Source organism: Lissotriton helveticus, chromosome 11 (assembly GCF_964261635.1).
Source record: "Lissotriton helveticus chromosome 11, aLisHel1.1, whole genome shotgun sequence".
Lineage (NCBI taxonomy): Eukaryota > Metazoa > Chordata > Amphibia > Caudata > Salamandridae > Lissotriton > Lissotriton helveticus.
Window position 1 is genome coordinate 1066127500 of NC_136072.1, and position 127558 is coordinate 1066255057.

General features: G+C 44.9%; 1 protein-coding gene across 1 annotated transcript; it reads left to right on the forward strand.

The window, feature by feature from the left end:
* Window positions 1-59907: 59907 nt before the first annotated feature.
* On the forward strand, window positions 59908-112848 carry DDX55 (DEAD-box helicase 55). The gene is made up of 14 exons (XM_078667615.1): window positions 59908-60079; window positions 68283-68333; window positions 68417-68503; window positions 95950-96041; window positions 96529-96591; window positions 98989-99138; window positions 101162-101351; window positions 101851-101933; window positions 103001-103132; window positions 105196-105288; window positions 105528-105642; window positions 106816-106984; window positions 110590-110882; window positions 112397-112848. The coding sequence occupies exons 1-14, from the start codon at window positions 59972-59974 to the stop codon at window positions 112556-112558; spliced, it is 1788 nt and encodes a 595-aa protein (XP_078523741.1). The 5' UTR covers window positions 59908-59971; the 3' UTR covers window positions 112559-112848.
* The last annotated feature ends 14710 nt before the right edge of the window (window positions 112849-127558 follow it).

A 127558-nucleotide genomic window follows, 5' to 3' on the forward strand; every position in this document is an offset into this window, starting at 1 on the left:
AATAGGTGAATAAAAGAGCGTTTTTCCTCCCAGCACAAAACCTTTTACCATTAATGGCAATCAAGTAGTTCTCGAAAGTTTTACACCATTTCTTCCAAGTACTGGTTTCCCGGGTTCTGCTAAAAAATATAGATGGTTGATTACACATTTGTGAATTTGCCATTACAACCCAATTGCAAGTACGACTTTTAGGAAACGAAGATATCCCTATACAACCCAAATGAACTGGAATATGCAAACTGTTACTGATGCCAAGTAAAAATTTTACAGTACAATTTTTACCTTGACAAACAAGAGTAAACCGCACCCAAAAGTTTCCTTGAAGCAAAAAAAAAAATGTAGTGTAATACCGATGAAGATGTATCAATAAATAAAATGGTACACTTGAACTAACTTAAATGATATATTATAGAATACAGTAACAAGTACACCTCCAATATAATTCTATGTCAGGACCGGAGGCTCCGATTAAGCTTCTCATTTCTTTACTGAAGAAATCTCAGCAGCCAATCAGGTAACAATAAAGAAAATAAACACTACAATACCCATGAACACACACTGGGTATCTCATGACAACTATAGAGAATCCCCTATAAAAGGTCCATAAGAGAATACCATATCCTCTTTCTTTGCTGCTCTGCAGCCAGTCAAGTGCTTTATCTCCATTACTTACATTTGGTTTCTTGTTGGCTTTGTCTGCAGTGCACTGCTTATGGTGTCCTTTATGGTTGTGTTTCAGCCTGGATTCTTTCATTCGGCATTAGTTGTTCGCGCGTGTTGCGCGTTGTTTTCCGTTTTATTGTTTTCTTTTGCCGGTATTGATTCTGGGAGCGTTTTTATCTCCCCGGTCCATGCGCTTTGTGCCCGTGCTTTGCTATTTGTGGAGTGGGAGTTTGGGGCTTGAGGACGCAGGTACTAGCATCGCGCAGTCCTCTTTTGATTGTGTTCAGGCGGCCGCTTCCGCGCATGGGCGGAGGCCATTTTCTAGTGTTTTTGTATGGTATTTGTATATCGGGTGAGCGCGGGAACATCGCTTGTACAGCTCTTTGCCCACTTGCCTGTCACAGCCCCAGTTATGTCCAAACTTGTCAATGTTTACAGTTTGGGCTGGATAATAGCACATAGGCATTGCCTAGAGTGGTTCTTGGTAAGCCCTCCCTTCACGCTTGATTTGTTTACTTTAACCACTGTTACTTTGTAACTGTTGTTGGCTTGCTCGGGGTTACCACACCCCCTTATTGCTTTCTGGCAGTACTCTTGACTACTGTGTTTATACAGTGTTTATACTTCCTCCAGTGGGCATTATTGGCACATTCTGTGTTATTATGGCTGAATGTTATGACGAGGAAGAATATTATGATGAAGGGCCCTCTGGGTCCATGGAACAAGAGTTGGTTGAAGATCTTGATGTGGGTGTCCAACACTCTGTGAATAAAGCACTGGTTTGTGATATTAAGCCCTTGAAACGTCACTTGTGTTCCTATGCTTTGCAACAGGGCTGGCTGCCTGCTTCATCTGTTTGTTCATCATCTAGTGGTGCAAGGGTTGCTAACCCTCATAAGTCAGATTTTGCTAGATTAGCCAAAGCTTTATCTAATGACAATTCTTATGTTCATCCTTCCAAGGACCTTTCTGCTTCTAATTCTCCTCATGCTTGAGGTGGCGACACTTCCTCATGCACGGCTTCGGATCAGGACGATGCTCCTCCTGCTAAATAATCTCATAAGGAGCATTTTTGCCGATGCTCCATTGCATCCTAAAGTCCTTAATTTTGATCCCAATGACATTGTCCGTCCTAATTCTTCTTCCTGGCTTCCCTCCACCCAATAACCGGAATATGTGCAGTCCCATATTCGCCACCCTTTTGACAAAGACGTGAGAATGCGTCTGCGTTCTGAATGTCCTCGACCGGACTTGGCTGACATGGTGGCGGAAACGCCAGTAGTTGATCCTTCCATGATGACTTATCTGAAGAAGTATGCCAAGGATCCAAAAAAGGGGATCGATAGAGCATAGCGTTTTTGTCAAGACAAGTTGCAGGACTTGCTTGGCCCCATCACCAAGATTTTAGCGATGGGTTACGGAGCTAAAGAAACCGCATCTTCCATCAGCCCAGATGATTTAATTGAGTGGATTCAGAGGGCCATTTGCCAGTTGGGTATCGCAAACTGCGCTATGTCATGTGAACGCAGGAGATCAAAGTTAGGAGAGTTGTCCTCGTCTGAATCTGGCCCGTTAGCTCAGGGTTTGTTGTTTGGTCAGCATTTTCTCAAGTGGCCTGGATAAGGCTCAGTCCTCCCTCAAATGGGTTTTCGCCCGGTTTTTGGCCGGGCCGGACGATATAGGGGACGGTTGTTCGGCCGCGGTTTTCCCCAAGGAGCCCAGCGTTGCTCTCAGTCCCATCGTGGAGGTTATCAAGACTCCGGATATAACAATACCTCCTCCTTATATCCCACTCGCAGAGCCCGCAACAAGTTCCGGAAAGGGCGTTATGGTGGAAATCAAAAATGACACCAAGATTCCTCCGCTTCAGGTAACCTTGATTGCATTTCAGAAGTTTTGTTGCGGGGCAGAATCCAATTATTTCTTCGCAATTGGCAACAGGTCTCAAACGATGCATGGATTTTGGATACTGTAAAGGGTTACAAGATAGAGTTCTTCAGTTCCCCCATTCAGACTCTGCCTCCATCACCCCTAGTTTTTTCCCTTCCGGATCAAGCTGACATTTCCACGGAAATAGATTCTCTTCTGAAAAAAGGGGTCATTGTTCGGACCACCCGTCATCCTCAGGGCTTCACCAGCAACATCTTTCTGGTTCAAAAGAAAGGGGGCGGGTCCAGACTAGTTCTCAACCTCAAGGACTTCAATTGCTGGGTTGTTTATCGACACTTCAAGATGGAAGGCATCCATCTTCTTCGAGACCTTCTTCAGGAAGGGGACTGGATGGTCCGCCTAGATCTGAAGGATGCATATCTGTCAGTTCCCATTTACGGTCCTCATCGTCAATTTCTGCAACCATTGGCAGGGAGTCTGGTTCGGGTACAAGGTTCTCCCTTTCGGCCTATCGTCAGCACCTTGGTGCTTCACAAAATGTCTGAGGCCTGTCGTGGAGTCTCTGAGAGCCCGGGGTGTTCGCCTGATCATTTATTTGGATGACATTCTCATCATGGCTCGATGCCCTCGTCTGTTACTGACTCATTTGGAGTGGTCAATCGATCTTTTACAGTCTCTCGGATTTCTAGTGCATCCACAGAAGTCAGTTTTCGTCCCGTCTCAATCAATAGATTTCCTGGGTTTTCTGAACAATTCCCTCAGTTGCCAGCTCCTCTTATCCAATCAGAAGATCAGGTCTATCAAGAGGGAATTGAGATTGATTTTGCACAAACAGATTGTATCATTGAGATCTGTAGCCCAGATAGTCGGCCTGCTAGCTTCCTCGATCCAAGTGATATTCCCGGGTCCTCTCCACTACCGAGCAGTTCAGCGACTCAAAATCTGCCGTCTCCAGAAAGGCCTCAAATATTCAGATCAGATTCCTCTTTCGGAGGAGGCGAGGTGGGAGATGTTGTGGTGGTTAGAACACATGGAGCCTTGGAATGGTTCAGCCCTGTTCGGAGTGTCTCCGGAAGTGGTGATAGAGTCCGACGCCAGTCGGTGGGGATGGGGAGCCAGTTGCTGTCAGGTAACTACAGGGGGCCGGTGGTCGCAGGATAAATTGCCTCTCCATATCAATTGTCTGGAACTTCTGGCAGGATCCTTTGCGATCCGTTGTCTTTCTCCTCAAAAGGCGAATTGTTGCATTCTTCTCCGCGTGGACAATGTGTCAGCGGTACGGTATGTGAACAAATTAGGGGTCCAAGATTCTAGTAGAAATTGCCAAAGATTTGTGGCACTTTTGCCTTCAGAGGAAAATCACAGTGATTGCGGAGTATCTTCCGAGGTGCAACAATCTGATTGCTGATTGGAATTCTCGTCATCTCAGAGATTTCAGCGATTGGAAGCTTCATCCTTGTGTATTCAGGTCTCTAATTCGGCTTTGGGGTCCGAGTCAGATCGATCTATTTACCTCTCAACTCAACAGACAAATTCCAATGTTTTTCAGTTGGCGTCCGGATCTGGAAGCTCTGGCCACGGACGCATTTCTGCAGGACTGGCCGTCACATCTGTGTTAGGCCTTTCCCCCATTAGTGATGATTCCCAGGGTCTTACAAAGCGTTATCAGTCAGAATTGATTCTGATCACTCCTCTTTGGAGGGCCCAGGCTTGGTTCCCGGTTCTTCTGGAGATGCTTTGTGCAGTGCTGCACCTTCTTCCCCAACTCTGGAATCTGTTGCTGGACCCTCTCAACAACCCGCATCCATTGATAGAATCAGGACAACTCCTTCTAGTTGCCTGGGGGGTTTCGGCGATCGCTGGAAAATCCCAGGCCTTTCGCGAGACGCTACCAGATTTATCAGCAAAGCTTGGTCACCCAACACACACAAACGTTATTCTACAGCCTGGAAACAATGGTGTAATTGGTACGCTCAACGGGAAGTGGATCCCGCTACAGCGGATGTCTCTTTGATTGTGAAATTTCTTGCAGCCATTGCTTCTTCTGGTCTTGCCTATAGAACGGTTAATAATTTTCGATCTGCCATTTCTGCAGGCCATATAATAGTCAATGACAAACCTGCTGGTGAGCATCCCTTAGTCTGCAAGCTAATCAGGGGTATCAGGTTGAAAAAAAACCTCCTTGCCCTAAATACTTTGAATTATGGGATGTATCTACTGTTTTACGATTCTTGGAGGCTTGGCCCTCCAATAAATATCTGTCACGCAAACAATTTTCTGCAAAATTTACTATGTTATTATGTTTGGTTTCTTGTAAACGCGTTTCTGATATCCGTGCGCTGGATCTTGCAGGTCGTAGATTTTCATCAGAATGTGTCACTTTTGCTCTCTCCAGACGCACTAAGTGTAATCCTGCCTCTATTACTTATCCGAGTTTTCCTATTAATCCTAAACTTTGTGTGGTGCAATGTATTAAGGATTATGAGGTAAATACTGCAGATTTTCGACAGGATATGAGGGGTCATTTGTTGATTGCTCTGCAAAAATCTTTTTGCCCAGTGACCCTGTCGTGTATTTCTATAGGTTCTGATTCGATCCCCCTATTCCTGACCCTATTCTGGTTAAGCTACCTAGCTAGTTAACTAACAGTCAGCCCATGAGGCAAGAAATTCCCCATGATGCAGATACCGTTATCTGACGCAGTCACACTACGGCACAGGAACGTGTTATCTGATTAGGTCATAACGCTTGAGATCTAATTAGACAAGCGATATTCCTCCAGCCCCTGATAAGGCATACGACGTTCTCATAACAAATCAAACCTATGACAACCTGGATAATCCGTGCGGCCATTGTTTTGATTTCACAGAGAACTTTAGTAAAGAATGTGCTAACGAGCAAGTCGTATGACATCTTTATTGACGTACCTATGTCCATCCTTACGTCAATCCCGGCACCTTTAAGGTATAAATATTGCCGACCTTGCCCTATGCAAAGACACGCGTGGTGACAAGACGGAGCAGCCATACTTGCCGAAGCCGAGAGCAGAAGCAGACCCCGCAGGCAGCAGCCCCGCCTTCCTGACGCGCTGAGAGACGCGCTGCTATCTCAAGCCGAGAGACCCAGCACCGGCGCTTCTGGGCAGCCCTCGCAGGCAGCCTGGAATATCGAGAGCAGAGAAAGAGATACCATTCCTCATTCATCCTAAATTCCAGGTACAGAACTGAATAACCCCTCCTAGAGAATTCTTTAGTTATTCACTTGGCAAAAACAAACTTAAACTAAACTGTAACTTTCTATTCCCGCCCACGCATTAGACTTAGGTCAGGTACACGGGGTAGGCGTATTTAGAAACACCAGTTGAGTACGTTTAGTCAAATGTATATGTATATGTAAATATATTTTATTCATTTTAAACATCATATGGCTCAGAAACCATATCAATGTTTTTACAGTATTATTTTATACTATTGCTTCTAATATATGCACTTTACTTAACTATAAGTATTGCAATAATATCGATCCATTTCTCTTGTACGAGAAAAGAGACTGATCAATAAATAACATCTTTTATTGAACACGCCCGTCTCTTCCTTTTCTCTACATTCTGATGAGACTAAGAATGCACGTACTGACTGAGTAAAATAATTGCCTTGTGCTCACACGACTCTCGAGATTGACTCTTGATTAGGGGAGAGCAAAGTTGTCATGTTCTATGGTTGTCAGAAACTAAATCCCTTCTTGTCTAATCAGGGGAGTTAATCCTTCCTTGAACATTCGAGAAAGTTTCTAGCGAACTCTGAGCTTAGCTGGCAAACCCAAAAATTAAGTCTAGTATCGACAGTAGTAGACCTAGTTAACGTCTGGCCTAGGCCTTTACTGCTGTAGGCACTATTCCAATGCGCAGAGCCTATTGGGAAAATAGGAGCTACACTACATGGCGCCCAACGCGTTTGGAAAGGGCGATAAAACTAACGTAAGACATTTAGAGTAACTCAGTCGTGCTTTCTCACTCAGACCCCTTTTCCCAAATACTCCAAAGACGTCTGGAGTGGGTGAAAGGTTATTATATCCTCCAAAACCTCGCAGGAGGGAACTCCTATGTATGGTTCTTGGTCTAGTCAACGTTGAAGGATAAAACAGTTCCAAAATATTGTGCATCTAATCTTTGTTCCATAAAGAAACCTGATCTGCAAACAAAAGACATAAGCTTCCTGTCGGTAAAATGACAGAGAGTGATGAAGAAAGAGAGGCAATTAGATTAGCTACTGAAATAGCAGCAGCTGATACTACAGCACTCGATGCAGACCCGGATATAATACTCATCCAGGTCGCCAAAAGGAGAGCTATAACTCTAAAACTTATAGAAAATGGACTGACACCTAGAGGTGGCACAGTCATATTCGTAATCGAGGCACACGAATATCGGCAGACAGAGGTATACTATACATGGATAAATTTTCCAGCAGCAAATGCTGTAACAAAGTACTTCCACTATTACAAAGTAGAGGAACCTCCTAATGAGTACACTCCTTTCGAGGAGGTGGAAGTACCACTCAAATTCCAAGAGCATTTGCTCTTATTTGATGGCGCCCTAATACATAACAATCACATTACAAGGCTCGGTCCTTTAGGAAGACCAGGAGCAACGTGGCCGGTCCTAGCCGGATACACACCACATCCAGACATCGAAAGAATGCCTGCAGCAGAGCTATTAATACAGCTAAAACAACTACTAAAAATTCATAGACAATTAGTTCAGTATGTAATGCGGACTTCAACAATTCAGCCAGCGATTAAACTTCCACAGCTGACCCCTCACCAGGGGAACACAAATAAAATTACACCACAGAACATCCAATCCTGCCTAGGTAAAGTTCCAGCTAAACGGGAACAAATACCATTCTGGTTGGCACAGAAAATTACCCAAATAGAGGCGGTGTTTCCTGACACCACCCCATTAGAAAAACACAGGATTCTGACTATATGTCTCCCAATGGGAATCGCACCACACATTGAGGACTGTGACACTTGGGGTACAGTCTTTGCTTCCATCTACACAAAAACGCACGGTGTCCCATCCATTTCGGTGATACCAGATGTGCTAAAACAAATTCAAGATGAATACGGTCCAGAACCTGCTTTAACTCTTGGTATGAAATTACTGAAAGACTTCAAGCAGGTCTCGGCTATATTACTAGCCAACATAAAGGGTGAAGCAGCAAACGTGGCGATCCGCCAGAGGTTAAAAGAGACAGATATAGCAGACCAACCAGCTGAAATTGCCAGAATCATAGAAAAATCCTATGAAGAACTAGGCAGAGATAGTCTAGGTGGAATACCAGTAAAACCGCAACTGACTACAAGTCCAGAAAAAATATTTTTTAATAATAATTCACCAAAAAAGAACTGGGATGGAAATAAACAATCCAATCCTAAAGAAAAGAAATTCCAGTCCAGAGGAAGGTCTCCTAGGCGAAGAGAGAAATCTCCAAACCCGAGACAAAGGTCACCTCAGAGTGAACCCTCTGGGAATAGATATAACCTTAGAAATAGGGATAATATTAAAAAACCTGATAGATATCAAGACATTGATACACGTCCCTCTCAATCTTTTCAGAATTCCTCGCAGAAATCGGAAAGAAGAGGACGATCAGAAGAGCACGCCAAGTCCAAAGACAAGGAACCTGCTCAACTGAAAAAGAAATCACAATTTCCAAAAAAGAAGGTAGCCAGTATCAAGGTAGTTAACAATGCCGAGAATACTGAGGACACAACTGAAAAACGGAGAATGGGCTCAGACAATGCTAGACAGCGCAGCAGAGGTGAGCATAGCTCGCAAAGTCCTTATGAATCATCTGGAGACAGTGGACACGAATGAATACCTTCAAGTGGAAACTGCAGATACCAGAGTTAGCAAGCCCCACAAAATATACGAGATAACATTACGTATAGAGGGAGATAAGACTAGGAAAATAAGGGGACTATTTTGGGATAACCTATCCAAGGGCTATGACATCCTTCTAGCTGAAAAAGACTGGCCACCAGAGTTTGTCAGGGAGTGCCCTCATGGCGAAGAAGTAATTATGCCTGCCTTCTCGAATCAGATACCGATTCATAAAAAATATACACTTGCTAGAAAGTGGGCAGTGGCCTTAGCACCTGCTTTATATAAAAATCATGTAGGATGGGATGAGGATTCTCCTCCTCACAAAGTCCAGTTAAAATCACAACCTACTGCACAAAGGCAGTACCCAATTAAGCAAGAAGCTAAAAAACAAGTAAATGAAATACTAGATCAGCTAGAATACCAAGGGGTGATTGAAACTTGCACCTCACAAATGAACAATCCTTTGTTTCCGGTCTCCAAACCAGACAATTCGTACCGTCTAGTTTTGGATTACCGACACCTTAACACATGTTGCAAAACTTTTGCAGTGCAAAACTCACACAGTGCTGCACTAATGAATAACATAGTGCGCAAAAAATACAAAACAACCTTGGACATCTCCAACGGATTCTTTTGTCAAAACATAGCACCAGAGAGCAGATATTTAACTGCATTTTCAGTAAATGGCACTCAAAAACAATTCTGTCGGTTAGCCCAGGGGTACAAGAACAGCCCGGGGGTATTCTCAGCAAGAGTAACAGAATTACTACAACTATATGATGATGAAGCATTATCTTATGTCGATGACATTTACTTAACAGATGATGACTTGGAAACTCACTTGAAAAGAGTGAACACCATAATACTTGGTTTCGCTGCAGAGGGTTACAAATTCAACTTCAAAAAGTCCAGAATTGCCCATCTGACGGTCCTATTCTTAGGATATGAGTTATCAAGTGAAGGCAAAAGCCTGGCAGACAATTTCCTAGAGAAATGTGCCGTAATCCAAGCTCCTAAAACACTAAAAAACCTACAGTCAATTCTAGGCTTCCTAAATTTCGGAAGAACATATATTGCAAATTACGCAGAAAGGGTCAAACCCCTTTACGATCTAATTAAACCAGATTTTAAAAGATCCAGTTGGACTCAAGCACACACAGAAATTTTGAGATCCTTACAAACAGACATGCTAATTAAAACAAAATTAGAAACCCGTGATAATACACGCAACCTTGTGATCCGAGTCATCCCAGGGAGATGCGGATTCACATACCTAACCTCTAATGAGGGAGATAAGGTACCAATTGCATTCAAATCACACTTGTACACTAAGGCTGAAATGAAATTTAGCCCAACGGAAAAAATTCTTACAGCAACACAGACAGCTATAGCGAAAGAACGAGCCCTGGCACAAGGTAAACGAATAATAATCGTGACACCAATACCAGCCTTAGAGGCGGTAACAAAGGCAAGCATTCCAAATGCTAAAGCACTCCATCCAAGATGGATACAATGGGCTAACTCTCTTGCTGCAACAGACGTGATGTACGAATTTGATCCTTATTTAAAAACACAAGAATTTCTCCAATATGAATTTGAATGTCCTCCGCCAACCGAAATTCTGCCTCTAGATGACTACGGCTGTATAATATATACAGACGGATCAGCACAACCCGCAGTAGAGGGTAAACAAGCTTACAGTGCTGCGTGCGCGATTGTTAAAGGTCGTTGGCACGAAGGGAAATTTAAACCAACCCTCACTAAAACACAATCTCTAGGAGATTGTACAGCTCAGCGAGCTGAATTACTAGCATTCAAGATGGCGCTTGAAAATACCGATCGAGAATTCCCCACGCTCATAGTGTGCGATTCGTATTATTGCGTTCAATCTTATAATGAATACTTGCAGATCTGGCTTCAGAATGGTTTCAAGGATGCGAAAGGTGGCACAATCAAGCATAAAATGCTCTGGGAACAGGTAGCTCTTTTACAAAAAGAACTACCAAAGACTCACGTGATACATACACTGAGTCATCAACGTGATGGCGTTCACGTTGCAGGGAATTCATTGGCTGATGAGGCCGCGAAGGCAGCTGTGCAAACGGCTTCCGTAGCTGCCGTCACCCGGTCAAAAACAAAAATAGACAGCGAAATATTACAAGCTGTCAGCGCTTCAGAAAAGGATTCGATAGAACCACTCCCTAAAGGCTTTCCAGTAAAATACTCATACATAACTGATACAAACAATGTTCCTTTTGCTCGAATCCCTGGAGTGGGGGATAGGGCAATTCCAAACATGGAACATAGGTTAGGACTGATAATAGCGGCACACGAAGGGCTTGCTTCTACCCATGCTGGCGTCTCAGCCACTGTATCATTATTAAAACAGAGATACTGGTGGCCACAAATGAGAAGACAAACAAGGAACTATGTTCTAGCATGTGAAATATGTCAAAAAATGAAAGTATCAACTGTGAGACGTCCAGCACAGACGCCCCTTCTAATCTCGGATAAACCATTAGCCTGTGTTTATCTAGACCACTGCGGTCCCCTTACAAAGGGATGGTAACTATAAATATATCTTGGTCGCAGTGGACTCATGCACGAGATTCATATGGATGTGGCCCCAGCGAACGGCTGACGCCAGAACTGTTATAAAAGATTTGCGAGTCTTTATCGGCACATACGCAATTGGCATTCTGCATTCGGACAATGGTCCTGCTTTTAGCTCTCGGGCTTATAAGGAGGCCATGGTCAGCATGGGCGTGCAATTGCGGTACTCTTGTCCATTTCACCCTGAGGGGAACGGAATTGTTGAAAGAAAAAACCGTGACATAAAGCAATCTATAACGGCAAAGGTATTAGGTTCGGGAGCTGGGTGGGTCAAACATCTAATAAGTGTCCAACGTAGTCTTAATAACTTGCCAAGAAATTCTCTGAAGGGATTCAGTCCGTACGAATTATTATTCGGAACTAGGATGTTGATCTCTGACCTTGATAGTCAGACTTCAGTGGTAACAGAAAAAAGCTTTGATGTCAAAGACCGTTTGGCTATTTTGCAGGACTTAAACAAAACAAGAAAAGACCTGAGCAACATACAGTTGAAAGAACAGCCAACGACCACTGAAGAATCACCACCTGTCCCAGCAAGACCTGTCTGGATTCCAAAAGTCGGGGATCTAGTCAGGGAGAAGATCGCGGTAAAGAAGGAATTTGGGCCTTCTTACAGAAAAGCAGTTCCTGTATTGTCTGTCAACGGGACAAGATCAGTTGTACTACCGCCACTTGCTGGAAAAAAGGAGAACCGAGTTGTATCCATCGACCTGGTAAAACCACAACATGTGGCCGATAACAAACAGTAGGCCAAGTGGACTCCCAATAAGTAGCAGAACACCAAGGTTTGCTACCAGTACAGAGGTCCTATCAAAGAGGCTCATCACATTCGAAACGCCTACGGAAGAACAACAAGGACTATGCAACAATGCAATAGAACTTAGACCTCTGAAAACCCAAATAAAGACATTTAGCAGAGACACACCAACCTATACAGAAGTACCAAGTGAAAATGCGAGAAACAAAAATCCTGAACCAATTGGAACAATTGACAGAACTGCATCCGGTTACTTCATCAACTTCGATGATTCCTCTGAAGGCTTCAGCGAACAAAAGACACAGCCATCATCAAAATCCTTTAAAGACAAAGCTAAGGAACTTTTGAAACAACTAAAAGAAACATATCTGGTTTCTCCATGGATTGAATTTTGGGTGGGTTTTGGTGCATTTATCCTCATACTTTGGCTCATCATGGTATTTACCTTGGGACGCTTCATTGAGGGAAAATATGCTAAAATGGACACAGCAAGTCAGAACATCAACTTGGTCCTCAAACCACACACATCTTCACACGTCGAGAAACGAGAACTTTCTTCAGAACTTTCTTCAGCCAACTTCACAGCAATTCCAATACCTGGTGGGGTAGCCTGGGACAACACTGACTATGAAATTTATGGTCCGGTCAAGATCCTGAAATATCCACACCAAATCAAGATCTCCTTGAGTGACTTTGCAAAACCAAACTCATTTGCTGATGATTGGGACTTTGAAAGTATAAACAATATGATGTCTGACTTAGTAATGTCTGCTAAATTTACAAAACATGATTATTTGCAGGGTTCTACAAATTATGACAGCATGTACTGCTATAACCATTATGGTAACCATTTCTTGCATAAATCTGCACAACCTAGAAATGTTTTAAATTTTAATCAATGGGAACATTGTGCTACACCTCCAAAAGGGAGCTCTAGAACCGTGTATGGCAAATATTCATATTTTTCAGGTTTTAACATAACTAATGCTGAAACATTTTATTACAAATTGTCAAACAAGACAGGGATGAAAACCATGATAACCAACACAAAATTGATATATTCAGATTCTTTCTTTGAAAAAATGAATACTTTTGGATTTGATTATTGGGACAAACATGTTGATTTGAAAAGTGTTTGGGGCACAAAAGAATGGCAAGTACAGGGTTTAGAAGCTTTGTTTAGAGCCTGCATGATCCCAGAACAAATGATATTTTTAAATGACACCGTTCAACAAACCACCTGTCTTGGCTTAGCCAAAATCAAAGATTTAAATAACCTGTCTATTCCAAAGCCAACAATGTTTAGCAATAACTCTGAAACAGATGAAGAAATAGACATGAACCATATACTTAACCAAAACAGAACACATCCTGATTGGAAACAATGGTTGATCTGGCCCACAGATACAAATAACTGTCAAGATAGATTCCTGAATAAAACACAGGGTTTCAAAATGAACAGGCCAGACCCTAGATATCCCCAAAGACATCACCCAGGGATAATAACAACCTACAGTGTGGGCAAATTATGCCTTCAATGGCTACAAACTTCCACACTGCCTGAAATTAAGCAACACCTAACTTTACTTACTGATGGTGCTGACTTGCGTGATTTCATACTGGGACCACGCAAACAGCGTCATAAGCGTTTCATAGCAGCCTCTGTATATGCAGCATACAATGAGGCCTGGAAGGTTACTCAAATTGAGACAGCAGAAAGAATACGGGAAATTGACCGTATTAATTTGGAAAAATCACTTTCTGTAGTGGACAATGGGTTAATGACTCTGTCCTCCAGAATTTTTTCATTGGACAGCATTGTGTCTTCAGCAATCGATATATTATCGCAAGACTTACTGTTATTACAACATGGTCAGTCACAATTGCGTTCTATTGTACAGCTTGGCTGGACGTTACAAAATCTGCGTTCAGGCTATGTGCCTTGGCGTTTAATCAACACAACGTCACTATTCCAAATCTTTAACCTTACTGATAGACAGATCGGTATGGCGCAGAAGGGTGCTGATTATACAATCTTGAGCATTGAAAAACTAGAAAGATTACCGTTGACAATGTCAGAACGACCTGTCAGTGAATGGATAATCCACGGAATCATAAATATTCCAATCTCAACCTTCAGGTTTCAATACTGCCAAAAATATATACAGGCTGGCATGTACGAGAAATTGGGAAAGGGGTACCTTAAAACAACATGGAACCTGCCCTATTCACATGCATGTGTCAGTAACAAAGGACAGAAAGTGTTTCTTAGTGGCAACAATTGTGCTATGTCACTAAGCGGCACGCTTCTGTGTAACGGTATTAGTTTGCACGGAGCCTGTGAAGGGAATTCATACAACCTTTCATGTCACCAGCAAGGCGCACCTGCAACTGAAATAGAACCATTCTTTCAAAGACTCTATAATGGGAGTTACATTCTTATTGTAGACCGCAGATGCTGTAGTCTTATGCCCGGGACTCCTTATCTCGTCACTACGACGGCGAAGGTCAAGTGCTGTGGACGTTCTTTGTTTCCCAGCTCCTTTCCAGACAGGGAGGCAAGGGCATGGCCCGGTCTGAAAATTACTTCTATTCGAATAGACACTTTAAGCAGAATGAAAACAGTGCTTCTTCAGACGCCTACAAGGCTCACGTCCTCTAAAGAAACGTATGATCTACAAGTCGCAAGGACGACTGCAGAGATACATACATTATTATCAACTAATTCCCCCGTACATTTCGCGGAAATCCTGAGCGAAATCTTAAATATTTCTGATACCACAGGGGTCTCAAAGGTATTTAAGACAGTATTTTCGATGGCATTAACACCATTCAAAGCCATACTGGGTATTTTTCCAGACTTCGTCCATTCGATTTTTGGCGGACTTCCCCTGATCCTAGGACTAATTGCAGGAATCCTATTCCTAGTCCTTATTTTTCGTTATGGCAACCCATGTCACAGATCAAACTCTCGCGACAATGGAAGATACGATCCTAGCCATTGGATACCGGGACCGGATATCAAAAATCCTGGGACTATCCCGGCTTAGAGACCTAAACATGACTTGGTTTCTATCATTTCGACCAATGTGGCAAAGGTGTGTTTTACCTGTACTAAGGTGTCTGCTATGCGGAGAAGAATGCGTGTTAGACACCTGTCTGACGCTACAATCGGATGCGCCGGTGGATGCAGATACACTGTTGGTTCCTACCAAGGTTCACGCACTGTGCTGCCCTCAAAGGCTGCCAATTCTGATGACGGCATTCCTGGAATCTTCACCACTGCGATTGAAGAGTAGTGAAGTTCAAGATGAAAGCAGCATCGAACAGGTACGACCTTCTGTCAGCAATGCAAATCAGAATGTCAATGGAGACAATCATGCGCACGAATGCATGGTTACCCCTATTTCCGACTTAGTGGAACTTTCCCATGAAGCTGTTGACAGTTTTTTCGAAAGCCTGAATGATATGATGTTCTCTCCGGAACAGAAATAGAGACTTTTGAGTAAACTCGCACACGGCGTTCCCTGAATTCGGCCTTCAACTTTAAAAATAAAGTCACATGAACAATTACAATCCAGTTCACGGACAGCAACTTTTTTCAGCAAGCCCCTAAAATATTTTTCTATATATTTTTTCCCGGGACACTGATTTTCTGCTTAAAGTAAGAGACTATTCCTAGAGAACTAAGATTTCTATTTTAGATACTTTATAGACTTTATAGACTTTAGCTGCCCGCTGGTATGTTCGCAATAGATTTTATGTGATGAAATGGTTTCGACTTTTTTCTGTATAGCCATATTAGGAGCCATTTCATGTGTATTTCTCATATACCAACAAGCAATAATGCATAACAATGCGTGTTTACTTTTGCATTTAATTCATAGCTTAAGTGCATACAATATATATGACTGCAATTTTTCAGTATATTTGAAAATTTCGAAATGCATTTATGTATTTTGGGGTGGTAAGGTATACACTATACTCTATAGTATGTTGTACTATGTTATACTATGCATAGATTAGTAGATATGACCATAGTTAGCGTGGAGTGGGTGTCGTGTATTTCTATAGGTTCTGATTCGATCCCCCTATTCCTGACCCTATTCTGGTTAAGCTACCTAGCTAGTTAACTAACAGTCAGCCCATGAGGCAAGAAATTCCCCATGATGCAGATACCGTTATCTGACGCAGTCACACTACGGCACAGGAACGTGTTATCTGATTAGGTCATAACGCTTGAGATCTAATTAGACAAGCGATATTCCTCCAGCCCCTGATAAGGCATACGACGTTCTCATAACAAATCAAACCTATGACAACCTGGATAATCCGTGCGGCCATTGTTTTGATTTCACAGAGAACTTTAGTAAAGAATGTGCTAACGAGCAAGTCGTATGACATCTTTATTGACGTACCTATGTCCATCCTTACGTCAATCCCGGCACCTTTAAGGTATAAATATTGCCGACCTTGCCCTATGCAAAGACACGCGTGGTGACAAGACGGAGCAGCCATACTTGCCGAAGCCGAGAGCAGAAGCAGACCCCGCAGGCAGCAGCCCCGCCTTCCTGACGCGCTGAGAGACGCGCTGCTATCTCAAGCCGAGAGACCCAGCACCGGCGCTTCTGGGCAGCCCTCGCAGGCAGCCTGGAATATCGAGAGCAGAGAAAGAGATACCATTCCTCATTCATCCTAAATTCCAGGTACAGAACTGAATAACCCCTCCTAGAGAATTCTTTAGTTATTCACTTGGCAAAAACAAACTTAAACTAAACTGTAACTTTCTATTCCCGCCCACGCATTAGACTTAGGTCAGGTACACGGGGTAGGCGTATTTAGAAACACCAGTTGAGTACGTTTAGTCAAATGTATATGTATATGTAAATATATTTTATTCATTTTAAACATCATATGGCTCAGAAACCATATCAATGTTTTTACAGTATTATTTTATACTATTGCTTCTAATATATGCACTTTACTTAACTATAAGTATTGCAATAATATCGATCCATTTCTCTTGTACGAGAAAAGAGACTGATCAATAAATAACATCTTTTATTGAACACGCCCGTCTCTTCCTTTTCTCTACATTCTGATGAGACTAAGAATGCACGTACTGACTGAGTAAAATAATTGCCTTGTGCTCACACGACTCTCGAGATTGACTCTTGATTAGGGGAGAGCAAAGTTGTCATGTTCTATGGTTGTCAGAAACTAAATCCCTTCTTGTCTAATCAGGGGAGTTAATCCTTCCTTGAACATTCGAGAAAGTTTCTAGCGAACTCTGAGCTTAGCTGGCAAACCCAAAAATTAAGTCTAGTATCGACAGTAGTAGACCTAGTTAACGTCTGGCCTAGGCCTTTACTGCTGTAGGCACTATTCCAATGCGCAGAGCCTATTGGGAAAATAGGAGCTACACTACAACCCCGGCTACATTATCAAGATGGGTGAGATAGCTCAGGGCTGAGGCAGGAATAGATGTTACAACATTTGGTGCATGTGGGACCTGGGGTCTCCAGACCACATAGGGTAGCCTGGAATAGAGTAGGAAGGTCAAACCTAAAGGCAAAAGTGTTAAGCTTGCATCACACCCTACAGTAACTCAGCGTCCATCCATTCAAAAATAACGCTACACCAGTTTAGAAAAATACGGGCTGTTTTATAAAAGAATTCTGTATACTCTCGCTTACTTCATCTGACAGTTTTGTCACTATTCACATTAAATATTTCTCCCCCAATCAATTCAACAATACATTGTTTCTTAACTCACTGGGGTCACCACATGCATCATGAAATCAATAATAACGGCATTTCCTAGGTTAAACTGGTCTGGCACATTAGGTAGCAGAGTTTGTCACCTTCAAAGGAACAGGTGAGTAGTCACATGGGTTCAGATGGAAGATTAACTACTACAATCAGCTTAAATAAATTAAATCAGGTGATTGACAAAAGCAATGCTGGAGTATTCTTCCCCTTCCCCCACTGAAAGAGAATGGTTAAGCAACAATCTCAGTCTTTATCAGCATTAGAAGGGTTCAACTAGCTCCTTCTGCTTAGTCACCCTCCTTTACTTTACTTGTTCCCTTTAGCACGAGTCCTGGCGACTTCCTGGTCTCAGACTCCCCTGACTTGCCAGATCTCTGCTTCCAGTAATCAAATGGGGGGAAGAAAAGCCTCCCTTCCAGGATCTTGTTATGTTAATTCCCGAACCCACAACAGCCCCCAGTTCCCACCTTACTTGAGGCCAACAGAGTTTCGATTAACTCCCGCCGTCACTGCGCAGTTGCAGCTAACCGGCACTTGCCACCAGACTCTCTCTCCCAGCGGCGCCCCCCTCGTAGGCCAGGCCGAATGACAACCAAGCCGTCACCGAGGGGAGGTCGCACTGGGTTAGCGGCGTTGTGGGCTCCTCTTCCGTCGAGCTCCTCCTCGAGTCGTTTCTTTCGACCCTCCAGCAAACAGCGTCACTGGGCAGGCGCGGGAGAGCAGTGGCTCCAGTCAGTTGCCGCCCCCTTCTCCTCAGGCAACCAGAAGTTCACCTCCGGACCTGCGCGCCGGCAGACGCTTCCTAGTCAACACTCCGCCCCCCTTCTGGGTGAGGGAATACTGTACCGGGCCTGCGCAGAATCGCGCCACCTCAGCAGCCCTCGACTGTGCCTTTCCACACAGTCAATCCCGGTTGGAGACAGGCGGGACACACCCCAGAAGACGCGACTCTCCCCACCAGGATCTCCCAGAGCAGAGAGGGACTTTCCCAGTTGTGCTTCTAAGTGCCGGTAAGGGGAGTCTTACTGGGCCTAGCGCAGGCTGCAGGTGGACGCCAAGGGAGGGGGGAAAGCAGAAGAAATCGTTAACTCCCTCAGTCCTTCCACTAACCTTGCAGAGTCTCTCAAGGTTTTAGTCAGTTCTACAATGCTGGACAGCGGGGCTGACTTTCACACCCCTCCACTCCTCGAAAAGTCTCTCAATCTCACCCCAGGCTAGGGGCTAGACCTTTTTTTACTCAAGCCGACTACCTGTCCAGGGTCAACAGGACTGCAGTCTAACAGGGTCAGGTCTGCAGGAATAGGGGGCGGTGATAACAGAAAGGAGGCAACCCTTAAGAAGAAGTCCACCCTCTGAATGTCCTACTCCACCTAGCACCACAGCCTGTACTCCAGCTGACCCTCTCTGAATGACAAAATGGCCGCCATACAGTTGGCCTTTTATACTCCTAGCCCCTAGTGTCCAGAACAGGCCAGAAGGTTCTAGATTCCCCATATGTGTCTATGGGCCAGTCCCTGAGGTAATCAGTTTTGGCAGTTACCAGCCACCATTATGTGTAACTAAACTTGGGACTTCTAGGCCTATGAGGAATTTAGAGGGTCAAGGACGCACCTAACCCCCAGGACAATACCAAAAAGTCAAGTGGGCATAAAAATGAAAGGAATTGGAGGTCAGAAAGGGGACAAAATAAATAAATAATAGGTAAGGAACACCCATAGGCAGACAGGTCTAACACGCGTCCCCCCCAGCTGAAAGTGGGGAGAGCTACCCAACCCCTTAGGAGTTCTCATCACTAAGGCGGAAATACCTAGAGAGACTGTCTGCATTGGCGTGGTCCACTCCAGGCCGATGTTCCACCCGGAAGTCCATTCCCTGTAGGGAGATAGACCATCTCAACAACTTGGGATTCTCTCCCTTCATTTGCATCAGCCAACGAAGGGGCCGGTGGTCTGTCTGAACTAGGAAGTGCCAAATAGGTAGGGTCGCAGATTCTTCAGAGCCCAAACCACCGCAAAGGCTTCCCGCTCAATTGCACTCCACTTTTGTTCCCGGGGAAGCAGTCTCCCGGACAGGAAGACAACGGGTTGATCCAGACCCTCTTCATTGAGTTGCGATAACACTGCCCCAATGCCATGCTCTGATGCGTCTGTCTGGACAATGAATTCTTTGGAAAAATCCGGGGCCCTCAGGACCGGTGCTGCACACATTGCTTGTTTCAACTTATCAAAGGCTTGCTGACAAGCCTCCGTCCAGACTATCCTTCGAGGTTGCTTCTTGGATGTGAGCTCAGTTAGGGGTGCCACAATAGTGCCATACCCCTTCACAAAGCGACAGTAGTAACCTGTGAGGCCCAGGAAGGCTTGGACCTCAGTTTGGGTCTTGGGGGGCTCCCAGGCCATGATAGCCTCAATCTTTGCCTGGAGGGGCTGCACCGTTCCCCTTCCCACCAAGTGGCCTAGGTACACAACCGACCCCTACCCGATCTGACATTTACTGGCCTTGATTGTCAAGCCAGCCTGTTTCAGGGCCTGGAGAACAGCTTGTAAGTGACACAAATGGTCCTCCCAACTGCTGCTGAAGACGGCAATGTCATCCAGATAAGCAGCGGAGAAAGCCTCCATCCCAGAGAGGACCTGGTTCACCAGCCGCTGAAAGGTGGCAGGGGCGTTCTTGAGCCCAAAGGGCATTACGCAGAACTAGTAGTGGCCCTCAGGCGTGGAGAAGGCTGACCTTTCCTTTGCTCCATCTGTAAGGGAGATCTGCCAGTACCCTGAAGTAAGGTCAAAGGTACTCAAGTATTGGGCAGCTCCCAGCCGGTCAATAATTTCATCCGCCCTAGGGATCGGATGCGCATCAATTTTGGTCACTGAATTCAATCCCCAGTAATCCACACAGAACCTTAGTTCTGGAGTGGTGCCCGGTGGGCAGATTTTGGTACCAGAACCACCAAACTGGACCGGGGCTACTAGAAGTTTCAATTACTCCTAGCTCCAGCATCTTTGTAACTTCACTGTGGATGCTGGCCTTCACCTTGTCTGACAGCCGGTAGGTCTTAGACTTCACTGGTTGGCTGTCTCCTTTGTCCACATCATGGGTACACAGGTGGGTCCTTCCCGGGACAAGGGAGAACAGAGAGGAGTACTGCTCCAGGAGCTGGCGGCAGTCCCTCTGCTGTTCAGGAGTCAGGGATGGTGAGAGAATCACTCCTTCCACCGACCCATCCTTTTCCTGAGACGAAAAGAGATCAGGGAGAGGCTCGCTTTCCGCTTCCTCTGCCCCATCAGTCACCATCATTAAGATGACCTCGGGCCTCTCATGGTGGGGTTTGAGACGATTGGCATGAAGCACCCGTAGGGGCTGTCGAGGGGTCTTAAGGTCCACCAAGTAAGTGGCCTTACCCTTTTTCTCCATCACCTCAAAGGGGCCTGTCCAGCGATCCTGGAGGGCACTTAGCTCTCCAGGTTCCATCACCCACACTTTCTGGCCAGGCTCCAACTCCACAGGATGAGCATTGTGGTCATACCACTCCTTCATCACTGCTTGGCTGGCTTCCAAGTTGTCAGAAGCTTGCTTCCACAACTTAGCCATTTGGCTCCGGAAGGCCAGCATGTAGCTCACCACATCCTGGGGAAGCTTCCTGGGGGTCTTTTCCCATCCATCATTCACCAGGCTGAGAGGTCCACGTACAGGGTGCCCATACAGAAGCTCGAAGGGGCTGAAGCCCACTCCCTTCTGTGGCACTTCCCTGTAGGAAAACAACAGACAGGGTAGGAGGATGTCTCATGTCCTCCGCAGGCTCTCAGGCAGACTTCTTATCATGCCTTTCAAGGTCTTGTTGAACCTTTCCACCAGACCATTGGTCTGTGGGTGATAAGGAGTGGTAAACCAGTAGGTAACTCCACACCCCTTCCACATAGCCCGCATGTATGCTGACATGAAGTTGGTCCCCCTGTCGGACACAACCTCCTTGGGGAAACCCACTCGGGTAAAGATCCCCATCAGGGCCCTAGCCACTGCAGGTGCAGTAATGGTCCTCAGAGGAATTGCCTCTGGGTACCGTGTGGCGTGATCCACCAGAACCAGGATAAACCTGTGACCAGCTGTAGTTGGTGGATCCAATGGCCCCACAATGTCGATGCCCACCCTTTCAAAGGGGGTGATAACGACAGGAAGTGGTTCCAGGGGAGCTTTCAGCTTCACCCCTGTTTTCCCACTGGCTTGGCAAGACACACATGTCCGACAGTACGTGTCGGATGTCACCCTCATCTGAGGCCAATAAAAGTGGGGGACAAGCCGGGCAAAGGTCTTGTCCTGTCCTAAGTGTCCTGCCAAGGGTATCTCATGAGCCAGTTCTAAAAGAAAGGCTCGGTAACGTTGAGGGACAACCAAGGACCGTGATGAACCGTGTACGGGTGCCTTAGGTTCACTGTAGAGGAGTCCATCCTCCCAGTAAATATGGTAAATCCCAGTAACGTTCCCTGCTGCCTGGGCTTCGGCCTGTCGCCTCAGTCCCTCAAGGGTAGGGCACTCCTTCTTGCCCTTACAAAACTCCTCCCTGGTAGGCCCTCCTTCCACATGCCACTCAGCAGGGATAGGTAAGTTCTCCAGGGAGACAACATCCCCCTCCGCGGACTCCTGGTCCACCACCGCAGGTGGCCTATCTGTCTCACGGGGCGTGGATGCCGAGGGAGGCTTCTCCTGTCCTCGGTTCTTTCCCTTTTTGGCATCTGGCTGTGCCTTTGTTCCAAGCTCCAGCTCAAGCGAACTCCCCCTCCGGGTAGTCACGGACCTTGTGCTAGCACAGGCCCGGTCAGGTGTACCCAGCATCTCAGAATGAGTCCGGTATTCCACCTCCTTCCAAGCATTGTGCTCCATATCATTCCCCAACAGACAATCGACTGGCACGGCAGACCTTACGGCAACTCGAAGTGAAACTGCAACCCCTTCCCACTCAAATGGAACCTCGGCCACAGGGTAGTGGCCCAATCTGCTGTCAGCCATCGTGGCGGGGTGGAGTACATGTGGAATCACCTGCTCTGGAGACACCAGTTAATAATAATAATAATCCACATTTGTAAAGCGCACAATCACCCGTAAGGGTCTCTAGGCGCTGGGGGCCGTCGGGAAGATTAAGCAAGCTATTGCCCAGAGTCACATGGTGCTGGGCTAACCTGCCGCCGGAGCCGGGGATCGAACCCTGATCCCCGGATTCCAGCGTCAGTCGCCCTGGCCGCGGCGCCACACCTCTCCCACACTTACCATAGTCATACTGGCTCCGGTGTCTCTCAGAGCCTCCCCTCTTTGGCCATTGATGGTGACCCACTGCCCATACTTTGTAGTATTTGAGGGCACCTGGATCTTAGGAACCATCTCTCGATCTCCCAGGGACACTAAGGTGACACCCGCCCACTCCCCCCCCTTATCTAAGGGCAACTCCTCCCCGAGCACTACACTAGCTACTCCCGGGGCTTTTCCTCCAGTGGGAGGGGGTGGTCTCTTTGGGCACTTGACATCACCTTTATAGTGCCCAACCCCACCACACTCATAGCAGCGGACAACCCTTGGCTGCTGACTATGGTCAGGATGAGGGTTTCTTGGCGGGTTAGCCTTGGGAATGAGTCCTGTTCCTTTTCCCTGAAAATTGTTTTGGGGGGCTTTTGAGAACTCCCTCTTTTTATCTGCCCCCTCTTTCTTCTGGGGGGTGCCCTGTCCGGTCCTTTGGGAATCCCCTCCAGTCCCCTTTGAGGACACCCGGGTACTAGCCCAGATGTCCGCCTCCTCAGCAAGCTTCCGGGGGCTGGTCAGCTTGCTGGTCAGCTTGCTGTCCACCAGGTGTTGTCGCAGCTCGGGAAAACATTTCTCGAGTAGGTGCTCCTTGAGAATAAGGTCATACATCCCCTCATAGTCCCCCACCTCGCTGCCTTGCACCCAACCCTCTAATGCCTTCTTTGCGTAGTCCAAGAAATCCACCCAATTCTGTGTGCCTAGTTTGTGACTACCCCTAAACTTCTGTCAGTATTTTTCTGGAGTCAGTCCAAACTTTCTTATCAGCGCTACTTTCATGGTGGGGTAGTGGGTCTGCTCCCCCTGCTCTAGGGCCAATAGTGTATCCCTTCCTGCAGGAGGCATGTATTTATACAAGCCACCTCCCCAGTGTTTCTCCAGAATCCCATGGGCTCTTAAGGAGACCTCATAGGCAGCCAGCCACTTGGCGATGTCATCCCCTGCGCTGTAGCTGGCGACTACGTCCTTTGGTAAATAGGGTCTGGGTTCCCTGGTTGTATCTTTGGATTCGCTGCCACCATTAGGAGTACTGGGAGTCCCTACTTGTAGGGCCTTGAGATCTAACTCTCTGAGTTTCAACTCATGAGCCATCCTCTGTTCCTCCCTCTCCTTTTCCAACCTAGCTAGCTCCCACTTCAGCTGTCTTTTCTCTCTCCTGTCAGCTAATTCAGCTTCGGTCAAGCTTCTTCCAGAGACACTGCTGCCCCCCCTTGAAAGTGTCCTAGGACCCGTTAGTAGGTTCCCCACTTCAGGTTGGTACAGTCCATCCACCCCGATGACAGTGTCCAGATCCCCCTCTTCCTCCTCCTTCCCATCTGGGTGCGCTGCCACCCACGCTCTCAAGCTGGTTTGGAGTTCCCCCTTTTTAGCACCACGCTTGAAGAACACTCCCATATTTTGGCAAAATTCTCTAAGTTGGGCCACAGTATAGGTCTCCAATTCTTCCAGAGCAAATTCCATTTTGCCAATGAGAGTAAGGGACAGCCACATGGAAGAATTCAAGGAAGGGCGTTAAGTAAGGGCTACCTCCACCCACCACCAGGAGTAAATTTGGAAAAACAAAAATATAATTAGGGAGTCCGCCAGGAGAAAACTCCAGGTGTAGGTCTGTGGAGTACACTAGGCTACTGCAAAGTGGACGCAAGCACAAACTCTATCCCACCGCTGAACACCAAATATGTTGGACCTGGGGTCTCCAGACCACATAGGGTAGCCTGGCACAGAGTAGGAAGGTCAAACCTAAAGGCAAAAGTGTTAAGCTTGCATCACACCCTACAGTAACTCAGCGTCCATCCATTCAAAAATAACGCTACACCAGTTTAGAAAAATACGGACTGTTTTATAAAAGAATTCTGTATACTCTTGCTTATTTCATCTGACAGTTTTGTCACTATTCACATTAAATATTTCTCCCCCAATCAATTCAACAATACATTGTTTCTTAACTCACTGGGGTCACCACGTGCATCATGAAATCAATAATAACGGCATTTCCTAGGTTAAACTGGTCTGGCACATTAGGAAGCAGAGTTTGTCACCTTCAAAGGAACAGGTGAATAGTCACATGGGTTCAGATGGAAGATTAACTACTACAATCAGCTTAATTAAATTAAATCAGGTGATTGGCAAAAGCAATGCTGGAGTATTCTTCCCCTTCCCCCACTGAAAGAGAATGGTTAAGCAACAATCTCAGTCTTTATCAGCATTAGAAGGGTTCAACTAGCTCCTTCTGCTTAGTCACCCTCCTTTACTTTACTTGTTCCCTTTAGCACGAGTCCTGGCGACTTCCTGGTCTCAGACTCCCCTGACTTGCCAGATCTCTGCTTCCAGTAATCAAATGGGGGGAAGAAAAGTCTCCCTTCCAGGATCTTGTTATGTTAATTCCCGGACCCACAACAGCCCCCAGTTCCCACCTTACTTGAGGCCAACAGAGTTTCGATTAACTCCCGCCGTCACTGCGCAGTTGCAGCTAACCGGCACTTGCCCCCAGACTCTCTCTCCCAGCGGCGCCTCCCTCGTTGGCCAGGCCGAATGACAACCAAGCCGTCACCGAGGGGAGGTCGCACTGGGTTAGCGGCGTTGTGGGCTCCTCTTCCGTCGAGCTCCTCCTGTGATGTATTCCTATAGGTACTGTATCGATTCCCCTATTCCTGACCCTGGTTTGGTTAGTAATTAACTAGCAGCCATCCAACGGTGCAAAAACCGTTATCTGATTAAGCCACACCACGGCACAGAAGCGCGTTATCTGATTAGGTCATAACGCATGCCATCTAATTAGACAAGCGATATTCCTCCAGCCCCTGATAAGGCATACGGAGTTCTCAAAACAAATCAAACCTACAGCGACCTGGGAAATTCCCATAGCCATTGATTTGATTTCACCAAGAACTTCAGCAAAGAATGTGCGAACGAGCCCGTTCATATGACATCCTTATTGACGTATATATGTCCATCCTTACGTCAATCTCGGCACCTTTCAGGTATAAATATTACCGACATTGCCTTAAGCAAACACATGCGGTGGTGACGAGATCGGAGCAGAGAGACGTGCTGAGGAGCCCAGCAGAGAGCGAAGCCCACAGACGCTGCCCCGCCTTCCTGACGCGCGGAGAACGAGACGCTGCCTTTCTCCTGCCGAGAAATCCAGCTCCGGCGCTTCCAAGCAGCCCTCGCAGGCAGCTGGAATATCAAGACCTGGGATAAGAGATACCAGCCCTCCATCATTCTAGATCTCAGGTACAGAACTGAATAACCCCTTGCAGAGAATTCTCGAATCAGTCCCTTGGCAAAACAAACTTAACTTAAACTGCTACTTATCTACTCCCGCCCACGTATTAGGCTTAGGTCAGGTACACTGGGGTAGGCGTGGTTAGAAGCACCAGTTGAGTATGATTAGTCAAATGTATATAGGTATGTATCTATTTTATCCATTTTAAAGTATCATATGGCTCAGAAACCATATCAATGCTTTTACAGTATTATTTTATAATTCTGTCTCTACTGTATGCACTTTACTTAACTACAAGTATTGCAATAATAGCGATTCATTTCTCTTGTATGAGAAAAGAGACTGATCAATAAATAACATCTTTTATTGAACCACGCCCATCTCTTATTTCTCTACAAACTGGTGAAACTAAGAATGCACGTACTGACTGAGTAAAATAAGTTGTCTATTGTTTTCACACGACTCTAGAGATACACTCTTGATTAGGGGAGAGCAAAGTTGTCATGTTCTATGGTTGTCAGAAACTAAATCCCTTCTTGTCTATCCAGGGAGGTTAAAATCCTCCTTGCCTATTCGAGAAAGTTTCTAGTGAACTCTGAGCTAGCTGGCAAACACAAAACTTTAAGTCTAATATCGTCGGTAGAAGACCTAGTTAACCTCTGCCCTAGGTCTATACTATTGAAGATATTATTCCAATGCGCAGAGCCTATTGGGATAATAGGAACTACACTACATGGCGCCCAACCGTTTGGATAGGCGATAAAACTAACGCAAGACATTAGAGTAACTCAGTCGTGCTTTTTCACACAGAACCCCTTTTTTTCCCATAATACTCCAAAGACGTGTGGAGTGGGTGAAAGGTCATATCCGCCAAACCTCGCAGGAGGAGACTCCTATGTATGGTTCTTGGTTTATTCAACGTTGAAGGATACACTGTTCCAAAATATTGTGCATCTAATCTTTGTTTCATAGAAACCTGATCTGCAAACAAACAGAATAACCTTTCTGTCAGTAAAATGACATAAAGTGAAGACGAAAGGGAGACAGTTAGACTAGCAGCTGAACTCCTAGAAGCAGACAATACTCTGCTGGAAAATGACCCAAATGCAATACTCATCCCGGTCAACATAAGGAAATCTATAACCTTAAAACTTATAGAAAATGGACTGACAAGAGGTGGTACAGTCATATTCGTAATTGAGGCACACGAATATCGGCAGACAGAGGTATTCTATTCATGGATAAACTTTCCAGCAGCAAACGCTGTAACAAAGGACTTCCACTATTACAAAATAGAGGAACCTCCTAGTGAGTACACTCCTTTCGAGGAAGTGGAAATACCACTCAAATTCCAAGAGCACCTGCTCTTGTTTCATGGCGCCCTAAAACATAATAATCACATCACCAGGCTCGGTCCACTAGGTAGACTAGGAGCAACATGGCCGGTCCTAGCCGGATATACACCACATCCAGACATTGAAGAAATGCCTGCACCAGAGCTTTTAGCACAGCTAAAACAATTAATAAAAATACATAGACAATTAGTCCAATATGTAATGCGGACTTCAACAATCCAACCAGCAATTAAAATTCCACAGCTGACCAATCATCAGGGGAACACAAATAAAATTACACCTCAGAACATACAGTCCTGTCTAGGTAAAGTACCCGCAAAACGGGAACAAATTCCTTTCTGGCTAGCACAAAAAATCACTCAAATAGAGGCGGTGTTTCCAGATACCACCCCTGTTGAGAAACATAGGATGCTGACTATCTGTTTACCAATGGGAATCGCACCACATGTGGAAGACTGTGACACTTGGGGAACAGTGTTTGCTTCCATTTACACAAAAACACATGGTGTACCATCCATGTCAGTAATACCAGATGTACTAAAACAGATTCAAGATGAATACGGTCCAGAACCCGCTTTAACTCTCGGTATGAAACTACTGAAAGATTTCAAGCAGGTCTCGGCAATATTATTAGCCAACATAAAGGGAGAAGCAGCAAATGTGGCGATTCGCCAGAGGTTAAAAGAGACAAATATAGCAGACCAACCATCTGAAATTGCCAGAATCATAGAAAAATCCTATGAAGAACTAGGAAGAGATAGTTTGGGTGGAATACCAGTGAAACCCCAACTAGTTGAAAGTCCCGAAAAGGTATTTATAAAAAATAATTTAAACAATCAAAAAAAGAGCTGGGATGGAAATAAACAATCCAATCCTAAAGAAAAAAGATTCCAGCCCAGAGGAAGGTCTCCTTGGCAGAGAGAAAGATCTCCCGACCAAGGACGCAAGTCTCCCCAACGGGAGCCCTCTGTGAAAAAATACAACCTTAGAAATAGGGATAATATAAAGAAACCTGATAGATATCAAGATATTGATACACGTCCCTCTAAATCTTTTCAGACTTCCTCGCAGAAATCGGAAAGAAGAGGACGATCAGAACAAAGGGAAGAGCACGTCAAGTCCAAAGACAAAGAACCTGCTCATCTGAATAAAAAATTACAATTTCCAAAAAAGAAGGTAGCCAGTATTAAAGTAATCAACAATGCCGAGAATACTGAGGACACAGCTGAAAAACGGAGAATGGGCTCAGACAATGCTAGACAGCGCAGCAGAAGTGAGCATAGCTCGCAAAGTCCTTATGAATCATCTGGAGACAGTGGACACGAATGAATACATTCAGGTGGAAACTGCAGATACCAGAGTTAGCAAACCTCATAAAATATATGAAATAACATTGCGTATAGAGGGGGATAAGACTAGAAAAATAAGGGGACTATTTTGGGATAATCTGTCCAAGGGCTATGACATCCTTCTAGCTGAACAAGACTGGCCTCCAGAGTTTGTCAGGGAGTGCCCACATGGCGAAGAAATAATTATGCCTGCCTTCTCAAACCATATTCCAATTCATAAAAAATATACACTTGCAAGAAAGTGGGCAGTAGCTCAAGCCCCTGCCTTATATAAAAATCATGTGGGATGGGATGAGGACTCTCCTCCTCACAAAATCCAGTTACAATCACAACCTACTGCACAGAGGCAGTACCCGATTAAGCAAGAAGCTAAAAAACAGGTAAAAGAGATCCTAGATCAACTTGAATACCAGGGGGTGATTGAAACTTGCACCTCACAAATGAACAACCCTTTGTTTCCTGTCTCCAAGCCAGACAATTCATATCGTCTTGTTTTGGACTACAGACACCTTAACTCATGTTGCAAAACATTTGCAGTACAAAACTCGCACAGTGCTGCACTAATGAATAACATAGTGCGCAAAAAAATACAAAACAACCTTAGACATTTCTAACGGTTTCTTTTGTCAAAATATAGCACCAGAGAGCAGATATTTGACGGCATTCTCAATAAATGGCACGCAAAAGAATTTCTGTCGTTTGCCCCAGGGGTTCAAGAACAGCCCAGGGTTATTCTCAGCGAGGGTAACAGAGTTACTACAAACCTGTGATGACGAGGCATTATCTTATGTCGACGACATCTATCTAACAGACGATGACTTGGATACTCACTTGAAGAGAGAACACCATAATACTTGGGTTCGCAGCAGAGGGTTACAAATTTAACTTTAAAAAGTCAAGAATTGCCCATCTAACAGTGCTGTTTTTAGGATATGAACTATCAAGTGAAGGCAAAAGCCTGGCTGACAATTTCCTAGAGAAATGTGCTGTAATCCAAGCACCCAGAACACTAAAAAACCTACAACCAATTCTAGGCTTCCTGAACTTCGGAAGAACTTATATTATAAATTATGCAGAAAGGGTCAAACCCCTTTATGATCTAATAAAACCAGATTTCAAAAGAATCAATTGGACTCAAAAACACACAGAAATTTTGAGATCTTTACAAACAGACATGTTAATTAAAACAAAATTACAAACACGTGACAACACACGCAACCTTGTGATTCGAGTCATCCCAGGAAGATGCGGATTCACATACCTGACCTCTAATGAGGGAGAGAAGGTACCAATAGCATACAAATCACATTTGTACACAGAAACTTAAAAAAGGTTCAGCATTAAGGAAAACATTGTTCATGCGGTTCAAACAGCTGTAGAAAAAGAAAAATACCAAGCAGACGGTAGACAGGTTACAGTCAGAACAGCAGAATCAGCTTTTGAGGCATTAACAACACCATGTAATTTACCGACAACTGCACTAAATCCAGAATGGATACAATGGGTAAATTCTGTTGCTACAGACAAAGTAAAATACTATTTTGACCGGGAAATGAAAGAATTAAAATATCTAGTATATGAGAAAGAATACCCTCTGCCAATCGACATTCTGCCTTTACGACAGTACGCCTGTGTAATACATACAGACGGGCATGCTCAACCCTCAGTTTGGGGAGAGCTGGCTTACAAGGCCACATGCGAAATTGTAAAAGAAGTGTGGCGCGGAGGTAAATTAAGACCTCTACTTACAAAAACACACTCAGTGGAAAATAATTCAGAACAACAAACGGAAATAATTTCATTAAAAATGGCGCTAGATAATGCCGATCGCGAATTCCCGACACTTATTGTGTGCGATTCGTATTACTGCGTCAAAACATACAATAACGATTTGAATAAATGGATTCAAAACGGTTACAAAGATGACACAGGTGCAACAATAAAGCAAAAAGTGCTTTGGGAACAAGTAGCTCTTTTACAGAAAGAACTACCAAAAACTCACGTGATACATTCACTGAGTCATCACCGTGATGGCGTTCACATTGCAGGGAATTCATTGGCTGAGACAGCCACAGCGGGAGCAACTAAACCGGCTTCCGTAGCTACAAAGAAGCGTGCAGTAAAATACATTGACGGTGAAACTGTGCTGGCGGTGAAAACGTCATCAAAAGGCGACTGTTCAGCACTACCGATCAATTATCCACTCAATTATACATACATAATCGATGCAAACTCAGTCCCTTTTGCTCGAATCCCTGGAGTGGGGGATAGAGTGATTCCAAACACGGACAGGAGAGGCTTGTTAATAGCAGACGCACATATGGGTGAGGGTCTCAGACACCTTAAGCTAAAAGATTCTCTGGAAGAATTACAATCAGTGTACTGGTGGCCAGGCATGAGCCTGCATCATCACATTTTTGTAAAAAACTGCCCAGACTGCAATAGAGATCGCAGTGGCGAGCGGGGAGGACTATTGCCATGGCATTTCACTCCAGATAAACAACAACAATAAGACAGCCCCCATCATGAAAAAAAAAAAGCGTTATATTAACATAAAAAGACTAATTTTCACTTATAATGTAGACCCCAGCGCTCGGCTGACGTCTGGACTGTTATAAAAGGATTTGCGAGTCTATAATGGCATATACGCTAGGAGCATGCTACGTTTTGACTAATGTATTCCTTTTAGCCTTCAAGCTTATGGGGAAGCATGGCCAAATGAGCATAGCATAGCGGGACTCTTCTCACTTCCTTCCTGAGGGATACGGGATGGTGTAAAGAAAAAACCAAGACATAAAGCAATCTATAACGGAAAAGGTATTAGATTCGGGTGCTGGGTGGGTCAAACATCTAATAAGTGTCCAACGTAGTCTAAATAACCTGCCAAGGAATTCTCTGAAAGGGTTCAGTCCGTACGAACTATTGTTCGGGACTAGAATGATGATCCAAGATCTTGATAGTCAGACTTCAGTGGTTAAAGACAAAAGCTTTGATATCAAAGATCGTTTGGCTATTTTACAGGACTTAAATGAAACAAGAAAAGACCTGAGCAACATAAAGTTGAAACAACAGCCAACAACCACTGAAGAGAAACCACCTGTCCCAGCAAGGCCTGTCTGGATTCCAAACGTCGGGGATCTAGTCAGAGAGAAGATCGCGGTAAAGAAGGAATTTGGGCCTTCTTACAGAAAAACAGTTCCTGTCTTGTCTGTCAACGGGACAAGATCAGTAGTACTACCGCCCCTTGCTGGTAAAAAGGAGAACCGAGTTGTATCCATCGACCTGGTTAAACCACAATCATGTGGCCGATAACAAACAGTAGGCCAAGTGGACTCCCAAGAAGTAGCAGAACACCAATGTTTGCTACGAATACAGAGGCTCAAACTGGAAGACTGATCACATTTGGAAAATCTACAGTGAAACAACAAGGACTATGCAACAAAGCAATGGAACTTGAACCTCTTAAAACCCAAATTAAAACTTTTCATCAAGAAACAACCTATGATGATGTAACTGCAGACTTTGCTAATGAAACAAAGCAAAATCCAAAAACAATTGGAACAATTGACAGAACAGCATCCGGCTACTTCATCAACTTCGATGATTCATCTGAAGACCTGAGTGAAGCAAAGAAACAGCCATCAACAAAAACTTTTAAAGACAAAGCTAAGGAACTTTTTCAACAGCTGAAAGAAACCTATCTGATCTCTCCATGGATTGAATTTTGGGTGGCCTTCGGTGCATTTATCCTCATTCTTTGGCTCATCTTAGTACTATGTTTGGGACATTTCATTGAAGGGAAATATGCTAAAATGGACACAGCAAGCCAGAAAATCAACTTGGTCCTTAAACCACACACATCTTCACACACAGGAAAAGAGAACTTTCTTCAGTAAACTTCACAGCCAATCCTATACCAGGCGGTGTAGCATGGGACAAAACTGATTATGAAATATATGGTCCGGTTGAAATCCTGAAGTATCCACACCAATTCAAGATCTCATTGAGTGACTTTGTAAAACCAAGCTCATTTGCGGATGATTGGGACTTTGAAAGTATTAATGATATGATGTCTGATCTTGTGATGTCTGCTAAATTTACAGAACATGATTATTTGCAGGGTTCGTCTAATTATGATCAGATGTTCTGCTACAACCATTATGGTAACCATTATCTACATAAATCTGCACAACCTAGAAATGTTTTAAATTATAACCAATGGGAACATTGTGCTACTCCTCCAAAAGACAGCTCAAAAACATTTTATTATAAATATTCATACTTTTCAGGGTTTAACACAAGTAAGGCAGAAACATTTTATTTCAAATTGTCAAATAAGACAGGTATGAAGACCATGCTTACAAATACAAAATTTATATATTCCGATTCATTCTTTGAACAAATGAATACATTTGGGTTTGATTTCTGGAACAATAATATTGAAGCAAAAACTGTTTGGGGTACAAGAGATTGGCAAGTACAAGGTATAGAATCATTGTTTAGAGCCTGCATGATCCCAGAACAAATTATATTTTTGAACGACACTATTCAACAAACGACCTGTCTTGGCTTAGCCAAAATCAAAGATTTGAACAAACCGTCTATTCCAAAGCCAACAGTGAACAGTAATAGCTCTATAGATGTTGAGATAGACGTAAACCATATATTAAACCAAAACAGAACACATCCTGAATGGAAAAAATGGTTGATCTGGCCCACAGATACAAATAACTGTCAAGACAGATTCCTGAACAAAGAACAGGGGTTCACATTGACTAGGCCAGACCCTAGATATTCCCAAAGACAACATCCAGGGAGAGTAACCACCTACAGCGTGGGCAAGCTCTGCCTTCAATGGCTACAAACATCCACACTGGCTGAAATTAAGCAACACCTAACTTTACTTACAGAAGGTGCTGACTTGCGTGATTTCATATTGGGACCACGCAAACAGCGTCAAAAACGTTTCATAGCGGCCTCTATATATGCAGCTTATAACGAAGTTTGGAAAGTAACTCAAATTGAGACAGCAGAAAAAATACGGGAAATTGACCGTATTAATTTGGAAAAATCACTTTCTGTGGTGGACAATGGGTTAATGACTCTGTCCTCCAGAATATATTCTCTGGACAGCATTGTGTCTTCAGCAATCGATATAATATCGCAAGACTTACTGATGTTACAACACGGTCAGTCCCAATTGCGTTCTATTGTACAGCTTGGCTGGACGTTACAAAATTTGCGTTCTGGCTATGTGCCCTGGCGTTTAATCAACACAACGTCATTATTTAATATCTTTAACCTCACTGATAAACAAATCAGTTTGGCACAGAAGGGTGCTGACTATACAATTCTGAGCATTGAAAAACTTGAGAGATTACCATTGACAATGTCAGAACGACCTGTCATTGAATGGATAATACATGGCATAATAAATATTCCGATAACTACTTTCCAGTTTCAATTCTGCCAAAAATATATACAGGCAGGCCAGTATGAAAGGTTGGGTAAAGGATACATTAAGTCAATATGGAACGGGAGTTACATTCTAATAGTAGATCGCTGATGTTGTAGTTTGCTGCCCGGAAAACCTTATCTCATAACTGTGACTAGGAAGGTCATGTGCTGTGAACATGTATTGTTCCCCAGCGAGCCTGCAGACAGGGAGGCAAGGTTATGGCCCGATTTGAAAATTGCTTCTATTCGAATAGATACTTTAAGCAGAATGAAGACTGTGCTCCTACAGACGCCGACAAGGCTCACGTCATCAAAAGAAACGTATGATCTCCAAGTTGCAAGGACAACAGAAGAGATTCATTCATTATTATCAACTAATTCCCCCATACATTTCGCAGAAATACTGAACGAAATCTAAAATATTTCTGATACCACTGGTATCTCCAGTGTATTTAAAGCAGTGTTTTCGGGTGCTTTAACTCCATTCAAAGCCATCCTGGGTATTTTTCCAGACTTTGTCCATTCCATTTTTGGCGGACTTCCACTCCTTTTGGGACTAGTAGCGGGTATTCTATTTTTGATCCTGTTATTTCGCTATGGCAAACCATGTCACAGACAAAACACCTGCGACAAGGGAAGAAATGATCCTAGCCATTGGCTACCGGGACCGGGTAACTAAAATCCTTGGACTATCCCGGCTCAGAGACCTGAACATGACTTGGTTTCTTTCATTTAGACCAATGTGGCAAAGTTGTGTTATGCCTGTATTAAGGTGCTTGCTATGCGGCGAAGAATGCGTGTTGGACACCTGTCTGGCACTACAATCGGATGTGCCAATGGACGCAGATACCTTGTTGGGTCCGGTAACGGCTCATGCATTGTGCTGTCCCCAGCGGCTACCAATCCTGATGACGGCATTCGTGGAGTCTTCACCACTACGATTGAGGGGTAGTGAAGTACAAGATGAAAGCAGCATCGATCAGGTACGACCTTCAGTCAGCTATGCTGATCCAAACATCAATGGAGGCAAACATGCTCAGGCTCATGAATGCATGGTAACAACCTTTTCCGAATTAGTGGAACTTACGCAAGAAGCTGTTGACAGTTTTTTCAACAGTCTAAATAATATGATGTTTTCACCAGAGCAGCAGGAATAACTTTGAGCAAACTAGCACTTGGAGTTCCCTACATGCTGAATTTGGCCTTCAACTTTTTGAAGAAAAGCGATATGAAAAAAATGTTCTCATAATTTTTTTCAGACTGTAAGAACCTTTTTCCCCAATTCCAAAATATTCACGATTTTTTGGGACACTTATCTTCTGCTTAAAGTAGACATTATTCTTAGAGAACTGAATTTCTATTTTAGGTAGTCACGAGACATTAGCTATCCTCTAGCACTCTTATACAAAACTTTATGATTGTGATGAAATGGTCTCGCACTTTTTTTCTGTATTAAGAGCCATTTCATGTGTGTTTTTCGCATTTATTCATGCTGAATTTAAAATATGCGTTATATGTTTAGCATTATTAGACTGCTTGTGCATATAGTACACGTGATAGTACATGTGATTGTGTTTCGTATATTTCATAATTCCAATTTTCAGAATACATATGATTGTATTTTGGGGTGGTACGGTATACACAAACGCTACTGATATTCACTATGCCTAGATTTGTAAATATGGACATAGTCTACGTGGAGTGGGTGTGATGTATTCCTATAGGTACTGTATCGATTCCCCTATTCCTGACCCTGGTTTGGTTAATAATTAACTAGCAGCCATCCAACGGTGCAAAAACCGTTATCTGATTAAGCCACACCACGGCACAGAAGCGCGTTATCTGATTAGGTCATAACGCATGCCATCTAATTAGACAAGCGATATTCCTCCAGCCCCTGATAAGGCATACGGAGTTCTCAAAACAAATCAAACCTACAGCGACCTGGGAAATTCCCATAGCCATTGTTTTGATTTCACCGAGAACTTCAGCAAAGAATGTGCGAACGAGCCCGTTCATATGACATCCTTATTGACGTATATATGTCCATCCTTACGTCAATCTCGGCACCTTTCAGGTATAAATATTACCGACATTGCCTTAAGCAAACACGTGCGGTGGTGACGAGATCGGAGCAGCGAGACGTGCTGAGGAGCCCAGCAGAGAGCGAAGCCCACAGACGCTGCCCCGCCTTCCTGACGCGCTGAGAACGAGACGCTGCCTTTCTCCTGCCGAGAAATCCAGCTCCGGCGCTTCCAAGCAGCCCTCGCAGGCAGCTGGAATATCAAGACTTGGGATAAGAGATACCAGCCCTCCATCATTCTAGATCTCAGGTACAGAACTGAATAACCCCTTGCAGAGAATTCTCGAATCAGTCCCTTGGCAAAACAAACTTAACTTAAACTGCTACTTATCTACTCCCGCCCACGTATTAGGCTTAGGTCAGGTACACTGGGGTAGGCGTGGTTAGAAGCACCAGTTGAGTATGATTAGTCAAATGTATATAGGTATGTATCTATTTTATCCATTTTAAAGTATCATATGGCTCAGAAACCATATCAATGCTTTTACAGTATTATTTTATAATTCTGTCTCTACTGTATGCACTTTACTTAACTACAAGTATTGCAATAATAGCGATTCATTTCTCTTGTATGAGAAAAGAGACTGATCAATAAATAACATCTTTTATTGAACCACGCCCATCTCTTATTTCTCTACAAACTGGTGAAACTAAGAATGCACGTACTGACTGAGTAAAATAAGTTGTCTATTGTTTTCACACGACTCTAGAGATACACTCTTGATTAGGGGAGAGCAAAGTTGTCATGTTCTATGGTTGTCAGAAACTAAATCCCTTCTTATCTATCCAGGGAGGTTAAAATCCTCCTTGCCTATTCGAGAAAGTTTCTAGTGAACTCTGAGCTAGCTGGCAAACACAAAACTTTAAGTCTAATATCGTCGGTAGAAGACCTAGTTAACCTCTGCCCTAGGTCTATACTATTGAAGATATTATTCCAATGCGCAGAGCCTATTGGGATAATAGGAACTACACTACACTCCTCGAGTCGTTTCTTTCGACCCTCCAGCAAACAGCGTCACTGGGCAGGCGCGGGAGAGCAGTGGCTCCAGTCAGTTGCCGCCCCCTTCTCCTCAGGCAACCAGAAGTTCACCTCCGGACCTGCGCGCCGGCAGACGTTTCCTAGTCAACACTCCGCCCCCCTCCTGGGTGAGGGAATACTGTACCGGGCCTGCGCAGAATCGCGCCACCTCAGCAGCCCTCGACTGTGCCTTTCCACACAGTCAATCCCGGTTGGAGACAGGCGGGACACACCCCAGCAGACGCGACTCTCCTGAGGTACTGGGTTTTTAAGAACCGGTACAGAACCGGTAACCCAGCGGTGCCAGGGGATCAACACACCAGAGACCTCGGGTTCTCCTGAGTCAGACCCACAGAAACTTCAGAGTCTTCCAGGTGAAGTCAAAGATTAGTTTATTGGCTGCAACCAAGGTGACAGGGTCCTAGAAGTACAATACCAGTATATTCAGGAGACTGCACACTTTCACAAAGTTAGGCTTCTCTTCTTATACACAATATTCACCCTTGGGCAAAACATTCCTTGGGTGCGTGGTATTTCATTTATGGTTACTGATTACCAAAGAAAGCAGAGTCATGATGACATGTACATATTTCACGTCGTGCTGCCCATAACAAATCATCCGGCAAGGCCCAACATTTCATCAGATATCGCTGGACCCCTAATAAAAATGGTCACCTCCCCACCATAAAATAAGTGAGGAAAAGGAGTGGAGAAAGATGTGAGCGAGATATGGCAGGTGGGCGTGCTGAAATGGCTTTATGGCCGGTTGGGCCTAGATACTATCTGGCTCGGCCACTGGGAGGGAACTGACCTAACGAGCTCGGCCTGGGGCAACGGTTCTAACTTGTACTGGGGTCAGGAAGAAGTCGATTAAGGAGTATGTGTCCTTGTGGAATCAAATTCGACTGGATTAAGGCTTATGTAGAGGGCAACATGCAGCTAAGGGTTTAGAGGGCAAATGGCGATTTCGAGGCGAAATCGTCACTCGAATATGCCGAAAATACATGTACTTGATGTACTCGTCATTCTCGGTCTTTTGATACCAAATTCGTCCTATTTCGACGAAGTTTTTATTCTCGAGTCCGGTACTATTACGGATCCATATTTTTCAGAACCACAGACCCTCCTTTTGCCCTTACATAGGCAATTAATCTATCCTCATGTTAATCTGAGTCCAGATCTATATTCCTAAAGTCATTGAGATGTTGCTGCAACATCATTCTAGTGCTGAGTTCATGTCTTGACACAGGCTTCCTTACACATGATGTAGCACAGAGGCCACATATTGCAGGAGCACACTGTATACATAGACAGAACAGGAAAAGAATGGCTAAGACCATCCCAATGACCATCAGAATTTTCCATCCCCAGGCAGATATCAGTCCCCAGAACCATCCCATTAATGACCAATCTCCTTTATCCACATGAATAGATTCGGAAATCTTATGTAGTTTGGAGATGGCCCCGTACACTGTTGGAGCATTATCTGGAATAAAAATGCAACAACTGGACTGGATCAATTTGCATACTCCACCCCGGTCCGCAAGTATTACATCCAAAGCGACCTGGTTCTGAAGGGTCATTAGTCGATCCGACTGGAGCTCAGCAGTCAGGTTACTAAGGGCACCAGCAGTTTCAATCACGGTGGATTCAACTACCCTTGTCAATTGCCTTATGTTTCTGCTGTTAACCATGGCTCCCCAGAACGGCAGAATACCCATTGCAAAGTCACCAAATTCTTGACCAGCAGTGTCTTCTTTACTAAAAACACCTCTAACTACCCTTGTCCGATGGTAATCCGCCGCTGCTGTGTAGGTGGGAGGTAACAGGAATGAAACAAAACATGAGCCCGAGAAGTCAGGGGGCAACCATGTATAGGCTCTATCGTGGCAGATAAAGTAAGTACCCTTTGCGGCTGAAAAGGCAGGGGAAGTCTGAGATCCAAAAACGTACGTTTCTGTGCAGACACTCTTCCCTAGCTGAGCTCTGGGATTCCTACCAATACCTTGTAGACACAGGTGACCTTGATGGGGGACGATCCAGATAGGGGACGATCTCTTAGCTTGCTGTTTCTCACTTAATGTAGCGCCATATCCGGTCACATTCCAACCTACATATGCAAGTATCTCATCATCCGGGGTATCTTCGTAAGAAGTTACTTCCTTGATCATGTCAACTATACCCTTGACTAGGGCGCTTGTCTTGAGGTTGTCTTTTACAGAACGTAGGGGTTGGATTTCTCGTGCATATATGAACATTGTCCTATATGCCCACACTGACCCATTGCGACTAAATGGTAGGACCAAATAGGGGATACCTCTATCCGTGGTGTGGGGCATGAGACCACACACCCAACAGTTGGTTGTGTTCATTACAAGTTGGTGTTGGTGTAATAGCTGAACGAAGGAGTTATTAATGAACTCTAATCTCCTACTTGATTCGTGGTCAGGCAAAGAGTGGAAAGAATGAGAGGAAACAGTAGGGGGAGGTATGGGCGATGCAGTAGGCGTGAATGTCACATGAAAAGAGAATAAAACATAGCTTATCAAAAACACCATTACGCTAAATAGCATAAAAATACACATTATTATAAAAAATTTCTTTCTCATTGTTTTCAAAAGTCTCTGCTTAAAGTTCATTTGTTTGGCAGTTCTCTCCACATCAGGAAACTCCATCCTCTCTAAGGTGCTGCCCGCGGCGGTAGGTTGTTTCTGCTAAAGGATGCTTCCGTCAGTCTAAGGTGGCTCCCTTCGACCAACTGGAACCAGCAACCTATTGTTGTCAGCTGCACCCAAAAGTCTTTAATCAACCGCGACCCTAGCAGCGGAACCCGGATGGCGGTTCGAAAAAACAAAAATAAGCAAGTTACCTAGATGGGAGAATCTGTACTTTCAAAAATAGCATTTTGGAAAAAAACTTATTCTTTTATTAGTCCACAGGTTGTTCTCTCGGATCATAAAAATAAATCACTTTTACTTTTAGTCTGTTTTTCTTGGTCGCAAATTATAGCGTCTTTTCCCGGTTATTGTCTGGTCCGGAAATAGTAGCTCAGGTTCCACAGAGTTCAATTGTTCTGATGGCGGCGTAGTTTCTTGAAAAATGTTCTCACTGTCACAATCACGTTTAGCTTCCTTTACACGTTCATTAGTTGTGCGCTTTGAGTCAGTGCCTCCTGTCCGGACCCATTGGTCATGTGGCAGAGGGAAGGGTATTTTCTTACAATGGATCCCGTGGACCCAATTGGCCTTCCCCTCCACTCTAACGGTCGACCTTGTAGACAGGAGGACGAGGTGTGGTCCGGTCCATCTGGGCTGGTCGTTTCTTGTCCTCTGGAAATTCTTGACCAGTACCCAGGAGCCGGGGTCAATGGAGTGACCCGGTGTCTCGGAAACCGGAGGCAAGGTGTTGTGGACCTGTTGATATAAAACACGCAATTTAGCCGTCAATTCATACAGATAGTCGAGCAAAATGGGGTGTTGCAGCTCGCTAAACTTCGTGGGCCTAGGCACTCCCCATATGTTGGCTGGCCGACCAAAGATTATTTCATAGGGGCTGAGTTTCATTCGCGAATGCACAGTCATTCTGGTGGATAGGAGTGCTAAGGGTAGAGCGTCAGGCCATTTAAGACCCGTGCTCGCTTGGATTTTGGCCAATTTAAGTTTAAGCGTGCCATTGTAACATTCCACTAATCCAGCTGATTGGGGGTGATTTGCAGCGTGGAACTTCTGACTAATACCTAGCCCTTCACACACTCGTTTCATCACACAACCCACAAATTCACTTCCGTTGTCCGACCAGACCATTCTAGGCATTCCGAATCTGGGGAAGAACTCTTTCACAAGGGCTTTCGCTGTGGACAAGGCGGTATTGTCCCTTAGGGGATAGGCTTCTACCCACCTTGAGAAGGCGCAAACAACCACGAGCACATATTTTAAGTTGTTGCACCTCTCCATGTGTATGAAATCTAGCTGCAAAACCTCGAACGGATACGTAGGAGGTGCAAAATGACCAGCTGGAGTTGGGGTTCCCCTACCAGGATTGTGCTTCAGGCATACCATGCAATTCTTGACGACGTTCTCTGCACACTTGGGAATCCCTGAATTCTTCCACACTGGGGCCAACAAGTCGCAAATCCCTTTTGCGCTGATATGGGCCATCCCATGAGCCATTGTAACCACTGCAGGCACATATGCATCAGGTAACAACCATCTTTGTTGCTCTGTCGATTCAATCCAACAACCATTTGCATCCATTCTCCCTGTACTTTCTCTCCACATGCTTAACTCTTTCTCCGTGGCCTCAGCTTGGATGGACTTCACACTTTCTATCGTGTCTTCGCATATTCCAACATCATCAGTCCATCTTTCTGGGCTCGCAACATACATTCGGCTCATCACATTCTTTGCCGTTTCTTTAGCAGTTTCATCAGCAAATGCATTTCCACGACCAACATCATCAATCACTTTCTTGTGTGCACTACATTTCACGACCGCTACTTTCAGGGGCAACGTCAGTGATTCAAGAAGCTCATTCACCAGCTGACCATGCTGAATCTTAGCTCCATGCGAAGTCAGGAACCCACGTTCTCTCCACAGTCGTCCAAAACTGTGAGCCACTCCAAAAGCATACTGACTGTCGGTATAGACAGTCACTTTCATTCCTTTTGATAACACACATGCTCTCGTTAACGCCACGAGTTCGGCGGCTTGAGCTGAACCATGTGGTATTCGCGCAGTTTCAACGATTGTGTGCAAAGTTGTGACAGCATACGCTGTAGTCACGTTACCATTTGGGAGTTTAAAGCATGAACCATCCACCCATAATGTACCATCACATTTGGCGAGAGGAGTATCGAATAGATCAACTCTCCCTTTTGTCTCCTCCTCCGTTCTGAGGAAACAATCGTGCTGTTCTGAAGCATCCGATTCCTCAGCAATTGGTAACAAGGTGGCTATGTTCAGAGTACTGCACCTTTTGATGTGCACATGGCTTGCTAGTAGTGTCAATTCATAACCGGACAGTCGAGCACTAGTTAAGTGCTGTGTCTTGGTCCTATTTAACAATGTGTCTACTGCATGCGGGACCATCACGATTAGTGTATTATTCATTACTAGCCCTGCAGACTGTCGAATAGAAACAGCTGCTGCTGCTGTGGCCCTTAGACAACTTGGCAATGCTCGTGCTACCGGATCCAAAGTTGACGAAAAATAGGCGCATGGCCGCTGTCTATCTCCGTATAACTGAGTCAGCACAGACAACGCACAGCCCTCCTTCTCGTGGACATATAATGTGAAAGGCTTACTGTAGTTGGGGTTACCTAACACAGGGGCCGAGCATAATGCTGTGCGTAATTCGAGAAAACTTTTCTGACACTCATCAGACCAAGGAATGGGATTGGGTGTATTTGTACACGTTAGTGCCAATAAGGGTTTGGCTAATAACGAAAAATTTGGAATCCACTGTCTACAGTACGATGTAATGCCCAAGAAAGCGCGTACTTCTCTCTGCGTTCTTGGCACATTTAATTTCGCTATTGCCTGAATTCTTTTTGGGGTCAGTTTCCTTCCCTCCTTCGATAAGAGATGACCTAAGTAGGTCACTTCTTGTCGGCAATATTGGAGCTTGGAAAGTGACACCTTGTGATGTAGATCACATAGATGACGCAGTAGTGCCAGTGTGGCTATTTTACATATATTCTCAGTATCCGCGGCTATGAGCAAGTCGTCCACGTACTGTACGAGAGTGTAACCTTCGGGCAAAACCATTGCGTCGAGCTGACTTTTCAGAGCTTGACTGTATATTGAGGGGCTTTCACAGTAGCCTTGAGGAGCGCGTTTAAAGCGGAAACGGCGACTACCTAAACTAAAGGAAAAAATATCCCTGCTTTCCTCAGCAATCGGGATACTGAAGAAAGCATTCTTCAGGTCAATCACCGAAAACCAGGATGCAGAGGCTGGAATCATAGTCAATAATGTTGTAATGTCGGGGACAACTGGGAATTGTGGCACCACTATCTTATTTACTTCCCTAAGATCAATCACAAATCTATACACTGGTGGCTGAGAAGGGTCAGTTCGTTTTAAAACAGGCAGAACAGGACTATTGCAAACATTTCCTCGGGTTTCCTCAATTACGTCTTTCTCAATTAACTCGTAAACAATCGCTAGCAAAGCTTTTTCGCCCTCATTGGATATTCTGTATTGGGGAATTCGTGGCATTTTGACATTCGACTTCAATGTTACAACATATGGTGGAATTTCTAAAAGACCGACATCATTCGGACCAGTAGCCCAAATAATATCTGGCAGAAGTGCCAATTCTGCTGGAAGCGTATTTCTCGACAAATATATGGGAGAAACCACTTTCTTACCTAAAGTCAGTTGTACTCCTGAGGGAGAACAGTACAAAGTCGCATACAATCGTTTTAGCAAATCTAATCCTAGCAAATTTTCACCACAACCTGTTGTCAAAATAAGGGGTGCTTCGAATTCACAAGGACCAACAGAAAGAGATAAAGGGTCAGAAATCGGATTTCTAACCGGGGCGCCAGAAAAACCTACGGAAACGTTCATTTCGCCAGACAAAGGTGCGCCAGGGAGTTTGGAGTGCATAATAGAACTCTTTGTAGCACCAGTATCCAACAGAAAAGGTTCTGACACACCCGATGTAATCACCTCAACGTAAGGTCCACTCTGATCTACTGGAACTGAAACAACTCCCTCTCCTTGTCTAAGGCTATCCTAGCAATCATTATTCTCCCACTGCTCATTTTCTGTGTAATACTCATCGACGTAGTATTGAGCTGTCCTGTCAGATACGTTATTTTGCTGGTCAAACCTGTTCATAGAGTTTTGTGGTGGAAGGGGACGTGCGTCCTGAGGGGTGTTTCCACACCCTCTACCTCTAGGCGCTTGCTGACTACCACGACCTCTTATGCCAGAAAATTCATTTGTACGTTGCGGTAGGGCAGGACAGTCATATTTGTAATGACCCTCTTGTTTGCAGTATAAACACTGATTGGGACCTACGCGGTTTTGATCGTAATCGAATCTCTGCAAGTTTCTCTGAGGCTGCTGAAAAGTGTTCCGGTAGTGATTCCGACCATTGTTATTTTTATTACCACCACCACGTGGCGGATAGGCTTGCTGTAGCAAAACCTTCGTTTTGAGTTCTCTAGTTTTCTTCTCTACTTTATCTTTCTCATCCTTGTCTCTATTCTCATAGTACTGTGCGGTAGCTAATATCTGGGCTGAAGATGAGACTGCCCAAGAACTTTCTGAATCTTTTAACTTCCTACATAAGTCTGGAAGTAGATTGTGCACAAATTTATCGACAAACAATCTCTGGCCACCTTCTGTGGTCATGTCTTGACCGCTGTGGTCAATGAATGTTTCTTCAAATCTGGTGAAGAAATCTGACACAGTTTCTTCTTTCTTTTGCTTGCATGCAGATAACTTATCCCAATTTACGCGTATTGCAGGCATTATTGTTTTCATGTAATCTACTATTCTACCAGGTAGTTCCGCTATCAGAGGCTCAGGCTTGGCACCACCAACTTGTCGTGCATCTGCAACAGTAATATTAGCCCACGTGTCACCTAATTCCTGGTCGTGATCTTCATGACGAATTTTTCCCCATAAAGGCTGTGGAACAACGTTCCCGAATAACATATCGATATCGGCTAAATTCATAATGCATGACCCAGCAGTTTGCAACAATTCTTTATAGTACCCTGCAGGATTTTTACGCGGATCTGGTAGTGTTTGTTTGAGTGCTAAAACTTCAGCTCGCTTCCATGGAACATGTACCCATACTCGGTGAAAGTGGGGCAGGACAGGTGGGACAGCTGTCGCGTCACCCTCTCTCCATTGTGGGGGAACTTCTCTCATAGGGTATTGTCGTGCCTTTTTCCTACTAGATTCCGATGGTGACCCAGAAGTACTTCCCTTACTTCGATATGATAATAGCATTTCAACTGCTTCTTCTACATCGGGACCTATAATCATACCCAGACTAAACTTAAACCTTATACGACACATCTCTTGTGGGAGGCAATCCTGATCATTGTCTTCTAAATCTTCGCAAAGAAAAACACACATCTGTTCGAACACATATCTCTGTGTCGCTGTTTCCCATTGATGGAAAACTTCCATGACAGACTGTAAATCATATTTTGCAGTGTCCAAGACCCATTTCCGAGCTAAACTATTCAGGGAATCTCTCTCCTGATAATCGGGCAGTTGACTTCGCAACTGTCTTCTTCCTATGTTAGGGGTCGTAGCAGGCGACCCGAAAAGGGGAAAAAGAAGATTAGTAACAGTGCTGGCCATTTTCTGCCGAAGGGAAGGTGAAATGGAAGAACAAACAGATGAAAGAACGGGGTGAGATAAAGCGGATGCAGAGATGGCAGAAGAGGTATGAGGAATAATAGATGTGGTACTAGGCAAAATCATAGAAGGGGCATTAGGAGTTGTAGAAAGTACAGTAGGCAAAATCGTAGAAAACACAGGTGAAACAGAAGTGGTCGGTGGGCCTGGAGGAGGCTGCACCGAAGAAGTAGGAGCCAGCTGAAGAACAGCTGGTGGGTGCTGTGGAAAAGCCAGAGGCGCAGCTTGTGCAACTAAAGGTTGCGGGGGTGCTGTAGCATTCTGCGCATAGGGCGGTGGTGAAGTTAATAAGTGCGACATTAATTGGTCTTTTTCACGCTCTTTTACTGTCCCTTGCTGAAAAGACGGCAAAACTGGATAGCACTTATCTATTGCCATTTTACGTTGCCTGCGCAATTGTTCATTTATCTGATCTTCCTCATTATCTTTAAACTGTACGGCAGCTTGCATTACTGAAAGTCCCTCTTCTCTCTTATTTTTCTTAGCTAATTTAATTTCTTTTTGTTTGGCTTCTTTGCGCCATATGCGGAAAGAGTCAAACATCGCCGGCCGGGCTTTCTTTTTGAAGAGTTTAACTTCAAGGTTGTCTAAAATTTCAGAATCAAAGCTACCATATTGGGGCCATTTTAAAACACCGTCTTTTCTAGTGTATTTAATCCATACCTCGTTGTAAACGATGGGGCCTACTCCATGTTTAACGTATAGCTCGTAAGTCGGAGTTCCAACTGGAGGAACCGGACATGAGTCCTCCAATCGGGAGTCCCTATTATTATTACCAAGACAAAACAAATTCCCGAGTCTAAGACTAGGCATCCTTTCTCTCTAGTCTAGTTCCAAAACTTCAAAGGAGTTATCGATTACGATATTGCTCGTGAAAACACGAATCCTTCGGTTATGGTGCTTGCAAGAACCAATAAAAACCTTTATGTATCTCTAAGATAACAAAAAGTAAGTCCAGCTAAGGACTAGGAGACGCTCCACTTATACTTAACTGAAAAATATCGATGGCTTCACCAGAAGACTCGTCTCAGCGTTTCGCTCTACCGAAAATTTCAAGGGTCCAACATCAGGGCGATAGCCAGGGCAGCAGTCCTTGTAGCCGTCGAGAAGCGGGGAACCTCGCAGTAAAGACCTTCGGACCACGTCGACATGCAGGGGTCGATGAGGTGGTGGGCCCTCCTCCGGAATTTTCACACGAAGCTCCTCACGATCTTCAGGCTGATTGGTACCACTGGAATCGCCCCACGTTGGGCGCCAAATGAGGTACTGGGTTTTTAAGAACCGGTACAGAACCGGTAACCCAGCGGTGCCAGGGGATCAACACACCAGAGACCTCGGGTTCTCCTGAGTCAGACCCACAGAAACTTCAGAGTCTTCCAGGTGAAGTCAAAGATTAGTTTATTGGCTGAAACCAAGGTGACAGGGTCCTAGAAGTACAATACCAGTATATTCAGGAGACTGCACACTTTCACAAAGTTAGGCTTCTCTTCTTATACACAATATTCACCCTTGGGCAAAACATTCCTTGGGTGCGTGGTATTTCATTTATGGTTACTGATTACCAAAGAAAGCAGAGTCATGATGACATGTACATATTTCACGTCGTGCTGCCCATAACAAATCATCCGGCAAGGCCCAACATTTCATCAGATATCGCTGGACCCCTAATAAAAATGGTCACCTCCCCACCATAAAATAAGTGAGGAAAAGGAGTGGAGAAAGATGTGAGCGAGATATGGCAGGTGTGCGTGCTGAAATGGCTTTATGGCCGGTTGGGCTTAGATACTATCTGGCTCGGCCACTGGGAGGGAACTGACCTAACGAGCTCGGCCTGGGGCAACGGTTCTAACTTGTACTGGGGTCAGGAAGAAGTCGATTAAGGAGTATGTGTCCTTGTGGAATCAAATTCGACTGGATTAAGGCTTATGTAGAGGGCAACATGCAGCTAAGGGTTTAGAGGGCAAATGGCGATTTCGAGGCGAAATCGTCACTCGAATATGCCGAAAATACATGTACTTGATGTACTCGTCATTCTCGGTCTTTTGATACCAAATTCGTCCTATTTCGACGAAGTTTTTATTCTCGAGTCCGGTACTATTACGGATCCATATTTTTCAGAACCACACTCCCCACCAGGATCTCCCAGAGCAGAGAAGGTTTTCCCAGTTGTGCTTCTAAGTGCCGGTAAGGGGAGTCTTACTGGGCCTAGCGAAGGTGGCAGGTGGACGCCAAGGGAGGGGGGAAAGCAGAAGAAATCGTTAACTCCCTCAGTCCATCCACTAACCTTGCAGAGTCTCTCAAGGTTTTAGCCAGTTCTACAATGCTGGACAGCGGGGCTGACTTTCACACCCCTCCACTCCTCGAAAAGTCTCTCAACCTCACCCCAGGCTAGGGGCTAGACCTTTTTTTACTCGAGCCGACTACCTGTCCAGGGTCAACAGGACTGCAGTCTAACAGGGTCAGGTCTGCAGGAATAGGGGGCGGTGATAACAGAAAGGAGGCAACCCTTAAGAAGAAGTCCACCCTCTGAATGTCCTACTCCACCTAGCACCACAGCCTGTACTCCAGCTGACCCTCTCTGAATGACAAAATGGCCGCCATACAGTTGGCCTTTTATACTCCTAGGCCCTAGTGTCCAGAACAGGCCAGAAGGTTCTAGATTCCCCATATGTGTCTATGGGCCAGTCCCTGAGGTAATCAGTTTTGGCAGTTACCAGCCACCATTTTGTGTAACTAAACTTGCCCTTAGAAAAGGAGGGACTTCTAGGCCTATGAGGAATTTAGAAGGTCAAGGACGCACCTAACCCCCAGGACAACACCAAAAAGTCAAGTGGACATAAAAATGAAAGGAATTGGAGGTCAGAAAGGGGACAAAATAAATAAATAATAGGTAAGGAACACCCACAGGCGGACAGGTCTAACAGTGCATATTCAGCTCTTGGAGCTATGGCTCTTTCTATGGGGGTTAGTTTACTGAACATTATGAATGCAGCTGATTGTACATCTGATTCTATGTTTAAGACCTTTAATTATAAACCGATTGCGGATATTGCATCTGTAGTGGTGGCGCACCTTTAAACAAGCATAATCGGAGCCTCCGGTCCTGACATAGAATTCAAAATATGCGAACATACGTGACAAGAATTTTCAATTCTATTAAGGACACGGAGGCAAGGATTATCCCACCCAATTCTGCATTACATATTTTTGTTTACATTATCTGTCTTAACTGCATATGTATATTTTTATACTTTATGTATATTCCTTGTTTTTCCCTCCCCTTTTTACTGTACTTTATGCTATGAGGGAATGGTGTATTACGACTTTATATTTCTTTTCAGGTTCTGATCCCAAATGATGGTCGTTGATCTTTCTCCATGAACTATCTTATGGATACCTACAGGTTCCGGTTTTTCTGAAGATGCACGCATCAAGTCTTCTGTTTCCAGCCCGTTGGGCTGCTGTTTTCAGTTCTCAGATTTCTTTCTTTCCATGTTCTTCACAAATGTTGGACTGGTTTTCCTCATCTTAACTGTTATGCTTACCAAAGAAAGAGGATATGGTATTCTCTTATGGACCTTTTATAGGGGATTCTCTATGGTTGTCATGTGATACCCAGTGTGTGTTCATGGGTATGGTAGTGTTTATTTTCTTTCTTGTTATCTGACTGGTTGCTGAGATTTCTTCAGTAAAGAAATGAGAAGCATAATCCTCACCTCCGTGCAGTGGCGAAGCTAGAGCTTCTGGCGCCCGGGGCTATCCCTCAGATTGGCGCAGGTGGGGGGGGGGGCTGCGTATTTGCTCTGGAATTTGTTTGTCAACCTACAGGATGTATACTTTACTCAATCAAACTTGACTCCCGGCCTTATCTGTAATGGTAATGGGACAACCGCATTTCTACCACAGAATCTTTGGTTTATTTCTATTACTTTCCTTTAATATATAACAAAATGGATTCAGATTTCCTATGACAAATTTTTTGCTTTTATTCTAAATGTCCTCTTTCAGGGAATAGCCCACGCTCCTTTATACTCTCACTCTGATGGTGTTACTCTTTCTATGGGTTTCCCAAAAAATGATTGCTTTATTCTTAAATCAGCTTTAATAATCTTCGACTTTTAGGTGTAAAGAATGTGTTCCCATGTTCAACAAATGAACGGGACCATCATCAGGACAGAAGAAGTAAATTAGGACTCGTGTATGAAGGAAGGTTTAATACTTTGTTATATGACTAAACGCCCATTAATATCTTGGGAATGGGGAAGCAGAAGACTGTCCTCTTCAAACCATACAGAGTCAAGCAATGACAGGAGCAAACTGCTGCAACTAAAGATACTAACAAAACCTATTCTCGATTTCGCTGCTGCTGAAACTAGAGGCACTTGGTCTGAGGTAGTTGGGAATGGAGCCCTCTGAAAAGGACTCTTTTGGGATAATGTTTAGGTGCAGTTCTAAACCCCAAAATAAGGAGGCTCACCGCTGACCAAAGACCCTTTCCTCCCCTTATGACAACCGTTTTTAGCTCTTACCTCAGGCTCTTGTCGGTCGTGTGTAGAGTCCACAGTGGTAGCAGGGCCCCTACCGTAGAGGTTGTTCTGCTGCAAATAGCCCAGCACTTCCATAGCTGCCAAGGTTTCAGATTGCTAATTGTGACATTTTCAGAATGTCAGTGTAATTATGAGTGACATTTCAACTATGAGTGACACTATCTCCATCACCACTGACCAGTGTCACCCCACCGTCACCGGCGAGTTAAGTGTGACTTTAGCTATTTTGCGCGGCTCAGGGCCCCTGAAAAGTACTGTGCACTAGTAATGTACAATAAAGTAAGTTCTAATAAAATGTGCATCTGTCTACTGATGTGAACTCATCAGCTGAGCTGAAGCCATTCTGCCAGTCTCTACGGCTTGTATTTATAACCCTGCACTCTTTAAAAGGGGCCTACCCCTATCGAAAGATTACTTGAATGCACCAACATGAAATAGGTAATTTCACACAAGCTTTACAGAGATACTTAAGTAGTTCAAGTTCAAGTTCTGGAATTTGTATAGCGCACTGCTCACCCAGAGGGTCTCAAGGCGCTTGGGGGAAGGGGTTCATTATTTGTCGAATAGCCAGGTTTTAAGACATTTTCTGAAGGCGATGTGATTTTGAGTAAGGCGGAGGTGAGTGGGGAGTGAGTTCCAGGTCTTGGCGGCGAGGTAGGAGAAGGATCTGCCACCCATGGTTGATTATCGGATGCGCGGGACCGCGGCGAGGGCTTGATTGGACGATCTTAGTTGGCGGGTGGGTTTGTAGAAGGACAGGCGAGTGTTGAGGCCTTCGGGTCCGAGATTGTAGAGGGCCTTGTGTGCGTGGGTGAGAAGGCGGAATGTAATTCTTTTGTTGACAGGAAGCCAGTGGAGGTCTTTTAGGTGTCCGGTGATGTGATCTTGGCGAGGGATGTCTAATATGAGTCTCGCTGATGCGTTTTGGATGCGTTGGAGTTTTGTCTGTAATTTTGCTGTGATTCCGGCGTATAATGTGTTGCCGTAGTCCAGACGACTCGTGACCAGTGCGTGGGTGACAGTCTTTCTTGTCTCCAGGGGGATCCAACGGAAGATTTCTTTGAGAGTGCGAAGTACGTTGAAGCAAGAGGATGAGACTGCGTTGACTTGTCTGGACATCGAGAGAGAGGAGTCTAGGATGAAGCCAAGGTTACGTGCATGGTCTGTGGGTGTGGGTGCTGTGCCCAGAGCGGAAGGCCACCAAGAGTCGTCCCAGGCAGAGGGGGAAGATCCTAGGATGAGCACCTCCGTTTTGTCTGAGTTGAGTTTTAGGCGGCTATGTTTCATCCATTCGGCTACTTCTTTCATGCCTTCGTGAAGATTGGTTTTGGCGGTGTTAGGGTCTTTGGTGAGGGAAAGGATTAACTGGGTGTCGTCGGCGTAAGAGATGATGTTAAGGTTGTGTTGACGCGCGATGGAGGCGAGTGGACTCATGTAAACGTTGAAGAGGGTGGGACTGAGTGAAGATCCTTGTGGTACGCCACAGATGACTTCGGTGGCCTCAGAGTTGAATGGGGGAAGTCGGACTCTTTGAGTTCTCCCAGTGAGGAATGAGGTGATCCAGTCCAAGGCTTTTCCTTGTATTCCAATGTTGCTGAGGCGTTGTATAAGGGTACTGTGGCAGACTGTGTCGAAAGCGGCGGAGAGGTCGAGTAGAATGAGGGCCACTGTTTCACCGTTGTCCAGTAGTGTTCGGATGTCATCAGTAGCTGCAATGAGGGCAGTTTCGGTGCTGTGTTTGGCTCGAAATCCGGATTGAGATGGGTCAAGGGAGTTGTTGTATTCAAGGAAGGCGGCGAGCTGGCTGTTGACGGCTTTCTCGATGACTTTGGCCGGGAATGGGAGGAGGGATATGGGCCGGTAGTTTTTAAGTTCAGAGGGGTCTGCTGTGGGTTTCTTCAGGAGGGCGCTGAGTTCGGCGTGTTTCCAGCTTTCTGGAAAGGTGGCAGAGCTGAACGAGCAGTTGATGACATCACGGAGATGGGGTGCGATGATGGAGTCCGCTTTGTTGAAGATGTGGTGGGGGCAGGGGTCGGTTGGCGAGCCAGAGTGGATTGAGTTCATTAGGCGGATGGTGTCTTCAGTGGTGATTGGGTTCCAGGCGCTAAGGTTGTTAGTTGGCGGAGTTGGATCTGAGGGGGGTGGAGAGGGTTGAACGCTGGGAGTGTTCTCGAAGCTGTTGTGGATGTCGGCAATTTTGTTGTAGAAGAAGGAGGATAACGCATCGCAGAGGTCTTGGGATGGAGTGATGTCGTTGGATGCTGCGGTGGGGTTGGTGAATTCTTTGACGATGTTGAAAAGTTCCTTGCTGTTGTGAGTGTTGTTGTCGAGACGATCCTTGAATGCTGATTTCTTGGCGGATCGAATCAGTTGGTGGTGTTTGCGGGTGGCTGCCTTGAGGGTGGACATGTTGTCTGTGGTCGGGTTTATTCTCCATGTTTTCTCCAGGGTGCGGCATAGCTTCTTGGATTTTTTGAGGTCATCGTTGAACCAGGGAGCCTTTTTGTTGGCTGATTTGATCTGGTGTTTTTTCAGGGGTGCTAATTCGTCAGCACTGTGGGTGATCCATTGCTTGAGATTGGTGGCCGCTTGGTTTGGGTCCAATGAGAGGGTGGGAGGGTTTTGGTTGAGTGATGTGAGGAGTTGGTCGGAAGTGATTTTGTTCCAGTTTCTCCGAGGAATAGGTTGTGGGCGGTTGTGGGTCAGGGTGGTTTTGTAGCGGAAGTGAACACAGCTGTGGTCCGTCCAGTGGAGGGCTGTGGTGCGAACGAAGGAGATGTGCTTGCTGGAGGTGAAGATAGGGTTGAGCGTGTGTCCGGCTACATGGGTGGGGGTGTCAACGAGTTGTTTGAGTCCGAGATTGGCCAGGTTGTCCAGAAGGGCGGTGGTGTTGCTGTCGTGTTTGTTTTCAAGGTGGTAGTTGAAGTCTCCTAACAGAATGTAGTTCTCGGAGGCGAGGGCATGTGGGCTGACGAAGTCTATGATGTCATCGCTGAATTGAGTGCGGGTGCCTGGAGGCCTGTAGATGAGGGTGCCTCTAAGAGTGGTCCTAGGGTCGGTGTGGATCTGAAAGTGGAGATGTTCGGCGGTTGCAAGATTATCATCGGCGCTGGTCGTGATTTTGATGGTGTTCTTATCAATCAATCAATCAATCAATCACAGCATTTATATAGCGCACTACTCACCCGGAGGGTCTCAAGGCGCTGGGGGGGGTCCGCTACTGCTCGAACAGCCAGGTCTTGAGCTGCTTCCTGAAGGCGAGGTGGTCTTGGGTCAGGCGGAGGTGGGTCGGAAGGGAGTTCCAGGTCTTGGTGGCCAGGTAGGAGAAGGACCTTCCTCCTGTGGTGGCTCTTCGGATGCGGGGAACGGCGGCGAGGGCGTGGCTGGTCGATCGAAGCTGGCGTTTGGGAGCGTAGAAGTTGAGGCGGCTGTTGAGGTATCCTGGGCCTTGGTTGTGTAGGGCTTTGTGTGCGTGGGTGAGGAGCCGGAAGGTGATTCTCTTGTTGACCGGGAGCCAGTGCAGGTCTCTCAGGTGTCCGGAGATGTGGCTTCGGCGGGGGATGTCCAGGATGAGTCGTGCTGAGGTGTTCTGGATCCGCTGGAGTCTCTTCTGGAGTTTGGCGGTGGTTCCGGCGTAGAGGGAGTTGCCGTAGTCCAGACGGCTGGTGACGAGGGCCTGGGTGACCGTCTTCCTGGTCTCGGTGGGGATCCATCGGAAGATCTTACGAAGCATGCGCAGGATGTTGAAGCATGACGAGGAGACGGCGTTGACTTGTCTGGTCATGGAGAGGGAGGAGTCCAGGATGAAGCCCAGGTTGCGTGCGTGGTCTGTTGGTTTGGGTGCGCTGCCTAGGGCGGGGGGCCACCAGGAGTCGTCCGAGGCGGAGGGTGAGGATCCCAGGATGAGGACTTCCATCTTGTCCGAGTTCAGTTTCAGGCGGCTGTTCGACATCCATTTGGCTACGTCTGTCATCCCTTCGTGCAGGTTGGCTCTGGCGGTGGCGGGGTCGTTGGTGAGGGAGAGGATCAGCTGGGTGTCGTCGGCGTAGGAGATGATGTTGAGGTTGTGCTGGCGTGCGATGGCTGCGCGGGGGCTCATGTAGACGTTGAAGAGTGTTGGGCTGAGCGAGGATCCTTGAGGAACGCCGCAGATGACTTCAGTGGCCTCCGATCTGAACGGGGGGAGGCGGACTCTCTGTGTCCTTCCGGCGAGGAAGGAGATGATCCACTCAAGTGCCTTCTCCTGGATTCCGACGTTGCTGAGGCGCTGTACTAGGGTACGGTGGCAGACAGTGTCGAAGGCCGCGTAGAGGTCCAGGAGGATGAGGGCCGCTGTTTCTCCGTTGTCGAGCAGGGCTCGGATGTCATCGGTAGCTGCGATCAAGGCGGTCTCGGTGCTGTGGTTGGCCCGGAAGCCAGACTGCGAGAGGTCGAGGGAACCGTTCGTCTCGAGGAAGGCGGCCAGTTGCTTGTTGACGGTCTTCTCGATGACTTTTGCCGGAAACGGGAGTAGCGAGATGGGGCGGTAATTCTTGAGGTCGGTGGGGTCGGCTGATGGCTTCTTTAGTAGAGCGCTGAGTTCGGCGTGCTTCCAGCTCTCCGGGAAGGTGGCGATGTCGAAGGAGGTGTTGATGATGTCCCGCAGGTGGGGTGCGATGACAGCGTCGGCTTTGTTGAAGACGTGGTGAGGGCAGGGGTCTGTCGGAGATCCGGAGTGGATGGAGTTCATCGTGCGGATGGTGTCTTCGGTGCTGATCGGGGTCAAGGCGCGGAGGGTGGTGGTGGGGGGCGGTGGTTCGGTCGCGGCGTGCGTCGGTTGAGTGCTGAAGCTGTTGTGTATGTCCGCGATCTTGTTGTGGAAGTAGGAGGCGAGGGAGTTGCAGAGGTCTTGCGAAGGGGTGATGTCGTTGTTTCCGGCGTTGGGGTTGGAGAGCTCTTTGACGATGTTGAAGAGTTCCTTGCTGTTGTGTGCGTTGTTGTCCAGTCGTTCCTTGAATGCGGTTTTCTTGGTGGCGCGGATCAGTTGGTGGTGTTTTCGGGTGGCGAGCTTGAGGGCAGTCATGTTGTCCGGTGTTGGGTCTCTGCGCCAGGTTTTCTCGAGTGCTCTGCAGTTCTTCTTGGAGCTCTTGAGTTCGTCGTTAAACCATGGGGCTTTCTTGCTGCCGGGTCTGCTCGGCTGGGTCTTCAGAGGGGCGAGGTCGTCTGCGCAGTCGCTGATCCATTTCGTGAGGTTGGTGGCCGCTTGGCTGGGGTTTGTTGTGCTGGTGGGAGGGTTCTTGCTCAGGGAGGTAACGAGCTGGTCTGCAGTGATCTTGTTCCAGCTTCTGCGGGGAACCTGTTGCTGGTGATGGTGGAGCGTGGTCCTTTTGAAGCTGAAGTGGACGCAGCTGTGGTCCGTCCAGTGGAGTCCCGTGGCGTGGCTGAAGGCGATGTCCTTGCTGGATGAGAACACGGGGTCGAGTGTGTGTCCGGCGTAGTGGGTGGGGGTGGTCACCAGCTGCTTGAGTCCGAGGTTGGCGAGGTTGTCCAGCAGGGTGGTAGTGTTGCGGTCGTTGTTGTTCTCCAGGTGGAAGTTGATGTCCCCGAGGAGGATGTAGTCGGCGGAGGGGAGGGCGTGTGGACTGACGAAGTCGGCGATGTCCTCGCTGAATTGTGTGCGTGGTCCCGGGGGTCTGTAGATGAGGGTGCCTCTGAGGGTGGTCTTGGGATTGACGTGGATCTGGAAGTGCAGGTGTTCGGCGGGTGCGAGGGTGTCGTCGGTGTTGGTCGTGATGCGGATGGTGTTCCTGTGGATGATGGCGATGCCTCCTCCTGTCTGGTTGACGCGGTCCCTCCGGATGATCTTGTAGCCGTCCGGGATGGCGATGGCGATGTCGGGCGCTGAGGAGGCGTTCATCCAGGTTTCCGTGAGGAAGGCGACGTCTGGGGCTGTGGTGTCGAGCAGGTTCCAGAGCTCGACGGCGTGTCTGTGGACGGAGCGGGTGTTGAGCAGGATGCACTTCAGGTGGGTGCTGCTGGTGTTCGGCTTGGTGGGTGCTGGTGTGGCGTGGGTCCAGTTGCAGGTGAACTTGCAGGAGTGGCAGCTGAAGGGTCCGTGGGTGCGTCTCGGTGTGGCTCGGTAGCAGCCCGCGGTTCGGCCGGTGTTGTGTGCGATGAGGTCGGTGGTGTCGTAGGTCCGTCGGGTCGGCTTCTGTCGGTGGGGGCCAGGGGTCCTGGCACTGGGCGCGGTCCAGGCGCGGACGGGCGCAGACAGGCTTACCTTTGGCGCACCTTCGGCGCTCATTTGGTGCTCCCGCTGCGCGCGTCCGCTGCGCGGTCGCTGAGGGGGCGTCATAAGAAGGGAGCCGGTCGGGCGGGTCAGCTGGGAGGCGGGAAGGGGTTGACCAATCTTCTGGCGAGGGGGCGGGGCCGCAGGCAGGAAGCGGCGGGAACGGGACAGGCAGAGCGGGCAGCCCAGCGGCGGCTGGGGCGCTGCTGTCGGCGTCGGCGGAGAAGAACTCGGGCAGCAGGGGCTCTGAGGCAGGTGAGGAGAGGAGCAGGGGGGCGACCAGGCCAGAGGCGCAGTGGTCGCTCCCCAGATGCAGGCGGGGTCCCCTTAAGAAGGGAGCCGGTCGGGCGGGTCAGCTGGGAGGCGGGAAGGGGTTGACCAATCGTCTGGCGAGGGGGCGGGGCCGCAGGCAGGAAGCGGCGGGAACGGGACAGGCAGAGCGGGCGGCCCAGCGGCGGCTGGGGCGCTGCTGTCGGCATCGGCGGAGAAGAACTCGGGCAGCAGGGGCTCTGAGGCAGGTGAGGAGAGGAGCAGGGGGGCGACCAGGCCAGAGGCGCAGTGGTCGCAGAGGCGCTGATGGCGATGCCTCCCCCTGTTTGGTTGGTGCGGTCTTTATGGGTAAGTACTATTTCATACTCCATTTTAACATTCTCTCCACCCTGGGCCGCCTCAGTGAATGCTACATATACCGTCTCTTCCTTTGTTTATTCTTTGCAGCTCCACTTCCTTAATTTCCACCTGAAATATTTATTTATAAAGTCGTTTTGCTTTGCAACATCAATTTTTTATTCCTGTTTCACTTCTTTTCTACATCTGTTTGTCCTCCTTCCTTGTTTATTGTTGCTGTTCTCTCTCTTTCCACCTCCCTCCCTGCTCTGTTCAAGTCTCTCTCTCCCAGGTCTTCTCAAGCAAGTAGTCTCACAAAGGGGAGGCCACCTTTAGCTGTTCTAACTGACTTCCATCATGAGCTCGTGATCACCTTCCGACCTCCCCTCTGTCCCACTGTACTCTGCACTGATGACCCGATTCATAAATAATGTAGAACCCAGAGGAGACAACGAGCAGAGCATAGGCAGCCTAAGGATCCTCCCATGAGCCTTTTTCGCGCGCATTTAGAATGGTAAAACTGAACGCATTCTGATGCAAGTTCAAGAAGCCGAAACGTAAAGTATTTGTCTGTACATAGGCGCATCATCAAAGCTAGCCTTGTAGGAAATATTAGAGATGATTTCAGTTAAAACCAGGTTCTTCTCAGAAGGGGTCTGTTGAGAAAAGCCCCGGAAATTATATACTATAGCATTATGCAACATTTAGAAAAATGCAAAATAGATATATAAATAACACCATTCTCGGTAATCATATTAATACATTTAACTGCAAACAAAAGCAAATCTATTACTCTTTTCAAAGAGGCGGAAAACAGCAGGTAGAAAGCCAGGCATGGATATCTAATGAAAGCGTTCAAAATCGGAGGGCTTATGTAAATGCATTTTAACCATAACCTGACAGAAATATTACATCTGCAAACAAAGTCTCGGGCGGCTGGAGGACGCGCATGTAAAGACCTCACTAAATTTACGTACACTTACTTTTCAAGGCTCATTTGCAGCAATTCAGTTCCGGGCCGGCCGCCTCATGGCCGTAACAACTCCTGCTGCAGCTCAAGCGTGGCGTGGGGGCTGGCCAAAAACGATGCCCAGGGCCGGCATTGGTAGCGCTTACGCGCGCTACAAGATTGACGGCCCTTGGACCCACTGGGACACTGACACTACTGTCCCCAAATAAATTATAAACACCGCCGGAAAGGGGCACCAGCGCAGTAAGGCCACCGCCCCCAAAATAGTGCCGCCTGGGGCGGACCGCCCCCCCTAGCTACGCCATTGCCTCCGTGTCCTTAATAGAATTGAAAAATCTTGATACGTATGTTTGCAAATTTTGAATTTCTGCAGAGCTCGATCATCGTATTTGAGGCGCATAGGATCACAGATACATCAGAATTAAAAATTTCCGGTTCTTCTTCACAGTGGGTGAACATCATTCTTCCCGCTCGTCGCCATTGTAAAGATGGTAATCAGCCGAAGAGTTGATGAAGATAAAGGTTTCATTCATGTACATAAATAAACCCACAGGTGAGGAAAAACGAAGCACATATCTTCAACCAGCCACATACATGCCAACATTTCAGGAGAGCAAAGTGGGAGATTTAAAAAAAAAAATCGGGAGATTGGGGCTTTGAATCGGGTTACTGACATGTATGGGCTTTAGAAGTGTGTTGCTGTAGGATCGGACATTTGAAACGCAAATGCACGTTTTGTTCTTACCTTTCAGAAGCATGGAGCATAATGGCAGGCAGTGAGGGTGATGCAAGTGTTGGGCACTGGCCTGGCAGGTTGTTGGCAGTGCATGCACCCCCCACCCCCCTGTGGCAGCCCGGGCTAAAACAGCAACCCCCCTCCCCCCTCAGTACTTCGCAGGTCTTCAAAATACGATTCCCTTGTTAATGACACTTTGTTGGTTTCTCACCCCTTCGAGAGCCCCTGCATCGCCACTCTTTGCTGGAAAAATTAGCACTTTACAGAATACCAAGCCCTGTCAGCTGAAACCCCCGAGGAATCGTGTTTTTGCTTGTAGGAATCGGGAGGCGGGAGACTAGCCTTCAAATCGGTAGTCTCACGCCTGATTCGGGAGGGTTGGCCAGCTGCTCACTGTTTCTGTCCCATCTCTTACATTCCAATCCCGTCACCTGGCAACAGACCGATGACATAAATACAATTCCAACAATGACATACTTACTGAGATAATATGCACTCCATTCCATACAACATTCTCTTTATAACATCTTTCCAAGTGACATTAAAAACCCAAGTTACTGGAAAAATCTTATTAAAAAAACGTGCCACTTAAGCACTTCAATAAAATAAAATAAAAAATACAAAATGTTGTATCCCCTTGGCCCCGCTCTCTTTATTTCCTAGCTCTAAAGCCAGGTAATCCTAATGTCCCCCTATCAAAGTAGATCACACTATGAATGGGAGTTTCTGAATTTGTGTTACCCAAGTTAATACATTTTGAGTTATACAATGAAAAGGTAAATTAGACTGATTTCTACTCTTTAAACAATTCTGACGACTATATCGATGCATACAATCTAAAGGATTCGTCTTCCGTACTATTCAAACCATTTTAGCATCGCTCTGTATAAGGGTTGCTATTTAATTAAACGGAACAAAACACTCCAAGATGGCCGCCATATTTTAAGCGCAGATCGATGAGGCGTAATGTTTGTCTTTCTTCTATGTTGACAGCACACTCTGAAGGTGGAACTGTAGTGGAAGTGTGTGTTTCTTTTCGGAGGAGCCGGAAGTGTACTCACGTGCAGCACATGCATAGAAGAACTGTACGAAGTGGGGATGGAGTCTGTGACTGAAGGCAGCTGGCAGAGCCTGCCTGTGAAACTACACCAGGAGGTGCTGCAGAGCCTAGCGGATCTGGGTTTCACACATATGACTCCAGTACAGGTAAATGGATTTTGTTTAGAAATCGGTTTTCAAAAATCTCTGCCACGGAGAAATTGTCAACAAGGATAAATGTGGTAGTAAATATGTTCTTGCTGTACTTAATGGCCTTATAGTAAATGTACATTTTTTATGGTACCTGCTGCCAATATCTTTGTGTACCTAGTCACTAATAGTGGTTAGATAATTCTGGTGATAAATGCAATTGCTGGGGATTTGTGTGTGCAGTCTAGTCTATTCATTGGTTCCACTCATAAAATGAAAACAATAGTTAACATGGATAATGTGATTGCTGCAAAGCACAGTGTATAACTTGCAGATCACGGAATTGTATTTTGTGTAACTAGCTCACTAAGTTACAACTTTTGTTGTAGAGATCCGTGTGTTACGTGCCAGCCAAAAGTTACAATACTAAATGAGAAATGAACCGGCATCTAAAAGCTTCATGCTAGTTTAGCTGCAAGACATAGGTTCAGAACCCCATATTTTTTGTTCTCAATCTCGTTATTCTATGATTTATATAAATGGTACCTTTGCATAGTAAAATGTTCTCAATAGTAAGTGATATTTAAATGATTATTGGTGCTACCCATGCTCATTTAGACAGATCTTCTTACTGCGTATGCATATCTTATACATATAGAGCTTTGGAAAGCCAAAAACCTACCTTCTAGTCAACAGTTCTTCTGGCTATAACCAGTAACCCTCCACCTTCCTATGTTCTGTAGCTTCCTTGCTTTAAACACTAAGAGAGAGATAACGAAAAAAAGTCATTTGCCAGTCTCTTAAGTGCTCCTTAGCCTTTTCACTGGGGCATAATCAATTAACTGGTGAGGATGTTTTGGGATGGGTGCTCTAATACCCACACAGTTGACTATTAGATTCACTTTGTCTACACTGACCAGTCAACTGTAGCTGTTTGGATAAAACCTGTTTACATGGGAGTCTGGCAGCATTGCCCATTCATGTTGAAACGCTATGACTCTCTAGGTTCATCTGTAAAACAAACCATTACCACTAGTTCTAAAATCAATGAAGACTCGCTCTTCTCTAGTCACAACAGAGTTGCTGGAGTGATGATTATTTCTAGTGCGTTAGTAGCACCCAGAGAACATCTCTCTGGAGCAAATGCTATCTAGGAATGACATTACTGCATCATACCATATCTAACTACATATCTGTGAAATATGGCTCAAAATTCCCCACTCCTCTCCCTCACTCCCAAGGCTTATATGTGTTTGACTTTTTAGGTCTCGTGACCTACAATGCGCGCAAGCGCATTGAGGGATCGAGAATTCAAGTGCTCGATCGTCTAGTGAAACCACTGCGGTTTCTTCACAGTGCATGTGAGGACTCGTGGCCACAAAAGCGGGTCACGTGACCACACAAGCACGCGCATCTCCCTAATCTGCCTGCCTCCCCTCGCTCGCATTCACGCCCCAGGCTCTCCCACCCCCATCCGGCTTCCCTCCTCGCTCGCATTCACGCCCCAGGCTCTCCCACCCCCATCCGGCTTCCCTCCGCGCACATAAAACATCTCGCGCGATGGCTGTAAAATGCTGGTCAGCATTCACAGGGCATTGTGCGCCTTGTTTTTTTTTTTACACCATCTCTAGTTCTGAAGTGCGCATGTGTGCTTGCGTCCAGCCAGCAGCGGAAGTGCCAGAGTCCCCTGCATCCTCTACCTCGGGCGGGAGGCGCTCGCTGTCTGTGCAGGGTGGCAGCCGGAGATAATACTTTTTTTCTTTAAAATACACAGGACTTGGACTGCCCCACCTTCCCCCTAACAACGAGCCTTCCGATGCCGCCTTGAGGTGGTATGGCTTTGCCCCCACTTGCATTCTAAACTCTGCTCTCAGCCTCACAGATTGTCCGTGTTGACTTTGCTCCAGCCCCCCCACCCCTCTCCCCGCCCCTGTGAGCTGTGTTGCCGACCTCCTACGTCATTCCTCCTCTCCCTTTTCTGTGCACGTAGTATTTTGTTTGAATTATTTTTAATAAATGTAACTTTTTTATTGGAAAACACGGGTCTCTCGCCACCCCACCTTCCCCCAGCCTGTTTTATTTATTAATAGATAACAGTTTAAACCAGAGCTGAGTCACTGCTCTAATAAGCACACCGCATAGTCATAAACTGCCAAGATGACATCAGACGGCAACGCCTTCTCCAGCCGAGAACTGAAGTGTTGGGAGTAGTAAAATCATCCACTTCTGCTGCTCTTTTCCAATGTAACCTGCACACTCTGAAGGGGTGCTCCTAAGGCGGAGGAGAGACACTTGTGCAACCTATGCAGAGCTCACTGCTGGATACCCCAATGGCCACAGTCCAGGAGAAAGCAGCGGTTCTAAGTTTATGCCCCTGGCATTGCTTTCCATGCTTTTTTACTGCAGCTAAAGTGCGTGCTAAATTAAAAATAGAGAGTGTTGCTGATCCTCGCTTGTTTTTAATAGGTATCCCTTCTGAGCACAGATTTCAGGGCAGCAATACTTTAGTATTCCAGTCTACAAACACCAGCAATAGCCTAGTTTCTTTAAATTATCACTGCACTTAAAAAACATACCTGAAAAATATTGCCATTTACAATGTCAATAGCTCCAACTCCAAAAATGCGAGACCTATTGCATTGCAAATGCTTGTTTATATACTCACTCTTTTGGTTGCAGCTCTGTGTTTCACAATTTCTGTTCTTTTAGTGAGATGGTGTTAATGACCAGCACCCCCATTCTGAGAAATGTTCTAGTGCTACTGATGATAAACACTAAAAACATAAGGTGCTCGTAACTTCAGGGACAGAAAAAAAATCATAAATGCATTTTTTGTGTTAAAAGGAAGCCCTGTGGTCAGTGTTACAGTGTAGGTGTTGGGATGTTTCCCCCCAGAATTCATGAACTCGTTTAAAAAAAATCTGGTTTATTTTGCTTCGATACATCGCATGACTCATTTGGTCCTGTACACAAAGCTAGTCAGTGGGATAGAGGTACCGGACAGTAAGATCAAAGGTGGCCGGATTGTCATGTGATGGCAGGCCCTATTGTTTTAATATCGCCATCTGTGGATGCATGCTGCACAAGTTGATTTGAGACCTTATTGCTATGTTATTGGAGTAAAAACCCAGTGGTTTCCAGACACCCTCTACCCAAACAAAATAAGGGCCCCACCCAAGTTAACTGGTAAATTTAAGGTGCCTAGCTAGCACACAGTCTTGGTGTCGAGTTTAACTGAATTATAGGATTACCAGTATCCAGTTTGGACACAGTTCCAAGAAGGACCATTTAAAGACTCAACACATCTCTGTCTTTTGACGTTTTTTCCCCTCTGTAGGTAAAGTAGCGTGTCAGTACCAACTTTGAAATCCCTTAGGAATACCAACGTTTAGAGTACCGTATACTGAATAGTTTGATCATGATCAACATTTTCCAGTGTCGGGGACACCCAGTCTTCCCTCGGGCTTGAACAGTCTCAACTGTGAATGCATATTTAGGTATTTAGCCAATGACATGAGCCAATGACATGATCCTCCTATATCGTAAGAAATGTTCAAACTAGTGCGTTAGTTGAAAGTGTTCTAGAACCAGGGCAACAGGCCTCAACTAAAGAAATCCTAATGGCTGGGGTGAAGAGCAAAAATATATTTTTGTCTTAGATTGGAAGGAATCTGTCAGATAGAGGCACCCTACAGGTCAACGGCACCTAAGAGACACTGCATTCTTACCATAGCTATTGATTGACTCGAGAATCTTTGCAACTTAGTGGTCCCAGGTAGTGCACTTTAGCTGCTTTAGTGACTCTGGCTACATGGTCTTATGAGTGCTCATGGGTGCATACCTACATTGAGGCTTCCTCAGTAAAGAGCTTTGCCTTGTGCAGGTATTCCTGGCTCATAGGTTTACCACTTTCCATAATAGTGGTTCAACTGCCCTTCTGTATTGCCATAGCAGCAAGAGCCCTCCAAAGTCCTCGTCTAGTCCCCAACTTAAATTGAGAAAGCCACCAGAAAAGGGTGTGTCGCTGTCAAATATTTTCCCAAAACATGGATGCAGGGACTCCCCAAAGACCAGATGATGTACAAGTCATTGTCTTGAAGTGGCCAGTATTAAACTCACTTTGGGGAGGTGGGGGCATCTTGTCTTTCACCCATACCACCATCTTCCCTTTTATCTGCCTATATGGTTTGTATTAAAAACATTTACATATGTAATGCCTTCTGAATCAGGCCGAACTCAAGTGCAATTTGCATTTAATTAGCAAAATCTTATGCTCAGCTTTAACTTTTTCTAATACAAAATGTATTGATTTACCTCTCCTGTTTTTCATCAGTTGTTGCAGATTGACATTTTGCACTTATTCAAAGCAGTCCGAGATTACTTTTTTGGACCCTAGGTGATGTTCAACTTTAGAGGCAAAGAAGTGGGCAGGCTGTGAGGGGAGGCTACTTTTGTGGGAGGGCACTATTGATGCGTTCAGAGCATGGGATTTACTAGTAGATAGACCCAGACTCCGACACTCCCAGTGCATTACCCATTGCGTTACCCAGGAGCTCCTTAACGCCAGCTTCCCAGAGGGATCCCTTGCATAGCTAGGCCTAACCCAGGACAAAACAGAGAACAAGAGAGAAACAGTCCCTATTATGGCACTCCATGACCTACCTGTCTCTTCACACCCCATAACAGAGCATTATAACAGGGCACAAGATAGGCTATATTGGAGAATAGGTACGGGCTCAAAGAAGGAGGGGGCGGTATTGTTTCGTTAAAGGGGGAGACTGCAAATTAACCTCAGTGGTGTGGACCTGAACAATCGTTGATTATGAGTGGCACAAATGCAAATGTGTTGTATGATGTGCAAAAACCCTAATGTAAATGTGTTAAAAAAAATAAAATTAAGGGGCAAAGGAAATAAATTTGGATAAAATAAATGCATAGAAAATGTATCGTTATTATCTCAGCACTATATGTGTCAGTACAATATATTATTTTATACACAGCAGTTTAATGCCTATTGTGGTAAATCTTTATTCAAAGCGTTATAATAGAATGCATATTAATATGTATAATGCAGATCAATTGAAGCCTTTTCTTTTGTAAAATAATTAACTTATTTTTAATTATCGAACAATCTGATAATGAATACACTACAAATGAAATGGCCCCTAGGCATGACCAATATGGATAGAGGCAGATACCAAGGAATTATAGTTGGCAGTAACAACAAGTTTTCAGAGTCTTTATGAAAGTTCATAGAGAATGAAATCTCCACTCCAACCTTCCGCCATTGCCAAGTCACTAAGAATCACCCTGGGCAGCAACCCCCTCATCTAGGAACACATTGCCAAGAAACCAAAGATGCTCTGATATCCACTCTCTGTGCTAAATAAAGTGGAACCATTCTCTTCAGAAAGCAACTTTAGTACCGCTGTTTAAGGCCCTCGTACACTGGCATTTGAATGATGGCAAGTCAATTCTCCCTGGGCACTTTGACAGACTACACATTGCCCCGCCTTTAAGGGTATCCCACATGCCACAGCACATCTCATGCAGGACCTGAAGAAACATGACATCTCTGCAATACTGATCAAAGAGCATTGGCTCTCCACACTGGAAAGCATCATTTTCAAACCTAGCTGCACTATATATACAGCCATCATGACCAGCACCCCACAAACTCACCATCTCTTGTGGTTCTTGGTACACCTGCAGACAGGGCACCATCAGACTGAAAGCAAAGAATTGAAAAAAGATTTTAATAAAACAATGCAACATGCCTTCTTCTCCACTTCCGCAACCAAGATCGGGAACAACTTCTCGGTCTCCATCAGTACTATCCCAACCCTGCTTCAATTTAGGAAAGAGCAGAAGACCCACTTCTTTAAAGAACGCTACATCATGATGCAGTAGTAGTCCATTTCTGCTCCAGTTCGGGCAATGTCATACCGGTTTTTTTTCCCAGCCATTTTACACAGCTGTCACTCTGCTGTACAGTATGTTTTTTTTATAGCAAATTTATAACGCGCACATACACCAGCAAGCCTCTTGGCGCTAAGGTAATATAGGGAACACCTGTCAGTCAGAATTAATTACTAGGCTTGTCTGAAGAAACAGGTTTTTAAAAGCATTCTGAAGCCCATATAATTGGTGGACGATCTAATGTCTGGAGGAAGAGTATTCCAAGTTTAAGGCGCCAATACAGATAAACTAGCCCCTCCTAGTCTCTTTGTTTTACTTCTTAGGACTGTGATGTGTAAAATCTGATGAGCAGATCGGAGATGACGATTTGGGGTGTAACATTGGATTCTGCGCAGCTTATGCTGTAAAAAGATTTTAAAACAATGCAGGTTGTTTTAACAATAGTTCTCTGAGTCACAGGGAGCCAGTAACTTTTTCAACAGAGGTTTAGTGTTCCAATGTCTTTGCTGACCGGGCTGCCTGATGTTGGATTAGTTGCAACCTGTGATTGAGGCCAGAGGGGAGTATGAGATAGAGTATGTTAGCATAGGCAATCCTAGATCTCACTTATGCCATCAGAATATGGATAACAGCATCCACTGTGAAGTATCTTCTGATTTTCCCTATTTTCCAGAGTTAGAAAAAGCACACAGAGGACACTGCTCCTATCTGATGTTTCAAGGATAGGTCTAAAGACTATTCACTGACTTTTTGGGCATGGGGGGGAGGGGAGTGGGGGTGGGGAGTGGGAGTGGGAGTGGGGGTGGGGAGTGGGAGTGGGAGTGGGGGTGGGGAGTGGGAGTGGGAGTGGGGGTGGGGAGGGGAGGGGAGTGGGGAGGGGAGTGGGGAGGGGAGTGGGAGAGGGATGTCCCATTTCCAAAGGCCAAAATAGAGGATTCCATTGATGTAATGTGTTAATTATGTGACCACAATTTCAGTTTTGTCTGAATTCAACTTCAGTTGGTGGCCATTCATCCAGTCTCTTATAAAGACCATGGTATTTAAAAAAAAAAAAATACCAATGTTAATCTGGTGTTGTCATTGGTGAATATGAGCTGCATATCGTCAGCGTAGTTGTATACTTTCACCTTTTGCTCCTGGAGACAGTGGATCAATGGGCGAATGTAGATATTAAATAAATAAGGCGATAGGGAGGAACCCTGAGGAACTCTGCAGTTAAGTTGAACCTTGTCAGAGCAAAGCAGTGGAAGCTGGACCGATTGGGCTCGATGTTTAAGAAAGGAATGCACCCACTCCAGTCCATACCATGCAATCCTGCCATATTGACACAGTTGACCAATATAGAATGGTCAACAATGTCAAAAGCTGCTGAGGGGTCAAGCAAAACCGATGCCTGAGTAAAGTCATGATCCGCCTATTTCCTCCTATCATCCAAATCAGAGAGAATGACTGTCTCCGTTGAGAAGGCAGGACGAAAGCCAACCTGATGGGAATCGAGATTACCAGACTTCTCCAAGAAAGAACAGAGATGTTGCGCAACATGGGTGTCAAGCAGTTTAGCAATTTTAGTATGTCTGAAAGACATTGACAAACCCAATAATTTTCTCATAGGAATGACCTGTTGGCTTTGCCATTGCTTGTTCTCGCATGTCTTAATGTCGGAAATTAGTAGAAAAGGTGGCTGTAGAATATTTTGTTACCCTTTTTTGTAAAATTTGTTAATTTGTGTTTGGTACCAGTCTTTCCCTATAAACGTTTTTTATGAATACTTCTACGATGTAATGTAAATTCGGATTTTCCCACAGTAACCTTTTATCTGTTTCATGAGAGAGCTGCTTTCATCATTTTATAATGAATTCTTAGAAATATTTTAAAAAGGTATTAGCCCAATTTCTACATCACAAGGTCAGGGTATACTAAAGTGTAAACTGACCTGCAAAGCGTGATATCAACCTATTATTTTGCAGATTGAGAAAGAGTGTGTGTATGTGCGCCTAACATAAAACAGGATAACTGATGTGTGAGGTTCCTGTTGGGAAGCATATATTAGAGGGCGTACCATATTTGTTGCATAGTGTTTGGTGCAGCATAAGTCTAACATTATGGGATTATTCGACATTTAAAATAAATTGGCTTTCAAAACCCCTATTCTGGTTTCAAAATAATTTTATTCTCAAAGTCCTCAAAGCAAACGCTTTACTAAAGAAACTGAAATTTTTCTTTTTCAGTACTGATTTTGTATATGTTTTTCTTCCTCCTGAGCAGTGCAAGGCGTACTAATGTAATGTTTTTTCTGTTTTAGTCTGCGACTATCCCATTGTTTATGAGCAATAAAGACATTGCTGCGGAAGCAGTAAGTATATATTTTAAATTATGGTTGATGTTCTTATTCTGTGTTCTTAAGAACAAAAGTGAATCCTCCTATTTACTTCCTAGGTTACAGGCAGTGGTAAAACATTAGCTTTTGTGATTCCCATTTTGGAAATTTTACTCCGACGGGAAGAAAAGTTAAAGAAAATGCAGGTAAGAATTCTTTAGAAAAAGCAAACATTATTTTACAGAACTTCAGATTGCTAGTAATTCTCTTCATGATTATGCGAGGACAAAACTGTATTTGCTTACGATCAAATAGCTGTTTTTTTGCCTTTACAAACGAGGTTGAATGATCAACAGGCACCACGGAGAAGGGCCTTACCTCTATTCTTTTTACCGTTGTAAGCGAAAATGCCCCATTACTGCTCCCTGCCTCAGTGTGCTTGTAGCACTCATGAACAATTAACTCATGCAAAGCAACAAGTTATGTAACATATGTGATCACCCTTACCTGCGCCCATTACAATGAAAACATTGCTGATGGTGTACATAGATCTCATAGGTATTTACAAATAAATGTATCTCGACAGCCAGGACAACAGCCACTTTTGAAACTGTAATCACTGAGACGGTTTCATGCAGTGATGAAACACATTCATGCAATGAAGATATTGTGTAGGGAAGTGCCCCTTTTTTGCCTGATTACCCCCAAACTTTTTGCCAGATTCCAGATGCCAACGTGTGTGCTGGGATCCGGCTAACCAGGCCCCAGCGCCAGTGTTCTTTTCCAAAACTGTGCCTTTGTACCCACAACTGGCACACCACTGGGCCACATGTAAGTTCCTTGTAAGAGGTAACCCTGGTACAAAGGGCCATGTGACCAGTGAAAACCTCTGAGGGCTGCAGCATGTATTGTGCCACCCTCCGAGACCCCTCCTCTTAACACCCTCAGCCTGCCATGGCAGGCTGCTTGTTTTGGTGCAGACCAAACGGCAGAGTCAACATGGCACACATCCCTGTGTTCCATGCCCACCAACACTGCTTGTCACATGGGTAAGTCACCCCTCTAGAAGCCTTACAGCCCGAAATGCAGGGTGCACCATGCCCAGATGAGGGCTTAGCTGCAAGAGCAATATGCCCCTACAGTGCCTGTGCCATTCGCAGACATTTTAAGTGCAGTGAAGCCATTTTGAAATGCTTATCACTGAAGTCTAGAAAGTTTGATATCAAAGATCTAAGCACGTAAAACCCACACTGATGCCAGTGTGGGATTTAATGAAAAATGCACTCGGAAGGAATCTTAGAGGTGCCCCCTGAAAAATGACCAAAACTGATGTGGTTCCTGACTGGCTCCCAGCCATCTGCTACCACCATACAGGTTTCTGGACCCCTCAGTTGAGAGTCTCTGCTATCTGGGTCTGGAAACAAAAAACACATCCTGGGCAAAGGTGTCATACCTCCTCCCCCAGGATGGGAGCGTCCTCGAAGTGGGGGCTTTATAGGCCTGACGTCTTTGCTAGCTGTACCCAGCCTTTTGATGCGATCAGCAGCTGTCTCCCACCTGTTCTGAACCCCCCCCCCCCCGTTTGAGTGCGAGAACCGACGGGAAAACCTAGCCAGGAATAGAGGTGTTCCCACCATTGCCAACCCCACCCCTCAGGTGGTGGAGGCAAAGTGAAGGCCACCTCTCAGTCCTCGCGATCTTGGAGATGGGGGACTCCTCCAATGAAAGAGGCCTATCCCCCCTGGGGGTGGCATACTAGGGGGTGTAGACACCCCAGGGAAAGGACCGATTGGTCCCAGCATGCACACCCCTCTAATGCCCTTAAATCTAGGCGTTGGTGGATCAGCTATGAGATCTACAACTTTGTATTTGTTGGACCACTTGGTCAACACCTGATCACATGACTACAATCCAAAAACCGCCTCTAGGTAGACACATTTTTTGAATTGACGATTTGTTTTCAAATACTTAAGTCTTGTTAGGGCTTTGGTTAAGTCCCTCTAGCATTTTAAAAAGTCTCAATCTCACTGTAGTTAGGGGTGAAAGGGTTTAGAGGTATTTCGCCTCTTTTAACAAGGTCCCAAACATGACTACAATAACAACTGCCATAGAGTAATAGGGTGGATGAGCTCGACATCTCCCCTTACCTCCATGGAGAGAAGGCTGAGTTAAGATCTCTATTCAAACTCAAGAAAACACGCCCTTCCAAGGTCAAGCTTCAGGAGCTCTTGGCAGAGTACTCCGGGGACCATCCTTCTGAGAGGGAAGATCCCCCCTCAGAAATAAATTAAACCAGTGAAGGTGAGGATCTCACCCAACCTCCACCACTAGATGGAGAGAACAGGGCCCATGTGCCCCTGACTCCAAGAATAGCACTCCCCACCCCTAGAACTCACACAGGTTGGTCAGGTCTTGGTGAGATCACCGAGGACAGCCTCAGTGAAGAGGACAACCTTCTAGCAAGGTTGGCCAAAAGATTAGACCTAGAGTCCAGACTCCTGGCTTTAGAAAAAGAAAGATTAGAGATGGGCTTACCCCCATCAATGGTGGCAGGAATATCAAACCTAGGGAGACAGAAAATTCTTATCACCCTAAAATCCCCAAAGGAATTGTCCCCAAATATGAGAAAGGTGATGACATCACCAAATGGTTCACAGCCTTTGAGAGGGCTTGTGGAATGAGGCCAAGTAAGAAGTCCCACTTCGGGGGGGGGGCAGGATTACTTTGGCAACTGTTCTCTGGTAACTGCAGAGACAGAGTACAGACCCCCAGTGGGCCAGATGCTGAGTGCTTTGAACTCATGAAGAGCACACTGATTTGAGGGTTTTGGGCTCACAACTGAGGAGTATAGTATTGGATTCAGGGTGGCTCACAAAACCCCAAACCAATTCTTTGTTGACTTCATGGACTACTCAGTAAAACAGTCTTCCTAGTCCACCGGTGGATATAAGTGTAAAAATATTGATCGCCTAAAGGCCTGGTGTCGCAACTGTAGGAAGCTTGGACACCCAACTGGAGATGCTGCCTTTTCCAACAAAAATGCCCTATGTCCCCCTCCAGTTAGTAACGGTGTGACAAATCTCCAGATGGGATCAGCAATGTGCCCAGAGCAAATCAGGGTTCACACTGAAGCTGTTTTAGTTTCTGATGGGGCGAGAGCAGTGGCCACTTTAGCTGTCTGGCCCCCTAACTTAAAGAAGTACTTGCAGTACCCCTTAGTGAATGGGACTAGAATATAAGCCCTGAGGGATACAGGTGCCAGTATCACTATGGTGAGAGATACGTTGGTTTCCCCAGGACAATACCTGACTAGACAAGCGTATCCAGTCACCAACGCTGACAGTGTCACCACAGTCCATTCTATGGCTATGGGGACCTTAAATTTAGGGGGGGGGGAGATTACTGGCCTGAAGCAAGTAATGGTCTCTCCAAAACTTCCAGCTGCCTGTCTGCTTGGAAATTACCGTGGACATCAAGTCTGTCCCACTCTTGAGCCCGAAACCGCAAGCTGCTGACCAGGAAAAAGGAGATGCCAGTGGCTCCCACAGGGTCTATTTGGAAGAGGGGCTCATGTACTCTGAGGTCGGAGACCCCAAACCGGTGCCACTAGGAGAGTGGTAGTGCCTCAACTGTATAGGGAGTTCTTACTCACTTTGACCCATGTCATCCTACCTGGGTACCTGGGCCAGACTAAAACTTGGGAAAGGCTTGTCAGCCATTTCTACTGGCCCCAAAATTTGAAGGAATTTGTCAGCTCCTATGTAACCTGCCAGGCCAGTATCAAAACAGGTGGACACCCAAAGCCCCTCGTAATTCCACTACCTGTGGTTGGGGTTCCCTTTGAAAGGGTTGGTGTGAACATAGTGGGTCCACTTGAGCCACCCACAGCCTCAGGAAACACATTTATACTGGTATTAGTGGATCATGCTACCAGGTATTCTGGAGCAATTCCCCTTAGGACTGCTACAGCTCCTGCAGTAGCCAAGGCCCTCATTGGTGCCTTCACTAGGGTTTCCTAAGGCGGTGGTTTCAGACCGGGGTACCATCCTCATGTCTGCATGTCTGCATACCTGACGCACAATTGGGATGAGCCTGAAGTGAACTACAAATTGAAAGGCATGATCATGGAGCTCCTTGAAAAACTCAAAAGGAGATGGGATGTCCTCTTGCCATGCCTGCTTTTCACTTACAGAGAGGTGCCTCAGAAGGGAGTAGGGTTTTCCCCCCTTTGAACTTCTGTTTGGCTATGCTGTGAGGGGGACCACTTGCTCTTGTAAAAGAAGGGTGGGAGAGACCTCTCCATGAACCTAAACAAGATGTGGTGGACTATGTAGTAGGCCTACGTTATAGGATAGCATAGTACATGGAAAAGCCATCCAAAAATCTTGAGCCCAGCCATCAAATTCAGAAGCTGTGGTATGACCATAAAGCTGCACTGGTGGATTCCAACCAGGGCAACAGGTATAGGTTTTGGAGCCTGTGGCACCAAGGGCTCTCCGGGACAAGTGGAGTGACCATTACCTTATCCTAGAGAGAGAAAGTAAGGTCACCTACTCAGTAGACCTGGGCACTAGCAGGCACACCAGAGGGTGATTCTTGTGAATGCCTGAAACTTTATTGTGACTTGGCTGATGTGCCCATGTTGTTGGTCACGGATTAGGATCAGGAGAAAGAGAGTGAACTTCTCCCAGACTTCCTCTCATACAGCCCGCAAAATTGGTCAGTTGATGGAGTTATCTATTCAGAACCCCTCACTGCCTAACAGCAGGCTGATTGCAGGCATGTCCTGAAGCAGTTTGCTGGCCTCTTCTCTTTAACCCCTGGCCAGACTCACTGGTGTACCCATGGTGTGGACACTGGGGACAGCTTGCCTGTCAAAACCAAAGTCTATCGACAGTCTGACCAAGTCAAGGAGAGTATCAAAGCTGAAGTCAGCAAGATGCTTGAGTTAATCTCTGGGCTAGCCCGGTGGACTTAGTCCCCAAACCTCATCCCCAGAGTGGAAAAAGAGAGATGAGGTTCTGAGAGAACTATAGAGGGCTCAGTGCTGTCACTAAAGCAGATGCTCACCCCATACCCAGAGCTGATGAATTAGGGGCAGCCCGATTTCTCAGCACCTTTGACTTGACTGCAGATTGGCATTGCCCCAGGAGCAAAAAAACCCAGCATTCGCCACACCTGATGGGCATTATCAGTTTACTGTGATGCCCTTTATTTTTTTTAAAGAATGCCCTTGCCCCCTTCCAAAAGTTGGTGAATCAAATCCTTGCTGGGTTGGAGATCTTTAGTGCAGCATATCTTGATGATATTGCTGTTTTTGGCTCCTCCTGGCAGGAGTACCTCATCCACCTGGGGAAGGGTTTACAGGCCCTGCAATCTGCAGGCCTAACTAACCAGGCATCCAAGTGCCAGATAAGTAATTGAACTGGTGTATACTTGGGCCACCCTGTAGATGGAGGTCAAGTGCAACCTTTACAGCCCAAGATCCAGACTGTTCTGGATTGGGAGGGTCCAACAACCCAGACCTGGGCATTCCTTGGCTTGACTCAGTACTACAGAAGGTTTGTGAAGGGGCATGGGTCCATTGTGATCACCCCCACCCCCCCTCACAGAACTTACCTCTAAGTAGTTGCCCAAGAAAGTGAACTGGACAGTGAGCTGTTGAAAGGCTTATGACACCCTGAAAGAGGCAATGTGCCCAGCACCTATTCTCTAAGCACCAGACTACTTCAAGTAGATCATTGTGCCGACTATGCCTCTGAGCTAGGGATAGGAGCGATCCTATCTCCGACCAATGATTATGGCCAGGATGAGCCTGTTGCTTTTCAAAGCAGCAGGCTGCTCCCCAGAGAACCGCGTTGGAGTGCCATTGAGAGGGAGGCCTTTGCTGTGGTTTGGTCCCTGAAGATGCTCAGACCCTACCTGTTTGGGACTCACTTCCTAATCCAAACTCACTACAGATCTCTCAGATGGCCAATGCAAATGAAAGGTGAATATCCTAAACTGTTGAGGTGGTCCATCTCCCTACAGGGAATTGACTTTACAGTGGAACACAGACCTGGGACTGCCCATGCCAATGCAGATGAACTTTCCAGGTTCTTCCACTTAGATGACGAAGTCTCTCTTGGGAAAGGTTAGTCTCATCCCATTTCCTTTTGGGGGTGGGGGGTTGTGTAGGAAAGTGACCCTTTTTTGCATGGTTACCCCCTGATGTTTTGCCGGATACCTGATGCCAACTTGAATGAGTCCCTTGTAAGAGGTACCCCTGGTGACCAGAGAAGGCCTCTGAGGGCTGCAGCATGTTTTGTGCCACCCTCCGAGACCACTCACCTTAACACCCCCACCCTGCCTTGACTGCACGTAATGGTGCAGACCAAACTGAAGAGTTGACATGGCAAATATACCTGTGTGCTATGTCTACCAACGCTGCCTGTTGCATGAGTAAGTTACCCCTCTAGCAGGCCTTACAGCCCTAAAGGCAGTATGCGCCATACCCAGGTGAGGGCATAGCTGCAAGAGCAAAATTCCCCTACAGTGCCTGTGCTATTCAGACATTGTAAGTGCAGTGAATCCATTTAGAAATGCATGGGTTGGGAGTTTGTCAGCACGAACTCCACCGCTCCATGATGACTTTACTGAAGTCTGTGAAGTTTGGTATCAAATTTCCCAGGGCATTAAACCCACACTGATGCCTGTGTGGGATTTAATGAAAAATGCACTCAGAGGGCATCTTAGAGAAGCCCAATGAAAAATGATCAACACTGGTGTGGTTCCTGGCTGGCTCCCAGACATCTGCCACCTCCAGACAGGTTTCTGGATCCGTGGGTAGAGAGCCTCCTCTTTCTGTGTCTCCAAACAAAGCACATCCTGGGCAGAGGTGTCATGCCTCCTCCCCCAGGATTGGCAGCCTTTTGCTGCTATTAGCATCTGGCTCCCACCTGTTCTTACCCCCAGTTTGGGCGCGAGAACTGGTGGGAAATTCTAGCCCGGAAGGGAGGTGTGCCAACCTTTGCCAACCCCACCCCCTCTATTGGGGGAGGCGAAGTGAAGGGCATCCTGGAAACGAGGGGACCCCTCAAATCAGGAAGCGTCCTATGCTCCCCTCCCACTGGAGGGTGGCATACTAGGGGGTGTAGACACCCCAGAGAAGGGACCCATTGGTCCCAGCCTGCAAACCCCTGTAACACACCTAAATCTAGTATTTAGGAGCACCCCTGAACCTTGCCTCTTCAGATTCGACGTGACAAATCTGAAGAAGGAACGAAGAGCGGTGCTGCAGAAGAGGAGGACTAAGGCAACTGCTTTGGCCCCGGCCGCAGCCCTCCCACCGGTCTCCTGCTCTGAAACCCCTACAACTTAAAACCGGTGTTTCCTGCAGTTAGCATCCTCCAAGAACCCCGGGTACCTGCCCTGCCTTCCTAAAGGATCTGCAAGTTTTCACCACTCTGGACCCCACGGCCCGAGTTCGAGTGGCCCACCACCCCAGCGAGCTCCCTCCGGTGACCCTGACCTGTTTTCCAGCGTTAGACAACCTTCACGACCTTCTCCTTGATGCCTGCAGCCTCATCCTGAAAGGTCCCCCCTGACCGGGACAGTAACTGGTGAGAAGAACCCAACACAAAAGGACAACCGCAGCTCCGGAGTCCTGAGGTGCCCAGCAGACAGCGTCCTGGTGTTCATCAACTCTGCAACTTTATCCTCCAGTCGGTTCTCTTCGTCCAGTCCTCTGGCTCCAGCCTGCAGTCCTTTTTTGCGACCAACATCCTTCATAGAAAAACATTGGGCACCCTTCACCCAGCCGCCCCTGCGCAGCTGGTGGTGTGGACTTGGTGCCAACCTGGGATCCCCTTTGCCTTTACCTTAAGCCCAGGAGCTTGACTCCCAAGACCTAGTGGCCTGCCCTTGAGCTGCCCCCAACCGAGGTGCCCCATTGGCTAACATTGGCACTCTGCCGTCCTAGTGCCGCTGGTGGTGCATCTTGAGAGCCAACCTGAACCTTGATTCTGCCCTCCAAAACTCCAAACCTGAAAACGTTTACTTACCTGTAAACTTTAAACTTTGTTTTTCTCCATAGGACTGAATGGTGGTTTTTTCTCAAAGTGTTGAACTGTCTTGTTCTGGAGTGACACCTGGTGGCCCACCGCCCTCGGAAACCCGCCAACCCCCACAGACCACGCACGCAACCTGGGAATCATCCTGGACTCCGAGCTCAAAATGGACCGCCAGATCAACTCTGTCTCATCTTCCTGCTTCCACACCCTCCGCCTCCTTCGTAAGACCTTCAAATGGATCCCCCTCGAACACCGAAAGACAGTCACTCACGCCCTGGTCACCAGCAGACTCGACTACGGCAACGCACTCTACGCCGGAATAAACAAAAACCTCATCCGCAAGCTACAGAACATCCAGAACGCCGCCGCAAGACTGGTCCTCAACCTGCCAAAACACTGCCACATCTCCCAGCACCTGCGCACACTCCACTGGCTCCCCGTCGAGGCGAGAATCACCTTTAAGATGCTCACCCACGCACACAAGGCCCTACACGGCACCGGACCAGCATACCTGAACAGCCGACTCAAATTCCACGCACCCCAAAGGACCCTACGATCAGCCCAGCTTTCCTACGCTGTGGTCCCCCGCACCAGAAAGACCAGATCGGGAGGCCGCTCCTTCTCCTTCCTCGCGGCCAAAGCATGGAACGCCCTTCCGCTCCACCTCAGACAGACAACATCGCTCCCCATCTTCGCAAGAAACCTCAATACCTGGCTCTTCGACAGACCCCCTCCTTAATGGAATGGAACCTGCACCCCCCCAACCCCCCCACCCCTAGCGCCTTGAGACCCTTACGGGTGAGTAGTCGCGCTTTAACAAACTCCTGATTGATCTTGTTCTGCAACAAAAAGTAAAGTAGTGCCTTCACAAGAGTTAACCTGTTTCTCAATGTCCTGTATTGCTTAAACTGTGTTAAGAGCGTGTTTCGTGCTAAACTAGAAAAGTATTAATTGTCTTTTGGAGAACACACTATGAGGTCGATGATATGAAGCTCTTTAAATCCACACTTAAAGCATATCAACAACAAATCAAAATAGAGAAAAAAATTCATTACACTAATCTCATTACCAAGGCCGACGACAATCAGAAAACCATTTTTAACATAGTCAAATCTTTCACTAACCCCACTAACTTAGATTGTGAAATACCCCCCTCACAGGAACTATGTGATTACATTACCGAGTTCTTCGACAAAAAAATTAAAGATCTAACAAAAGATTTCTCTAATATTCATCCCCAGTATAACATAGCCCAAAATTCAAAAACAATTAAAGAACTTTCTGATTTCAAAGAAATCAATCTAGAACAATCCAGATCAGCCATCCTGTCCTGCAAGTCAGGATCTCCGTTCGGCCCATGCCCGCCAAAAATTCTTCATGCTTTAGTGGACATAGTAAACCCCGTTATTAACCAGATTATTAATGCCTGATCTCTGGAAAACCGCCGCGGGCAAGCCACTCCAAAAAAAGAAACTCTCGGACCCCGCCACTCTCACAAACCTTAGACCCATCTCCCTGTTACTGTGCCTTAGTAAAATTACAGAGAAAGTAGTTAATGCCCAACTTAACGAATTCCTGGAAGAAACCAACATCCTAAGCAATCGGGTTTCAGACCAGGCCATTCAACAGAGTCAGTAGTGCTACACACTACTGATACCTTCAAATTTGCCCTGGATCAGGTCAATGAAGCAGTACTGATTCTGTTGGACCTATCCGCGGCGTTCGATACTGTCTCCCACGACATTTTGAGTGACAGTCTGAACCACAGCGGAATAAACAACAAGGCTCTAGCCTGGATTGCCTCATTCCTAGACAAAAGGAATCCGATTGTAACACTTGGAAGCTACAGATCAGAGGGGAAGTGGCTATCATCAAGGGTTCCTCAGGGCTCCTCCCTGAGTCCTACACTTTTTAATCTATATATGTCACCACTTCTCTCGCTGATTTGCTACTTTCAATATTGAATCAATTGCCTACGCAGACGACACGCAACTGATTCTCACTCTAGACAAAAACTCCACAGCAAAGGAAGAAAAATTCCACCACTGCCTCACCGCAGTAATGAGTTGGATGAAACTAAACCCCCTCATCTGCAATAGCTCAAAAACAGGAATCGTGCTGTTTGGAAAATCCAATGTCTTTAAACCCACCCAGTGGTGGCCTTCTGATTCAGATCCCATACCTACTACAGTTGATACCGCAAGAAATCTAGGAATAAAATTCGACCCAATGCTCTACTTCCATAAGCAAGCTCTCACCATCGCAGGCATGTGTTTCCAAACTATAAAAACCCTAAGAAAATTCTTTGACCTACTCCCACTACATGCCAGGAAGACTGTTGCGGTGGCCCTGATCTTGACCCGCCTGGACTACTGCAACAGTCTCTGTGCAGGAACAAAAAAGGCGGTTGTGAACAGACTACAGGTAGTCCAGAACGCTGCCGCAAGGCTGGTACTCGGGCTCCCTATGCGCTCCTCCTCAGCTGAGGCATTGAATACTCTCCACTGGCTACCAGTCCATGAAAGGATTATATTCAAAATCCTGACCATTACCTATAAAGCAGTGAGTGAATCAGGTCTGGAATATCTGAGATCTAAATTCCAGCGCTATAACACTAAACAAACTCTGCGGTCCACATCAGAAAACCTGCTAACTGTCCCAAAATTCAAATTGAAAACTAGGGGTGGAAAATCCATGGCGATGCTAGGCACAAAAGCCTGGAATGCCCTTCCTACTAAGCCAAGGCATACCCACACGGAGCTCACCTTCAGGAAACTCCTCAAAACATGGATTTTCGCCACCCCAGACCACCTAGCGCTATCACTAATCTAATCATGCCTCTCTAAGTCCCCATCTCTCCCGTACTATTTAGCACTTTCACCTTCATACGCCTGTTTTTCTTTCTGTCCTCAAAAGCACCAAGATGCTCCTTGGAGTGAACGTTGCGCTATACAAAACCTCTCTTCATTCATTCATTTTGAAAAGTAACATTGTATGAAGAGTTTATGCTTAACACTACCCTCTGATGAGCCTGAATGCTCAACCACACTACCACAGAATAGAGTAGGGTATTATCTACTTTAGCCTCTGTTATACCTCTGGGAATCCTCTGGACCCTGTGCACAACATAACTCACTTTGGTATAGTATATACTGAGCCAGCTTCCTACAGATTGCTTTATGAAGCCAAACACATCCTATTTACATTTCAAACTCACCAAATTGGTAAATTAACACGTGTGATGTGTATGAAATGTGTGATGGTCTGTTTTTATATCCTCTCCAAACCAGCCTTCTTACTTCTTGAGCGTTAAACAAAATGTAAAAATATAATTTAACAGTATTACAAGTACAAAACGGAACAGATAGCTAGGTGTGGTTTTAAATCATGTCTAACTTATTCAGACATAGAGGCATACTTGATTTTAGAAATCACTAAATTAGAAACATTTAAATAAATGTGACATTACATTAAATATCACATTTAGCACCTGTACTTTTCACTGATAGTCAATAAAATTTGCTGTTTGTATTTTATGACAACGTAATGGTTAGTTGTGTTAACAGTGAGGAATGACATCCAGGCTGGGTTGAAAGGGGTCCCTTGGTGATAGGATTTTTCCACCCTGATCGAAGGTAACCTAGACAAATGTCTGGGAGCAGCAGGTTTTAGTACTGGATCTGTTAGAGACCGTACCCAGAATCATGGTTTTTACAAACATGACTTCAGAGTCTGATCATACTTTTATTTTCTTAACAAGTTAAATGGTTGGTCTGTTTTGATAGTCCGCCTTAAAATATAGCTATCTTCTGTGTATATTAGATGACCAGACTATTTCATGTATAGTCTTACACACCAGACATACGTTGACTGAAACCAGTAAATTAATTACACAGTTTATTCTGCTCAAGGTAGTTGTAAAATGTCAAGAAGCGTGACTCTCTTCTGTCAAATGTATCACTATAGGTCTTACAAAAATATCTGCTTTGCGAACCACTCCATTCCAACTAGAAAGTCTAAAGAGAGGGATTCTTTGCTGTTCTTCCCCCAATGTTTGCATCACGGTGCTCAATACTTTGCCGACCTTCAGAAAATCTCTGAAGACTCTTCTCTCCAAGTCATCTCCTTTAATGTAGCCTATTGCCTTCTGCACTTACATGCAATTTAGTTTAGGGTGTGTGTGTATTATAAACTGCATAAATAAATAAGCTATCCAACAAACGAAATATTGAGCATTATTCTTAAGGGTAGGTTTACACTTGAGGTCATCCTCTGCTTGTCGTTTCTTTCACTACACAGAACATGTACGATCTAGACAGGAGCAGTGCAAACTTTCCTACACACTTTAAAGCAAGAACAGAAGCAGTGAAAGCGCCACTCCCACAGAAGAGTTGCACTAATGCATAGAATAGGTACAGTAGTATGATCTTCACATACAAAAAAATAAGTATAGTACTTGCAACAGCAGCAGCCTACGTTTTCCTTACATCACAAACAGGTACAGCACAAGCACTGGTAGCAGTGCTAACATTACCCAAATACACACAAGTGCAGTGCAATGCAGACCCCACATTTATATAGACAAACACACATCACTAGCAGCTGCTGTGCAAGCTTAACATAAACTCACGCATACATACAACCCATGTGCTGCGCAGTCTATCTATGCAAGCTTCCTTCATGCACCCAGCAGTTACAGCACAATCTTGTCTAGTGTTAAAAATGTAGCTTGTGGACTCCGGTTACCCACTTTCGTATCCCAACTTCTTGACATGCACAAAATGTTGTTTTTGGGCCAATACGTCGCTGTGTATCTACTTGCAACAATTAGGACTGATTGGAAACGTGATGCTCAACTACCGGCATGGCAATCTTCCCTCACGCAGAACAGAGACAGCAGAAGATAATGGAGATGTCTGTTGCGCACCCAAAGCTGTAAGCTTCTGTGAGTAGAAGGGAAATCAACAACCCTGTAGGGGGACTTACCTGGTGAAGGGGAGCCCCATTTTTCCCTTTCAATTTTTCACATGCACATCCTCACTGCATTCTTGGGCATACACAGGGATTTATCACTGGCCTCCCTGCCACAAGAGGAGCTGGCAAAAATGACCAGGCTCTAGTAAGTGGTACAAAAGGGGGTGGTGATGGACGGAGCATATGAACCAATCAAACACTCACACCCAGTCAAAAGATCTGGGTTTAATCCATCACCGTTCTTCAGCCCACTCTGCCACCCCAGTTCAGACATGGCCATATGCAAATCAGTCTGACCCTGTGCCTCATGGGAACAGTCCAGCCCGAACTGCCAAGCCATGCCTTCCCTGGACCGGAAACAAGCTTCCGAGGACCGGTTTCTGGCATTACAGCCGTCTTCAGCCCGGCTTGCTTGAATCCAGTGGCAAAGTGAGCAAGGCACTCGCGTCTGAGCATACCCTGCCACACTTATGGCGGCCAAAGCGGTACAAAAGGGGGTGGTGATGGACGGAGCATATGAACCAATCAAACACTTCTTAGAAGCTTAACTAATTAATTATGTTTTACTTGAAAGATCTGGGCCACCTCTGATATTTTATAACCTACATGTAAATTAGTCAAGCCTATCTTGACACCCAAACGGACATGTCCCATTTGTTGTAAGCAATTCAAGTTTTTGATATGACACTGATGCAGTAGTTACCAGTGTTAGTCTGTCTTTTGCCTTTTTATTTAGCTCCTAGTGTAACATTTTGTTTATTTGATTTTACTGTGTGTTCTGCTCAAAATAGCAATACATTTTGCCCTTTTTTAAAAATAATAATTTTTATTTGCATGTAAAGCAAAAAGAAACCCGGTGGAATTTGGTACAAGCATAAAGGTAAAAAAGATACATTGGCATGTAGCAGTAAGTTTTCAATCAAGGTCTCTTGTTTCCCTGTCCTATCCCCAGCAACTCTTTAAACAGAAAAATGTCTATCCTCTCCTAGTCCCAAGTGTTTTGAGTGGCACTTGCAACAGGAGTACATAGGTTCCCTTGATGAGCATTTCATTTCCCCTATACTTTGGTCCATTTGTTCTGACAACCCCTATTTTCATAGACTGCCTTTTCCTCTAGCATGTACCAGTCCACGTCCCTCTTCCAGTCACCAGTGGTGTAACGAAAGTTGAGGGGGCCCACTGCAAGGTACATGGAGGGGCCCCCTCTTCAGATTTAATCCGGAGCTCTCAGGCCAGAGTACTGTGCTGAGGGGGGCCTCCCCGGACCGCATGGGCTGCGGGCCTGTGTTATGCCACTGCTAGTCACTTAGTTGTGGTGCAGTATCAGCACCCCAAAGCCTGGCTATGTTGCGTTTGGCCACCATCATTCCCACCGTAGACCAGAGGCAGTCCATTCTGGTGAGATCTGTTTCAGCCCAAACATTCAGGAGACACCATTTTGTGGAGGGGTCCAACCCACCTCCACAAAGACTATTAAGACATTCTACCACCGCAACCTAGAACCCCTGGAGCACTGTGCAGCTCCATATGATATGATAAAACATCTCTTTTTGTCCACACTTCTTGGGGCAGAGTGTCACATCTATTTTACTCATTTTCACTAGTGTTGTGGCTGCATAGTAACCCCTATGAAGGATCTTAAGCTGTATGAGACGAAAGCTCGAGTGTATGACCACCGCATGTGAGGAAGCCAGTGTCTGAGGCCACGTGTCCTCCTCCAAACCAGTCAGGTCCCTCTCTCAGGCCTCTTGCACTCACATCATAGTATTTATTGGGGGAGTTAGTTAACAGTTTCTGGTATGTAAGTGAAATTTCCTTTTTGGATAGGTAGTCATCCAGTAATGTTTACGAGAGGGGAGGACTCAGGAGGGTGTTCTTCATTCGGAATTACACTATAAAGGGCATGGCGGATTTGCAAATATCTATAGGCCTCGTTTGCTGTTCAGCATAGGCGAGCACTTCCTCATTTCTCCACAAGTCACCCATCTGAGACAGACTTATAAGGTCCCACTTGTTGAAGCCCCTCCGAAGGGCCAGAGTACCAAGTTGTGCTGTGTCCCACGAGGGTGTGTGCTGAGTAATCTTTACTCGCCAACACATAGTGGCTAGTGCTGTGTGCCACAAGGAGATAGTGACGCCCGTAGAGTTGAAAAGGGATGTGCAGCCTGCATCCCATAGATGGCTTGCAAATAACCCCCAAAGTGCATGTTTCTCCTATCCATCCTGTAAGCTGGTTCATCTTCCGGGAAGTGCACCCAGTCATAAACGATTAGTTGTGACGCCCAGTAATCTTTCTGTGTATCGGGGAAGGCCATTCCATCATCGTAATACCCCTTGTCTAATTTCTGTAGTGCTATTCAAGCGATACCCCGTTCCAAAATAGTCCACGGGCCACACTATATCTGGTGTGGAAGTAAGACTGTGGTATTGGAGAGGGTGTGTTTTGAAGCACATACAGAAATCTAGGGCGGGCCATCATTCTAAATTAAGCCACTTTTCCCAGAAAGGAAAGAGGCAATCTGGTCTTGCACGTCCCTCCTCAAGCGTGTGATTGGGGGCTCATAGTTCTGGGTGTAAAATGCATCAGGTTCTCTTGTTATAAAGATGCCAGGGTAACGAAATCCCTCCGCAACCACCCTGGCCTCAGTCGTTGGGGAGAACTGGGGACTCCCCATGAAGGACATAAATCAAGGTCTTATTCTAGTTGATAGTGTAACCAGAGTATTTACGATAGAGTGCAAATATGTGCATTACCCTGTCAAGTGTGGAGGAGGGGTTGGCAACATTCAGCAGGATGTCATCCGCGTAAAGGGAGATCCGATCTTGTTGGTCTGCAGTCCATCTTAACGCCCTAATCAAGGAATCGCTCCATATCTAAGCCGCCAGTGGGTCATGGATTGAAGCGAAAATCAGGGGGTAGAGTGGACAACCCTGCCCCATGCCCCACTGAAGGGAAATGGTGCTGATGTGCCTCCATTTACCACCACCTTAGGGAGGAGGTTCGAGTAGAACAGTTGGATCCAGGAGATGAAATAGGGACTGAATCCCAGCTTTTCTAAGAATGTGTACATAAAGGGCCATTCCACCGTTTTAAAGGCCATCCGCGCGTCTAGTGATAGCATGACCACTACCTAACAGATTTTTGACACACTCTTCCATTCCCTGTGCAGCTGTTGCACGTTAAGCGCCGTGTTACTTCCTGGCATAAAGCCAGACTGATTTGGGTGAATTAGTGACCTGATCACCCTAACTAATCATGGGGCCAACACTTTGCCAGGATCTTCTTCACCTCTGCATTGTATAGAGATAATTTGCTCTTATTTTTTAATGATTTACTGATTAACTCAAATAATTTTTCTTTTCAGTAACCATTACTTGGCTAATTGAATGACCTCTTACATATAATTTTAAGAATTTTGAAATAAGTTTCACTATTGAAACATTGTTGATGTTTCTACAGATTTGCCCCAGTTTCATTGAGACTTATACGACCAGCTGTATGTGAGAAGTTGGCCTGGTATATGATGCTCACTAGTTCTAGTGATCACCTTGTACCATGCCAAGCAACCCTTATGGTGCAGGTTGTAAAGTCAACCTTATAGACAAGCTATCCTAGGGGTAGCATGGACTAAGCAGTCTTAGGCTAAACTCTGTAAATGCATGTGAAGCAAGCTGTTTTACCATACACAATCCCCTTGAATACCAAATGAAAGGACACCACACAGATATATATTGAAAATATATATAGATTTATTTCTACAAATATCCCTGATACTCTTTATGAGCACAGAAGCAAATGCGTTAAAACAAAACACAGTTTAAATACACAAAAGTTGCACAATTATGGATGAGCCCTAGGGGCCACCTAAACCATATACTAAAATAGTGGTATAAGAACCACTATGGGGAAAGTGAAGAGGCCTAGGGCCTGGGGAATCGCTGGAGCTGTTCGGGACTAGCAGTGAAGAAGTCGGGGAAAGGCCCGCGGGACTCGGGTGCAGTGCGGAAAGTGCACGCTTTACCAATGCAATGTCAATGGTGCGTAAAAGTTACAAAGTTAGTTATTAAGGAACCTTCCGAGTGACCTAGAAGGATGAAACTTTAGACACAGACACTAGAGGTGTATACCAGTGTGGGAACACCGGCGTTGCTGAGTTACCTCACCCACAGGAAGCGGGTGCACAGGGTCGAAGTAGTGTCGGGTTTCGTCACGCAGGTCGATGGTGCTTGGAGCTGAAGATGCTGCAGGCGGCTCGATGTGAAGAGTTCCGGTGGATCCAAGGGTGGATCTGAAGAGATGAAGACCTGAAAGCAGGGGGGACAATGTTCAAAGTCACTAGCCAGTGACTACCGTGGAACCAGGAAGGAACCAGGCGATGTCGGGTGCAAACAGGTGATGTCGTGAAGTTTCTCTCTGCAGCCACGTGGACACGAAGAGGTCAAGGACGTCCAGGAGTCGGTCACGAGCTTTCCCACGTAGGCTCTCGCTGATGGCTGTGTCGGCAACTTGATTGGAGCAAGCAGGCCTTGGCTAAAGCAAGCCACGCAGGAAGTGATTCAAGCTTCTCACTCGGACCAGCAAGGTCAGAGCGGGGGCTCCTTTTCAGGGGAGCAAGGGCCAATCTGGAGCAACCAGACCAGCGGTGTAGTTTGTCGTTTTCGTCGCCAAGATGGCCGCTAGCCACGTGGCAAGTGGCCGGGATGGCGCGTCGAGTGGCACGGTGCAAAAGGGCCCCACGCAGATCGTGGAGATGCTGGGGGGCTGATGTTCGGTGCAAGGGCTGCTCGAGGTTGGGGCTTCTCAAACCCCAAAGCACAGCGTTGAGGGTGCCTCAGGTGCTGCGCAGTCAGCTTCTCGGGGGTCTTTCAAGAGGTCCGGTCCCACGTCTCTCGGTGCCTCCACCGGGGGTCTTTCAAGAGGTCCGGTCCCACGTCTCTCGGTGCCTCCACGGGTCCCTTCTTTGCAGGGACTGTGGATCGGGCTGTGAGAAGTCTGGGAGTCTGGGTCTTGTCAGGCTCTGGGCTCCGGCTCCGGCGGGAGGCGGCGGCAAAGCAGACGTCGAGTTGCTGGTTGGTGCCTGTGTTCACAGGGTGGTCACTCCTTGGCCACAAGGGAGATTCTCTTCCGTCTTCTGTGCAGCAGAATGTCGAAGTCCAGTCTTCTTCTGTATTTCAAGTTGATTCAGGATGATCTGAAGTCTCAGGACACAGCTCCCACTCTTATTCGAATCTGGGGGGCCGGATCACCTACTAGGTCCCTCCTCTGGGTGGAACCAGGAAGGGGGGTGGTTACACCCCCTTTCCTTTGTCCAGTTTCGCGCCACGACTGGGGCTGGAAAGCCCCAGCACCGGTTTGAACTGGCCTATGCACAGGGACACCTTGTGTGCCCCAGGCATGTCTGATTCTATTCAGCCCTGTCCTACCCAATACACAAAATCCTGTCTGGAGTGGTGCTAGCACCTCCCCAGGCAGGAAACCCTTTGTCCAAGCTGCCCTCTCTGGAAGGACTCCCAGCAGCAGGAGGTCAGACTTGTGTCTGTGGTGGCAGCATCCATTTTGTGATGCTGAGGCTCTGTTTAACTTTAACCGGGGTTCAGGCTAGGTACATGTCGTGTCCCTCTAGAAGGGTGGAATGCTACCCCCGTCGCCAGAACTGGCGAGGGGGTAGTATTCCAATTCGTATGACACCTTACTCGACATGTTTTGATAAAGCCAAACCCAAGATAGCATTTAACCGCGAGGTTCATAATGCACTTAAGAGTATATGGTATGGCAGTATCATGAAACAGCTAAAGGACATGGTTCCGAAAGCTGCAGACAGGCTCAGCTCATGCCAGAGCACCATCTCACATATTTCCAAGCACTCTGCCTCCAGGATTGATGAGGCCTTCCATAGGAGTGACTGATAGGAACATATGTGTCCATTTTAGGTTAGGTATAGGCATACTACACCTAAGTAAGGGGTGGTTACACCGACTTACCCCAGCTGAGTGATCAGCCAGTTGTGTCAAAATATGGAGGCCAGGCCAAGGGTGGCATAATACATGCTGCAGCCCCTGGTAGGCCTTGGAAGCACCTATGCCCTGGGTACCTGGGTACACTGTTACAGGGGCCAATAAGGTGAACCAGTTCCAATGTCGTTATGCACCTAAAGTACATGGGTAACAATTTAGAGAGAGAACAGCAGGCTGTGGGTCTGATTAGCAGGCCCACAGCCACATTTAGTCATAAACCAGTGAAGCAAAAAGCAAAAATTTGGGGTGACCATAGGATAGCAGACCCTACTCTCCTACACAACCCCCCCCCCCCCCAAACGCAGGGACATTAGACTAACCTTGACCAGTTGTGTCTTCATGTTCTAAGTGGAAGTACCTGGAGAGACCATCTGCATTACCATGGTCAGTCCCTGGGCGGTGCTCCACTGTAAAGTCCATCCCCTGTAGGGAAATGGACCACCTGAGCAGTTTGGGGTTTTCACCCTTCATCTGATTAAGCCATAAGAGGGGCTTATGGTCGGTCTGAATCTTGAAGTGAGTGCCAAACAAGTATGGTCTCAACTTCTTCAGGGCCCACACCACAGCAAAGGCCTCCCTCTCAATGGCTGACCAACGTTTCTCTCTGGGGGTCAGCCTTCTGCTAATAAAAGCAATGGGCTGGTCTTGACCATCTACATTAAGTTGTGAAAGCACAGCTCCCACTCCCAACTCAGAAGCATCTGTTTGGACAATAAACTCTCTTGAGTAGTCAGGACTCTTCAGGATAGGTGCAGAGCACATGGGCTTCTTCAGGTCATCAAATGCCTTTTGACAGTATTCTGTCCACTGAACCTTTTTGGGCATCTTCTTGGATGTCAGATCATTAAGAGGAGTCACAATGGACCCATAGTTCTTAACAAACTTCCTGTAGTACCCAGTCAGGCCCAAGAAAGCTCTGACCTGAGTCTGGGTAGTTGGAGGAGTCCAGTCCTTTATGGTCTGAATCTTACTCTCCAGTGGTTGAACTTGGCCTCCACCCACAAGGTGGCCCAAGTACACAACCTTACTCTGCCCTATCTGGCACTTGGTTGCCTTGATAGTGAGGCCTGCCTTTTGCAGAGCCTCTAGCACTTCCTTCAGGTGGACCAGGTGATCCTCCCAGGTGGAGCTAAAGACAGCAATATCGTCCAGATATGCTGCACAAAAGTCATCCAACCCAGTAAGGACTTGATTCACCAACCTTTGGAAGGTGGCAGGGGCATTTTTCAAACCAAAGGGCATCCCCACAAACTGGTAATGCCCACTGGGGGTAGAAAATGCTGTCTTGGCCTTAGACTCCTCAGCTAACCTGATTTGCCAGTAGCCAGCTGTCAAGTCAAATGTGCTCAAATACTTGGCAGAAGCCAATTTGTCTATGAGCTCATCTGCCCTTGGAATTGGGTGTGCATCTGTCCTGGTGACAGCATTGAGTCCTCTGTAATTCACACAGAACCTCATCTCTCTCTTTCCATCTTTGGTGTGAGGTTTGGGGACCAGAACCACTGGGCTAGCCCAGGGACTCTCTGAAGGCTCAATGACACCTAACTCCAGCATCTTTTGCACCTCAGCCTTGATACAGTCTCTGACATGGTCTTTACAGGAAGACTATCACCAGTGTCCACCACATGGGTACACCAGTTAGTCTGACTGGGTGTCAGGGAGAACATATGTCGATATGACTGCAAAACCTGTCTACAGTCATGTTGCTGATGTTCAGTGAGGCTGCCATCTAAGGCCACACCATCAACTGAGCCATCCTCAGGATTCTGAGTCAGCAGGTCTGGGAGAGGGTCACTCTCTTCCTCCTGCCCCTCATCTGTAGCCATGAGCAAGCCCATGTCTCTCCTGTCAACATATGCTTTCAGCCTGTTAACATGGAGCACCCTGTGGGGGCTCCTGGGAGTTCCAAGGTCCACCAAGTAGGTAACCTCTCCCTTTTTCTCAAGGATTGTATGGGGTCCAGACCATTTGTCTTGGAGTGCTGCTGGGGCCACTGGCTCCAACACCCATACCTTCTGTCCAGGCTGATACTCAGTCAGGACAGCCTTTTGGTCATGCCAGGCTTTCTGTAATTCCTGGCTAGCCTCAAGGTTTTTGGATGCCTTCTCCATATACTCAGCCATCCTGGAGCGGAGACCAAGTACATAGTCCACTATGTCTTGCTTGGGCTTTTTGAGAGGTAACTCCCATCCTTCCCTCACCAGACACAGGGGTCCTCTTACAGGGTGTCCAAACAACAATTCAAAGGGGCTGAAGCCAACACCTTTTTGTGGGACCTCTCTGTAAGCAAACAGAAGGCAGGGCAGAAGGATATCCCATCTTCGCCTGAGCTTCTCAGGTAATCCTTTGATCATGCCCTTTAGGGTCTTGTTGAATCTCTCAACAAGCCCATTGCATTGTGGATGATAGGGAGTGGTGAACTTATAGTTGACACCACATTCCTTCCACATAGCTGTCAAGTATCCTAACATGAAGTTTGCACCTCTATCAGATACTACCTCCTTAGGAACCCCCACTCTGGAGAAAACTCCAAGTAAGGCCCTGGCCACAACAGGAGCTGTTGTGGTCCTAAGTGGAATTGCCTCTGGGTACCTGGTGGCATGGTCCACCACCACCAGTATGAATCTGTGCCCAGATGCTGTAGGGGGATCCATTGGTCCAACAATGTCAATCCCTACCCTTTCAAAGGGCACCCCCACCACAGGTAATGGTATTAGGGGGGCCTTTGTGGTACCACCTGCTTTGCCACTTGCTTGGCAGGTTACACAGGAGCGACAAAACTCCTTTGTATCTTCTGACATGTGAGGCCAGTGAAAGTGACAGACAAGTCTGTCCCATGTTTTGTTCTGGCCTAGGTGTCCTGCTAAGGGAATATCGTGTGCCAAGGAAAGAAGGAAGCCCCTAAATTGCAGAGGTATGACCAACCTCCTGGTTGTACCAGGCTTGGGGTCTCTACCCTCTGAATAAAGGAGCCCATCATCCCAATAAACCTTATGGGTACCTTGAGCATTCCCAGCAGCCTCAGCAGCAGCCTGCTGTCTGAGGGGTTCAAGAGAAGGACAGGATAACTGAGCCTGCCCCAAGTCTGCCCTAGAAGGTCCCCCTGTCCCCAGAAACTCAACCCGATCAGGTTCAAGCTCTATAGGGACAGTTCCTTCAGGGGTCTCAGAATCATCTTCCTGTGAAGGCTGATCCTCACTTGTAGGCATTTGGGAAGGCACAGCCTTTACCCTCCTGTTCCTTGTCTCTGTCTTGGAAGGTACTTAGTCCATTGTTCCAGGATCCAAGACCTGAGGTTCAGAGAGGCACTTTTTGGCCTGTGACCTGGTCACAGCAAGGACATGTGATGATATCCCTAACATCTCTGCATGAGTCCTGTACTCAACATCTGACCATAGAGAGCTCTCCAGGTCATTGCCCAACAAACATTCTACTGGGAGATCAGCACTAACCACAACTCTTTTTAGGCCAGTTACCCCTCCCCAGGAAAAGTTACCAATTGACACACTATGTGTAGTAGTGACATTGCTGGCATTGGTCACCAGGTAATTATCACATGGTATGTACTGTCCAGGGTCCACAAAGCTAGGCGTCACCATAGTGACACTGGCACATGTGTCCCTGTATGCTTGAGCCACTTTTTCATTAATTAAAGGTGTCTGTCTGTACTTGCCCAAATTATTGGGACTGACAGTAGGGGAAAAATCAATCTCCCCATCACAAATCAGAACAGCCTGTGTGGGGATTCTGACTAGGTCAGAATCTCCATCAGTTCCCAAGGTGATACCCACTACCCCCTTAGTCTGTGGACCAACACTGCCAACTGTACTAGTGGGTGCAGGTGCCTTAGGGGCTGCAGTGTTGGGGGCTCCACCCTTTTTACAATCACTTGTCCAGTGAGTGGTGTTTTTGCAAAAGCTACACCAGGGTTTTCTTTGACCTTCTTTCTTCTTCTTCTTGGAAGTTTGGGACCCACCCTCAGTATTAGTTTGGGGCCCTGTTGAAGACTTCTGGTCTTTAGCTTTCTGCTCCCCACCCTTCTGGTCTGTTTTCTTTTGGTCACCACCCTGGTTCTGGTTCTTTTGCTTAACTCTGGTTCTAACCCATTTGTCTGCCCTCTTTCCCAATTCTTGGGGAGAGGTTAGATCTGAGTCAACCAAATGTTGATGCAACTGCTGGTTCTGACAGTTATTTAAAATCTGTTCTCTCATAAGCAAATTGTACAATCCTTCATAGTCTGTAACCTTACTTCCCAGCAACCAGCCCTCCAGAGCCTTAGTGGCACATTCAACAAATTCAGACCAGTCCTGAGTCTGTGTCTTCTGGGTGTCTCTGAACATTAACCTGTACTGTTCAGTGGTTAAGCCTAACCCATCAATCAGAGCACTCTTCAGGACCAGGTAGTTTCTAGAATCCCCATCACTAACTGTGAGGAGTCTGTCTCGGCCTCTACCTTCAAAGGAGAGCCACACGATTGCTGCCCACTGCTCCTGAGGGACCTGCTGTACTTTGCAAGCTCTCTCAAGTGCAGTCATCCATTTGTGGATATCATCCCCAACTTTGTAGGGGGGCACAATCTTACTCAGGTTTCTATTGTCATAGGACCTGTCTTTATCCTTAGGGATAGTGCTGCCACCAGTGGATTCTAATCCACTCTCTCTAGGCTGCCTTGCTCTAGCAAGTTTCTCTTTGGCCAGGGCAACTTCTAACTCTTGCCTCTGGATCCTAAGTTCAGCCTCTCTCATTTTGGCCTCATGTTCCCTTCTCTGAGGGCTAGTCAACTCCCTTCTGGAGTTGCCATGAGAACCTCTAGAAACATGGGAAGTATTGGACTCACCTGAGTGATTCCTCCTCCTCCTATGCTCCTGGTTAAGTCCATTTGGGGGTCTGAATGGGTTGGACCCACCTTCAGTCCCAAATAAGCTTAGGTTAGCCTGGTTAAGCCTGCTGACTAACACCTGGCTATTTCTACCATCATCAGAATCACTTTCTTCCTCCTCCTCCTCCTCCTCCTCTTCTTCTTCCTCAGGCTGAGTATTCCCAGGGGTCTGGTCTTCCTCATCTATCTGGATGACAGGGGCAGGGGCATCAGGGTTATCATCTTCAGTGGGAGAGCCTCCATCTCCAGTCCCTGAGGGGCCTGGTTTGGAGTTCTTTAGAGCTTCAGACTGGTCTAACAGCTCTCTGAGGTGTCCTGCTGTAGGAGTAGGACCTGTTTTGATTCCTCTCATGGAACACAGTTGCCTCAGTTCCTTAAATGGAAAGATAGCAAATTTGGATGGTGCCCTTGGAGGGTCACTCTCAACAGAGATGGTTCCAGTGGATCCCTCTGCTCCAGACATTGCTCTAGTGTGGTGGATGTGTTGCAATCTACCTACACTTGTGTTTTCCTACAAAACCTATCTAGTAGTTGTAGTCGGGGTGTGCTACTCCCTATCCTCTACAACAACTAAGTTCAGTAGAACTTAAGTATATCTAGTCTTGTTTTAGTGTACCTATCAGGTACCTGTATGATCTTTCAAATGATATTTTCAAAGATTGTAATGGTAAAACAACAGCAAGCTCAAATCCCAATCCGCTGCTCACCAATGTGAGAAGTTGGCCTGGTATATGATGCTCACTAGTTCTAGTGATCACCTTGTACCATGCCAAGCAACCCTTATGGTGCAGGTTGTAAAGTCAACCTTATAGACAAGCTATCCTAGGGGTAGCATGGACTAAGCAGTCTTAGGCTAAACTCTGTAAAGGCATGTGAAACAAGCTGTTTTACCATACACAATCCCCTTGAATACCAAATGAAAGGACACCACACAGATATATATTGAAAATATATATAGCTTTATTTCTACAAATATCCCTGATACTCTTTATGAGCACAGAAGCAAATGCGTTAAAACAAAACACAGTTTAAATACACAAAAGTTGCACAATTATGGATGAGCCCTAGGGGCCACTTAAACCATATACTAAAATAGTGGTATAAGAACCCCTATGGGGAAAGTGAAGAGGCCTAGGGCCTGGGGAATCGCTGGAGCTGTTCGGGACTAGCAGTGAAGAAGTCGGGAAAGGCCCGCGGGACTCGGGTGCAGTGCGGAAAGTGCACGCTTTACCAATGCAATGTCAATGGTGCGTAAAAGTTACAAAGTTAGTTATTAAGGAACCTTCCGAGTGACCTAGAAGGATGAAACTTTAGACACAGACACTAGAGGTGTATACCAGTGTGGGAACACCGGCGTTGCTGAGTTACCTCACCCACAGGAAGCGGGTGCACAGGGTCGAAGTAGTGTCTGGTTTCGTCACGCAGGTCGATGGTGCTTGGAGCTGAAGATGCTGCAGGCGGCTCGATGTGAAGAGTTCCGGTGGATCCAAGGGTGGATCTGAAGAGGTGAAGACCTGAAAGCAGAGGGGACAATGTTCAAAGTCACTAGCCAGTGACTACCGTGGAACCAGGAAGGAACCAGGCGATGTCGGGTGCAAACAGGTGATGTCGTGAAGTTTCTCTCTGCAGCCATGTGGACACGAAGAGGTCAAGGACGTCCAGGAGTCGGTCACGAGCTGTCCCACGTAGGCTCTCGCTGATGGCGGTGTCGGCAACTTGATTGGAGCAAACAGGCCTTGGCTAAAGCAAGCCATGCAGGAAGTGATTCAAGCTTCTCACTCGGACCAGCAAGGTCAGAGCGGGGGCTCCTTTTCAGGGGAGCAAGGGCCAATCTGGAGCAACCAGACCAGCGGTGTAGTTTGTCGTTTTCGTCGCCAAGATGGCCGCTAGCCACGTGGCAAGTGGCCGGGATGGCGCGTCGAGTGGCACGGTGCAAAAGGGCCCCACGCAGATCGTGGAGATGCTGGGGGGCTGATCTTCGGTGCAAGGGCTGCTCGAGGTTGGGGCTTCTCAAACCCCAAAGCACAGCGTCGAGGGTGCCTCAGGTGCTGCGCAGTCAGCTTCTCGGGGGTCTTTCAAGAGGTCCGGTCCCACGTCTCTCGGTGCCTCCACGGGTCCCTTCTTTGCAGGGACTGTGGATCGGGCTGTGAGAAGTCTGGGAGTCTGGGTCTTGTCAGGCTCTGGGCTCGGGCTCCGGCGGGAGGCGGCGGCAAAGCAGACGTCGAGTTGCTGGTTGGTGCCTGTGTTCACAGGGTGGTCACTCCTTGGCCACAAGGGAGATTCTCTTCCGTCTTCTGTGCAGCAGAATGTCGAAGTCCAGTCTTCTTCTGTATTTCAAGTTGATTCAGGATGATCTGAAGTCTCAGGACACAGCTCCCACTCTTATTCGAATCTGGGGGGCCGGATCACCTACTAGGTCCCTCCTCTGGGTGGAACCAGGAAGGGGGGTGGTTACACCCCCTTTCCTTTGTCCAGTTTCGCGCCAGGACTGGGGCTGGAAAGCCCCAGCACCGGTTTGAACTGGCCTATGCACAGGGACACCTTGTGTGCCCCAGGCATGTCTGATTCTATTCAGCCCTGTCCTACCCAATACACAAAATCCTGTCTGGAGTGGTGCTAGCACCTCCCCAGGCAGGAAACCCTTTGTCCAAGCTGCCCTCGCTGGAAGGACTCCCAGCAGCAGGAGGTCAGACTTGTGTCTGTGGTGGCAGCATCCATTTTGTGATGCTGAGGCTCTGTTTAACTTTAACCGGGGTTCAGGCTAGGTACATGTCGTGTCCCTCTAGAAGGGTGGAATGCTACCCCCGTCGCCAGAACTGGCGAGGGGGTAGTATTCCAATTCGTATGACACCTTACTCGACATGTTTTGATAAAGCCAAACCCAAGATAGCATTTAACCGCGAGGTTCATAATGCACTTAAGAGTATATGGTATGGCAGTATCATGAAACAGCTAAAGGACATGGTTCCGAAAGCTGCAGACAGGCTCAGCTCATGCCAGAGCACCATCTCACATATTTCCAAGCACTCTGCCTCCAGGATTGATGAGGCCTTTGATAGGAGTGACTGATAGGAACATATGTGTCCATTTTAGGTTAGGTATAGGCATACTACACCTAAGTAAGGGGTGGTTACACCGACTTACCCCAGTTGAGTGATCAGCCAGTTGTGTCAAAATATGGAGGCCAGGCCAGGGGTGGCATAATACATGCTGCAGCCCCTGGTAGGCCTTGGAAGCACCTATGCCCTGGGTACCTGGGTACACTGTTACAGGGGCCAATAAGGTGAACCAGTTCCAATGTCGTTATGCACCTAAAGTACAGAGGTAACAATTTAGAGAGAGAACAGCAGGCTGTGGGTCTGATTAGCAGGCCCACAGCCACATTAAGTCATAAACCAGTGAAGCAAAAAGCAAAAATTTGGGGTGACCATAGGATAGCAGACCCTACTCTCCTACACTGTACTACTAACAATTCTATAAAGTGTTTGTCTTAAAAAATATATATTATATTTTTCTACAGATTTTAACTATCTGATTAAAGCATTGTTACACAGAGTTGCAGCTAAAGTGATTTCAAGTGCTCTTTTTGCGTTCTGTTTCTTATTTCCTGAAAGGAGTTGCCTAATTTTGCATCCTATGTATCTATTTATTTCTGTTTGTGCTCAAACTGCGATTACATTGGAAGCTAATTTAAATTAGCATAATTATGTGTTTTTTTTATTTATTGTGGTAGGTGGGAGCCATTATTATTACACCAACTAGAGAGCTGGCAATTCAAATTGACGAGGTGCTGGCCCATTTCATGAAACCTTTTCCCCAATTTAGGTGAGTCCTTATTCTAATCAACCTTTGGGTGGTTAACAATAGTAATTTATTGTTTTTTAAATATTTTGTAACATCCTGCTCTTCTTCGCTTTGAAAGTGCTACAAATAATAGATGTTACTACTATGTAATTTCTTGGTACTCATTGAAGTGAGTTTGAAGATAATTTCACTCTTTTTGTTTTTTTTTAACAGAGTATCGTAAAGTACATTACTTAAGTGAAGGTTCTATGCCTGTCCTCCTAAAACCACTTTATATTTGTCTAGTGCACCATGTTTTTATTTACTTTGACAATAGAGCATGTGCTGGGAGTAATCTGCAGCTACGCTTTCTGGCCTGACTGTGTCATTTTCTTTATGGGGCACAGCTGCACCCACACTATTACCAGCTCAGGCAAGGAGGGAATGAGACACTTCACCATTAACAGGGAAGATGTTTAAAGATTGACATTATTTCTATATTTTTTCATTAAGCACTATCTTGTTTCAGCCAGACCCTTTTGATTGGCGGCAGCAATCCAGCGGAGGATGTCGAGAAGCTGAAAGAGCACGGGTATATATTTACTGTAATTTACATTACATTTTGTTTATGCTTCAGAATGTGTATGTGTCCTGAAAAAGTACAATCACTATCCTCAAAATTTGCTCTCTGAAGTATCAGTCAGAGTACAGAGGTCAGAAATGAGCAGGGAGTCTGTACCAACTGCATGCTTGAGCAGGTTTAATGACTCTGCTGTACAGCTTGAGGAAGCTTCAGCATCCAGAATTCCTAATCCAGCACTAACTTTTCACAGGACAAACAGATGCTCTTGAAAGTGTTTGCAATGTATACAAACTCAATCTGTGGGAGCAGTGGTCTGTCAAGCCCTTCTACATGATCCAAACTATTGGAGCATTACAGATAGATTCGCAGTGGCAGATTTTTTTTTTCAGGATCTCATAATTAAATGCCCATTGGTGATTAGTAATATACTTCCTCCTGCTTTACATGTAGGTGTAGCGTTTATTTAAAAGTCTTTTTATTAACATTCATCAACATAAGATATACAGTACAGAGGATTCACCATAACCGTACATGGTGAAGACAATCAGCAACCACTCATTACGACATAGAATTTTAGGGGTGAGTACCGGGTAGGGGCATCATCCTGATCAATGCTACGTGGCAGACTGCATATATCCCATCGGTATCCGTTCCACGGGCTCCATATTTGGGACCCATTTTTTGGGGCAACTCCAGGCCCTGTAGACCATTGTACCAGTTTAGTGTGAGCTTGTGCATGGCGATGCGTGGCTTCCCGTCCCACAACAAGTCCCTCTGGAGGCCACGATTTCTTTAAAGTATGCCATCGGGACAGGGTCCAATGTGTTTTGCAAGGCATACAAAAAACAGTGCAAGGACATCATTTTAAAAAGAGCCGCTTTGCCTATAGAGATAGGGGAAGCGTTTTCCAACTAGCTATGTCTCGTTTTAGCTTCGTAGGAGTAGAGTTTAATTGCGTTTTACAAATTTGTATACTCATTTATAGAAGACCCATTGAGAATAAGAATTTTCTAATCAGAGTTTTATTGGGTTTTCAAAACAGGCATGTGGCAAGGAGCAGATACTATGTCAATAAACAAGCTTTATCAATGCCAACTAGTCTGTCTTCCATTATAATGCATTCCTGTAATATAAATAAGTGGACACAGGGTGACACATTTATTCAGTGCATGTGAAATGTTTAAATCCAAAAAGACTGTAGGAACTACTTGAAGGGTGTAACCACCCATGATATTCTGTGCCCCTGTAACAATGAAATTAGCTGTTGCAATAGTCCACTAATGCCATATCTATTGAGATGGTAAAAAGTAATACACTTAGTATGTAACGTGATAGACTAACAAAAATAAGTATATCTCATAAACATAGTAACTCTAGAAATTCAAACAATTCTAAAGCGCCATCAAATCTTAAACTGCACATGAAATGAAATGATGTTTAAATCAGAACAGGTAGTGTGATCGTAAATGGACAAACGCATGTTTTATTCTTAAAAAAAACACGGTTGGTGCGAAATCTACACAAGCGTGAAGATGGACATTTCTCTGGATCGTAGTCTCTGAGATTACCTAATGGTTATCCAGAAGAGATCCCTTGAAGTTTATGTTCGGCTTTGCGTGGAGTTACAGGGCTCAGGCTTTCAGTAAGTTGTATCACACCATACAAGTTTTAGTCTTAACCATGGTTGGGTAGTTTTTAGAGCATCTGTTTGTAATTCAGTCCAATATGTTCTCTTGGATAGTTTTCTTTGGGGCCTGATGAATTACTTGCATTATCCCCCCATAAGAAAATTTTAAGCCAGAAAGATAACCTTCTGAATAGTGCCTCCTTTAATAATAAGCTCTTTCATTGAAGGGTATGTCAGACAAAGACTTGCCCTAACAATCACATTTTTCTGTTTGTTCAAGTTTACTTGCTGTTGTATACTGTAATCATTATCTCCAAAGGTATTGAAGAGCTGTTAATAACTCCAGGGAAGTTTTTGAGTGACTTAAGCTTCAACAGAGTGCTATGCAAAGAAAAAGCAATCTTTCTTTGTGTGTACAGGTAATTAATGTTTATAGGGAGGAAGTGTTCCAAAGTACAGAAATTGCAATCAGACTTTCAGCCTATCATTTATTTATGGGTTTTTATTACGCTACCAACTACATAAGTCCCGACTTAGAGTCCCAGCGGAAATGCATAGCAAAATACAAGCAGAACATTGCTCTATATGTCCGTTGCTAACAAATTAATATAGTGTTATAGATGAATAATGTTTTTAATGAAAATCATGTTTGGCTTTATGCTCAGTGATATTTTTAAATGCTAGATTGGTCTATTTGCTGTAAAAACGTACTAAAAATTAGCAAAGAATCCCTATTGCTCTGTAAAGAAATTAACAACGATTCCCTTATATATACTTAGCGGACACATCATGGTGGCCACGCCTGGTCGTTTGGTGGATATGTTCAGAAGGAGGTCCGAAGGACTAGATCTAGCAAGCCGAGTAAAAACCCTCGATGTCCTTGTGTTGGATGAGGCGGACAGACTCCTGGATATGGGATTTGAAGCAAGGTACTTTTTTGCAAAATTAAGTAGTCCAGAAATTGTCCTGTTTGAGAGCACTTGGATGAATAGTGCAAAACACTCACAACTTAGCCAGTAAAAAAGGCACTTTGGGAATGCTATATGTTTAGTAATCAGGCAGTGGTGCTGGAATGAGTGTACCAAGTATTCTTTGGAGTTTAGAATAATAACGTCTGTGCTCGGGAAGAAGGTGCCAAAGGAGAAACCCTGATACCTTCCACTGACTTGACACTGCTTTCTGTTATATGCACCGTCCTGCCTGCCTTACTTGCAAAGAACACAGTACCTGCCTTGCTAGGGCGGAATGCAATGAAAAACATTTATGTTTTTGAACCCGCAGTCATTCTATTTCTTTTGGATTTGAATTTTAGAAAGCGCTGCATATTACACTCAATTACTACAGAAGTAAACCAAGTGTACGGTATGAGGAGGGAGGTGTGACAGTGAGTGTTTGATCACATGAGAGAAAATCAGTGTCTGAAAATTTTCAGTTGTGACTCCTGAACTGAGCAGTGTTTGGTAGGAAAGCACACCTAAATAGTCCTGTCTTAAGGAGTTTTCTGAATTGATTGTCGTTCGGCTCGGATTTCAAGGAGGGGGTGAAGAGTGCTTCTCGACCTTGGACCTTGCATTCCTTTGTATGAAACAGTTTGTTTCATCCTCTTAAATCGTTGTTGACGGATCAGGTGGGTGAATGATGATCAGAAGTTGCTAGGTTGGGGTGGAGTGTGGAACTACTTTCTGTAAATATTCTGGGCCTTTGGGCAAGTGTTCTTTATGTACCATGCAGAGAACCCTGAATTTATTGTTGGAGTTTACTGAACCCAGTAAAGCACTTTTAGTGCAGGCTTAATGCTGGCATATTTGCAGATGTTTGGGCAGACTTACTTCGTGGTCCTGGATCCTTTGTAACTTGCAAATGAATTTCCTGTGGACACCCTCGTAGACAACATTGCACTAATCCACACACGATATGATGAGGGCTATTGTCATCTCCACTGATGGTCCTCTTGAAGCAAAGAGAAGATTTTATGATGTATGGAGAACGTAAAGTTGATTTCCTTGACTATTGTGTTGAACTGTGAAGAAAGCAAGACTTCAGAGTGAAAAAGTGAGCCATCGTTACTGATTTTGAGTCATAGAAGCAGGGGTTTAAGGTTTAAATACCTAAAGAGCAATCGAGGCTGGCGCAGCTTCTACCATTACAAAGATCGGGCTTCATTCATGCAGAGAAGCTTTCATTCATTTGCTGGACCATTTATGTGTTGTTTAGTCATTTGTCTAGTAGGAAGTGGATTTGCATATTATTGTAATTCATATGGAAGTTGATCTACCATTGGTTATCAGTGGACATGTGGATGAATCAAATGATCGAATTCAGTTTTTTAGCACAGGGTAAATGGTCAGGAATGAAGAGTTTTATGCACATTACTCTCAGCTAGTATATGGCTCCAGAGTATTTTTTGCATCGGGATGAAGTGAGTTGAAGTAAATTGGAGGCAAAAAGTCACTTTTCCAGAAGTGGATTTGAGGGACCCATTTTATTCTTTTGATTAGATGTGGAGGGTCACATATAGAGTGAGCATTTTCTATGTATTACAAGGAAGTTAGACAAGTGCGTGCCTGGGTGCACCAACTAAACAGTTTTTTACAAAGACGGTACAGTTGCCAGTGGTGAAGGTGACCGATGTGGTGGGTCTTTTTTGTTAGTGGTCGGAGAATCACAAGTAGGATACACAGAGGCAAATATGTTTGCATTGTGCTTTCAATTTCAGTTTAATGCCATGCCACAACTCCCTTTCATTATTCATCCCATTATGTATTTTCAAAACTAGATCAGGTATAAAAGTTGATTTGTATGTTTGACTTACTCAAACTGTAGGACATCTACACATTTAACAATTCTGATACGTGTTTCTTGTCATGGCACAGTAAAATGTATCCTGTCAAACCGATTTGACACCATAAATACGCTTTAAATGGTGAAGTAAAAAATCTTTTTGGTTTGCAGTATAAATACAATTCTGGACTTTTTGCCAAAGCAGAGGAGAACTGGTCTGTTTTCTGCAACTCAGACTCAAGAAGTGGAGAACCTGGTCAGAGCAGGTCTCCGCAATCCTGTGCGGATTACTGTGAAAGAAAAAGGTGTCGCTGCCAGCAACACGCAGAAAACTCCAGCACGCCTTCAAAACTTCTACATGGTAAGATCTAACTTCACTCACTATATTATCTTTAAGTTGCTTACTTTGTCTGTCAAAAAAGCAAAGAAATTAAAAATAAAACCTAAGATAGTAGCTTTGAAGCCTTTGTAAGGTTTTTTGAACTATTACATTTCTGATAAGTGTTACCAGGATTGTGACAGTGGAGATGGAGGACTTTGGTATACCTGAGAAATTTCCATGACAATTGACTGATTTCCAGGGGGGTTGGGACGAAGGTATCAATTAAACCTTTTTAAAAAAAATAAATTACATTAGTGAAACCCTTTGCCTATTTGATGAAAGAGGTGATCTCGTGGTCAGTTTGGTCATTTCCTTAACTGCTGAACGGGAGGGTGGTTTGTTCAAACACTAAGTACAAAAAAGCTAATATAAATAAAACATTGCTCTGAACCTAGGAATCTGTCTATGAGTGCCACTGATCACAATTTATGTTCCACTTATATTTTTTCCTTTTGTATGTTGATTGTTCCTTGTACAGATCTGCAAAGCAGATGAAAAGTTTAACCACCTTGTTGGCTTCCTTCGACAACATAAGCAGGAAAAACATCTCGTCTTCTTCAGGTAGGTTTCTTAAATATCCTTCAGTGACAATTGTCGATTAGCTATGGAGCAAAGTTCTGTGCTTGGAACACAGTCGATTTTATTCTGTTGTGCTGCAGCTGTTCCAGTTTGTTAATGCAAGGCTTCCAGAGACAGAGCACATAAAAAATGCAATTCATGTGAAATATAAAGAAGCTAAATCCCTTAATTTGAATTGTCCTGAAGCCAGATGTTAAGCATGGCTTTGTAGCCTTCATGCTCATGTGATATTTGTGTATGAAAGCAAGCTCAATGCCAATAATGCTCTATGCTCTATTTACATTTGTTTAACTTGAAGGCTTCTCAAAGTAGCTTTGCCATTGATTGAACCTCAAACATTGCTTTAGTTAGCTTTGGAGTTTGAGACGCTTGCAGAAACTCAAGATACAGGTTCTCCATCTTTTGGAAGACAAGTTGGTGTCAATTAATCGGATGGTTGAGATGAATGTGCGAGACACATACTTGAGAGTTTGTGGTCAAAATTCGAATCAACCTGCTAGTCCTATATATTTGGGTAACCTTAATGTGAGTTTTGATTCACAAATACATCTAGTTCTTGAGGGGTTTAACCTGGAAAGGGCATTAGGCTGTTACTGTTACCCACAGACTACCAATCAGAAAAAAATGTTGATCTTGGCCCTTTAGGGTCATGCTTGAAAGATTAATCTGTTAATGGCAACACGTTTGTAATGAGCGCTTGGGTATGTTTGCAGCAGTGAGCTGTGAATTGACAGCAAGTAAATCCTTGGTGTAAAAACTGAAAGATTTGACTGGATAGCTGCACTCAAAATGGATATGCCAGCTGCTTTCTCCTGATTTATATTCTCTAATACGGAAGATCTTTTCAAAGACTTTTCAGCACTGTTTAGGTGGAATATTTTTTATAATTGTGCTTACAATAGCCTTATTATGTGCAATAGACCAAACGATGTTTGTTTTATGATCAGAAAAGGACTTCTAAATCTACTGACTCATATTATGGGCTAAAAAGTATTGAACTATAATAGTATTTTTTAAAAATTTTTTATTGTTTCCCTCTTGGTCAACAGTACTTGTGCATGTGTGGAATACTATGGAAAAATCATTGATGCCTTGGTTAAGAATGTGAAATTGATGAGCATTCATGGGAAAATGAAAGATAAGCGTAACAAAATCTTCACTGAATTTCGGAAATTGGACAGGTATGTGTGCTTTATCAATTGCACTATGAACAAAATACTAATTATTATAGTTTCTGTAACCATGTCTGAATCAATGTCTACGAATGAAATTTGCCAAAAATCATGGGTGTGATCCTTTATAAGTTTGTGATTTGTTTCTTTTCCATTACTCCTTAGATTAAATTTTTTAACAGTATGGCTGTCCTTCATTTTTAGGTCGTGCCTGCAAGAGCGCTTGCGCACGTGCTCTTGTGACTATTGTATACAAAAGTAACTTGCAGCCCACCCAGCGCATACCGTTTGTTGGATTCTGTCTCGCTTTTATGTGCTACCTTCTAATTGACCACTGCATGCCAAGCATCCCTTCATTCTCTTTCTGTGGAGCAGGGACCAAGCACATTCAGGATCTATTTCTTCTACCCCTATCATCATTTTCCCTTGCATGCCTCTGGCGCTCCCTCCCGCCATCCCCGCACCTCCCTTCACCTTCTTCGTAACATAGCTTTAAACAAAAAAACGCTATGACTGGGACAATGCTGGCTGCCTGATAATACATTTTGTCTTATCTTCAGATTATGCAAAACACTTATAACTTGTGTACTATTGATTATTGAGGAATCTTTCAGATGTGTTTCAAATGTTTGTGTCTATGGCTATGCGTGGTTTGGTAATTACACTGCACTTAAGAGCGCCCAAGGTTGGTGTATAAATTAATACAATCGATTCTTCATGTAGTTTTTCTCAAGTTTGCGTGCGTGAAACCCAGAAGCGATCATTTCCATTATCGCATATCTTAATTAAAAGTGTAGTGGTGCTTAAGCCATATGCTTAAATAATATCAAAACATTCATTAGGTGGAAAATACAGTTGTTATGAAAGGTATGTCAATCTCACTTTGGGAACACATATTAAGCATGATAGTTTAGCTGCTTCAGTGCTTAAAAATGTTTAGTGCATCAAGCAGGACGCACCGTTCGTGCTTCAAGAAAAATTATCTTTAATGCAACTTTTTTTTGTACAGAAACAGATTGTGTTAAGAAAGAATGCGGCAGATGGGCTGCATAGTTTTCACTGCAGATGTTTTTGCAATTTTCCTTCTACATATCATTGTAAATCATGACCTGAACCCTCAGAATCCATTACATTGTTAGATGAATGTCTTAGGCTGGAACATGTTGTCCCTATTGGTATGGTGTTATCTGGGAACCTCAACACTGGTTCTAATTAATAATGCAATGTTAGTACTCTCTTGCGCCTCTCTGTATAGTGCCCTCCTGTTGGCTCTTGGTGCTGTGGACTGTCCAAATGGTGTAATTTGACGATGTTGCGCACTTCTGGAAGGTCTTTACTGGAAGTTATCAAGCAGCTCTACACCACTCCACACCACACCACTCGGCCCACCTCCCAACCGCAATTCTAAGCTACCTTACTCTATGCCTCTTTGGCTCTTGACAAGCAGCGAGTGCAATTATTTATTTTCTCTTGCTTGACTGGCACATCATGAAAAATTGGTTTCCTTTCCGCCAGTGTGACACTTTGGTTGTAGGGTAAGCTCGTCTGTATCTCCGAAGAGGCAGCAGCAAAGTTCTTTACTGGTTGTCCTCTTCCGTTGATTTCTAGAAAGACTGAAACCAGTGTGGACATACGCAGTCTATCACAGTGCCTTTCAGTTCAAGTCATGCCAAGTAAGGCTCCTGTTTTCCCAACTCTGCTCTTGCAAAAGTAGGGAGGATCTGTAGAGCAGATGGAGAGAGTAGCATAGAAGTGTAGGGGGAGGGAAGAGGGGCTGTGTTTGTTTTGTAGCTGACGAAGAGGGTAAGTACACAGAGCAAAAGGGAGATTTGGGGTGGAGTAGACAGTGACCAGGAATCCAAGTAAAGTTACACAAGGGTAGTGAGCGTCATATTTGATGTTGTCCTTTCCTCCTCTCTTTTATGCTGGGACTTTTTATGGGGTCTACAATATAAGTGCTGCTCTGATGGAGTCTGATCCATCTTTTTAAAGATATAACTTGTTGCAATTTATTACAAAAAGTAAAATGGGTACTTTAATGATAGAGTTGTTTGTTTATTGAAACATTTCAGTGGTATTTTGGTTTGCACCGATGTGATGGCCCGTGGGATAGACATTGCAGAAGTGAATTGGGTTTTGCAGTATGACCCGCCAAGCAGTGCCAGGTATGTTCCTATTCCTATGCTCCAGTGCAACCACTTCAAGTGCTTTCTGTGAAGTGTTGCTTCATGAAGCTGTTCTTGGCAACAGATGTACTATGTAATATATATATATAGCCCATCCATATAAACCATCTTTTAAGATGTCGTTTTTTTTTCTTTCACATACACCTGTGACAATGACTTTTACTGCTAACAGCAAGCAGCTCTGGCTTACTGTGGTGTTGCATGTCCTTTCGTTCTAGTGCTTTTGTCCATCGATGTGGCAGAACCGCAAGAATTGGCCATCAAGGCAGCGCCCTTGTCTTTCTTCTTCCCATGGAAGAGTCATATGTCAGTTTCCTTTCAATAAACCAAAAAGTGAGTAACTGCTCTAAATGCAATATTGTAAGGGTTGTTCCTTATTCTTTCCCTTCATGTTAATTCCCTAAAGTTATTAACCTTTCTCCTAAGAGCTGGCATTCCCTGTAGACCAGTGATTTATTGTCTTTTTTATGTGGTATATGACAATCAGAAGCATGTCTTTGTGCTGATAGCACATATTAATACCTTCTACAATGGCACTGATTTTGTAATCCTTAAAGTGTTGAAGGGATAACTAGGCATCAATGCAATTTAATCTACTCACTTTCAGGTTTACATGCATGTGAAATTGCAGCAGATGTATTAACCTACAGTTATATTTTGCCTACAGTTTGCTTGCTGCAGAGTTTGAACTACAGCAGGGTTCTAGCTCAGAGTGCAATACATACCTGTAACTGCAGTGTCTACCAACTATTTGTATTCCTCTACTATACCTAAGGTACTAAGCCATTTGTTGGCTGGTATGTTACAGCGGGAGAGACTGATGACTTCCTCAGTCTCTTTGCCAGAGTCCCGTTGCAGCACCTATAGTGTGTGGATATCTACTGACGTTCAGGGTAATATACTGCAGACTGCAGTGGAGGACTTCTGCCTCCTGTGCTGTCTGCCTAGCATCTCTCATCATTGGTAAGTTCACACAGTCCTAGATCTAATTACTTCCCACACAAAGCATTGAATGTGTGCGCATGACAATTTCCTTGCATCTACCTTAAAGAAAACAACAGTTTCAGTGGCTCACTCTCGCTGGGAGCAGGTATTTAATGTTAGGCTACAAGGTCATTGTCATCCCTCTTTCATTACCCATCAGCCCACCCACAAACAAGAAGGTCTCCGTGCAGCCACCTTAACCAGGAAAAAAGGTAACTGTCTTCAGCTTAATCTTGAAGTGATTAGATTTCTCCGTAGCATTTTGTTGGATAAATGTGTGCACTAAAGTTAAAATGTGATGTATGGTATTTGTATGGAACACATACCAAAGAATTCTGCTGGAATAAAAAAGACCTGCATCTCCACTTTCTGCAGGGTCACTCCTAATTGTTTTCCTACAACTTCTGTTCTGAATGCATGTAAAACCGGCAAGGTAAACGCTGTTTTCTTTTAGAGCATGTTTCAGCCCTCTTTTTTTCAGTCCTCTTTTTTTTCCTTCTTTTTTTCCTTCTTTTTTTTCAGTGTCCCCTGCAGGAAATGCAGCCCTTTAAGAATTCTGCAGATGTTCTGCCAAAGGTGAGAGTGATGGCACAGGCTGACAGGGCAGTGTTCGAGAAAGGAATGAAAGCCTTTGTGTCGTGTGTGCAGGCCTACGCCAAGCATGAGTGCAGTCTCATCTTCAGGATAAAAGGTAACCCTCCTTCATGAAAATGTGAGAAATGTAATAGGCTTGTACAAATATGCTTGAATAAATACCAAAAAAAATGCGTGTTTTCACTGAACTGATCCCTAACCTCAGATACATATCCCTTACCTCAGACACATATCATCTAGATCCTAAAATAAACAGTGAGTATTACTGAGGAAGCTAACCATGTTGTTTGTCCATCAGTACCCCTTTAGTATTGCATAGTTTGTATTTATTGTATTTCATGTAAAAAGACTGGGGGGGGAGAAATGTTTCAGGCAGCATCTGTACTCCCACACCACACCCCGCTCTGCCCCACACCTTTCACCCAAATACCTCTCTATTCTACCTCCACCTCTTTATAATGCTCATGTATTGGAAACTAACTATAGGTCACTCCTATCGAGCAAACCACTCCTGCGTGCACCCCCAAAATATTTTATTGTTCTAATTCATAATTAACTTAGATGTTTGTAATTTGTTATTCAATCCTTTAAACTTTGAAAAGCTGCATTTCTTAAACTATTTGTTTTCTAAAAATTGCATTTCACAGATGTTGATCATTTCATTTGTGTTCCAAAGTTATTGCTTTTCCTTCCAAATTTCCCCTCAACCTGCATGATTGAATGTTCTTCCAATCTTCTTGTCCATTAGTATTGTGCACCTGAGAATGATGCAGTTTGGTACTAAATCACCGCAAGAAAAATCAAGCCATCAACAAGGTGTAATGATCCATCAGCGTTTCCTGAGTGGATTACGTTGAATTAATACTATATCTTTGTTTCTTGTTCACTACCTGGACATTTATTTGGAGGCAAACAGACGTTGTAAACCTTCAGCTGAGCACAACTGATGTTCTGAACAGACACCCACAACTCACTTTCCATAGGTAGGCCTTCCAATTCCCATGCATTCTTCTGTCAGAGTTGTGTCGCACCCTGCTGTCCGTGCAGACCACCTGAGGATCTCTGCCAGTACCAGGGGCCTGGGTAACTATGCCATCTTAGTGATCAAATTTCTTAAATTCAAACCAGCTTAATCCAAACCCAGCCTTCCTTACCTGAAACCACCACCTGGACTGCTTTGTATCTGTACTTCTATCTAGACAGAATCTAAAAACCTTTCTCTTTAAACTTGTTTTTCGAAGTCAACTAATGTTTGAGCAATATCTACTCCTGCAAAAATGTTAGTCACACTTTCATCTGCTTCTCGGGTACACCATGTACTTTATTCCCAAGTCTCTGCCTCATGTCGTTCTATCCAATCCAAAACGTTTGGTAATCCTTTATGTTCCTATTGTAAACTTAATGTAGAGAACTGTTAACTCCTATTTTCCGCTTTTGAATTTTGTTACTCTAAAGAGCACTGTTGGTCTGTAGAGTATAGTTTATGGACAAAACAACAAATGCAAATTTAATTAAGCAGGGATGTAGTCCAAACAAAACCAAAGAGTAAGACTTTATATTGGACTTCTTCTTTTTAGCAGCGTGACAAAAACCTATTCTTTGAGTAGACTATTTTGAATTAAAGAAGAGGCAAAACGGAATCCTCTTTTCTCAATAAACACAAAGCTGGAGTTTTATTTTGATAGAGAACTCTTCGATTTTTATATTATTTAACCTTTTTATGCTTCTGTACAGCATCTTGCTTCTTACAACACAAAACATCCTGGAACAAAATAATAAAAAACATTGAGACTAAACCATAATCCAGCGTGCCTTCAACACAAACTGTGCATGGTTCACAGAATGGTGACTCGAGTAATAATTAGGCTTTGTTATTAATGTTGCAGGTAGTTCAGTGGATTTGGGACACAGTGGTCGATGGGACCTCAAGTGACCGATCAGTTGCAATTAATTATTGGTTCCCAGTCAGATTTTTATATGTGCCTGATATCTCATGTGTTTGCCCTTCCGGGAGAAAGGATGGTGGTCTGGGATGCAGGCACGAAGAGCGAGAATGACCCAAAGCAGGCAGTAGGATGCTCACATCTGAGTAGGTAGAGAAGGGGCATTTATCAATAAACTGTACTTCTGGGATAGAGCTGCGGCTAAACCAGTGCCACACTTGTGACTTTTGGAAGCAGCCTGCCGGCCATTCCTTCAGCAGACACAGCAGCTTCAAGTTATGTCAGAGCCTGCCTGCACGTGGCTTGCTTGGAGTGAGGCACACCAGACATCCGTATGTGCAGAATAAATCTGCAATGTGAGGTTTAGCATTGGAGTGGGCTAGGCAGAGTGGTTCTGAACTGGGTTGGAGCCTGACACAGCATCAGAAATCAGTGGCCGGAACCCTACTTGGGCCCAAAGTCACACTTTGTGAGAGGTGATGCTGTACAAGTCTAAAACCCCAGCAGCTACATTTCTCGACTGTCCTGCCGGATCCGACTCCAATTATTGTTCAACTGTGTGCTTATCCTGACTGCTAACCCTGCTTATGAGCCCATGTGCCCAGTGAGTGAAACAATCCAATTCGACAACTAACAAAGTGAATTATAATTTGTTACTGTTTGATATAGTTCTTGATAAATAAAACCTTCTGAAACTTGGCTTAAAATGACAACAATACCAACATTTCAGAATTGGTGGTACCCTCTATATTGGTTTAGTGCTGCTCTTGATATGATCAGGCTATGGGCTTTAGCAGTTAGTTTTACTATCGGTGTGGAAATTAAACTGGTGGTTTGTCAAACTCCCCTGGTCATGTCCTGCCACTATGCTCTTTTATGATCTCCGTGACTGAAGGCACCTTTCTAACCTTTGTGCTGCTTCAGTGTAACAGTCTTAGCATATGTGGCCTTGCCCATCATCTTTTAAAAATGAAATCTTTGCAAAATATATGCAAATTAATTTCCCATAAAGATTTAAAAACTACAAAAGAAAATCTGCTCTCAGCATATTGTGCACATACTGGATCTGTAAGCTAAATAAGTAAAAATGAGCAAAACAACAATATTGCAATAACTACACCTATTTCTTGTAACTGAAGTAACACAATTGTAGGAAATTATTTTTAAAATTGCACACAATGGTCAAAATGACAGGAAAAAACCCCAAATATCAACAGCATTCATAATATTAAAGTTCTAAATCTCATCTGTACAATTCCATAAACGTAGCTCAGTCTATTTAACCAAACCTATATTTTTCACAGTTTGACAGTGATATCTTATTATTCTTTCTTTTTGCATTGATTTGACTAACTGCTATTCGTATGTCATTATTTTCACATTCAAAGGGAGTCTCTCAAAAGTTCCAGAAAAGGGGAAACATAAAAGTTCTGAAGAATGGGGAAACATAGAATTGGAGTTTTCCATTGTAAACCAGTTCCAGATTCTCCTATTCCACCACCTTATGAACATTTAAAAAAAACATTCACTGTCTTTTTTTAATATATATATATATATATATATATATATATATATATATATATATATATATATATATATAATTTTCTCTGTTCACAATCTCAAATGAATGTAGTATAGGTTGAAGTTCATGGCTTTCTTGTTTTGAGTCACATAATATTGTACATCAGTATTTGACCACATATTATAATTCTCAAATTGATAATTATGAATGTAAATTATAATTTATTTTGTCTTAAAGACCTGGACTTTGCAAGCCTAGCTCGTGGTTTTGGTTTGCTGAGAATGCCAAAGATGCCAGAGCTCAAAGGGAAGCAGTTTCCAGACTTCACTCCAGTTACTCTAGATACAGATGCCATTCCATACAAGGATAAAAATAGAGAAAAGCAAAGGCGAAAAATGCTGGAGGAGCAAAGACAACAAAGGCAGCAGCATATAGAGCGGAAAAGGTTCATAAAGAATAAAGCCTGGTCGAAACAAAAGGCCAAAAAGGAAAAGAAGAAAAAAGTGGCTGCAAAAAGGAAAATAAATGAGGTAAAGTAAAACATGACTGGAACAAAACAATGAATGTAATTATATTTTGGTCAATTTAGTTTGTATATTTTATTGGTCGTTGTCTACACACTGTGCTAGATCAAGTTTGCATGCCTTAAATCTTGTGTTAATAGTTTAATGACTTTGCTCTACATGGTGCTAAATGTAGGCGGTCCTTGACAATTGTTTGCAAAAGGTTTGCCACATTACACAAGTGCTTAACAAATAGCTCCAGGAGATCATAGACAAACACTGACCTTGGTCTAAAGCCAGAAGACACTTATATTGTCTACTTGAATGCATAATCTTGAGTGAGTCTTCTAGAAGAGACAAAAACAATGCTATCCATGAATGTTCTAGCCAAGTGGGCCTGTTTTTTGAATGTGTAAAGTATGCCTGCTTTTTATTTCAACGTTGTTTTACTGTGAAACAAGATTAATAGTGAGGTAGGAGAAGAGCATCCTTCACTGTTGCTTTGGTGGATGCAGCGGGTGTAGGAGAGGGAGGCAGAGATGTCCAGAGGGTTTGTGGATGTTCTTGCTGTGGTTGTTTTATGCTGGTCCTTGATTGTGGAGGGCTTTGTAGGATGGGGAGGTAGTGGAGCTTCCTGAGGTGGCGGGTGATGTGGGTCCATTTGCAGAGGTCTAGGATACGTTTCGGACGAGATTGCATTGATCTGGCTGTCCAGGATGATGCCTGTCGGTGTGGGAAAAGATCCTAGGTAGAAGGACCACCAGGAGTTGTTCCACAGGTAGGTAGGTGTTCTTCCCCGAAGATCAACACCTCTGTTATGTCACTGCTGCGTTTCAGGCAGTTGTCTTTTATCCAGCCGGCAACGTTTGTCATGCACCTGTGGAAGTTGGCTCTAGTGGTGTGGGGCGGTGGGTCTTCTGATAACCAGAGTATTAGCTGGGTGTTGTCAGAGTAGAATATGATGTCCAGTCCATGGGTTCTGATGATGTTGGCTAGGAGGGTTCACATAGGTGTTGAATAGCTTGGGACTGAGGGATGATGAGCATTGTGAGAGATGCCGCAAATTATGCTTTTGAGTTCCGAGGTTGATTCTCTGGGTTCCTCAGGTGAGGAAGGAGGCAATCCATTTGAGGGAATTACCTTGGATTCCAATGTGAGGAAGTCTTTTGATAAGGGTGTGGTGAGACACAGGTTCAGGGCTGCTGTTCCTCCCTGGTTGAGGAGGGTTCTGATGTAGTCTGTAGCAGCGATCAGGGCAGTTTCAGTGCTGTGGTTGGTGCAGAACCCGAATTGGGAGGTGTCCAGCAGGTTTTTGTTCGCCAGGTATTCAGTGAGGTGGCGGCTGATTGCTTTTTCGATTAATTTGGTGGGAAACTAGTCACAGAGGCACAAAGAATACTCTTCAGAGCTCTTTGCTCTGCACACCGAGTGAGCCATGGGTCGGGAACCAATCTTCTTACAAGCTAAACTAAATGCTCCCTTTTCATAAAAATGTGTCTTGATAACTTTTTCTTCAAATGTACTTTCTTTCCTTTCTCCAGGGCTCGGATATCGAGGACGCAGATATGGACGAGTTGCTTAGTGACACAAGGCTTCTAAAAAAGTTAAAAAAAGGTAAAATCAGTGAAGAAGAGTTTGAAAAACAGCTGACCACTGGGAAAAGAGGCACAGCAGAAGGCGTTGATTCGGAGACTTCTGAATAATGGACAATAAATACCTGCTCTCGTGTTTTGCAGTTCAGTTGGATAAATGAACTGTTGGAAATTAAGCTAAGGATAGACAATGTATGCATGGGCTCTATTAAGACTGTAAGGGCCCATCAACTGAACAATGCATGACTTCCGCAAATGCTTCCTCAGCAAGCCATGCACACTGGGTCCTGGTGAATGCATATCAACTAGTCAATGATTCATTTCCAGAGGACAAAAAAAAACAAAGAATATCCGAATGACGAGGAACACACCTGGGTTAAGTTGTCTTCTCTTTTTTTTTTTTTAAAGCCAACCATAATTTACTAAGATTAGGGTGAGAATATTCAGATTAGTGTGATTAACACCACTCAAATCATCTGACATTATCGACTTAAAAAATTAGCTTCCGGTAATGAAGTATATAATGAACTGCCCTCAGTAGCTAGTCCAGTGTAAGTCTTCGGACTATGGTGTTTTTTAAGACAGCTGCCACTGTAGATGTCAGCTGTGTAGTGGAGAGAGGGAGCTAGAGAGAAAGCAGACTCAAGAGAGTGGGAGTGACTAAATAGTCTCTGGGTCAGTGCAGTCATCTACAGGAACTGTTTTCAACCTGCTGGGTACTGAGTTGAACCTCAAGTGACCGACCAAATAAGTCTTCAATACTTCTGAAGTCAATGAAAGGCATGCCATTGAGTTTTGTAATAGGAACTCTTGTTTATAAAGCTATTGTTTTATTAAAGGAATTGCTGTACTGTTTAGGTATGTGGAGCACCAGATGCAGCACCTCTTGGAATTGTTTTAATTGATCAGCCAAAATAAAAATGCCTTGAAGTTACAAAAACCAAAGTGCACACATTGCATTAAGCAAGTCCTTTTCAAAATAGATATGTGTACTCGCACAAAAAGAGAGTAGGCCCACCTTTCAGGACAATTTTGTACAGTTTGAGGAATCCAAATGGGATATTGGGCCCACTGTAGGGAACTATTTTATAACTTCTCTTAATTTAGAAATTCAGCACAGCAAAAATGCATAGGGTGCATACAGTTTTTACTTTAATAGTTTAGATAAGAGGAATGGAAAGAGAATTTTGCTACAAAAATGTATCTTTGTGCTTCTCATTAGTCAATTCATGACTAATTTATTGAAGCAATTCAACTTCTGAGGTTGTTTATAACAAAAGACTTAGTACTGCACAAGCACTAAAAAATGCAAGTGTTAGGCAGTGATAAATGTGCATAGTTGCAAATTTCTCAACTTGAAGCTGTCCTGTATTCAGAGTGACCGTATAGTAGTAGTACTATTTTAGTAGTGAGAGAAAAGATCACTTCCTAAATTCCTAGTGTTTATTGACAGTTATTTATAATCAAATATTATGCTTGCCGGAAGATTTGATGCCACGTAGATAGGTATCGTCCAAAAGAAAATGATGCGCACTTGTGTTCCTTCTCAATATGTTAAAATACTAGATGGTCCGTTCTAAATGAAAAGGGCTGAGGTCTGTGCTCATGAACTACGTCAAACTCAGCCCGGTGAGGCTTGTTGCAAAGGTAAAAAAACTGTTTTCAAATCTCTATCACAAGAAATTTAAGAGAAAGCTTAAAGTGCTGATTTTCCAGCATCATCTTCCTTTATGACTGGGGCAAACCTCTTCTTAAGAGGCTGTTGATCCAGATGGCTTTGAAGAATCTCTTAGCTGGGTTCAATACAGCTGTCTTGTAGATGGTATACTATAGTTGGTGAATCGGACCTAGGACAACTGTGTTGGCTAAATACCCAGTGAAAGAAGGACACACGTATGCCACCTAAAAAGAGCCGATAGAGGGGCTTAGCACAATTCCTACGAGCGGCACAACAGACAATAATACCGAATAAAGATGCACACATGAAGCAAGGCCCAAAACGCCAACAGTAGTGCTTAAAAATTGAGATTTGCAAGGCTGGCCTTACCTTGACCTTATAGGGGAACATCCAAAAAGAAATTGACAACAGCATTCATGTGCTAAAAGCAACCCTGGACGCAAAAATTGATGATCTTCAAAAATACTTTAACTCCACTTGCACTAGATCTTAGAGTTGTAAGAGCTAGCAGACACTTAAAAATACCCACGAAAGACATATGGAAGTGACCTCAAAGAGACTGTATATGGCTCTGTTGACTGAAGTCCTGAAGAACAGGTTCCACAGAAAAAAATCTATGAATGAGGGGGGCTTACACATGGAGCAGACATTGTCACGTCTCTTTGGATCTTTTCTAAGGGGAGAAACATCTTGTGGTTCCACTGGGAGATCCAAGAAACACACACTTGTCAGCCCCTGCAACTCCCCGCAAGATGCGCTGCTCCCATCACTACAGAAAGTTTTAAATACCTGGGAATACAGGTGACCCGAGACCGCCAATTGTTCTTGCAGAAAAACCTTAGTCCCCAACTGACCAGACTCCGCACGGAAGTGCTCTGGCGAACCACGCAGCTGGCTTTAATGGGCAGAGCTGCCCTTTCCAAAATGATGACTCTACCGTGCCTTTTGTACATACTTCAAAATAACCTGTATCCAGTCCCCCTAGCCTTCTTTAGGCAAGTAGCGCTGTAGTGTAGTTCCTATAGTCCCAATAGGCTCTGCGCATTGGAATAATATCTTCAGTAGTGTAGACGTAGGACTGAGGTTATCTAGGTCTCTACTGACTATATTAGACTTAAGTTTTTGCCAGCTAGCTCAGAGTTCACTAGAAACTTTCTCGAATAAGCGAGGAGGGGTTTAACCTCCCTGGATAGACAAGAAGGGATTTAGTTTCTGACAACCATAAAACATGACAACTTTGCTCTCCCTGAATAAGAGTATATCTCTAGAGTCGTGTGAAAACAAAAGACAGCTATTTCACTCAGTCAAAGGTGCGTACTTAGTTTCACCAGATTGCAGAGAAAAAGAGAGACGGGCGTTTTCAATAAAAGGTGTTATTTATTGAGCAGTCTCTTTCCTCAGACAAGAGAAATGAATTGCTACAATTGCAATACTTATAGTTAAGTAAAGTGCATACAGTAAAAGCAGGATTATAAAATAATACTGTAAAAGCATGGATATGGTTTCTTAGCCATATGATACTGTAAAATGGATAAAATAGATACATACATATATACATTGACTAATCGTACTCAACTGGTGCTTCTAACTACGCCTACCCCGGTGTACCTGACCTAAGCCTAATACATGGGAGGGAGTAAGTAAGTAGCAGTTTAAGTTAAGTTTGTTTTGCCAAGAATCTGACTCAAGAATTCTCTGTAAGGGTTTAGTCAGTTCAGTACCTGGGTATTAGAAGGCAGGAGGGCTGGTATCTCTCTCTCAGGACTCTGTATCCCAGTCACCCGCAAGGGTAAGCTGGAAACGCCGGAGGCTGGATTTCTCGGCAAGAGAAAAGACAGCGTCTTTCTCAGCGGGTCAAAAAGGGAGGGGCAGCGTCCGTGGGCTCTCGCATTAGCTGGGCTATTCGGAAGTAGTAGCTGCTCTGCTCCAGGATTACCACCGTGTGTTTGCTTAAGGCAGCGTTGGTATATTTATACCTGAAAGGTGCCGGGGTTGACGTAAGGATGGACATAAGACGTCAATAAAGATGTCACTAAGAACTGGTCGTTCTAACAGTGCTTTACAGGAGTTCTCGGACGAAATCAAAACAATAGCAGCGGGGATTTCCCAGGTTGCTGGAGGCTTGGATTTGTTTAAGAACTTGGTGTGCTTTCTAGGGGGCTGGAGGAATAGGCTTGCTTAATGTGACAGCATGCGCTATGACTGAATTATGAAAAAGGGTTTCTATGCCGTTGCAGGGATACTATTGATTTATAACCGGACAAGGGCAAAGAATAGGAATATTGATTCAGGTACCTAATAAAACACACTACAACGCAGGAGCTCCGTAAACTATTATGGCAGGGAGATGCACCTAGGATTGCCCTACACAAGCTACTGAGGGGGGTGTACGAAGGAGGCTTAGTTATCCCAGACGTCAAATTTTACTATTGTGCCTCGCAACTGCTGGTAATAAATGACTGGGTCTATACGGCCAAGGAGGAGCCGGCCTAGAGTAGACATGGATGCAATGCCAGGTGGAAACCACAAAGTCATTCCTGTATGCCTGGAGGACATATCGGGACTGGCCTTAACATACCTGGGCAGTGGTGAATGGCTGGATTTAGACGAATAGGTTTCTGGGGTGGCGAAAGAGATTGACAGCCATGACGCCGCTATGGTCTGGAGATCAGCTGAAAGAAGTCACCTCCCTGGAGGGGTTGGCAGGTAATTGCCATTAACCGCCTGGGGGACATTTGGAGGAATGGAGCACCTATCCCTTTTGTCAATCTCCGACAAGAATACAATATGGCCCCCATCCAAAGATTCGCCTACTTGAGGCTTATGCATGCCCTACACAACAGGGCACGTTCCTTCCAGATTACTCCCCTCTAGAAGATAGGATGCTGCTGGACCCGATCCCTGAGAAGGGGATGGCAACAATATACCGGAAGCTTCTAAACAATGCACAAGACTTGTTGGACTCCCTTCATAGGGTCTAGGTAGATGATTTCGGCAATACGGAAGATGATGATTGGGCAGAAGCTATACAAAGCCCCAGAGAAATTGCAGTTTGCACACGATTGCGGCTGGTACAGCTTAAGATAATCCACCGCTCCTATTATCCACGCACATTGCTCCATAAATGGGGTAAGGCCCAGATGACGCAGTGTGTAAGAGGCTGCAATCAGGAGGGTTCCTTCTTCCACATCCTATGGGAATGTCCAGTGATTTACTTATTCAGGCGATGGGTGGCAGTAATAATGTTGACAGTATTGGGAATGCGAATGCCGCCGGATGTCCGATTGCTGCTCCTGTTAGTTAAGGGAGAGGAACGCTAGCCCAAACACAACAAAATTAGTGTGACACTTGCAGCGGGTATCTCAAAACAAAATGTTGCCAGGCGATTGAGGGCAAGCTCGCCCACGTCGGTGGCGAAATGGGAAGCTGACCTCGACTGGTGCCAGAGAGCGGAGGAAGTAGTATATAAAAGCAGAGGATGTTTTTAAAAATGGGAAAAGTAAGGTCCCCATGACGGAATTGCAGAGGTACATAACAAAGCCTAATGATCTCGCAGCACCAACGCCATCCTCTGGGGCGAAAGGCACTGAGCCTACTGATGTTTGTCCACTGTCTTGGATATAATTGTTCTTAGACATAATGTTTACTTTCGGGATAACAGTGGTTATGTAACCCTTTCAAGATGTATATGTGTTACCAACTCAGCCTGGTTGTATGCATGCAGACCCATTCAGCTGTTTAATGTCAATTGAGCTTGTTTAATAAAAATAATTTTTTTAAAACACACTCAGATTTGGCCTGTGTGACATTCTGGCCAAATTTCACGTCTATAGTAAAACGGAGGAGGTTTTAAAGGCAGTCGAAAACCACTCAAATTTAAGCACCATGATCACATCTGCTCGATTTTCCAAGACTAATTGCAGGCCAAATTAAAAAGAAAGCAACATTTTGGTGCATCACTGATAAACTGAGAGAAGAAGGCATCTGGTACTGGTGGATACATTCTTCCAGCATACGCTTCAGTTTGAACAAGACCACCCATTATTGTTACAGGACAGGTGGCAAACAATCCAGAACATAGAACTAATTCTGGTGAAGGAGGAGGCAAACAATGCAGAACGTGTCAGCGAAGAGCATTTAGCTATGAGGACTACAAGCTCACAATTAAGGATTCAAAAGCCAAGCATACACAGATCCCTAAATAAACTGGGAGCTTAGATAAAAGAAATGAAGGAACTCAATTAGGACTTTCCCCAACAGGATCAATTAAGTTGACGGCTATTCTGAACTTTGGGGCCCATTGAAGGCAGCCACGCTAACAAACATGGATACTGGATAGGCAGTGGGGTCCTCGCAGTGAGGGTGGAAGGAAGAGAAGGGAGTTTAGGCGAGTCTGCTTGGTGCACTTCTGCCCTAGATTTGGCAGCACTCTAATTTCTCAGAGTCTGCTCGGCGGAATCTCCTTATTAGGGAATCAATTTTACAATCAAACACCCTCCTTTTATGCAGCTGTATTGCTATTGTTGACACAAATCTGAAATACAACATCGTAGAACCCCCCCTCCAAGTGGCGTTTAAACCCTAGATGACTAAGAGACACGTTTTTTAGACAGGAAATAGCTAAACAAAATTGAATAATTGATAGCAAAGAGGTCCAATCCCCAGGAATATGGGTCACATTTAACGCAGCACTCAGGGGAAAACGTTATCACACTCTTAGCCTAACTACATAGGATCCGAGCCTCAGAAATTAAGAAATAAGGAGACGATTCACTGGAACTCCCTGTCTAGCAAACCTACACAAATTGGGAAACATTAGAGGGCAGCTGAGAATTATTCATACAAGCAAGGCTGAGCAATTCCTACTCCGAAATCAAACAATACTCTAAGGGAAAAATAATTAAAAAATAATTGAGTGAAAAGACTGGCCTCACCGCTTTCCCATTTCAATTGACACTAATCCGTTGTAATAAGAACTTTACTGCAGCATTACATGAGGCCCTTTTGATAGACGGAGACATGGTGGTGGTAATATGAATGCAGACAGATTCCAAGGTACACCATTCATTCATGTAATTCAGCTAAGAAATTAAGCTACATGTAACCAAGATACACCATTAAGCACAGATTCACCACTGGGTACTCCACCCATACAATAGAAGGGGGACACTAGAAAGAAAACCACATTTGAAACAGTGATTGGTAAAATAGAATGAGGGTAGTGATATTTTGCTCTATACTCTTTCCTAATGAATGGCCCCAAATGAAATGATGGAGATATATATTGGCACACCTAGCACCCCAAAACACTGGAGAGCACTAAGAGACATTTCTCTATGTTCAATTAGCCGAAGATGCATTACAAACTATGTATGAACGACTTTATACTCTCCACAAAATACATACGATTTCCTCTAAAGCTATGCAGCTATGTTGTCGAGGATGCGGGGATATAGGAAAAGTGAAACACATGAGCGCAATATCCAGAATTGGCTTCTTTTTAAAGGGAGGTGGCTCGCACTGTACACAAAAAACGTAGGCTTTTAATGTTTGGTAGTTATGATAATGGCTATTGCATTCCACTTGAAACGGAAATACCGACCATCTATTTCATGATGGGATCCTGGAGGATGTTGTCCATGTAGAAACTGGCCAGCAACTGCGAAAATGTACACTCATTTGTCAAAGAACAGTTTAAACCTCTGCTAGAATACCCGCCCGAGGGCTACTAGTGTTGGTACTTTCACTGTGGTGGAAAGCCTAAACGTAAGTGTGTGTGGGGGGAGGGCGAATCACAGAATATATTTAAATAATCCTTTGTGAATTATGAGAACCATGAAATATAAAGTTCATAGGGACGGTGTGAGGGTAACCTTTCAAGTTCTAAAAGGAATAATACATGTGGAGTTCTGTTTATGTTCCCTTTATATACACACAAAGGACAATAATTGGAGTTGTACACATTATTTTGTTAAAAACCAATAAAAACACTTTTTGAGAAATTAGTGTGAACAAACCTCTTTAATATCCCAATTTTGTGATTGATGCTTCATGTGGATATTTGGAATTCAGCTTTGCTTTCTGCCACAAACTCAGCACTTGTTGGCTACTTGGATCCGAATTCATTTGAACTAACCTGCATTGTTTCCAAACCAGAGGAGACGTCTCTCTATCTAACACATATTTTCCTAATGTCTTTATTTTAATTTTACTTCAGCATTCTTATTTAATACAACTTTTCGATTTCCATGTGCTCCTAGGTGTATGTTAAAACCAGATATAGGTGTTGCTACCATTTACCAGCTTCTTTCAATTGCCTGAAATAGTCCCTTATATTTTTGCCTACTCTTATCAAGTTGATATGGCCTATACCGCTGATATTTTCATTTCCTCGTGATTCTTTACTGACAATTATGACATTCTTTTTCCTTCTCTCTTAAAATCTTGGTACATATCGGTAAGTTTAGCTTTCTTTGGTATGGTAATAGTTCCTTGTAACTCTACATATGCTTATTGTTGGTTTTTTTTTAATGTGGAGGAATTGTTGTTAAATATAATTCAGGCTTTTTTTATTTTGGTGATATTCCCAAAAATGTAAACAATTGATATATTTAGAAGGCATGAAACCTGCTTGTATCGGCACCTTGGTGCATTTAGCAGAGCCTATGCCTTTCAAGGCCAGCATTTGCTTTATTAATATAGTAAAGATATAAAAATTGTGCTTGATTCTTTTGCTCTGTTGAGGTCCGATTCAGAATAATTTTGCATGTCCCAGTGCAATTTAGATGCAAAAAGAGTTATATTCACTAGCACATTCAGAACTTGAAATGTTTTCCACCACCAACTTCCCCTTAGTACAGTGAAATGTCTGGAGTTTTGAATTTAGGGCTAGTTGTGATAATAATGGTTTTTGAAGGGATTGGGTAATAGTAATTCATTAAACACCCACAAAGTAGTAGCTATGTGGGTATACAGACAATTTCCAATTGGGATTTAACACACAAGTCACAACCCAAAAGAAAAGATGTAGTCTACGGTCTGTTGTGTAAAAGTGCAAAGACCAACCCCCTCCCCCACATACAAGTGGTGCACAAACACGTTGTAATAAACTGACAACGTTGAACTGTCTCAAATGTTGGTATGCCTGCAATTGAGTTTGGAGTTAAAGGTAGCTATAGAAAAGGCCTCCTTCTTGCATTGTCACCACCCAGCAGTGGCTTCAGGCACACTTGCCCAACTCCTAAACAGAATTGAATCTCCGAAAAAGTTCCTATCTTTGTTAGAAAGACTCCACAGACACACGACAGTTTAAAACGCCTCTGCTCCAAATTCGACCTACAAGACTCGTGGCGACTGCAACACCCTGACTGTCGTGACTACACGTTCTACTCGACTCCCCATAATTCCTACTCCAGAATTGATTATATCCTTATCAATAGCCCTTTCCCTCACCCTATTGAGGAAACCAGTATTGCCCCCAAACTGGTCTCAGACCACTCCAGCATCCAAACTAAACTAGTAGGCACCAGATCTATCCTTCCCCCGAAGAGATGGAGCTTCAATGACGATATTTTCACCGAACCAGAAAACAAGAAAAAAATGGAATCTGCCATACAGGACTACCTTGCATTAAACGATATTCCGGACTCGGACATAGCGAATGTCTGGGACGCACTTAAAGCGGGGTGATTATTGGTATCCGGGTGCAAACTAACAAGAAACTAAATCTAGAGCTCGTTGCTTTAGAAAGAGATATTAAGAATCTGGAACTATCTCATGCGGCGGACCTCCGCAACACTTCGATTCTAAATGACCTCACTAAAAAGAAATACGAGTATAACGCGATTCTTAGCAGGAGAGCGGGGGTCTGGGTTAATAAATTAAAGTCCTTGAGGGTATGTGAGGGTAACAAAGCAGGGAAGCTACTGGCATCCTATCTAAAACATAAAAATAGGCAATTCAACATTGCCTCAATCAAAGATCAAAATAATACTATCCAAACTAAACAAAACCTCATTCTCCACACATTCAAGTCCTTTTATGAGGATCTTTACAAGAATAAATTAGACTTCGACTCTCAAGCGTGCTCAGACTACCTGAACTCCTTAGGCCTCCCAAAACTCAATGATGCTGACAATTTGACGTTGAATTCCCCGCTCACCCTACAAGAAGTTTCGGCATCCATAAAACCCTCAAAGGCAATAAAGCACCAGGCCCCGGCGGCTTCTCAGCCGGTTTTTACAAGAAACTCGGTGCTTCATTAAGCCCAACCCTACTAAAATTGTTCCAATCCTTTGCCTCAAAAAAAGGGGTAACAAAATCAATGAGTGAGGCCACCATTATTATCATACCCTAAGAGGGGAAGGACCCGCTACTGACAAAAAACTATAGACCCATATCATTGATAAATCTGGACTGCAAGATCTACGCCAAAATCCTCGCGTCCAGACTGAACTCGCTCCTTCCCAAATTAATTAGTACATCACAGGTTGGGTTCCTAAAACATCGCATGTCTAACGACAACACGAGACTTCTCTGCCATGTTATAGAAAAGGCCAAGGCGTTTGATGTTCCCTCTGTAGCTATTACGCTAGACGCGGAGAAAGCGTTCGATAGAGTCTCTTGGCTCTTCCTTAAACATTGTATGTCCACCTTCAACCTAGGTAACACCTTCATAGATATGGTTATGGCTTTATATCTCTCCCCATCCGCTCGCATTGCCATAAATGGCTCATTGTCGGATCCATTCGACCTGGAACAGGGGACAAGACAGGGCTGCCCCCTCTCCCCATCACTCTTCCTCCTAGCAATGGAACCCCTCATTGCTGACATTAAAAAGAACGATAGAATTAGGGGAGTAAGCTTTGGAGATACCTGCGTTAAATTAGCCGCTTATGCGGATGACATCCTGATAGTATCTGAATCCCCGGAGCCCTCCATCGCCGCCTTGATGTCCACCATTGAAACATACTCCACCCATTCAGGGTATAAACTCAATCGGGAGAAATCAGAGGTCAAGCCTCTGAACATCCTAGCCACTAAAGACATATTGGGGAATTCTGGACTCTGCTGGCAATCAGGATTTGTAAAGTACCTGGGGATAGAGTTTGGGGACTCCCTTATGGAAACCCTTCAACAAAATGAGAAGACTACCTTAAGTAAAATAAAAAGTAAAAGTAAAATAAAAAACCAACTGGAAGGATGGTCCCCTCGCTTCATCACGTGGTGGGGCAGAGTAGAGGCCATCAAAATGATGATCTCCCCCCTGGTGAACTATCTTATTTCAATGCTTCCTCTAACCCTCACCCAAGATTTCTTCCACAAACTCGACCAAATTCTCGCCAACTTCTTATGGAAAGGGAAAAAAGCGAGGATCAGCATTAAAAAATTACGATTGGACAAATCATTAGGAGGGGTAAACCTACCGGACTTTAGGCGCTATGAGACTGCGTTCCTAGCGAGACAGGGTGCCCACTGGTTAGCCCCCGCGGTAAACTACACCCCGGTTTGGCTGGAAGTCGAAAAAGCGATCCTAGGCGGAATCACCCCTGCCGCGGCCCTTTCACTCAATCTAAACATGTTATCCCACTCGAAATCGATCTTCCGTAACACAAAAGCAGCACTTCTTAAAATCGACAAATTTCTAGATCATAGCATTTGCCGCTGAGGTTGGGAGTCTTTCTGGAATAATCGATCCATACTATACAAGGGCAAACCTCTGCATAACTCGCAGTGGGTTAAGAAAGGCATCTTTTTCCCGCACCAACTATTCGAGGGGTCATATTCTATCCCGTTCAGAGACTTACAAACTACTTATAGTCTTGCGCCTATAGAGTTCTACACCTTCTTAAACATAAAAACCGCACTCTCTAAGGCGAGACTCTCTCTAACACCACCCACCCTCCCATCTTACCTCACTAGGTTAAACAGACTAGGACATCAAGTGTCCCACCTCTACAAACTTATTCACCCCCAACATACCAATCTCACCGCACCACTCGCACAGTTCTGGTCTGAAATGTCATCTAGACCGATTTCGGAAGCGGACTGGACCAATACCTGGGAATCTTGCATGAGACACAAAATTAGCCCGACTTTATCCCAGACCAAATATTGGTTCCTTCACAAAACCTTCTGGACTCCGGCGCATCTCTATGCTCATAACATCAGCCAAGACGCCTTCTGCTGGAACTGTAAACGGGCGGAAGGCGACCTAGCACACATTATTTTGCATTGCGACTGTGTAACCCCCTTCTGGGACAGACAAGATATTTTACTTTATCAGTAACATTTTCCCCATTTCCCCGTCCAGAGAACTACCATACCTAGCCTTCGGTTTCACCCTAGAGCCCTCCCTCCACCCCGACGACAGAGCACTACTTGATCTCATGCTCACTGCAGCTGTCAAAATTGTCCTTAGTAACTGGAAGGACTCTAGCAAAGCTACCTTTGCTTGCTGGATCAACTGGATAATTAGCCTCAGGGGAGCGGATAACATAGCTCTCCAACAATCACCTTGGCGCCCCCCATGAGAAGGATGTGGTCTACCCTTGACAGTTATTTTACCACCCATAAACCACCTTAGGTATCCTCTCCCCCCTGAAGCATTTGACCTGATCTGACACCACCACAATCCAACAGTGTGGAGTCACCCTGTTAGATCGGTTCACTCTGGAATCCTGAGTCCCATCCCCATAACTTTGGTGCTATAATGTACCGGATAAGCCGACTAATGAAGTATGTATTATCTTGTAACCTATTGAACATTACTTTTTACCCCTTTCGCTGTATTGTACTGTTCTTCTGTAATAATGTATGTCTTTAAGTCTGTACTATTTGTATTTTATTTGATACTGAAACACCCAATAAAATGTATTTGAATAAAAAAAAGAGACTCCACAGACATCTTTCAATTCACTGAGACTCATAGGTTGACCAACTTACTGATTGTCACAGAGAATACACCGTTCTTCAACATTGGAAGCTATTTCTCGTGATGGCGTAGAGATATTTATGTTTTTTTAAATGGATGAATACAAGCTAGTTGTGTTGGTTTGGGCATGGTCCTATGCAGGCCCCGCTCCAGAATCTGCAATATGGGAGAGCCATAAAGAAGCATGGGTGGACCATGGAGCTAAATGGAATTGCCTAGTATCATCAAGAAGGATGAGCTGCATACTCTATCTAACTCGCAGAGCATGCCTATTAATTTAAATTATTATTATTAGTGTTAATTCTGTGCTCCGTACCGATGTTCTTGTTCTCTTTTGCTGTCTCTGCCTCACTTTCTTGCCACCACACCATCCTTTTTCTCCTCCTCACTCTCCTCTTTCCACTTCACCATACTCTCCTGCCCGCCTCATCCTCCCACCTCTTTTCTCTTCACCTCACTCTCTTTCTCTACATCTTCTTCTCTTCCGGTCGTAGCCTTCGCTCACCTCGCCCTCTTCTGTCGGCCTCACTCTTCACCTTGCCATCCTCACTCTCTCTTCACCTTGCCATCCTCATACTGTGCCTTCACCACCACCTCACCCTACTCTTGACCACCTTCTTCCTCACTATCCTCCTCCTCTTTGCCTCCCCCCTCCTATCTATAACCCTCCCGTCTCTTATTCGCCATCCCCTCTTTCCACCTTCTGTACTGCTACTTATTGGGTAACCATTTTGTGTATGTAAAGGAAGCTTCAGCAGCTTCCGTACAAGTGGTTGTGTGTGTGTTTTGGTGGGGGTGCACTGGTGTGCATAATCAAACCTTCTATTCTGTACCCGGTCTTTACTGGCGGGTCTCAGCATCCTGGACTGCGGCAGCACCAAAGCTTGGATTATATATAGAGTGCACCCTGAGCATGCAGATGACCTACAAAGACTTGGGAGACATGCGTATTTTAAAAAGATAGTAATGGCCTGCACAATGTTTTAAGGTTGTGGATAGTGCCTACTGCTAAATATTTACTCCAAAAAAGCACAATAACAATTGGAAGAGCAATCAGATTTGGCTACTTTAGCAGAACTGACCAAATTTCAAATGTGGGCCCCTTTCCAACCCTAGCTGCCCACTGTGCTAACAGTACAGTTTCCAAAATGGACTTTTGATTTGGCAGCTAGTTACTCAATCAGTTTATGACTGCAAGTTCCTTGAGTAGAATGTATGTTAGGGGAAGATTTGACTGGCAGCAGAATGTATCTTATGGAAAACACGGAGAAAAATACAGCTCATGTGAAATCCTCAAATCTGAAATGTCTTTTCTAAATTGTGGCTTGCATGTTCTCTCCTCTTTCCTGTCCTCTTCCTTTCAGACACCAGTATCTCCGATTCCCATCACTCTCCGCTCCCTGAATTTTTTTATTATGTTAGTTTACCAACCTGGGTTTCCAGGACTTTTATGAAAGGATACTACTACGTCCACAGCTAATAGTTAATTGATAGTCTAATAACAATAGTTGCATAAGTGAGCCATGCGCTCTACTCAAAATGCCCCAAAACATCACATTTATTTGACGCCCAAATAAGTGTGTGGTTTATCCAGATCAGCGACACCTAGCAAGGCCGAATTTTTATATTGATGGCAGGACATACAAGTTTATTTACAGTGCTTGCTGTTCCACTCTTGTGTCAGAAACGAAAAGCGAGTAACAACATTTGAATTTATGTAGCTACAGTTCTATAAGAATCAGCACTAGCGAATTTACATGATTAACTTTAGCTAAATCTTCCTAGATATGAGCCTTCTACTAGTAAACCACAACTTGTTTCTGCCTTATTTCTATGACACATTAAAAACCACTTTCGTAGAATTACTGCGAGAGGTTTTGTGAAGAATGTGTACTTTGCAATGAACACCAAAGAGATCCTCAAAAGGATTACTGTCCTCACTGAATACTTGATTTTTGTAGTTGGATGTGACGAACTGAGAAAGTTATCATTTCATGTACTACTGCTTATATGAGAAGATAATCAAATGATTCAGAGATACTGCTTACTTCTATTAGTGTGCTGCCACTTATTTTGGCTTGTGAAATCACATTTCAAATAATAAGGCAGATTTTAAATCCCTCACTGTAATGAATTCGGAATAATCATATCTTTTAGTGCATCACCCTGAAGTGGTTTTCCCTTGCTTAAGTTGAAATCCTATGTTCTAAGTATCTCCTACAGCAGCGGTCTGTGCAGGTAAGCGAGGGGGAATGGATGTCGACAAACAGATTATGATTTATTTTAAATCCCCTATTCAGTCGTCTGTCGATTTCCCCCTCCTTACCTGCACAGGCTGCCGCTGATCTATGGGTTCATATGACCCCTAACTTACACTTTGTTATTGTATTGTAATTACATTTATATAGCGCTTACTACCCCTGACGAGGCGTCAAAGTGCTTTTTTGGAGAGTAGCACGCTACTCCGGAACCCATAAAGGATTAAGGTTGAATTAGTATA

Bases quoted from the DNA above. Each gene is read 5' to 3' on its own strand.
- DDX55 (XM_078667615.1), top strand. From the start codon at position 59,972: ATGGAGTCTGTGACTGAAGGCAGCTGGCAGAGCCTGCCTGTGAAACTA. The intron at 105,289-105,527 runs GTATGTTCCTAT...CTTTCGTTCTAG, and splicing joins GACCCGCCAAGCAGTGCCAG to TGCTTTTGTCCATCGATGTG. The intron at 106,985-110,589 runs GTAACCCTCCTT...TTTGTCTTAAAG, and splicing joins TCTCATCTTCAGGATAAAAG to ACCTGGACTTTGCAAGCCTA.